Below are 144179 nucleotides of genomic sequence, written 5' to 3' on the forward strand. Positions count from 1 at the left end.
TTAATCTAGTTTTTTTTATTTTTATAATCATTCTAGGCCTACTTTGATTTATATTTTTTTACAACAAATAGGATATTGTCACATGAGTTGATCTATAGTATTTTTTACTACTTTTTGTTAGGTTATTTTTAATTTAAATATTCACAATAATAAAATACTCCCTTTCATTGAGAAATTGTTATGCATAAAATCGTATACATACCGCATTGTATTGAAATGTTATATGGCTAAAAAAATTAAACTGTTATGTTTCGAGAATTTTAAATAAACATTCATCTTAGAAACGATATATCATGCATAAACATAGCGTCCATGGAAGAATCCCATTGTGGAGGCTCATGACCAACTATCATTTGTATGAAATTACTATTTCGGTTAGGATAATTGATGATCATCAATATCAATCATAATATTTAAATTTCTTTTTTTTTTCTTTTGGATAAAATTATGTTTCTAAAGCATCAACATTGTCATCAAACAATATTAATCATTCCAGCATATATTAGTGACTAAGCTCTTCTAAGTATCTTGCAATTATCATATAAGGAGTTAGTAATCACAGAGGAAAATATGCAATTTATATCTTCTGTCTTGGCAATTGCATTTTACATACGTTTTCAACACTATGGTTCCATTCCTATGTAAAGAGGATCTTAATATATGTAAATTAAAAGATTTTGGTACCCATTTGTGAGGTTTTGTAACTGCATTACAACATTATGGTTCACCTTAATCTATAATGTTGTGAATTTCCTTTTTAGAATGATATGGATCCATATTACAAGAAAATAGAAAATGATAGACCTTAGGAATGTAAAATGGGGTCCTTATTCTAGTAAGAAGAGATTTACAAGATTAAGGATCGGTGTTACAAGTATTTGGATACAAGGGTAGCATAATGCCGTAAACAAGGTCTCTAAATTGCTAAGTTACAACATTAAGGATTCGTGCTACAATGGTTTGGACGTAAGAGTTCCATAAAATTGTAAAGTGGATCCTTAATCTCGTAGCTTACAACATTTGGGTTATCATTTATGGTTTTTTGCACCATGATTACAAGTTTCAAGTTGTTCCTAATTCATAATCTTGTAATACCCTAATTTACAATAGAAAGGATCCCTCTTACAACTTTAAGGTAAATGTGGACCTTGGAGAAGTAATTGTGGAACTTATTAAAGACCCCATTTACAATATTTTGGACCTCAATCTTCCATACACTTGTAAAGTGTATACATAAAATTGTAATATCGTAATTTACAATAGAAAGGAGCTCCATTACAGGGTTAAGGCAATTGTGGACCTTGGAGATGGAAATTTGGTTCTTATTCCTGTAAACGCAACGGTTTACAACATTAAGGACTCCAATTACAATATTTTGGACGTAAGCGTTCCATAAACTTGGAAAATGGATCCTTAATTTCGTAGATTATTAGATTTGGGTTCCCATTTATGAGTTTTAGCACCATCATTACAAGTTTAAGGTTATTTATAATCCATAATCTTGTAATAGTACTATAATTTACATTAGAAATGATCTCCCTTACAATGTTAAGGTAAGTGTAAACCTTGGAGAAGTAAATGTGGTTCTTAGTCTTGTAAACACAAGGGTTTACAATATTAGAGCATCTCCAATGGGGGGTTGTATAATGAGGTGTATGTTAAATATACACTATTTGTGATCAGAATCACCTGCAATGGGGAAGTGTAAACGATTGTAAATTGCATAACAATCGTGAGATGCAAATTTAGATGCACATGTACATCCTTTTTTTACATCTATTGCAGGTGGGGCCTACATGAGAAAAAGTGAGAAAAAGTGGGCAAAAGTGAGCAAAATCAATTATACATCTTTAGATTTACATGTTTCCCATCGGAGCAAAAATCACATTTACACCCCCACTGTGGATGCTCTTAAGGACGTCTTTTATAATGTTTTGGACGTTAACGTTCCATAACTTATAAAGTGTTTTTATAAACTTGTAATATCGTAATTTACAATAGAAAAGATATTCATTACAAGTTTAAGGAAAAAGTGGACCCTAGGATGTAAACTTGGTCCTTGTAAGCACAATTGTTTACAACATTAAAGAGTTGTATTACAATAGTTTGGACGTAAGAGTTCCATAAACTTGTAAAGTGGATCCTTAATCTCGTAGCTTACAACATTTGGATTATCATTTATAATTTTTTGCACCATGATTACAAGTTTAAGATTATTCCTAATTCATAATCTTGTAGTACCCTAATTTATAATAGAATGATCTCCCTTACAACTTTATGGTAAATGTGGACCTTGGAGAAGTAAATGTGGTCCTTATTCTTGTAAACACAATGGTTTACAATATTAAGGACCTTTTTACAATCTTTTGGACGTTAACATTCCATAAACTTATAAAGTGTATTCATAAACTTGTAATATCGTAATTTACAATGAAAAGGATTTTCATTACAAGTTTAAGGAAAAAGGATTTTATTTGTAATTCTTCATTTTGATAATTGCATACTAACAATCCAAACGTTGTTGAGCAAATTGGCAATTGCATATTTAAATTTCAAATCCACCTCACTGTTTAGCAATTGCATGCAAAAAGGGGTGCTTTGCAATTACCAAATAGAGATAGAGTAATTGCATATGTGAAGTGGTTACCTGCATGCATGCAATTGCCCTTTTGTATGTAATTAGTGGCTTTGGTTTGAAAATTGGACATTATTGCAAAGATTATGGTTGGTTATTTATGGTGTATTTGCTAATCAGGAATTGGAATTCGAATCAGAAATTGAATTCCAATTATGGAGAATTTTTGTGTTTACTTCAGTAATCATGCATTAGAGTTATAGTGAAAAATAATCTTATTATATTGTAAATGCTAACCAAAAAAATCTAGTAATTCACATTTCAATTTTATTTTATTTGGTTAAAAAAAGTTTAGGGGGAGATTGACTTGGTTACCCTCACAACCAGCACCAGGGATTTGCATTTCAATTTTAAATAATCATGATAACATCTATTTTATCCTTTAATGAACTCAAATGCCTAATTTTTTTAGTTAAGTAGTGGCACACCAATGTCTTCAAGAAAGTTGAGCATGTTCTAAATAACGTGCAATTGTCATACTCAAATTAGTTATTGTAATTTGTACGATATGTTTATACCAAAATGAACAGCCAATGAGAATCAGACACGTGGACAAAATTGAGCTATCAGAGCCTTGGCACCCACCTACCGATCCCACGATTAGGGCAACCTCCTCCTCTGGGACACGTGGCAGTCCCACAATTGGTGTCCACAGTCCCACCAAAATTCCAAACAAAATGCACACCTCCCAAGGTCTATAAAAAAGGACAACTATCCCAAATTGGAGGTAATCAGAACTTATGCCTATTGATCTGTAGTTCAACTTTACTAAATCCGTACTTACTTAAGCATCGGAGAGCCTTCGGCCGGTACCACACCGGTGCCCTAGGTCTTACCGAGTATTTGTTATCTTGCAGAACACGCGCTCTACCGAGGCTCGGAGCATACCGAAGATCCAACATCACTAAGTTGCGCGGGAAAGTGTCGAACCATTTTTCTGCGTCAACACACTACTACTACAAAAGGAAAACCACGACGGAATTCACCGTCGTGTATTCTGTTTTCAAATGGTCGTGGAATCCACCGACATCTTTTCCATAACAAAACCACGACGGTGAATAACCGTCGTTGTTAAAACAAAACACGCTCATCAAAAATAAAAACCGACGCTTTGTGCTGCAAAAAGACATAAAAAAATCGAGGATGAAAATAGACGACCAACTCCAACAAAAAAGCGTCGTTAAAAAGGAAACAGATGACAAATATAAATACGACGTCTTTACAATCATAATAGACAACGTTATTGAAACCTACTACGTCACAACATTTCCCACAACCGTCATAAAATAAATTTTCCACTTCGATTTTTTTATGAATTATGACGTGGAAATAGATGTCAGGGTCATTACTTACGACGCATATATTTACAGAGACGACGTTGAATTTGATAAATAACGTCGGTTCCAAATAAATGAGAGCCGTATTACAGAATTTATACGTCATATTTTGAAAATAAACGACGTGAAAAAAGATGGTGTCATTAATTACGACACAGTAATTTATAATGACGACGTTGTAGTCTATATACAACGTCGTCACCATTAAAAAGACTGTCGTCTTTAATAATTTATACGTCTTCATTTAAAAAATTGACGTCGTCTAATTCATATATCTTAACGTCGACAAGTTTAATGGACTTCAAATACCGTCGTAAAATATATTTTCCACTTCGATTTTTCTACGAATTATGACGTGGAAATAGATGTCAGGTTCATTAATTACGACGTATGTATTTACTTAGACGACGTTGAAATGAATAAACAACGTCGGTTCCAAATAAATGAGAGCCGTATTACAGAATTTATACGTCATATTTTGAAAATAAACGACGTGGAAAAAATGATGGGGTCATTAATTACGACACAGTAATTTATAAGGACGACGTTGTCGTCTATATACAACGTCGGTACCATGAAAAAGACCGTCGTGTTTAATAATTTATACGTCTTCATTAAAAAAATTAACGTCGTCTAATTCATAAATCTTAACGTCGACAAATTTAATGGACTTCAAATACCGTCGTGAATTCATCCTTTTCCACTTCGTTTATGAAAGAACATGCGACGTGGTAAATTCATGACGACGTCGTCTTTTGTAACGTTCAGGTTAAAGTTCTCGCCTTTTAGACGTCGGTGTTATGGGATTGAGTCGTGTTATTTTGAATTACATGGCGGTTCTTTATGCTTGTCCGACGTGTTATCCTGGATTACTGTTTCACAATAGCATCGTGGTTCTTCATTGTTACTTTGCTTTAAGACGTCGGTAAATATATTGCGGTCGTTGAATGCTCCAAAACGTCGTTATTTATTAGAACAGACGTTTGTTTTTCACATTTTTATCAAAACCGTCGTGTTTTGTAATCTGGAACCAGTAATTTTTGTACTGATTGTTTTGTGGCCAAAACCTGTATAATGAAAGTGAAGAAATCACATTACAATATATTACAAAATTAATGTCATACACTGCCAATTAAAAGCATCATTCAACCCATATATCTTCACACCCATCTCGAATATTTTGACTCCCTAACTCAACCACCACTTCATCAAATGTGTCAACATTTGGCATCCCCGTAAATGGCTCACACTCAATTCTCACATCACCTAAGACATCATCACCAATAACATCATTATATTCTCTATTAGGCATTGATAACACTACCGACCAACCACGATGCATCGGGTCACAATAAAAATACTTGTTTGACTTGAGAAGCCAAAACAAATTGGTCATTCCTATGTCCAATTTTACTCAAATCTACAAGGGTAAATCCAAGTTCGTCCACTACAAGACCAGAAGTATTATCAATCCAATCACACCTAAAGACTGAGATTGTAAACTTTTGGTAGTCAAGGTCCCAAATTTCTTGAATGACACCATAGAAACCCATATTTGAGAGAATTGGGTTTTTATCCTTGGCACTAGCAACTTGCATAGTATGTGCAAGTAAATAAACTCCACTATTTTGAGTTGTCCGCACATCATCTTGTGCCTTGATGTTGAATTTAATACCTTTAATGAGATAGCTCCTATATAATGGCACTGCCATGTTTGGACCAGCTGCTAGCCACCTTAAATTTTCTGATACGCCATGATTGTCTTCCTCATTAAGTTCACTTTGAACCTGCAAATTAATCATAACTTAATTCAATCTAACATAGAAAGAAGAAAATTAAAAGTCCAATATGTTATTCAATAACATATACCTTGAAGCGTAGCCATTGAATGAAAGTGCTATTGTGCTTATCCTGCAGCCACTTTGTTCTCTTTCTAAATTTTGGATAAGCGGTCTGGATGTGGATCATATGTTGCCTACATGACACACAAAATTCAAGTATTACGGTCCCAAACATATAAGATAAACATAAGAAATAATTTAAAATGGAAACTTAAAGAATAAAACTCATACGTACTCGATATAAGGTAGGACTTCCTCCGTATTCTCCAAGACATATAGATGTGCTTGGTTCAACAGGTCCCGATCAACTACGCTCACTGCAACCTGATAATGGCTTTGAAACTCCTATCTTTTGGCTTGAAGGCACTCCAACTGTACATTTAACATCGATAAATGCTCGGTACAAAACTCTACAGCTTCTTCAGCTATATACCGCTCAGCAATGCAACCTTCGGGACGAGTACGATTCTGAACATACCCCTTTAGCACTTTCATATATCTTTCAAACGGATACATCCATCTAAAATATACTGGCCCACACAGACGAACTTCTCTGACAAGATGTACTACTAGATGAACCATGATATCAAAGAATGAAGGGGGAAAGTACTTCTCAAGCAAACACAAAGTAACTACTACATCTTCTTCCAACTTATCTAGCTTGGAAACATCAACAGTCTTTGCACATATAGCATTGAAGAAGAAGCACAAACGAGTTATTGCATACCTTGCAGGCTTCTCCAAAACAGAACGAATTGCCACAGGGAGCAATTGTTGCATTAAGGTATGACAATCATGTGATTTAAGGCCAAGAAGTCTTGAATCTTGTAAAGATACAAGATTTTTTATATTTGAAGAATAACCTTCAGGGACCTTCATACCATAGAAAGAATTGCAAACCTCTCTCTTCTCTGCTCTTGACAAATTCCAAGGCCCGGGAGGCAAACGAGTACGTCTTTCTCCATACTCGGGTTGCAAATCAGTTTTGACCCCCATGTTCAATAAATCTAATCGAGGAGCAATCCCATCTTTATTTTTTCCAGGGATCTCCAGCAATGTACCAATGATACTATCGCAAACATTCTTCTCAATGTGCATAACATCTAGGACATGCCTCACAGGAAGGTATTTCCAATACTCGAGATCAAAGAATATTGATTTCTTCTTCCAACAAACTCTGTCACCATGTTCAACCATATGCAGCACTTCTTCTTAGGTTAATGGCTCAGGAGGCGTGCCATATTCAGTTTCCCATTAAAAGCTGCACGTTGCCTCCTATATGGATGATTGATCGGTAACCATTTTCTATGCCCAATGTAACAAATTTTGTGGCCATTTTTCAACCTATGACTAGGTGTATCATCGCCGCATATTGGACAAGCTTTATATCCTTTAACAACACAACCAGATAAGTTTCCATAGGCGGGGAAATCATTAATTGTCCACATTAATGCAGCTCTGAGTGTAAAGTATTCTCCATTATGTGCATCATACACTCCTCCAATCCCATCCCACAAAGATTTTAAATCATCAATCAAAGACTCCAAGTAGACGTCTATATCATTTCCGGTTGTTTAGGACCGAAATCAATAAGGTCAACATCATGAACTTTCGTTTCATGCACAGCCATGGAGGGAGATTATATGTAACTAAGATAATCTGGCCAGCAACTATATCTGCTACTTAGAGAACTGTGGGGATTGAATCCATCAGATGACAGAGCCAATCTCAAGTTTCTCGGCTCATTACCAAACTCGCCATTTATCATCAAGAAGTTTCCAAGACGGGAATCTACTGGATGAGACATATAACCACAATTGATTTTCTAGCAGCATGCCAAGTCAAACTCTTAGCGGTCTCATGTGATCGAAACATCCTTTTAAACCTTGGAATTGGAGGAAAATACCACACCACCTTCGCTGGCACACCCTCTTTCAAGATTGAATCTTTGCCTTCCTTCCACCTTGAGATACCACAATTAGGACAATGAGTTAAATCCTCATACTCCTTCCTATACAAGATGCAATCATTGGGGCATGCGTGCATTTTCTCATAACTCAGCCCAATGCACACAAAGTCTTTTTGCCTCATACATAGAGGCCGGTATTGTATTTCCTTCTGGAAGCAAATCGCCTTGAAGTATCAATAATTCAGTAAAACAGTACATCACTCATCCCATATTTTGCCTTCAAATTATACAACTTCACTAATGCCGATAACTTCGTGTACTTTCTACAACCAGGGTACAATGGTTGATCTCCATCCCCAATCACATTGGCAAACTCATAAGGATCAGATCCAAAATCACCAAAATCATTATCATCCATCTCTATTTCTTCGGACACAAAACTGTACCTACTATGGTCATCATCTTCTTCAACATTTCTACTAGCATTAGTAGTTTGCTTCCCAAGGTTCTCCGTGAAATGTCCAATTCTTATAGCTTTGGTCAACTCCATTAAAGTATAAGTGATCCCTTATAATTCCAACCCCAAACAATTTCAAATTAACACATTTAACACATGGACAACGGATATGTGTGGTAGTTAGAAGATTTTCTACTGAGAAAAGTTCAAAAATGCTTCCACCCCTAACTCATATGCCTTCGATCTTCTATCCGAGTGCATCCATGACTTATCCATCTCCGACACTATACCCTATTATATATAATAAAGTGAAAAGACAAGCAATGACCATCACTATAGCAGATTATATAAAGTATAATAGCAAGTAATATACAATGAGACGACGGTTTTTAAACAAAAACAGACGTATTTGACATATATAGACGACGATTTTATGTCGTCTAATTATAACCACGACGGTAGTTAAATAACACCGCGTGTATAGTAATAAAAACGACGGTTTAAAGTAAAAACCGTCTGTCGATGCCTGAAAACGCGTCGATATCCAGTTTATTTTCAAGATCCCAAAACCCTATTAAGAACACAACATAGACATGAAACCAAGCAAGAAACCAACATATACATGAAACCAACATATACTAAGCATGAAAACAATAAATCCATTCCCAATTCAACATAACAGAGAGTGATTAAAAGATCCGACAAAATGAAATCCATTCCCAATTCAACATAACAGAGAGTGATCAAGAAAACATTAAACAGAAAATCCATGAACCCATACCTCCAACAACATTATTAACAGATCGCAAAACATATACATAAAACCCTTTAACAAAATAACGTAATATATCATTCAATGAATTTACAAGGGGAAGAGAGGGTTTGTACTTACAGGTTGGCAGAGCTCATAGATTATGACCAAATTGGATTTGACACAGCCTGGCCCAACTTTGAATTAGAGATGAAGTGAGAGAGCGAAATGTTATGTTGCGCGAAATCTGAAAATTTTAGGGTTCAGGGTTAGAAGTATAAAAATAAGAGCCAAATCTGAAAATTTTAGATCCCGCGAATATTTTAAGAAAGCGCGCTTTTTAAAACATCGACCGAAAAAACACGCGTCGTTAAAATTTAACATTAAACATGATGCTTATTACATTAAGGACGTCGTGGTAAAACTATGTACCACGCAAAATCAAAAAAGGCGTTAAAACTATGAAAAACCACGTCGGGATTAAGTAACTAACGACGTTGTAAATAATAATAAACGACTCACGTGTAAACAAAATGTCGTTTAAAAGAGAAACGACGTCGGATTTTTCACCATACGACGTAAACTCAATATTCCACGACTCAATCACCGTCGTTAAAAGTAATACCCTAAACTTTAAAACCATAAATTATATATTTGTAAAATTTAATTTTATAAAATTGTTTATGGTTTTACATCCTAATAAATAACAAACATAAACCCTAAACCCCAAAAATTATACTTTAACCATAAACCCTAATAAATAACAACCCTAATCCCCAAACCCTAAACCCTAAACCATCAAACTATATAAGTGATGCTATGACTCATCAAAACAATTTTATTTAGGTTGGTCATTTTAAACTTTTATTACACAAACTGCATTTTTTTGGGTTTTAGGGGGAAGAAAATATATCAATGACTTCATAGGAGTTGAAGTTGAATTTTTTGAATTTATTTTAAATTTATTTTTAAAATTTTGAATTAAAAATAATAAAAAATTCTTATATCAACAACAAACCACGGCGGGGTTAAGTAACTAACGACGTTGTATAATAATAAACGACTCACGTGTAAACAAAACGTCGTTTAAAAGAAACGACGTCGTATTTTTCACCATACGACGTAAACTCAAAATTCCACGACTCAATCACCGTCGTTAAAAGTAATACCCTAAACTTTAAAACCATAAATTATATATTTGTAAAATTTAATTTTATAAAATTGTTTATGGTTTTACATCCTAATAAATAACAAACATAAACCCTAAACCCCAAAAATTATACTTTAACCATAAACCCTAATAAATAACAACCCTAATCCCCAAACCCTAAACCCTAAACCATCAAACTATATAAGTGATGCTATGACTCATCAAAACAATTTTATTTAGGTTGGTCATTTTAAACTTTTATTACACAAACTGCATTTTTTTGGGTTTTAGGGGGAAGAAAATATATCAATGACTTCATAAGAGTTGAAGTTGAATTTTTTAAATTTATTTTTAAAATTTTGAATTAAAAATAATAAAATATTCTTATATCAACAACAAACTACGACGGGGTTAAGTAACTAACGACGTTGTAAATAATAATAAACGACTCACGTGTAAACAAAACGTCGTTTAAAAGAGAAACGACGTCGTATTTTTCACCGTACGACGTAAACTCAATATTCCACGACTCAATCACCGTCGTTAAAAGTAATACCCTAAACTTTAAAACCATAAATTATATATTTGTAAAATTTAATTTTATAAAATTGTTTATGGTTTTACATCCTAATAAATAACAAACATAAACCCTAAACCCCAAAAATTATACTTTAACCATAAACCCTAATAAATAACAACCCTAATCCCCAAACCCTAAACCTTAAACCATCAAACTATATAAGTGATGCTATGACTCATCAAAACAATTTTATTTAGGTTGGTCATTTTAAACTTTTATTACACAAACTGCATTTTTTGGGTTTTAGGGGGAAGAAAATATATCAATGACTTCATAGGAGTTGAAGTTGAATTTTTTGAATTTATTTTAAATTTATTTTTAAAATTTTGAATTAAAAATAATAAAATATTTTTATATCAACAACAAACCACGACGTTGTAAATAATAATAAACGACTCACATGTAAAAGGACGTCGTTTAAAAGAGAAACCATGGCGGATGTTTCACCATCGACGTAAAATACATATTCCACGACCTAATCACCGTCGTTATAAGGTATTAACCTAAACCCTAATAAATGACTTACTTGTTCAAAAGGACGTCGTTTAAAAGCGAAACCATGGCAAAATTGTCATCAAAACGACGTCTTATGTACGTCCCATCACGTCTAAATATCATTTTACGTCGGTTTTTTACATAATTATGTCGTTGGAAAGTTATTACACGTCGGTTACGCAATTTGTTTTTTCTTTTATATGATGAAAACCTCAGCAAATTTTCAGGAAAAAAAAGGATGTATATTATAGACAAAATTGGTACATTATATATTATAGACAAAATTAGTACATATAAAAATATCGAGTGTTCCAAAAATCCTCTAATCCATATGAAGGCAAACAAACTCTGCCCATTCTTTCCTGACTTCATCAATGGCTGCTTGGGGGTATAGCGCTTGATCTTTTCCCTTGGCAAACTGCAATCCATAAACAATGATTATTAAGCTTTACAAAATAAAAAGAAATTCGACATACGACGCTTTTTTCATAACCGACGTAGTCTATCGATTCAACGACGGTAATTTTAAATGACCGTCGTTGATAATACAAAAAACCACAAAAATGTTTCTGAAAATTTTATTCTTACCTTCTTCTCAAACTCCAAGGAAGGATCCATGATGATGTCCCTCATGAAGCGCATCACATAATATCCGCATTCGACAACTTTGGGTTGCTTTGGTGTGCCCGCGAGTTTTCCAAATTGGTGCTTTACGGCCTGGTCTGCCTATGTGGGAATTATAAATTTTTAAAGCACTGCTTCACGATGTTTTTGCCCTCCTCATCAACCACACGATTTCCGGTAGAGGATCCAGAAAATAGACGGTTTCCCTCTTTGACCTCACAATCAGCAAGACCTAATGACGGCTGCACAAAAATAAAATAAAAACGACGGTTAATATAAAAGTCAACACTAGAGGGAAAACGACGTTTATTTATAAAAACCGACGTATTATATAGTTTCACACGACGTAATAACTTAATCATCGACGTCATTATAAATTTATCACGACGATAATTAACTACCGACGTGGTTAGTTGTTTCAAACGACTCAATAAATAAATAACCGACGTGGTTAGATGTTTCAAACGACACAGAATTAGTTAAACAGTTTTATAAGTGGTCAATTAGTGAAAATCATACAAACAAAATCCTTTTAAAGAGACTAACCCTGGATTGTAAGGCATCATGAAAATCTGTTCACCATCCGCTTTTTCGAATCGATCGCTACACGCGATCCGCCGCTTAGTGACCCAGCGTTGGCACTAACTTGAGCAGGTCGATAAAGCCAACCATGCTGCACATATTTGCTTCTCTCAAAAGATCATATAAGCACCTAAATATATAAAACAAACGACGGTTATTTATACACAAACGACGTATTATACAATTTCACACGACGAACTGAAATAGAAACAGACGTGATAACTAATTTATCACGACGGTAAAAAAAGAACGACGTGGTTAGTGGTTTAAAACGACGCAATAATTAAACAACCGACGTCTTATGATATAATGTTTGATATTTGATTAGGACAAACCTCATATATACTGCAACCACAGTAGCCCCAATTTCTTCCATGCCTGCAAACTGTGTAATATCTTCATGCAAGACGAAGGTACTTCGATCTGCACCAAACACCTCCTTCTCAATGTTGAAGGTCATGATCTTCTCCTGAGGCTTTAGTGTCGTTTCCACATAACGACAAAGGGACTGTAAGGAAGATGGCACCTCCACATTGGAATAATCAACTACTTCATTACCCTGTTTAAAGAAATAAAGCAAAATAAAATGACGTGGTAATTCATTAAAAACGACGGTTTAAATTAAAAAACGTCGTCTGATTATAATTTAAACGACGGTAATTAAATACCGTCGTTTTAGATAATTTATTACGTCATAGAAAATAAATTCCGACGTCTAATGTGAAAACAAACGACGGTTTAAAGAAAAATATCGACGTCTGAAATGTGAAAAACAAATTAAAAGGCAAAGTTATGAGAATATACCTCCTCGTCATGCTTTTCTTCATCTTGTTTTTCTTCTTTCTTCTCTTCATCATTTGTGTCTTCCTTTTGGCCTTCATCTTTTTTCTCTTTTTTTTCTTCCTTCTTCCCTTCATCTTTTGTTTCTCCCATCTTCTGTTCATCTTTATTTTCTTCTTTCTTCTCTTCATCTTGATTATCTAAAGCCCCAGATTTCTGTTTTAAATAATAAAGAAATATATATATAAGACAGATTGTACAGAGAGTAAAAAAATTAAACCAAAACGTCGTGGTAAGGCATAACCTAAGACGGTATGTAAGAATTATGGACGTCTTAAAATTATTAAACGATGGTAAATAATAAACGTCATGGTAATTGTATATTACGTCGTTAAGGACTAAAACCGTCGTCTAAAAACCACAAGTACGACGCCTAATGGCGTGTAAAACAAGTAAACTAAATACGACGTGATATTTAAATAAACAGACGGGTTATTTATAAAATCGTCGTGGTATGTTTTAAAACGACGGGTTTATTTATAATAACGACGTCTAATGTTAAAAAAAACAGAGAATTCAAAGTTCAGTTATGTTACCGTTTCTTCCTGCTGTTCCCCATTTTTGGCAGATTATCCTCTAAATGTTGGGATCTCCTTCAGCCCTGCAATGCTTGCTTTATCGTACATTGGATTTGTGGGACTTTGCTGTAGACCTTGGTTTTGAGAGGGGCTAGTTTTCGGTTTAAGCATGCTTGGATCAAAATTGGGGATGAGGTGGGAAAGTCGACTTAGTAAATGTTCCTCTCACCTCTACTAATTGTTTGGTTCTAGCTTCCATCTTCTTAGTCTCTTCTTGAAGGACAATTCTTACACTTTCCTTCAATTGATCAGCAAACTTTACCCTCTGTGGTCTAGGTAAATTGAAGAATTGCCTAGGGGAAATCCCAGCACCTACCCCTCTTACTCTCCCTGGATGCTCGGGACCCAAAGCCAAGGTCAACACATCATTACTGCCAGTTATACTCAGACTGCCTTCAGCCACTTGTTTTTGCAATTCATCCTAAAACAAAGACATACAAAAAAGTCAGCACAAGAAAACACACGACGGTTATTTATAAACAAACGACGCATTATATAATTTCACACGACGCACCAATATAGAAATCGACGTTATAATATATTTATAACGACGTTAATTAAAACCGACGTGGTTAGTTGTTTAAAACGACGCAATAAATAAATCACCGACGTCTTTTGCTGTAATTACAGAAAATAGAGTTGTGATTCCAGATTTAGATCTTTCACGACGTTTTTGAAAACATTTCGACGTAGTAATAACATTAACACGACGAAAAAAATTAACCACCGACGTCTTAGCTATAATTACAGAAAACAGAGTTGTGATTCCAGTTTTAGATCTTTCACGACGTTTTTTAAAATATTTCGACGTAGTAAAATCATTGACACGACGGAAAAATATAACATAAGACGTAATAAGAATTATACACAGTTTAATAAAAATTTAAAACAGAGTGTGTAGGCTTACAATTAATTTTGCTTTCTCTGCCACCTTTGGATCCGGGATGTTACCATGTTTGTCCTGTCTAGCTTTCTTCCATAAGGTAGATCGATCAATTTCTACCCCAGGCATGGTTTCCTCCAATTAATCCTCCAAACCAGCATATCCTTTTCGAGATAATCGATGATTGTACTCAAGTTTCTCCCTAATCTGTGAATGTTGAGAATGCACAAACTCAAATTCTTTGGATAACCTTGAAGCTACAAAGGCATCCCATTCTGCTTTCTATGAATTTATATACTTCAGGGGGTTGGCTTAATTTCTCCCTCTCCTTGATGTATGGAAGGATATAATGCCTCGTCAGTGTAGAGTTGAAATCCTTCCATTTCTTGGCAGCAGAAGATAACACCGAGGTCTTGCCCCTTGACCTACCACAAAAGCCATGTCAACGGCTTCCCAAATCTGCTCCTTTATATCATTGGGGATTTCAGCCCATTTCTTGTCCACAAGTGGGACTTTGGAGCGTGCCAACACACCAATGTAGGATCTGCATCTCGGTATGTGCAGGCCACATCCTTTCCCCTTTGTTGTACTCAACAACGGCTTGATTTTCTGCAATTTTCTCTTCACAACACGAGGCATTGTGCTTATACCTCGACTGACTTTGAATCCTCGAAATTGTTGTCGTCTTTGCTTGGTTCTGTCTCGTGATGAAACAAACTTCATCTTCTTCAAGGGCTTGTGTTGAGGAGTTACCATTCCATGCTCCTTACCCCATTTTTTTGGAGCAGAGTACTTACTTTGGTCTTGAGAAACCATGGTTACAGAATAAACAAACACGCAAGTGAAAATATTTCGGGAAAAAATTAGAACACAAACGCACGGTTATTTATAAACTACGACGTATGATAAGATTTTACACGACGTAATAACATAACATCGACGTAATAAATGTTTAAAGAAGAAACAATATAAATGTTTAAACAACGACGAAACAATATTAAATAAGACGTAATAAGAACTTATTACGGCGATATTTACACGACGTCGTGATATTCATATTAACACGACGTAAATATTAATATAACGTCGTGTTATGGATATTCACACGACGTGAATAATAAGCTACCGTCGTATTTATAAGAAACCAAAAACATTTTTCTTTCTCTGTGAATGTTTGATTGCAGGTTTAATTTCTCAAACATGGTTTTTGTTTTTCCTAATTTGATAAAATACAAAGAAAAAAAGCTTTGGCATCTTTTTATAGACGACGGTATCTTAAAACAACGTCGTGGTATGAACATTCACACGGCGTCAATAATAAGATACCGTCGTCTATATAAGATACCAAACCCTACTTTCTTTCTCTCTGTATTTTATCAAATTAGGAAAAACGAAACCATGGTTCAGAGAAATCAAACCTGCAACTAAACAAGCAAATAAAAATTTGACCGTCTATTTAAAAACAACTTAGATCAATTTTAAGACGACGCTAGGACGATGATGAACCGTCGTTGTCTACATATTTAACCACGTAAATACAAAGCTACCGTCGTCTTATTTAGTTGAATTAGTTGTGTTCAAAGTTGAAACTTTCCCTCTCTTTCTGTGTATTTTATCAAACTTGGAAAGAATAAAAATGATTTTCGCCAGAAAAAAGGTAAAGAGATTTTCAAAACAAAAACAGTATGAGCATGCAAAATAGCAACAAAAATAGTGAGAAATGAAAGCTTACCTTTATGCGTGCAATGAAAGCTTTCTCTCGGATTTTGGTGTTTAAGTTCAGAGGCGACGAAGACAAGAGGAAGACGATGAGATACTCGACAGTGCTCGACAAGGAAAAAGACGAAAAGTTTTCTCCGGAGATTGAAATTTTTCTCGGGTTTGGAAACAGTGCATGTGTAAGTCGGTAGACGAAAAGTTGTATATGTATACAAACCGTTTCATAGTAATAAGACGGCGGTTTACATAGAACGACGACGTATTAATAGACAAACTACGACGTTAATTTAAACTTATGACGTGGTACATAAATATGACAGTAGTGTTGTAGGTACCGCCGTAGTAAACTCCAAAATAAAAGTCGATAACTCAATATCTCGCGTCATGGTAGAAATATTTAACACGACGGTTGTTTTAAATTTACGACGTTTATTTTTATAATATACGTCGTTTTATTGTAATATATCGACGTGGATAACACTAAACTAAAACGACGTATTATTTTTTCACGACGTGGATTCGTTTTTAAACGTCGTTATGTGTAATATAACCGACGTGGATTTTATTTTTTTATTATAAATATAATTTTTTCCCTTTTTCTTATAGTTTATTTTTCAAAAACAGTGCCTTATAGATATAGTTTTTTTTCCCGAGGAAATTAATGTTCTAGAATTTGTAAAGTTTCTTTTCTAGGTGACTGATTTAAATCAAATAAAAATATAAAACAACGATGTTTTTGTTATACCGTCGTTGTTTCTTGTCGTCTTAAGTAAGAAGAAAACGACGTAATGTATTTGTTACCGACGAGGATTATTTTTGTTAAACGTCGTTATGTGTAATATAACCGACGTGGATTTGGTTTTTTAATTATAAATAGGGTTTTTTTCCACGGGTTCTTTCAGTTTTAGTATTCGATTAGGGTTTCAACTTCTTCATGCCCCTTTCTCTGTTTCACCTCATCTCTTGGGAGGCAATTGTTTGAATGTTGGTTATCTGTGGCTGATTGCAAATCTGATTGCAAATCACCAATTTTCAATAAATTGTCTCTCTGATTGCAAATCTGTGGCTGCCGTCGTGAAGTTTTAGGAGGCAATTGTTTGGATGTGAATGTGTGTGTGCGTTTGTGTAGATACACAAACGCACACGCATCATTCACTTCCAAAAAATTGTCTCTCTGATTGCAAATCTGTGGCTGCCGTCGTGAAGTTTTAGGAGGCAATTGTTTGGATGTGAATATGTGTGTGCGTTTATGTAGATACACAAACGCACACGCATCATCACTTCCAAAAATTGTCTCTCCGATTGCAAATGAGGTCGTCAAATTTCGAAGCAATTTTTGGATGTTAATGTGTATGTGCGTTTGTGTATCTCAAAGACACAAATACACATACATCATTAACCTCTAAAATATTGTCTTTCTGTAAGATTATGATGAGTAATGAGTTCCATCTTGTAAGATTTCCTAACCCTTGTGATCTCGAATAATCTGATTATGTCGGCGGTTTTCTATATAAACCGTCGTGGTTATTTCAATTCTTGTCGTTAAGTAGATCTACCGACGTAGGATAACAAAATCCAAGAAATAAATTGTTAAAAAAATTCTTATTCAGACGACGGTTTAAATATAATGTATGACGTATAAAGTGGAAAATACGACGTTAAATTCTATAATACGTCGTTATATGAAAACCCCAACTTGGTAAGATTTAAAGATGTCGTCGTAGAAATACGAGAAAGACGTCGTTATATTTACCTTTACTGTAGTTGTACATTAATTTAATACGGCGGTATTTTGTATTTTACCGCCGTGGATTTATTTGTAATTATACGGCGCCTTATACGAAAACTTGGTCGTGTTAATTTCCGGGTAAAACGACGGCTTTTTGAAACCGCCTTCTTTACTTTCTACGTCGGTCGGTTCATAACTTCCGCCGTTATTTATTGGCTATGATTTTACCTCTTGAAAATCCTATTTCAATAAGACGTCGGTTTTTAAATTAAGTACGTCGTGTTTTATGAACAGCCATTTGAAACTCCATTTTTTAGTTGTCTAATGTGTTATTACACGGCGGTTTTATAAAACCGTCGTCTTTTAAAAAACAACGACAGTTTTCACTTAGACCGTTGTGTTTTTCTGGTCGTCTTTTTCACTTTTTGTAGTAGTGAGTAAAACCAATATTAATGGTTCATGTATGTATTAGTGACTAAACTTAGAGAGGCATCTCGCAATTTTCAAATGCAATTGCATTAATTTATTTTTAATGGTCATATAGAATTTTATGCATAAAAGACACAAGCATATAGTCAAGCATATTTTAACACTATTTTCCACCTAATATGCTCAATACCCTGTGCATGATATTTAAAATGAGCTAAGAGTATCGTAGTACCAAGCACTAGCAGAAACCATAGAAGTATCGATAACAAAAAAATCGAATACAAACATAAAAGAAACATATGCAAATAGAAGGAAAAAAAAAAACATAGATGTATAGATTCAAGGTAATATCCATGAAACCAAACAACAAAATAAGAATTCACTCATTATCTATAAAATATACAAGTGCATTATCACAACTTTGAAAATAACTGAAGGAACCAGTAAATTAGCACACAGAAACTTAGGACAAACAAAATCACCGTATCTCAGAATAGAGGGAGGTAACGTAGTAGAGCAACAACCAAACCAATAATAATTACCAACCATTTCTCTTCCTTGGCTTATCTATAAGCTGAATCCCACAAGACTAATTGCACTATAACACCATCAACAACATAAGTAACAGTGATTAAAAACATAAGCCTAAACTTGATTAGAAAAGAAACATGTATGTATAGGACAAAAAAATACACGTATAAATACAAAGTAATATGGTAGTCTCAAGCACTAGCAGAAATCTTTTCCAATTGCAGGTAAAACCTCTTTGAAGATTAATTAAACACAACCAAATTACATGTGATAGATACGTACATATTAAGCGTATATATATAAAAAATTCTCAAAAGTCTCACAATCCAAAATTCAGAGATTCCAAAACCAACCAAAACAATCTCTAGCCATTCCCCAAAAATAGACACTACCAGACCAAGCATTTTTTTTCTTCATATTTCCAGCTATCTCGGCAATTTTATATATATATATATATATATATATATATTATAATTCAAGCTTCATTAAAGCATCAGCCAAAGACATGACAAAAGGCCAGCAAAACAAAAGAAATCGACAATAAAAAAAGAAATAAGAACATAAAAAGAGCTATAAACTCAAGGCAACCTAAGAACACGAGCAGGTTTAGTAACAGCTCAAAAGGAAATCCCTCACACAAGAAGCATTGTTGGGACCAACATGAGTCGTTCTTGGTGCTCTGCCAATCTATAGTCCTTTGCATAGCACACTTGTGAGAATCCTTATTCTTAAAAATGTTAATATTTTATTTTGGTAAGTATTAAATTATAATTATAATTATTTTATGGAAGTCTGTTTTATTTGCTTCACTTAATGCAAATTCAATAATTTTGATGATTTTCTTAAACATTTGCTTTTAAATAGCATCTTGTGCATAGCTATTTTTCATGCATAAGAATTATTTTACACTCCACGTAGTTAGCATTTGTGCAATTTTCACTATTAGTTTTAATTCATGGTCTTGTTAGAGTTGGGCACTAGGAAACTTAATCTCTTGCATGCAACACCTCTTGACTTTAATTATTATAGTTGACAAATTTACATTTCGTTGCATATTAGCTAAACAAACGTGGAACTCATTTACACTTGCTTGCAGCACACTAAGGCTCACATGTGTCTTTGTGACTAAGCAACTTAACCATGAGCTGTTATAATTGTAGAAATAGTTATCCACACCTGAAGCAAATCAACATGCAGCCAATGAAAGTATAGGAGAGTTGCCGCCTCTTCTTAGTATAAATAGGACCCTTCACTACTAGTTGTCATGCATAGTTGTGCATGAGAAGAGAAAAAGAAATCGAAAGGGGAGAAAGTGAGAGAGAAAAGAAGATAGAGTGGAAGACTAAGTTTGTGAAGGTGGTAGAAAATTGGAAAACACATTACATTTCTAGCAAAAGCTTTGGTATCAAGGTAGGGGTTTCTTGGGGGCCTTTTTTAGAAATTGATTTAATTAAATTTTGTGAAGATTATATTATGCGTGGTACTTGTATTAGGTGTTTACGTAATCTTAACTGTTTGAATAATGTGGGCATGATTATATGTATATTGGTGATATTTAAATGATTACATCGTTTTTATGAAATATGTGAACTATATAATGTCATGAAAATTATTTGGAGTTCTTGGGTTGAGAAAATAATGGTGGAAAAGAGGGTAATGGAAATGGTCTTTTGTATAGTTGAGTCTAACTCTTGGCAGGTACCAGTCTCAGGGATCCCACAGTGCACATGATTTTTATTGGGTGATTCGGGACTGGCGAAAGGGAGTTAGACAAGATGACTAACAAAAGGGGAATTATGGGATGATTGAAATGGGTGTTAGTTCATATAAATGGGCATTCGGGACCAAGTGGTATAAGCATGGTATGGGACGTGCAGGTCCTTGTCCAGTTATATGAATTAACGGGATTAGATGAAGAGCATTCACGCATTAATACTAATAATGTGAAATTTGGCTGCTTGATTATTTATCACTTAATTTAATTATATCAATTTATCGTAAAAAGGTTTATGTCCCTACCGAGTGTGGTTTCGCTCACCCTAATAGATTTTGCAGGTACCGAACCTGAAATCTAGAGCTTGTGATGATTTTGGCATGTCTATAAAGTGTGTTATAGCTTGTGGATGAATAATGAGTTACTCTTTAGTGAACTCTCAAATACTTCTAACTTGTAAAATAATGTAAAATTTTTAAGGTTTCAGATGTTGTCGTTTCTGCATTTCCGCTGAATATTCTATGTGAAATATTTATTTTATTATTTAAATATTTTTCTTCACATTTTAGTTATAATTTTTATTAAATTCTATAATTAAGGTGTGAATCACGTCTTAACCCAAGGTTTTGTAAATCCGAGGGTTGGGGCGTGACAACACTCCCTCTGTTCAAATTAAATTCACCAAATTTTTACAAGAAAGGAAAACAAAACAATATTATTCATGAGAATAACTAAAAGTCTAAGCTTTTTAAGTAGACCTTGGAACATGTACTAACCAAATGAAGAAAAGTAATAAACATCTAAGCTTTTTCCCGTCATCATATACCTACTACTTGTTGTAACAGTTTAAAAAAAAATGGCGCAATGGTGCACCAGGTGCACCGTAGACGTTGCCTTTGTTAGAGACCATGTCGGTGAAGTTTGAGACCATGTTGGATTGTATTCGTATTTAAAAATTGAAAACTCCCATGGGCCATGACAAAACATGGATAGAGCCCAAACTGGCTGTTTTCGCGGGTTACAAAAATGATATTGGCCCTAGAATCTTCTGAGATCCCCTCATTAATCTTGGATCCAGTGCAACAAACAAAATATGATATTGGGCCTAGAATCTTTTTCCTACGTGGGGTCTTGATTAAGTTTTTTCTTCATTTTTATTTTTATTCAACACTAATAATATTGACTAACGATTACTTTTCAAAATAAGACTAAGAATAATATTGGCTAACAAAATCGAACATAAAATCTTGACTGCTTATAATGTGTCCTTTTTGCTGTCATAAAGTTGCATAATGTAGTGTAAACAAAAATTTTCCGAAGGTAAATGCTCTAACCTTGGAGCAAAAAGAAGGCTAAGAAGACTCAGATGAGAAGAAATAATTGTACAAAAAAGTAATAAAACTTAAAAATGTTGCTTGCAAGAATGAAGACTACACACAAAAAAAAAAAAGAAAAAGAAAAAAAAAAAAGCCAACGACTGAACTAAAAATAAATAAAAGAGTGAAACGGGAGAAAAGATTAGTCTTACACATAGCTCCTTCAAGTATACTACAGCATTGCTCTTTCCTTATTTTCCTAAAAGGATAAAATCGACACAATAAAAAGAGTAATAAAAATCAAAAAACCTACATTTAAAACCAAAAACGCGAGTCTTGTTGTTCCAACTTAATTCTTCCACCTGCTTTTATGTCTTCTATATACTTAACAAAACTAATGCGAGCATAGCTGCATAGCTGCGTAGCCAGCATATGCATATATAAATAAGTAAAACAAGTTCAACCGCATATGGTTTTTGTTCCCACCGCCACACCAGCAGTACAGGCTGTCCAGCTTTGCTGCGATTAAGGTTTCCTGTAAAAAAAATTGTGGATTCGATTAGATAATTACAAATGGATAATGAGTAAAATTATTAGAGAGATGAATCTATGGGTCATCTAGAAGCGAATAATATTCTCAGTTATTATTTTTTTCTGCAGTGTTTTAATACATTATATCTCTCTAGGTCTAGCTAGCTAGCAATGGGACTCGTGTGAACTATGGGTATCAACAGGGCTAGTCTTCAGATTTTGAGGGCTCTTTGCTAACCTTAAAATGGGGCCTTGCATAAAATAACACAAACTTACACCATTACGTAATGTCATACAATAAATATTTTTTTTCCCTTAAAGTGACCAAACACTACTACAAAAAAGGAAAACCACGACGGGAATTCACCGTCGTGTATTCTGTTTTCAAATCGTCGTGGAATCCACCGACATCTTTTCCATAACAAAACCACGACGGTGAATAACCGTCGTTGTTAAAACAAAAAACGTCATCAAAAAATAAAAACCGACGTCTTTGTGCTGCAAAAAGACATAAAAAACAGTCGAGGATGAGAATAGACGACCAACTCCAACAAAAAAAACGTCGTTAAAAAGGAAACAGATGACAAATATAAATACGACGTCTTTACAATCATAATAGACGACGTTATTGACACCTACTACGTCACAACATTTCCCACAACCGTCGTAAAATAAATTTTCCACTTCGATTTTTTATGAATTATGACGTGGAAATAGATGTCAGGTTCATTAATTACGACGTATGTATTTACTTAGACGACTTTGAAATGAATAAACAACGTCGGTTCCAAATAAATGAGAGCCGTATTACAGAATTTATACGTTATATTTTGAAAATAAACGACGTGGAAAAAATGATGGGGTCATTAATTACGACACAGTAATTTATAAGGACGACGTTGTCGTCTATATACAATGTTGGTACCATGAAAAAGACCGTCGTGTTTAATAATTTATATGTCTTCATTAAAAAAATTAACGTCGTCTAATTCATCTTAACGTCGACGAATTTAATGGACTTCAAATACCGTCGTGAATTCATCCTTTTCCACTTCGTTTATTAAAGAACTTACGACGTGGTAAATTCATGACGACGTCGTCTTTTGTAACGTTCAGGTTAAAATTCTCATCTTTTAGACGTCGGTATTATGGGATTGGAGTCGTGTTATTTTGAATTACATGGCGGTTCTTTATGCTTGTCCGACGTGTTATCCTGGATTACTGTTTCACAATAGCGTCGTGGTTCTTCATTGTTACTTTGCTTTAAGACGTCGGTAAATATATTGCGGTCGTTGAATGCTCCAAAACGTCGTTATTTATTAGAACAGACGTTTGTTTTTCACATTTTTATCAAAACCGTCGTGTTTTGTAATCTGGAACCAGTAATTTTTGTTCTGATTGTTTTGTGGCCAAAACCTGTATAATGAAAGTGAAGAAATCACATTACAATATATTACAAAATTAATGTCATACACTGCCAATTAAAAGCATCATTCAACCCATATATCTTCACACCCATCTCGAATATTTTGACTCCCTAACTCAACCACCACTTCATCAAATGTGTCAACATTTGGCATCCCCCTAGTAAATGGCTCACACTCAATTCTCACATCACCTAAGACATCATCACCAATAACATCATTATATTCTCTATTAGGCATTGATAACACTACCGACCAACCACGATGCATCGGGTCGTCAACAAAAAATACTTGTTTGACTTGAGAAGCCAAAACAAATTGGTCATTCCTATGTCCAATTTTACTCAAATCTACAAGGGTAAATCCAAGTTCGTCCACTACAAGACCAGAAGTATTATCAATCCAATCACACCTAAAGACTGGGATTGTAAACTTTTGGTAGTCAAGGTCCCAAATTTCTTGAATGACACCATAGAAACCCATATTTGAGAGAATTGGGTTTTTATCCTTGGCACTAGCAACTTGCATAGTATGTGCAAGTAAATAAACTCCACTATTCTGAGTTGTCCGCACATCATCTTGTGCCTTGATGTTGAATTTAATACCTTTAATGAGATAGCTCCTATATAATGGCACTTTGCCATGTTTGGACCAGCTGCTAGCCACCTTAAATTTTCTGATACGCCATGATTGTCTTCCTCATTAAGTTCACTTTGAACCTGCAAATTAATCATATAACTTAATTCAATCTAACATAGAAAGAAGAAAATTAAAAGTCCAATATGTTATTCAATAACATATACCTTGAAGCGTAGCCATTGAATGAAAGTGCTATTGTGCTTATCCTGCAGCCACTTTGTTCTCTTTCTAAATTTTGGATAAGTGGTCTGGATGTGGATCATATGTTGCCTACATGACACACAAAATTCAAGTATTACGGTCCCAAACATATAAGATAAACATAAGAAATAATTTAAAATGGAAACTTAAAGAATAAAACTCATACGTACTCGATATAAGGTAGGACTTCCTCCGTATTCTCCAAGACATATAGATGTGCTTGGTTCAACAGTCCCGATCAACTACGCTCACTGTGCAACCTGATAATGGCTTTGAAACTCCCATCTTTTGGCTTGAAGGCACTCCAACTGTACTAACATCAGATAAATGCTCGGTACAAAACTCTACAGCTTCTTCACTATATACCGCTCAAGACAATGCAACCTTCGGGACGAGTACGATTCGAACATACCCCTTTAGCACTTTCATATATCTTTCAAACGGATACATCCATCTAAAATATACTGGCACACAGACGAACTTCTCGACAAGATGTACTACTAGATGAACCATGATATCAAAGAATGAAGGGGGAAAGTACTTCTCAAGCAAACACAAAGTAACTACTACATCTTCTTCCAACTTATCTAGCTTGGAAACATCAGCGAGTCTTTGCACATATAGCATTGAAGAAGAAGCACAAACGAGTTATTGCATACCTTGCAGGCTTCTCCAAAACAGAACGAATTGCCACAGGGAGCAATTGTTGCATTAAGGTATGACAATCATGTGATTTAAGGCCAAGAAGTCTTGAATCTTGTAAAGATACAAGATTTTTTATATTTGAAGAATAACCTTCAGAGACCTTCATACCATAGAAAGAATTGCAAACCTCTCTCTTCTCTGCTCTTGACAAATTCCAAGGCCCGGGAGGCAAACGAGTACGTCTTTCTCCATACTCGGGTTGTAAATCAGTTTTGACCCTCATGTTCAATAAATCTAATCGAGCAGCAATCCCATCTTTATTTTTTCCAGGGATCTCCAAGCAATGTACCAATGATACTATCGCAAACATTCTTCTCAATGTGCATAACATCTAGGACATGCATCACAGGAAGGTATTTCCAATACTCGAGATCAAAGAATATTGATTTCTTCTTCCAACAAACTCTGTCACCATCTTCAACCATATGCAACACTTCTTCTCCTTAATGGCTCAGAGGCGTGCCATATTCAGTTTCCCATTAAAAGCTGCACGTTGCCTCCTATATGGATGATTGATCGGTAACCATTTTCTATGCCCAATGTAACAAATTTTGTGGCCATTTTTCAACCTGTGACTAGGTGTATCATCGCCGCATATTGGACAAGCTTTATATCCTTTAACAACACAACCAGATAAGTTTCCATAGGCGGGGAAATCATTAATTGTCCACATTAATGCAGCTCTGAGTGTAAAGTATTCTCCATTATGTGCATCATACACTCCTCCAATCCCATCCCACAAAGATTTTAAATCATCAATCAAAGGCTCCAAGTAGACGTCTATATCATTTCCGGGTTGTTTAGGACCGAAATCAATAAAATCAACATCATGAACTTTCGTTTCATGCACTGACCATGGAGGGAGATTATATGTAACTAAGATAAGCCAGCAACTATATCTGCTACTTAGAGAACTGTGGGGATTGAATCCATCGGATGACAGAGCCAATCTCAAGTTTCTCGGCTCATTACCAAACTCGGTCATTTATCATCAAGAAGTTTCCAAGACGGGAATCCGGATGAGACATATAACCGTCAATTGATTTTCTAGCAGCATGCCAAGTCAAACTCTTAGCAGTCTCATGTGATCGAAACATCCTTTTAAACCTTGGAATTGGAGGAAAATACCACACCACCTTCACTGGCACACCCTCTTTCAAGATTGAATCTTTGCCTTCCTTCCACCTTGAGATACCACAATTAGGACAATGAGTTAAATCCTCATACTCCTTCCTATACAAGATGCAATCATTGGGGCATGCGTGCATTTTCTCATAACTCAGCCTCAATGCACACAAAGTCTTTTTTGCCTCATACATAGAGGCCGGTATTGTATTTCCTTCTGGAAGCAAATCGCCTTGAAGTATCAATAATTCTGTAAAACAGCCATCACTCATCCCATATTTTGCCTTCAAATTATACAACTTCACTAATGCCGATAACTTCGTGTACTTTCTACAACCAGGGTACAATGGTTGATCTCCATCCCCAATCACATTGGCAAACTCATAAGGATCAGATCCAAAATCACCAAAATCATTATCATCCATCTCTATTTCTTCGGACACAAAACTGTACCTACTATGGTCATCATCTTCTTCAACATTTCTACTAGCATTAGTAGCGCTTCCCAAGGTTCTCCGTGAAATGTCCAATTCTTATAGCTTTGGTCAACTCCATTAAAGTATAAGTGATCCCTTATAATTCCAACCCCAAACAATTTCAAATTAACACATTTAACACATGGACAACGGATATGTGTGGTAGTTAGAAGATTTTCTCTGAAAAGTTCAAAAATGCTTCCACCCTTAACTCATATGCCTTCGATCTTCTATCCGAGTGCATCCACGACTTATCCATCTCCAACACTATACCCTATTATATATAATAAAGTGAAAAGGAAAGCAATGACCATCACTATAGCAGATTATATAAAGTCTAATAGCAAGTAATATACAACATAGACGACGGTTTTTAAACAAAAGCAGACGTATTTGACATATATAGACGACGGATTTTACGTCGTCTAATTATAACCACAGCGGTAGTTACATAACACCGTCGTGTATAAGTAATAACAACGACGGTTTAAAGTAAAAACCGTCGTCGTATGCTCAAAACGCGTCGATATCCAGTTTATTTTCAAGATCCCAAAACCCTATTAAAAACGCAACATAGACATGAAACCAAGCAAGAAACCAACATATACGTGAAACCAACATATACTAAGCATGAAAACAATAAATCCATTCCCAATTCAACATAACAGAGAGTGATTAAAAGATCCGACAAAATGAAATCCATTCCCAATTCAACATAACAGAGAGTGATCAAGAAAACATTAAACAGAAAATCCATGAACCCATACCTCAAACAACATTATTAACAGATCGCAAAACATATACCTAAAACCCTTTAACAAAACAACGTAATATATCATTCAATGAATTTACAAGGGGAAGAGAGGGTTTGTACTTACAGGTTGGCAGAGCTCACAGATTATGACCAAATTGGATTTGACACAGCCTGGCCCAACTTTGAATTAGAGATGAAGTGAGAGAGCGAAATGTTATGTTGCGCGAAATCTGACAATTTTAGGGTTCAGGGTTAGAAGTATAAAAATAAGAGCCAAATCTGAAAATTTTAGGTCCCGCGAATATTTTAAGAAAGCGCGCTTTTTAAAACATCGACCGAAAAAACACGCGTCGTTAAAATTTAACATTAAACATGACGCTTATTACATTAAGGACGTCGTGGTAAAACTATGTACCACGCAAAATCAAAAAAGGCGTTAAAACTATGAAAAACCACGGCGGGGTTAATTAACTACCGACGTAGTAAACAATAATAAACGACTCACGTGTAAACAAAACGTCGTTTAAAAGAGAAACGACGTCGGATTTTTCACCATACGACGTAAACTCAATATTCCACGACTCAATCACCGTCGTTAAAAGTAATACCCTAAACTTTAAAACCCTAAATTATATATTTGTAAAATTTAATTTTATAAAATTGTTTATGGTTTTACATCCTAAGAAATAACAAACATAAACCCTAAACCCCAAAAATTATACTTTAACCATAAACCCTAATAAATAACAACCCTAATCCCCAAACCCTAGACCCTAAACCATCAAACTATGTAAGTGATGCTATGACTCATCAAAACAATTTTATTTAGGTTGGACATTTTAATCTTTTATTACACAAACTGCATTTTTTTGGGTTTTAGGGGGAAGAAAATATATCAATGACTTCATAGGAGTTGAAGTTGAATTTTTTGAATTTATTTTAAATTTATTTTTAAAATTTTGAATTAAAAATAATAAAATATTTTTATATCAACAACAAACCACGATGTTGTAAATAATAATAAACGACTCACATGTAAAAAGGACGTCGTTTAAAAGAGAAACCATGGCGGATGTTTCACCATCAGACGTAAAATACATATTCAACGACCTAATCACCGTCGTTATAAGGTATTAACCTAAACCCTAATAAACGACTTACTTGTTCAAAAGCACGTCGTTTAAAAGCGAAACCATGGCGAAATTGTCATCAAAACGACGTCTTATGTACGTCCCATCACGTCTAAATATCATTTTACGTCGGTTTTTTACATAATTATGTCGTTGGAAAGTTATTACACGTCGGTTACGCAATTTGTTTTTTCTTTTATATGATGAAAACCTCAGCAAATTTTCAGGAAAAAAAAGGATGTATATTATGGACAAAATTTGTACATTATATATTATAGACAAAATTAGTACATATAAAAATATCGAGTGTTCCAAAAATCCTCTAATCCATATGAAGGCAAACAAACTCTGCCCATTCTTTCCTGACTTCATCAATGGTGCTTGGGGGTATGGCGCTTGATCTTTTCCCTTGGCAAACTGCAATCCATAAACAATGATTATTAAGCTTTACAAAATAAAAAGAAATTCGACACAGACGCGTGTTTTTTCATAACCGACGTAGTATATCGATTCAACGACGGTAATTTTAAATGACCGTCGTTGATAATACAAAAACCACAAAAATGTTTCTGAAAATTTTACTCTTACCTTCTTCTCAAACTCCAAGGAAGGATCCATGATGATGTCCCTCATGAAGCGCATCACATAATACCCGCATTCGACATCTTTGGGTTGCTTTGGTGTGCTGGCGAGTTTTCAGATTGGTGCTTTACGGCTGGTCTCGCCTATGTGGGAATTATAAATTTTAAAGCACTGTTCATGATGTTTTTGCCCTCCTCATCAACCACACGATTTCCAGGCAGAGGATCCAGAAAATAGACGGTTTCCCTCTTTGCCCTCACAATCAGCAAGACCCAATGACGGCTGCACAAAAATAAAATAAAAAACGACGGTTAATATAAAAAGTCAGCACGGAGGGAAAACAACGTTTATTTATAAAAACCGACGTATTATATAGTTTCACACGACGTAATAACTTAATCATCGACGTCATTATAAATTTATCACGACGATAATTAACTACCGACGTGGTTATTTGTTTCAAACGACTCAATAAATAAATAACCGACGTGGTTAGATGTTTCAAACGACACGAATTAGTTAAACAGTTTTATAAGTGGTCAATTAGTGAAAATCATACAAACAAAATCCTTTTAAGGAGACTAACCCTGGATTGTAAGGCATCATGAAAATCTGTTCACCATCTGTTTTTGAAGTCGATTGGCTACAATTCGTGATCATCGCTTAGTGACCCACTAACTTGAGCAGGGTCGATAAAGCCAACCATGCTGCACATATTTGCATCTCTCAAAACATCATATAAGCACCTAAATATATAAAACAAACGACGGTTATTTATACACAAACGACGTATTATACAATTTCACACGACGAACTGAAATAGAAACAGACGTGATAACTAATTTCTCACGACGGTAAAAAGAACGACGTGGTTAGTGGTTTAAAACGACGTAATAATTAAACAACCGACGTCTTATGATATAATGTTTGATATTTGATTAGGACAAACCTCATATATACTGCAACCACAGTAGCCCCAATTTCTTCCATGCCTGCAAACTGTGTAATATCTTCATGCAAGACGAAGGTACTTCGATCTGCACCAAACACCTCCTTCTCAATGTTGAAGGTCATGATCTTCTCCTGAGGCTTTAGTGTCGTTTCCACATAACGACAAAGGGACTGTAAGGAAGATGGCACCTCCACATTCGAATAATCAACTACTTCAGACCCTGTTTAAAGAAATAAAGCAAAATAAAATGACGTGGTAATTCATTAAAAACGACGGTTTAAATTAAAAAACGTCGTCTTATTATAATTTAAACGACGATAATTAAATACCGTCGTTTTATATAACTATCGACGTCGTAGAAAATAAATTCCGACGTCTAATGTGAAAACAAACGACGGTTTAAAGGAAAATATCGACGTCAAATGTGAAAAACAAATTAAAAAGGCAAAGTTATGAGAATATACCTCCTCGTCATGCTTTTCTTCTTCTTGTTTTTCTTCTTTCTTCTCTTCATCATTTGTTTCTTCCTTTTGTCCTTCATCTTTTTTCTCTTTTTTTTCTTCCTTCTTCCCTTCATCTTTGTTTTCTCCTTTCTTCTCTTCATCTTGATTATCTAAAGCCCCAGATTTTTGTTTTAAATAATAAAGAAATATATATATAAGACAGATTGTACAAAGAGTAAAAAAATTAAACCAAAACGTCGTGGTAAGGCATAACCTAAGACGGTATGTAAGAATTATGGACGTCTTAAAATTATTAAACGATGGTAAATAATAAACGTCGTGGTAATTGTATATTACGTCGTTAAGGACTAAAACCGTCGTCTAAAAACCACAAAGTACGACGTCTAGTGGCGTGTAAAACAAGTAAACTAAATACGACGTGATATTTAAATAAACACGACGGGTTATTTATAAAATCGTCGTGGTATGTTTTTAAAACGACGGGTTTATTCATAATAACGACGTCTAATGTAAAAAAACAGAGAATTCAAAGTTCAGTTATGTTACCGTTTCTTCCTGCTCCCCATTTTTGGCAGATCATCCTCTAAATGTTGGGATCTCCCTTCACCCAGAACAGCTTGCTTTATCGACATTGGATTTATGGGACTTTGCTGTAGACCTTGGTTTTGAGAGGGGCTAGTTTTCGGTTTAAGCATGCTTGGATCAAAATTGGGGATGAGGTGGGAAAGCTGACTTAGTAAATGTTCCTCTCAGCCTCTACTAATTGTTTGGTTCTAGCTTCCATCTTCTTAGTCTCCTCTTGAAGGACAAGTCTTACACTTTCCTTCAATTGATCAGCAAACTTTACCCTCTGTGGTCTAGGTAAATTGAAGAATTGCCTAGGGGAAATCCCAGCACCTACCCCTCTTACTCTCCCTGGATGCTCGGGACCCAAAGCCAAGGTCAAGACATCATTACTGCCAGTTACACTCAGACTGCCTTCAGCCACTTGTTTTTGCAATTCATCCTAAAACAAAGACATACAAAAAAGTCAGCACAAGAAAACACACGACGGTTATTTATAAACAAACGACGCAGATATATAATTTCACACGACGCACCAAAATAGAAATCGACGTTATAATATATTTATAACGACGTTAATTAAAACCGACGTGGTTAGATGTTTAAAACGACGCAATAAATAAACCACCGACGTCTTTTTCGTAATTACAGAAAACGAGTTGTGATTCCAGATTTAGATCTTTCACGATGTTTTTGAAAACATTTCGACGTAGTAATAACATTAAAACGACGAAAAAATTAACCACCGACGTCTTATCTATACATTACGAAAACAGAGTTGTGATTCCAGTTTTAGATCTTTCACGACGTTTTTAAAATATTTCGACGTAGTAAAATCATTGACACGACGAAAAAATATAACATAAGACGTAATAAGAATTATATATACAGTTTAATAAAATTTTAAAACAGAGTGTGTAGGCTTACAATTAATTTTGCTTTCTCTGCCACCTTTGGATCTGGGATGTTACCATGTTTGTCCTGTCTAGCTTTCTTCCATAAGGTAGATCGATCAATTTCTACCCCATAGGCATGGTTTCCTCCAATTGATCCTCCAAACCAGCATATCCTTTTCGAGACAATCGATGATTGTACTCAAGTTTCTCCATAATCTGTGAATGTTGAGAATGCACAGACTCAAATTCTTTGGATAACCTTGAAGCTACAAAGGCATCCCATTCTGCTTTGTCTATGAATTTATATACTTCAGGGGGTTGGCTTAATTTCTCCCTCTCCTTGATGTATGGAAGGATATAATGCCTCGTCAGTGTAGACTTGAAATCATTCCATTTCTTGGCAGCAGAAGATAACACCGAGCTCTTGCCCCCTTGACCTACCACAAAAGCCATGTCAACGGCTTCCCAAATCTGCTCCTTTATATCATTGGGGATTTCAGCCCATTTCTTGTCCACAAGTGGGACTCTGGAGCGTGCCAACACACCAATGTAGGACTGCATCTCAGTATGTGCAGGGCCACATCCTTTCCCCCTTTTATTGTACTCAACAACTGGCTTGATTTTCTGCAATTTTCTCTTCACAACACGAGGCATTGTGCTCATACCTCGACCTGACTTTGATCCTCAGAAATTGTTGTCGGGCTGCTTGGTTCTGTCTCAGCAGATGAAACAAACTTCATCTTCTTCAAGGGCTTGTCTTGAGGAGTTACCATTCCAAGCTCCTTACCTCCATTTTTTTTGGAGCCAGAGTACTTACTTTGGTCTTGAGAAACCATGGTTACAGAATAAACAAACCTGCAAGTGAAAATATTTCGGGAAAAAATTAGAACACAAACGACGGTTATTTATAAACTACGACGTATGATAAGATTTTACACGACGTAATAACATAACATCAGACGTAATAAATGTTTAAAGAAGAAACAATACAAATGTTTAAACAACGACGAAACAATATTAACTAAGACGTAATAAGAACTTATTATGGCGATATTTACACGACGTCGTGATATTCATATTAACACGACGTAAATATTAATATACCGTCGAGTTATGGATATTCACACGACGTGAATAATAAGCTACCGTCGTATTTATAAGAAACCAAAACATTTTTCTTTCTCTGTGAATGTTTGATTGCAGGTTTAATTTCTCTGAAACATGGTTTTTGTTTTTCCTAATTTGATAAAATACAAAGAAAAAAAGCTTTGGCATCTTTTTATAGACGACGGTATCTTAAAACAACGTCGTGGTATGAACATTCACACGGCGTCAATAATAAGATACCGTCGTCTATATAAGATACCAAACCCTACTTTCTTTCTCTCTGTATTTTATCAAATTAGGAAAAACAAAACCATGGTTCAGAGAAATCAAACCTGCAACTAAACAAGCAAATAAAAATTTGACCGTCTGTTTAAAAACAACTTAGATCAATTTTAAGACGACGCTAGGACGACTGACGAACCGTCGTGGTCTACATATTTAACCACGTAAATACAAAGCTACCGTCGTCTTATTTAGTTGAATTAGTTGTGTTCAAAGTTGAAACTTTCCCTCTCTTTCTGTGTATTTTATCAAACTTGAAAGAATAAAAATGATTTTCGCCAGAAAAAAGGTAAAAAGATTTTCAAAACAAAAACAGTATGAGCATGCAAAATAGCAACAAAAATAGTGAGAAATGAAAGCTTACCTTTTGCGTGCAATGAAAGCTTTCTCTCGGATTTTGGTGTTTAAGTTCAGAGGCGACGACGAAGACAAGAGGAAGACGATGAGATACTCTGACAGTGCTCGACAAGGAAAAAAGACGAAAAGTTTTCTCTGGGAGATTGAAATTTTTTCTCGGGTTTGGAAACAGTGCATGTGTAAGTCAGGTAGACGAAAAGTTGTATATGTATACAAACCGTTTCATAGTAATAAGACGGCGGTTTACATATAACGACGACGTATTAATAGACAAACTACGACGTTAATTTGAACTTATGACGTGGTACATAATACGACAGTAGTGTTGTAGGTACCGCCGTAGTAAACTCCTAAATAGAAGTCGATAACTCAATATCTCGCGTCATGGTAGAAATATTTAACACGACGGTTGTTTTAAATTTACGACGTTTATTTTTATAATATACGTCGTTTTATTGTAATATACCGGCGTGGATAACACTAAACTAAAACGACGTATTATTTTTTACGACGTGGATTCGTTTTACACGTCGTTATGTGTAATATAACCGACGTGGATTTTATTTTTTTATTATAAATATAATTTTTTTCTCCTTTTTCTTATAGTTTATTTTTCAAAAACAGTGCCTTATACATATAGTTTTTTTTCCCGAGGAAATTAATGTTCTAGAATTTATAAAGTTTCTTTTCTAGGTGACTGATTTAAATCAAATAAAAATATAAAACAACGACTGTTTTTGTTATACCGTCGTTGTTTCTTGTCATCTTAAGTAAGAAGAAAACGACGTAATGTATTTGTTACCGACGAGGATTATTTTTGTTAAACGTCGTTATGTGTAATATAACCGACGTGGATTTGGTTTTTTAATTATAAATAGGGTTTTTTTCCACGGGTTCTTTCAGTTTTAGTATTCGATTAGGGTTTCAACTTCTTCTTGCCCCTTTCTCTGTCTCACCTCATCTCTTGGGAGGCTGATTGCAAATCTGATTGCAAATCACCAATTTTCAATAAATTGCCTCGCTGATTGCAAATCTGTGGCTGCCGTCGTGAAGTTTTAGGAGGCAATTGTTTGGATGTGAATGTGTGTGTGCGTTTGTGTAGATACACAAACGCACACGCATCATTCACTTCCAAAAAATTGTCTCTCTGATTGCAAATCTGAGGTGCCGTCGTCAAATTTCAGATGCAATTTTTTGGATGTTAATGTGTATGTGCGTTTGTGTATCTCAAAGACACAAATACACATACATCATTAACCTCTAAAATATTGTCTTCTGGTAAGATGATGATGAGCAACAGAGTTCCATCTTGTAAGATTTCCTAACCCTTGTGATCTCGAATAATCTGATTATGTCGGCGGTTTTCTATATAAACCGTCGTGGTTATTTCAATTCTTGTCGTTAAGTAGATCTACCGACGTAGGATAACAAAATCCAAGAAATAAATTGTTAAAAACAATTCTTATTCAGACGACGGTTTAAATATAATGTATGACGTATAAAGTGGACAAATACGACGTTAAATTATATAATACGTCGTTATATGAAAACCCCAACTTGGTAAGAATTAAAGATGTCGTCGTAGAAATACGAGAAAGACGTCGTTATATTTACCTTTGCCGTAGTTGTACATTAATTTAATACGGCGGTATTTTGTATTTTACCGCCGTGGATTTATTTGTAATTATACGGCGCCTTATACGAAAACTTGGTCGTGTTAATTTCCGGGTAAAAACGACGGCTTTTTTTGAAACCGTCGTCTTTACTTTCTACGTCGGTCGGTTCATAACTTCCGCCGTTATTTGTTGGCTTCGATTTTACCTCTTGAAAATCCTATTTCAATAAGACGTCGGTTTTTAAATTAAGTACGTCGTGTTTTATGAACAGCCATTTGAAACTCCATTTTTTAGTTGTCTAATGTGTTATTACACGGCGGTTTTATAAAACCGTCGTCTTTTAAAAAACAACGACGGTTTTCACTTAGACCGTCGTGTTTTTCTGGTCGTCTTTTTCACTTTTTGTAGTAGTGAAAGTACCCCGACTCCCAAGGGCAAAACTGAAATTTCACAAAAGAATTAAATTTAATTAAATCGATTAAATTGTATCAAAGATGTTACACCGTTTGAATAATCACCATGATTGGGACAATGAGTCTTTGTCGTAATAGATCATATTCAAATATTAAATATTTTTTAACACATAATTTATTTTGTATCAATATTCCAAGAGCATCATTAATTGGATGCAACTTTTTTGGTTGAGTTAGTTGGATGCATTATTTTTGCAAAATAAATACCTTTTTAACACCTAATTTATTTTGTATCAATATTCCAAGAACATCATTAATTGGATACAACTTTTTTGGTTGAGTTAGTTGGATGCATTATTTTTGCAAAAATAAATATCTTTTTAACACCTAATTTATTTTGTATCAATATTCTAAGAACATCATTAATGGGATGCAACTTTTTTGGTTGAGTTAGTTGGATGCATTATTTTTACAAAATTAAATATCTGAGCATATATAAAAACAATCGTGTACCACTTTACTAACTACATTTTTAATTGAGGTGAGCCCTATATATGGAAGTCTTATCCCTAAGGCTCAGCTATCCTTTCGAAGCATTCTTGGGGCCTGATTCTTGAACTCAGACCCATTGGTAATTTTCACACACTTGGCCCTTTACAGCAACCTAGGCCCGTAGTAGCTGCCGGAATGAAAAAGCCCCCACACCATGCATGCAGTTGAGAGATTCAATGTCATCATTTGAGGAATGAGGTGCTTAGTCGTTGGATTTATTTCAATGAAATCATGTGGTTGAGATTGATTTAAGTGTTTAAACTTGTTTGTGTCTAATGACTTGCCAAAAACCCACATGTACGTACACTTTACTGCATAGCAAGGCTGATGTAACTCGTCCACGTGTTATAATATGGATGGGCAATATGGTTAATATTTCCCACTTTTATGATATAATATCTATAAATATCCACTTGTATATTCTAACAAACGAGTTATACCATGTGACATACTCTCATACTACGTACACTATAATTACTCGCACTTAAAGCATCCATAATGGGGTCCCTAAATCACCTCCTTAGATAAATTTTAGGGAGGAATTGGAAAAATACAACTCCAACCATGCTCCATATTCACCTCCTAAAATAGAGAGACATCTAGGAACTCCTAAATTTGAGGAGAGAGAAAGAACTCCTAGTGACTCTTTATAATTTAATGATGTTTCGTTTTATGCATAGTTTAAACTTTTAATTATTACAAACCATTTTTTTTTATAGAGATGATAACCAATCATATTGAATTAAAAAATAACTATAGTATTTATGACTTCCTAACTTAGGGAGTATGATTGGAGTTCAAATTTTATAGAGTTCATAAAATAACTTTTATGTGTTTTTAGCTAAATTTTAACTAACTAATAGGGAGCATGACCTTTGCCTACATAATTACTGACTAATTCCTTGTGATTAGGTATTTATTATTTCAGTATGTGGTTGTGAAAGTAGCTGGGATATTGAATGTTGGTGCTGACATTGGACAAGTGCTTTAAACAGTGGTTGCAACATTATGTGATTGACAGACAGCAGAGTTGTTTTTATCTTTCAACGATAACAATAAGTTTAAAATTAAAAAAAAAAACCAAAATTTTAATTTGACCCTAATTGTCATTATGGTGGTTTTGCTGCTAGCTACGTCACATTTGCATGACTTTGTTTTTTAAAGAAATTTTACTGGTTATAAATTTTCAACCATAATTTTTATTCTACTTTTTGCATTTTGATCTTTTTTATTTTATTTTTTTCATACGATAGGGAGAGAAATGAGGGAGTATTATATTGGGTTGCCTCAAAATTGCCTTTTACGTGAATCGAACTCGGGTGCATAGTGCAACATGATAATGAAGTAAGTCATTTAGTATATATAAATTGAAATTTAGATACATACTTGAATTTGAATTCAGATTTAAATATGATTATTTGCTTTTGAGTGACATTTATTAAATTTTTTGGTTGATTTTTTGTGTTGAATTTTTTGAAATTGAAAAAAAAATTGTCAAAGGATTAAAAATGAGAGCCAAGGAGAGATATTGGTGATGATTATTACTTACAGAAAATAACGTGTTTGCCTTTTCAATTATTATGATTATTAATTGTTGTTACCAAAAAAAACCAAAAAAGAACTAAAATTATGATATACACAAGCGGATTTTGAAGTTGCACCCTGCAAACCAACACAATAGGAATGTCTATGTCAAAAATTTGCTCGCTCAATATATATATATATATATATATATATATATATATATCCCTTCTATTGAGGATCCTCAAATAATTTTATTTGAGGACGCCTTTAGGTACAATACAATTTTTTTTCCAGTGATCCAAACCATCTATTTTTTTGGTCTTCATTCATAGATCATCCTTACAAAAAATTAGACAAATTGGAAATCGTTTCGACATCCAATTGTGTCTTACAAAATCAATGAACACGGTGCTTCAAGAAAGTACTAAAATTTCAATAACTCAATTGAGTGGTCAAATGATATCGGATTCAAGTGATTTTTTAAACAGATAATCTTTGAATGAGTATCTACAAAATAGATGGTTTGGATTAGTGAAATACAATCCATAGTGGCCCTACAAGGGGTGTCCCTCAAATAAGCTTATTTGAGGATCCTCAATAGAAGCTCTCAGTATATCGGTCCCTTCTATTGAGGATCCCTCAAATAATTTTATTTGAGGGACGCCCTTTAGGGTACAATACAATTTTTTTTCCAGTGATCCAAACCATCTATTTTTTTGGTCTTCATTCATAGATCATCCTTACAAAAAATTAGACAAATTGGAAATCGTTTCGACATCCAATTGTGTCTTACAAAATCAATGAACACGGTGCTTCAAGAAAGTACTAAAATTTCAATAACTCAATTGAGTGGTCAAATGATATCGGATTCAAGTGATTTTTTAAACAGATAATCTTTGAATGAGTATCTACAAAATAGATGGTTTGGATTAGTGAAATACAATCCATAGTGGCCCTACAAGGGGTGTCCCTCAAATAAGCTTATTTGAGGGATCCCTCAATAGAAGCTCTCTGTATATCAGTCCCCTTCTATTGAGGGATCCCTCAAATAATTTTATTTGAGGGACGCCCTTTAGGGTACAATACAATTTTTTTTCCAGTGATCCAAACCATCTATTTTTTTGGTCTTCATTCATAGATCATCCTTACAAAAAATTAGACAAATTGGAAATCGTTTCGACATCCAATTGTGTCTTACAAAATCAATGAATACGGTGCTTCAAGAAAGTACTAAAATTTCAATAACTCAATTGAGTGGTCAAATGATATCGGATTCAAGTGATTTTTTAAAGAGATAATCTTTTGAAATTGGCACCGCAGAGTTATGTAAGTGGTGCCACCGCAGAGTTGTTATAGTAGCTGTAGTATTTAGCTTTTGAAATTGGCACTGTTGCTTTTGCCACAGAATTCTCAGAGGTTTAATATTTGCTTTTCCAAACACCATGATCGTTTTGGGATTTCACTGATTCGTGGCTCTTTTTTTATTTTTCCGGTTAGTGTAGGAGATTTCTCTTTCTGGAGGCAGATTCCAGAGCTGTTTAAGGGAAATTCGTAGTCGAGCTACCGATGTTCATGATAAGGAAAAGGGAATCAAGATTACTAAGAAGGATTGGGAGAAATTGAATGTACATATTGCTTCATACAACAATTTTCCTACTGCTGCTGGATTGGCTTCCTCGGCAGCTGGTTTTGCTTGTCTTGGTAACAGATAATACCGATCATATTATTGTTAATTTGTTACATGATTAGTGCCTTGAGTTTGAGAACACATGACTGTGTTAATAATGTTACTTGGGTACTGGATTAATCATTCTTTGTCAATAAATAGTAATTAAGCAATGAGCTTATCATAGCTAAGCCTCTGTTTCTACTTGCAGTTTTTGCCCTCGCAAAGTTAATGAATGCGAATGAAGATCACAGCCAGCTTTCTGCTATTGCAAGGTAGTTTAATAGTTCTTCAATTATCTCATTTTCAGGTTGCCTGTATCTTGCTTCAATTATAATGATTCCAATTGTGAATGCCTTGTGCTTCGTTTTCATTGCTTGAATGTGGCTGCTGTTCATGGAATTTTTAAGTCATGATAAGTATCAGAGTTATTATGTTTGCTACTATATAGACCTGATGGTAATGGATTTCACTATGTGTGTTTTTAAGTTCATCTTAGTAGTTGTGTTATAAATCCTTTTTCTTCTGTATTCACATTATAGAGATTCAAGTATTGTAGTTGGTGGTGATAATTCTCTAAATTAGTTCGTTCATACAGGCGAGGTTCGGGCAGTGCTTGTCGCAGTTTGTATGGGGGATTTGTCAAGTGGATCATGGGAAAAGTAAGTTTAGTTCTTTTATGGTTATTGTTATGTCCTCTGTTAAAAACCAAGTTATTCTATTGAGTCTATAGTGCTGATTCTTGGTATCATATATTAAGGATGAGAAGGGAACCGACAGTCTTGCAGTTCAACTCGCGGACGAGAAGCACTGGGATGAGCTTGTCATTGTTATTGCTGTGGTAAGTAATATATGTTCCATACATCCTGTCAAATGATTTTATTGGCAAATTTTGGCCTGTGGATATGACTTTCTTTCTTATCATCTTGTGCTCGGTTGTTTTTGAAAGATTTTCCCTAGGGTCTTTTGAATTTTCGACTTTCCATCTCTTTTTTTGAAAATATAATTTTTTGGGTAGTTTGATGGTTTGACGTTATTTCTATTCGTGGTGTGCATCTTTCTGGTTTTGTAGTATCAACCATATTTCTGGTTTTGTAGTATCAACCATACTTTTCAGTTTTGCAAAATACTACGTTTGAATATTATATTATATTTATTATAAATAAAAAAATCCCCGTTCAGTTGCACAAAGAGTTAGGAAGATATTAAGTAGTCAAGATTTAAAAAAAAATAGTAAGAGAGACAAGTTTGATTTAATGTATTTAATTTGAGAGTTGCTACTATTAAAAAAAAAAAAAAATTTATGAAGTCGAGTGTATTTTTTACAAGTCATGTTAGTGCATGTTTTGTTGTCATGCGGTGGATTTGGAGGAATGGAAACGTAATTTGGCAGTTGTACCCAGCCCAAAAATTTATAATGACTGCACAATTTGTAACATTGAGGTGCCACAATTTGTATAGAATCCTGACAGAAGCCAAAGATGTATTCTGAATGTCTGACCAGGTTTATCACCCTATACCCTAAGTTATTCAAATCTTGATTTTGTTTATTCCAGGTAAGTTCACAGCAGAAGGAAACGAGTAGCTCTACAGGAATGCGTGATACTGTTGAAACAAGTTTGCTCTTACAATATAGAGCGAAGGTGCATTCTCCATTGTCCTTTCACTGCCTAGTTTAAATGATAGGATTCACCTTTAGTAAGAGAAGGTTATCAAATTGACTGAGCTCTGTGGTTTTGCATTTGATGCATCTAAAAACAGAAACTTTAAATTCCGTATTATACCACATTATGCTCAATAGCTTAACCAATCAAGAATTTTACAAACTGTAGAACTTTAATCCATAAATTCATAATTTTGAATTATTTGCACCTTCAAGCTCCCTCATTTTAGTGCACCGTTAATAGAAAAACACAGTGTCTTATTCTTTTAGGTCATCTGCTGTCGCTTATTTTTGTGGGGTCATTTAACCCTGATCTAACTTGTATATTTCTGTTTGTCTTTTTATACTGTTACAGGAAGTGGTACCCAAACGCATATTAAAAATGGAGGAAGCCATAAAAAATCGTGATTTTGCTTCTTTTGCACAACTGACCTGTACTGACAGTAACCAGTTTCATGCTGTTTGCCTCGACACATGTCCCCCAATATTCTACATGAATGATACATCCCACAGGCAAGCCTCTTTTTTGAATTTGTGTTACTTGAAAAGCTCAGCGGTTACAGTAATTCATTTATGTTTTCATTGAGGTGAGGAACTAGAAACTTGGAATTCAATATTGATGAAGTAACTATGTTTCAGGATAATCAGCCTTGTTGAAAAGTGGAACCGTGTAGCAGGAACGCCTCAGGTTAGGAAACTAAATTATTTTTAACGAGTATAAAATACTGATTGTTGCCCTTTGTGGCATGATGATGTTAAAAAACGGTGATCTTAAATTTCTAAGATTGCTAGTGCTCTGTGAGCAGTCATATCTTGATTTTCAGTAGAAGTCCTTCAGCATAAAAAGATTAACCTAGTTAAAGCTTCAATTTTGCATGTTTTCTTCATATAATGTCTCAACTGAAGCAAATTGCACATCCTCAACAGAAGCAAGCTGTAAAGAATTTCCGAAGATGTAACTAATAAATTTACAAATTATTAGTGGAAAAGAAAACTTTTGGCATTAGCTTTTCAAGTAATTTGGTTCAGACTTTGTTATCATAATAAACGTTATTGCTCAAAGCATCCTGGGAAGTTTCCCTGGGGATATACTTTTCCTGAATGGCAATATTATAACAAGTTAGTAAAAGTACTAACTTTGGGTTGTGACTCTTAAATGCTTCAGAAATACTGATCTTACTTTATGTTTAGCTTATGCTTCAGAAATGCTTCAGAAATACTCTATAAGCTTATTTGAGTTGCATACTGTTCATACTATTTTTTTGAGTAGTTGAAAATATTTTAATAACTGACAGGTGGCGTATACATTTGATGCGGGGCCGAATGCGGTTCTAATCGCACGTAACCGAGAAACAGCTGCCCTTTTGGTTCAGAAGCTGCTATTCTGCTTTCCTCCAAAATCTGATGCAGATTTGAACAGGTAATATTTGTGGGCTTTCATATGACATTTCCTCAAGCTTAAGAGATTCTTATTTCTGTGTAGTTTCCGCATCAATGATTTTTCTGATGGCACCAACCTTGGTCCCCCTTGTGTGTGGCTTTCTCTTTTAAATTTTTTCATAATTCTTTTCACAGTTTCGTTCTTGGTGATAAGTCCATTCTGAAAGATGCTGGGGTTGAGAGCCTGGAGGCTATCGAAAGTTTGCCTGCACCCCCAGAAATCAAGAATCCATCCCAGAGGCACAGAGGAGATGTAAGTTACTTTATTTGCACAAGACCTGGGAGAGGTCCAGTGGTGCTGTCAGATGAAAGTCAATTTCTTCTCAACCCTGAAACTGGGTTGCCGAAGTAAGTTGAGAAGATTTCTCTTTCTTTTACGGTGTTCTGTTCTTTCTCAGGACGATTCAAATGGCTGTATGAGCCTGAAGTAGTTCGTTCAGATGATCCTTTTAGGCTGAACCCAAGAATTGCCTTAAAATGTTTATCCGAGTTCATCTCAGTTAAGAGTTTCTGTTGCTTGTTTCATGTATCTTTAACTTACTTTTTGCTCCTTTAATCCAATTATGGTCTTTGTGCTCATTGTCTTGGACACATTAACGAATAAATTGTCTATTGTTCATCTGAAAGTGTGACATTGTGATAACTATTAGCAATTCATTCCCGTTCTCTACATGCCCTTCCTCCTAAAAGTCAATCAGAAATTTTGAACTCTGAGTTAAAGTAGCTTGAATTCCACCAACATCATGGCATTGTATGACCTTTGTACTGATGCAGCCCGGAAGCAAATGATCGACAAACGTCTAGATCCAAGAAACAAGCAAACGATCGACAAACATTTAGACCCATCAGCTTTATGAAATTCACCAAAGAAGAGAGAAAATCTCAATAATTTTAATAATGATATTAATAAGCCGTCAATTACAACGCTTAAAGTTGTTCAAATAGAAAACATAGAACTCCAAAATCGTAGGAAGCTTCTTAAAACTTAAATGATAAGAAAATAATTACATCCTAATCTTAATAAAAGTAAACAATTAATTATTCTAAAATTAATATAAAAAAACATTAAATAAAATATTTTCCAAGCCAGAACCCTATTCTTTCATGAATAAGCCAATTGATCAGCAGTACAAGAACACTTCCTCCTGATGCTTTCTTTTCATCTCCTTTTTATTCTTTCCTACTTTTGCATACGGCTAGAATTTACCCATACGGCTACTGCCATGTTTTCACCTTCCATGCTTTTTTTTTGGTACAAACGATAGTTTAAACTAGGGGTGGTTGCGGTTACCATACTGCAAATTTTCAGAGAAACCGCAAACCCACCGTGATTTTGCGGTATTGACATATTTGATACCGCATCCGTCCGAGAAAATGCGGTTGACCGAGAAATGCGGTTGGTGTCGGCAAAACCGCAAAAACCAAACATTTATACGGCATTATCATTTACATTTCCCACTTCCCAAGCTCTTTCACGTTTCCCTGCCTCACTTCCCAAGGTTTTTTTTTTCCTTTTTTTCTGACAAAACTTCCCAAGGTGCCTCCCTCTCCCACTTCCCAGAGTTCTTTTTATTTTTTATTTTTATAGAACTTATTGGCTTCTCTCTCTTTTGGGCATTCACCACTACTACAAAAAAGGAAAAAGACGACGGGAATTCACCGTCGTGTATTCCGTTTTCAAATGGTCGTGAAATCGACCGACATCTTTTCCCTAATCAAATCACGACGCTAAATAACCGTCGTTGTTAAAACAAACAACGTCATTAACAAATAAAAACCGACGTCTTTGTACTTGAAAAAAAGATAAAAAAAACCAGTCGAGGATGAGAATAGACGACCAATTCTAACAAAAAAACGTCGTTAAAAAGGCAAAATATGACATATATTAACATAACATGACCGCAAGATATACATACAACGACGATAACTAAAACTCACCGCCGTTAAATATACCTTTCACGACAAATAAAAATATGACGTCTTTAAATACATAATCGACGACGTTATTGACTCCTACTACGTCACTACATTTTCAACGACCGTCGTGAAATGAATTTTCCACTTCGATTTTTCTATTAATGATGACGTGGAAATAGATGTTAGGGTCATTACTTACGACGCATGTATTTAAACAGACGACGTTGTACTAAATAAACAACATCGGTTCCAAATAAATGAGAGCCGTATTACAGAATTTATACGTCATCTTTTAAAATATAATCGTCGTCTAATGCATCTGAGACGGGAACGTTTCTCAGTCCACCGCCATGTAAAATAGTTTTAACGACACGATCTGAAAATAAACGACGTGGAAAATATGTTGGAGTCATTACTTACGACACATTAATTTATAAAGACGACGTTGTCGTCAATGTACAATGTCGTTATCATGCAAAAGACAGCCGTGTTTCATAATTTATACGTCATCATTACCGTCGTCTAATTCTATTAGACGACGTTGTTTATCCGAAATTCGCCATGTAAAGCAATTTTAACGACATTATCATAAGAAAAGAGACGTGGATACATTAATATAACGTTGTTTTTGTAAAGGAACGACGTCCAAATATATCTTAACGTGGACAAATTTACCAATGGATTTCAAATACTGTCGTGAATTCATCCTTTTCCACTTCGTTTATGAAAGAACATGCGACGTGGTAAAGTTAAGACAACGTCGTCTTTTGTAATGTTCAGGTTAGATATCTCGTTTTTTAGACGTCGGTATTATGGGATTGGAGTCGTGTTATTTGGAATTACATGGCGGCTCTTTATGCTTCTTCGACGTGATATCCTTAATAATTGTTTCACAATAGCGTCGTGGTTCTTCATTGTTACGTTGCTTTAAGACGTCGGTAAATATATTGTGGTCGTTGAATGCTCCAAAACGTCGTTTTTTATTAGAACAGACGTTTGTTTTTCACATTATCAAGACCGTCGTGTTTGTAATCTTGAACCAGTATTTTTTGTACTGATTGTTTTGTGGCCAAAACCTGTATAATGAAAGTGAAGAAATCACATTACAATATATTACAAAATTAATGTCATACACTACCAATTACATAAGCATCATTCAATCCATATATCTTCACACCCATTTCGAATATTTTGACTCCCAAACTCACCCATCAGTTCATCAAATGTGTCAACATTTGGCATCCCTCTAGTAAATGGCTCACACTCAATTCTCACATCACCTAAGACATCATCACCAATAACATCATTATATTCTCTATTAGGCATTGATAACACTACCGACCAACCACGATGCATCGGGTCGTCAACAAAAAATACTTGTTTGACTTGAGAAGTCAAAACAAATTGGTCATTCCTATGTCCAATTTTACTCAAATCTACAAGGGTAAATCCAAGTTCGTCCACTACAGGACCAGAAGTACTATCTATCCAATCACACCTAAAGACTAGGATTGTAAACTTTTGGTAGTCAAGGTCCCAAATTTCTTGAATGACACCATAGAAACCCATATTTGAGAGAATTGGGTTTTTATCCTTGGCACTAGCAACTTGCATGGTATGTGCAAGTAAATAAACTCCACTATTTGGAGTTGTCCGCACATCATCTTGTGTCTTGATGTTAAATTTAATACCTTTAATAAAATAGCTCCTATATGATGGTACTGCCATGTTTGGACCAGCTGCTAGCCACCTTAAATTTTCTGATACGCCATGATTGTCTTCCTCATTAAGTTCACTTTGAACCTGCAAATTAATCATATCTTAATTCAATCTAACATAGAAAGAAGAAAATTAAAAGTCCAATATGTTATTCAATAACATATACCTTTGAAATTGGTACTTAGGTGATGAGGGGTAAATTTAATCACACAAACAAGACACAACAACACAACAATCTTCACACACTTTAAACTTTGACCAAATACACATATGACTAGTCAACTGCTAGTCATGAACAATCACAATCAAGAGAACACACAGAGCATGCCACAATGTACCTGCAACCCTAGAAGATTACTAGTGACAACCTAGGCACTCAGAAAGACCCATCAATCTAGGCATCCCCTGTGCTAGCAACAACTATGGTGAAAGTGTGTGAAATCATCATTATCATGTAAACATCAAACAACAGATAAAGATGACTAGTCAACCACCAAAAACACAAACCCAGAAAAATTACAGGTATGCAAAACAGATTTTGTTCACCTAGAAACCCACAATTGGGAAAAACTGGGAGTCATCAACCGACCAGGCACTCCACTAAGTAGAAAAAGATTCTTACAAAGGAAACACAACCAAGCTCAAGAAGCACCTAGGTCTATTTAGGAATATGAGCAATACCTCCTTTGTGCAATCTTCTTCTCCAACTTAGCAAAACTTGAAGCTCAGTTCTTCATGGCAATGGCAGCTCCTTCTCCAGCTCGTTCATCCCATGGCACTAGCTTGCAAGCTCCAACACAGACCGAAACCAATATTTAGATTCAAAAGAGAATGACCAATTTCTTCAAGAAACCATACTCTTGAAGAAATCAGTCTTGAATCGGACCTAGATATAAATGAGAGATGATTTAAGTAGCTAGATGCAGATTCGAGTTTGAAAAGCAGTTTTTCAAAAAGAAATCAATTGGAAAAACTCATAGATGAAATATTTGGTTCTCTCATGAGGAAGAAGAAGAGAAAGAAAGCAAGCCAATCTTTCCAAAACTTCCACGCAAAAGAGACAGCCGCCAAATGACCAAAATCGTAGCCTTTACAGACCAAAAAATTCCTTAGGTCAGAAACCCACATGGCAGCAGAGAGAGAAAAAGAAGAATAGGACAAAACAGTTTGTTATCCAGCTGGAAATCCTACAGAGTAAGGATGGCTAGTCATATGAGAAACGGATGACTAGTCATCATTTTATGAAGACTGTTTAATGTAATGATATGCAATGCTCAATACCTTTGTCAACTTGCTTGAGCCTCCGTAGAGCAGAGATTAGAGAAGAGCACCAATAAAAATTTCCTTAATCTAGACTTGAGCTTGATAAATTACAATACACATCCTATTACAAAGTTGTTAAGGGAAGCCCAAAGAAAATAGCAAAAACCATACATTAACAACCTTTAAGCGTAGCCATTGAATGACCATCTTTATTTTTTCTAGGGATCTCCAGTAATGTACCAATGATACTATCGCAAACATTCTTCTCAATGTGCATAACATCTAGGACATGCATCACAGGAAGGTATTTCCAATACTCGAGATCAAAGAATATTGATTTCTTCTTCCAACAAACTCTGTCACCATCTTCAACCATATGCAGCACTTCTTCTCTGGTTAATGGCTCGGGAGGCGTGCCATATTCAGGTTTCCCATTAAAAGCTGCACGTTGCCTCCTATATGGATGATTGATTGGTAACCATTTTCTATGCCCAATGTAACAAATTTTGTGGCCATTTTTCAACCTGTGACTAGGTGTATCATCGCCGCATATTGGACAAGCTTTATATCCTTTAACAACACAACCAGATAAGTTTCCATAGGTGGGGAAATCATTAATTATCCACATTAATGCAGCTCTGAGTGTAAAGTATTCTCCATTATGTGCATCATACACTCCTCTAATCCCATCCCACAAAGATTTAAAATCATCAATCAAAGGCTCCAAGTAGATGTCTATATTATTTCCGGGTTGTTTAGGACCGGAAATCAATAAGGTCAACATCATGAACTTTTGTTTCATGCACAGCCATGGAGGGAGATTATATGTAACTAAGATAACTGGCCAGCAACTATATCTGCTACTTAGAGAGCTGTGGGGATTGAATCCATCAGATGAAAGAGCCAATCTCAAGTTTCTCGGCTCATTACCAAACTCGGGCCATTTATCATCAAGAAGTTTCCAAGACGGGGAATCCGCCGGATGAAACATCTGATCGTCAATTGATTTTCTAGCAGCATGCCAAGTCAAACTCTTAGCTGTCTCATGTGATCAAAACATCCTTTTAAACCTTAGAATTGGAGGAAAATACCACACCACCTTCGCTGGCACACCCTCTTTCAAGATTGAATCTTTGTCTTCCTTCTACCTTGAGATACCACAAGTAGGACAATTAGTTGAATCTTCATACTCCTTCCTATACAAGATGCAATCATTGGGGGATGCGTGCATTTTCTCAACACTCAGCCCCAATGCACACAAAGTCTTTTTTGCCTCATACATAGAGGCCGGTATTGTATTTCTTTCTGGAAGCAAATCGCCTTGAAGTATCAATAATTCTGTAAAACAGACATCACTCATCTCATGTTTTGCCTTCAAATTATATAACTTCACTAATGCCGATAACTTCATGTACTTTCTACAACCAAGGTACAATGGTTGATCTCCATCCCCAATCACATTGGCAAACTCATAAGGATCAGAATCCAAAATCACCAAAATCATTATCATCCATCTCTATTTCTTCAGACACAAAACTGTACCTACTATGGTCATCATCTTCTTCAACATTTCTACTAGCATTAGTAGTTGCTTCCCAAGGTTCTCCGTGAAATGTCCAATTCTTATAGCTTTGGTCAACTCCATTAAAGTATAAGTGATCCCTTATAATTTCAACCCCAAACAATTTCAAATTCACACATTTAACACATGGACAACGGATATGTGTTGTAGTTAGAAGATTTTCTACAGAAAAGTTCAAAAATGCTTCCACCCTTAACTCATATGCCTTCGATCTTCTATCCGAGTGCATCCATGACTTATCCATCTTCGACACTATACCCTATTATCTATAATAAAGTGAAAAGACAAGCAATGACCATCATTATAGCAGATTATATAAAGTTTTAATAGCAAATAATATATGCACAGACGACGGTTTTTAAACAAAAACAGACGCATTGGACATATATAGACGACGGATTTTCAACAAACGTCATCTAATTATAACCACGACAGTAGTTAAAGAACACCGTCGTGTATAAGTAATACAGACGACGGTTTATGAAAAAACCGTCGTCGTATGCCTAAAAACGCGTCGATATCCCAATTTATTTTCAAGAACCCAAAACCCTAATAAGAACACAACATATACATTAATTTTTATGTTGGGTATTAAGCATGAAACCAAGCATGAAACCAACATATACTAAGCATGAAAACAATAAATCCATTCCCGATTCAACATAGCAGAGAGTGATTAAAAGATCCGACAAAATTAAATCCATTCCATATTCAACATAACAGAGAGTGATCATGAAAACATTAAACAGAAAATCCATGAACCCATACCTCCAACAACATTATTAAAAGATCGCAAAACATATATCTAAAACCCTTTAACAAAACAACCTAATATCATTCAATGAATTTACAAGGGGAAGATAAGGGTTTGTACTTACAGGTTGGTAGAGCTCACAGATTATGGCCTACTTGGATTCGACGGAGCCCAACTTTGAATTAGAGATGAAGTGAGAGAGCGAAATGTTATGTTGCGCGAAATCTGAAAATTTTAGGGTTCAGGGTTACAAGTATAAGACTTAGAGCGAAATCTGAAAATTTTAGGTCGCACGAAATTTTTTAGAAAGCGCGCTCTTTAAAACATCAACGGCAAAAACAACCGTCGTTAAAATTTCATTTAAACATGACGCTTATTACATTAAAGACGTCGTGGTAAAACTATGTACGATGCGGTAAAACTATGTACGACTCAAAATCAAATAGCAGTCGTCAAAACTAAGCGAAACCATGACCAAAGTTTTACCAAAACCGACGTAAATGTACTATTCCACGACTCAAACACTGAACTTAACGCCGTTTATTTTAAAGAAACCACGTCGTCTATTGAACCAATAGTGTCGTTTGAATAACCTTTTACGTTTTTTTTAAATCGATGACGTTGTTATTCGTGTACAACGTCATTTTAAAGGAACATAAACACCATCGTCAAAAAAATAAACATCGACTGGAAACATAAATACCGTCGTTAAAAAATAATACCATAAACCCTAAACCCTAAATTATATATTTTTAAAATATAATTTTATAAAATGGTTTATGGTTTTACAGCCTAATATATAACAAACATAAACCGTAAACCCCAAAAATTATCCTTTAATCCTAAACCCTAATAAATAACAACCATAAACCCTAAACCCTAAACCCTAAACCATCAAACTATAAGTGATGTTATGACTCATCAAAACAATTTATTTTTGGGTGGTCATTTTAAATTTGTATTACTCAAACTGAATTTTTTTAAGGTTTAGGGGCAAGAAAATATATGAATGACTTCATAGGAGTTGACGTTTCATTTTTTTGATCTATTTTAAATTTATTATGAATATTTTGAATGATATAGAATAAAATATTCCTACAAACACAACAAACCACGTCGACTTTAAGAAAGTAACGACGTTGTAAATATAATAAACGACTTACTTGTTCAAATGATGTCGTTTAAAAGCGAAATCATGGCAAAATTTTCACTAAAACGACGTCCCATCGACGTACAAACGGTATATCACGACTTAAACAAAAAAGGTGTCGCCGTGTAATTTAATTACCACGTCATCTCTGTCGTCTAAATATCCTTTTACGTCGGATTTGTTTCAAACGATTACGTTATTCCAACACCATAAGATGACGGTTTTTGACATAATTATGTTGTTGGAAAGTTATTACACGTCGGTTACGCAATTTATTTATTTTTTAAATTAAGAAAACCTCAGCAAATTTTCAGGGAAAAAATGGATGTATATTATAGACAAAATTTGTACATTATATATTATAGACAAAATTTGTACATTATATAAAAATATCAAGTGTTCTAAAAATCCTCTACTCCATATGAAGGCAAACAAACTCTGCCAATTCATTCCTGACTTCATCAATGGCTGCTTGGGGGTATGACGCTTGCTCTTTTCCATTGGCAAACTGCAATTCATAAACAATGATTATTAAGCTTTATAAATAAAAAGAAGTTCAATCACAGACGACGCTATTTTTCATAACTGACATAGTATATCGATTCAACGACGGTAATTTTAAAGGACCGTCGTTGATAATACAAAAAATCACATAAAATGTATCTGAAAAGTTTCTTCTTATCGTCTTCTCAAACTCCAGGGAAGGATCCAGGATGATGTCTCTCATGAAGCGCATGACATAATACCCGCATTCGACACTGCTGGGTTGCTTTGGTGTGCCTGGCAGAGTTTTCCAAATGGGTGCTTTACGGCCTTGTCTGCCTATGTGAGAATTATAAATTTTTATAGCACTGTTCACCATGTTTTTGGCCTACTCATCAACCACATGATTTCTGGGCAGAGGATCCAGAAAATAGACGGTTTCCTTCTTTGCTCTCACAATCAGCAAGACCCAATAATGGCTGCACAAAATTAATATAAAACAAAGATATGTAAAAAAGTCAGCACAAGAAAACACATGACGGTTATTTATAAAAAACGACATATTATATAGTTTCACACGACGAAATAACGTAGCAATCAACGTCATTATGAATTTATCACGACGGTAATTAACTAACGATGTGGTTAGAGGTTTCAAACGACTCAATAAATAAAGCACCGACGTGGTTAGATGTTTCAAACGGCACAAAATTAGTTAAACAGTTTTATACGCAGTGCATCATACAAACAAAATCCTGTTAAGGAGACTAACCCTGGATTGTAAGGCATCATGAAAATCTGTTCACCATCTGTCTTCTGAAGTTGACTGGCTACCAATCGTGATCTATCAGTTAGTGACCTAGCATTGGCACTAACTTGAGCAGGGTCGATAAAGCCAAGCATGTTGAACATATTTGCTTCTTTCAAATGATCATATAAGCACCTAAATATATAAAACAAAGATATATAAAAAAGTCAGCACAAAAAAACACACGACGGTTATTTATAAACAAACGACGTATTATACAATTTCACAGGACGCAATGAAATAGCAATCGATGTTATCATTAATTTATCACGACGGTATATAACTAACGACGTGGTTAGTAGTTTCAAACGACGCAATAAATAAACCACCGACGTCTTATGCTATAATGATTTTTTTCAACACAAATTTGAGTGTGAAATAAATATTTGATAAGGACAAACCTCATATATACTGCAAGCATAGTAGCCCCAATTTCTTCCATGCCTGCTAACTGTGTAATATCTTCAGGCAAGACGAAGGTACTGCGATTTGCACCAAACATCTCCTTCTCAATTGTAAAGGTCATGATCTTCTCCTGAGGCGTTAGTGTGGTTTCCACATAACGACAAAGGCATTGTAAGGAAGATGACACCTCCACCTTTGAATAATCAACTACTTCAATACCCTGTTTAAAGAAATAAAGCAAAATAAAATGACGTGGTAATTCAATAAACACGACGGTTTAAAGAAAATAACGTCGTCTGATAATTATTTAAACGATGGTAACAAAACACCGTCGTGCTAAATAATTTATTACGTCATAGGAAACAAATTCCGACGTCTAATTTGAAAACAAACGACGGTTTAAATAAAATATCGACGTCTGAAATTTGAAAAACAAATAAAAAAGGCAAATTTATGAGAATATACCTTTTCATCATGCTTTTCTTCATCTTCTTTTTTTTCTTCCTTCTTCTCTTCATCTTTTTTTTCTTCTTTCTTCTCTTCATCTTGATTTTCTAAATCCCCATATTTCTGTTTTAAGTAATAAAGAAATATATATATAAGACAGATTGTATAGAAAGAAAAAAAATTAAATCAAAACGTCGTGGTAAGGCATAACATAAGACGGTATGTAAGAATTATGGACATCTTAAAATTATTAAACGATGGTAAATAAGAAACGTCGTGGGGATTTATCTATTACGTCGGTAAGGACTAAAACTGTCGTCTAAATCACCACAAAAGTTTTCAAAAATAACGACATCTAATGGCGTGTAAAACAAGTAAACTAAATACGACGTGGTATTGAAATCCAAACGACGGTTTATTAATAAAATCGTCGTGGTATGTATTTCAAACGACGGTTTTCTTCATAATAACGACGTCTAATAGCTTTTAAAAAAAACAGATAATTCAAAGTTCAGATATGTTTCCATTTCTTCCTGCTTTTCCCCATTTTTGGCAGTATCATCATCAAAATGTAGGGATCTCCCATCACCCCCAGAGCAGCTTGCGTTGTCGACATTGATTTTTGGGACTTTGCTCCAGACAGGGGATAGTTTTCGGTTTAAGCATGCTTGGATCAAAATTGGGGATGAGTTGGGAAAGCTAACTCAAGAATGTTCCCTCTCACCTGTACTCAATTGCTTGGTTCTAGCCTCCATCCCAAAGTCTCTTCCCTTGATCTAGCTTCCATCTTCTTAGTCTCTTCTTGAAGGACAATTCTTACACTTTCCTTTAATTGATCGGCAAACTTTACCCTCTGTTGTCTAGGTAAATTGAAGTATTGCCTAGGGGAAATCCCAGCACCTACCCCTCTTACTCTCCCTGGATGCTCGGGACCCAAAGCCATGGTCAACACATCATTACTACTAGATACACTGACACTGCCTTCAAAAACTTGTTTTTGCAATTCATCCTAAAACAAAGATATATAAAAAAGTTAGCACAAGAAAACACACGACGGTTATTTATAAACAAATGACGTATTATATAATTTCACACGACGCAATAACATAGAAATCGACGTTATCATAAATTTATCACGACGGTACTTAAATAAAGACGTGGTTAGTTGTTTCAAACGACGCAATAAATAAACAACCGACGTCTTATGCTATAATTACAAAAAACAAAGTAGCGATTCCAAATTCAGACCTGTAACGACGTTTTTTAAAACATCTCGACGTAGTAATATCATTCAAACGACGCAATAAATAAAACACCGACGTCTTATGCTATATTTACAAAAAACATAGTAGCGATTCCAAATTCAGACCTGTAACGACGTTTTTTAAAACATCTCGACGTAGTAATATCATTCACACGACGCAAAATATAACATAAGACGTAATAAGAATTATCAGGGCAATACAGAGTTTAATACAAATTTAAAACAGAGTGAGTAGGCTTACAATTAATTTTGCTTTCTCTGCCACCTTTGGATCAGAGATGTTACCATCTTTGTCTGGTCTAGCTTTCTTCCATAAGGTAGATCGATCAATTTCTACCCCATGAATGGTTTCCTCCAATTGATCCTCCAAACCAGCATATCCTTTTCGAGACAATCGATGATTGTACTCAAGTTTCTCCCTAATCTTTGAATGTTGAGAATGCACATAAACAAATTCTTGGGATAATCTTGAAGCTACAAAGGCATCCCATTCTGCTTTCTCTATGAATTTACATAGTTCAGGGGGTTGGCTTAATTTCTCCCTCTCCTTGATGTATGGCAGGATATAATGCCTCGTTAGTGTAGACTTGAAATCCTTCCATTTCTTGGTAGCAGAAGATAACACCAAGTTCTTGCCCCCTTGACCTACCACAAAAGCCATGTCAACGGCTTCCCAAATCTGCTCCTTTATATCCTTGGGGATTTCAGCCCATTTCTTGTCCACAAGTGGGGCTATGGAGCGTGCCAACACACCAATATAGGATTGCATCTCAGTATGTGCAGGGCCACATCCTTTCCCCCTTTTATTGTACTCAACAACTGGCTTGATTTTCTGAAATTTTCTCTTCACAACACGAGGCATTGTGCTCATACCTCGACCTGACTTTGAATCCTCAGAAATTGTTGTCGTGCTGGCTTGTTCTGTCTCAGCAGATGAAACAAACTTAATCTTCTTCAAGGACTTGTCTTGAGGAGTTACCATTCCAAGCTCCTTACCTCCATTTTTTTTCGAGCCAGAGACCTTACTTTGGTCTTGAGAAACCATGGTTACAGACAAATCAAACCTGCAAGTGAAAATATTTCAGGAAAAAATTAAGAACAAAAACAACGGTTATTCATAAAACACGATGTATGATAAGATTTTACACGACGCAATAACATAACATCAGACGTAATAAATGTTTAAAACGATGGTACTTAAACAACGACGAAACAATATAAAAGAAGACGCAATAAGAACTTATTACGGTGATATTTACACTGCGTCGTGATATTTAAATTCAAACGACATTAATATTAATATAACGTCGTGCTATTGACATTCACACGACGTAAATCATAAGATACCGTCGTCTATATAAGATTCCAAACCCTTCTTTCTTTGTTCATGTGAATGTTTGATTGCAGGTTTGATTTCTCTGAACCATGGTTTTATTTTTCCTAATTTGATAAAATACAAAGACAAAGAAAGAAGGTTTTGGAATCTTATATAGACGACGGTATCTTAATATAACGTCGTGGTATTAACATTCACACGACGTGAATAATAAGATATCGTCGTCTATATAAGATTCCAAACCCTACTTTCTTTGTCTTTGTATTTTATCAAATTAGGAAAAACAAAAACCATGGTTCAGAGAAATCAAACTTGCAATCAACAAGCAAACAAAAAGCATTGTTAACATCCAACTGACGTATTGGCCAACCATGAGTCACGACAAGATGCAAAACAATTAGTATGGTAGTAGGTTTGACCACCGGACTGAAAGTATCTGAAAAATCAACACCAGGACGTTGGTGAAAACCCTTGGCAACTAAGCGTGCCTTGTACCTGTCAATGGTGCCATCAGGATGCCGTTTGATACGAAACACCCACTTACAACCAATAAGATTTTGAGAGGGGAGTGAAGGAATGAGCTCCCATGTACCATTGCGAATTAACGCATTAAACTCATTGGACATTGCTTGTCGCCAAAGGGGATCCTTAATACCCTGGGAAACACATGTCGGTTCAATGGAGGAGAGAATGGGGTGTTTAGTAGCAGTCATAGCATATCGGGATTAGGTTTGTGGATACCGGCTTTGCAATCTGGTGACCATGGAATGATCGGGAGCACAGGAGGTATGGGGGGGTTGGAAGGGTGCGGGTCAGAGGATGGAAAGGTGACAACAGTCCTATTAGGGTTTCTAGTGTATGTACAAATTGGGCTGAGGTGGGAAGGTGGCTGGGCTGGGTCATTTTGGGCTGGAGAATGTGCGGGTGGGGTGATTATGGGTGCAGTGGAGGTAGGGGCTAAGGCTTGGGGGTCGGGTGATGGTAAGAGAGGAGCAATGGGGCCAGGGCAATGATGGTGACGGCTCGAGACGGGGGCAGATGCCGATGATGATGATGATGTGACATGTGTTGACATCGAAGAAGAAACAACCGGTGCAACAGGCATGGTGGGTGAGTGTACAGGAACATAAGTAACTGGAGGAAGAGAGGAGACCCAAGTGTGAGAGTTATCAACAGTGACATGGGGAATGGAGGAAGGGAGGTTGGCAAGAGGAAAAGTGGACTCATCAAATTGAACATGCTGAGAGATAAAAAGTTTGTTGGAGGAAAGATCAAGACACTGAAAGGCACTTTGATTAGATGAGTAACCAAGGAAGATACATGGGCGGGAACGAGGAAGTAATTTATTTGAATTGTAAGGACATAACCAAGGAAAACACAAGCACCCAAAGGTACGAAGATGAGAGTAATTGGGCTGTTCATCAAATAGTTGAGTGAATGGGGAGAGATTGTGTAGAAGCGAAGTGGGCATACGGTTGATAAGATAGGCAGCTGTTTTAAAGGCGTAAGACCAATAGGTGAGAGGTAAAGAAGCTTGATGAAGAAGGGTGAGACCAGTTTCAGCAATATGACGATGTCGCCGTTCGGCACCCCATTGTGTTGCGGAGTGTGAGGTGGTGTAAGAAGATGGGTGATGCCATTAGATGAGAGAAAATGTTGGAGTTTGATGAATTCTCCTCCACCATCAGTGTATAATCTAGTGATTTTTCTTTTGAAGTATTTTTCTTTTGAAGGTGACAAAAGTGGAAAACACATCAGATTTCTTTTTGAGAGGGTAGAGCCATATGTATTTTGTGAAATGATCAACAAATATAACATAGTAGGAAAAACCATCAATAGAAGAGTATGGAGCAGGGCCCCAAACACCACTGTAAAGGAGGTCTAATGGACCATGACTAGTGAGAGACGAAGTACCAAACAGGAGCCGATGGCTTTTATTACATAGACAAGAATGACAAACAGACTCGGACAACTTGGAAGACACATTAATGGAAGACAAACGAAGGACTTGTTGGAGAATTTTGTGACTGGGATGACCAAGACGACGATGCCAGAGGTTGGGAGAGACCACCACACCCACCAGAGCTTGCGGTTGACAAAAGGATTTGGGAGACCACTCGTACACATCATCCTTATTCGGGCCTCGAAGAAGAACCGCCCCCATGCTCAGATCCTTGACATGAAAGAAATCAGGAAAAAGTTCAATATATGTATTATTTTGTTTATTAAATTTAGAAATAGAAATAATGTCTTTTTGCATAGAAGGAACACAGAGAACATTGGACAAGGTGAAAGATTGAGAGGATGAGGAGGGTATAGTGGTTGAACCGACATGAGTGATACCCAAACCTGAACCATTACCAATAATTATTTCATCAGGACCATCATATAGAGAGGCACTAGAGAGAGTGTTGACGTTAGAGGTAACATGGTGAGAGGCACCGGAATCAAGCAACCATGTTGGAGAAGAGGTGGACCTACCATGGGTGGTGGGATTGGCCACTGGCTGACTGTGAGGTCCAGATTGGAGTTGGGGGCAGCGTTTGGCACTATGACCTTGAGTGCCACACCATTGACAGAAACCACGATAACTTGTGCTGTTCATGTGGGTAGAGCGACGACTATTGTCAGTGAAAGCTGGTTGGGTGGGCCCATAGGAACCCCGAGAATTGTTGTCAATGGAAGATGTGTGGGGGTGCCCAAAGGAACCACGAGATGGATTGTGAGAGGCAAAGGACCCACGGTTGGAGTTGAGTTGTTAGAGCGATAGCCACGATTTGAGGTGTGGGAGCGAGATGTCTGAGTGACATTGGCAGTGATCACTGGGGCAGCAACAACGGTATCATCACGCTTAAGAGCGGCTTCATGTTCAATCAGCTTGTCATGGAGGTTTTCAAAAGAAATTGAGGTGTCGCGGGAACGAACCACCGCAACAATTTCCTTGAAGTAAGATCCAACACCATTAAGAATGTAGAGGAGGAGATCGTCATTGGAGAGGGGAACATCAATTATGGCGAGTTCATCTGCAATAACGCGGACTTCTTGCAGATACTGAGTCGACTTGTTCTCACGGCGCAGGAGAGTAAGGCGTTCTTTGAGACCAAGAACGCGGGCACGGGCTTTGCTAGCAAAGAGATGGAGAAGCTTGTCCCAAGCCTCCTTGGACGTCTTGGCAAAGGCGATAAGGGAGATGACCTGCGGTGAGACGGAAGCAAGAATCGCATGGAGAAGGAGTTGATCTTGCCGAATCCAAAAGGTGCGAAGCACGGGTTGAGTGATTGATGGGCAGAGACTAGAACCGTCCACATAACCCATGAGGTCGTAGCCGTAGAGGAGGGCGTTGAATTGAGCACGCCATGATGGGTAATTGGTGGGTGTGAGTTTCACGGGTAGTTGGGCGGTAGCATTGATTGTGATCAAGGTGGGAGTGGAGGAGTTGATCTCTGGTACAGGGATGGTTGCAAAGGCGTTAGTGCCCATGGTTGCAGAGGCGTCAGTGGCCATGGATGAAGACAGAGAAGAGAGGGATCAGGAAAAAAATAAAAATTTGCTCGTTGGAGTTTTTGGGCTGTGATACCGTATAAGAACTGAGATCAATTGGTATATTTCATTGATTTGTTTACAGCTACAGGTCTATGATTATATACAGTTTGAATACAATCCTAATAAGGTAAATACAATCAGTCTTGAGTGACTGAATCAATCCTAATAAAATAGAATAGGAAAGACAGCTTAGCATATATATCACAGTTGACTTTCATACGGAGGAGCCGATTGTGTTGTTGATGGAGCAGATTGAGTTGTTGATGAACTTATCTCCTTTGATGTAGGAGATTCCCTAATAGCAAGGACGAATGCCACATAAAATGAGTCAAGTATAGTTGGATGAGAGTATTTTCAACAAGATTACAGCACAAAAAAAACTCCCAACTGCCCTGTAAACCAGAGGCTCCTGAAAACCTCAACTAGCACTATAGCTATCCTCGTGTGAATTAGTCTTGCAAATGATATTAACTCTTGCTCAAGGGTTTCAAATTGTTGTACAATGGTTTGAGAAGTTAATTTTTCACATCATATGAAGCTTTATATTGAATCTTCTAAGGTACGTGGTAATGGACGGAGCTGAAGTAATGCCTCATGTTGTGTCCCTCTTATTGAGTTAAATAAAAAAGTCCTAAACATTTACCGAATATGAAAAGTACTTTGTTATCTCTTTCAGTAAACGTTCGCATTCCGTATGATCTCCAAATCTTGACGAGAAAAATATTCATATTTGGGTTACTACCGACACAACACTGGATGTAGGAAATAGTTTCTGAGTGTTCCACCAGTAGATTAGCCATGGTATGTGGTGAGCAACTCGAAGTGCCCATTGATCCCACAGAGGTTGTTTATAATAGGCACCGACATAGTTGGCAGGCAAGCTTGGCCACCAGTAGTTGACAACAGGAGCAATCAGCGTTGCTCCTGCTACACTGTCACAAGATCCCAAACACCAAACTTGAGAAAAACTTCAATACTGATTAACATATCAGATAATGTAGAATTTGGTCCTCATTGAAGTAAAACCTTGTATCCAGACTTTGGTACAAGCATAAGTACCAGATAAAATCTACTTTTAATGAAGTTCCAATGCTGGTGTAAAGTAATTAATGTATTATACTGCCTTTACAAATCTTTACTTCAACATTTAGACGGTATCCACACTTTGATACAAGCATAAGTATCCAGCCAAAACTTTAGTTGTTCTTAAAATTTAAAGTTAAATACATATGCAGCATGATATTTGAAATTAATTCATCTCTCTCTCTCTCTCTGTCTCTCTCAATTGGTATTCTAACATTCACAAAGGACATGTAGAGCATTTACAACTGCCTATACTATCCATGAGGCTTGTAGGAAAGTCTTACCTGTGAGGGATGTACTGAAGACACTTCCATGACCTGTCCACCCATAGAATATCCAATTACATAAAATTTGGATCCCAGTCCCACTGGTCACCAAGCTCTTCTATATCTAAAGCCAAACTCTTCCGCTGTTCGCTTAGGATCCGGATCACTTTCACCATATCCCGGTCTGTTAAAAGAAACAATGTACACCCCTAAATCTTCAAGCACTTCCTGAAAAAGAATCCACCCAAGAAGTTAACCAATCTAATTTTTGGACACAAACTTTAAAAACCAATGAAGACTATAAAATCAATTTAAAATTGAGAAACAAATTGAAAACCTGAGTGACGGTTGTTGCAATCAGTGCATCATGTCTGGTAGAACCAAAGGCATGAACATAAATAATCTTATATCTGGCCACTTCTTTTGGAACACCATGTTCCTTGTAGGCCAAATATCTTCCATCCCTCATCTTTATTCTAGATGCCGTGACGAGTGGGTCACCGGGGGAGCCACAAAGTTTTGGAGGGGGTGGTTGGATGGCCTGATATGCCCATGCCAACAACCCAACTAACAAGAGAAATGTGAGTCTCTTAAACATCTCTGATGCCTGACCCCCTGAGAATGAAAAATGAAACTTTGCTGAAAATCCAGTACAAGAAGTGACGAGCAAAATAGCATTGATCTTGAGGACACTATAATAAGGCTTAATTTGGGCCTTTCCCCTTAATTTGGATGATTAAAGTTTTGATGAGATCACATATTGATTACCTCTACAAGTTCACCAATGAAGAGGTTATCCGAATGAAACAACAACCAGAAGTGTTGACGCTCTTTTTGGGAGGTCAACTTAGAGGGAAGTGGATAGTCATCAGCAGGTGAGAAGGTGAGGACCTTCGGTGAGGGAAGAGCCTACATAAGACAAAGTAGGAGAAGCAGTCGTCAAGCTTCAGACACCTGTGGTGCCGGCCGAAGACTTTCCGATGCTTAAGTCAACTATGAGTGGTAAATTTGGCAAAGTAACAGTAAAAGTGAGAGAGTAGTTACCCTTTTTACTTGGGTACTGTTCCCTATTTATAGGGAAGTGAAAGTGAGAGCTTTGCACAAAGTTTCGATGTGGGACTTTGTGCAAGTTGCTGTGGTGATGACACGGTCTTGGAAATTAGTTTTGGCAACAAGAGCTTCGGCCGAGAGCTTCGGCAGTGTCCGCACTCAAAGAGTGTCTTCCTTCAAGGGGAGAAGGCATGTCTGCCTTAGTGCTAGTTGTTTTGATGCTGGATATGCTCGATTGATTATGGTGTCAACAAGAAGAACCGAATAGCCAAGTTTAAAAAGCAGGGTAAAAAGAACAAAAATACACACAAAATACAGAAAGGGTCAATAAACAAATAAATCAGTTTGTTCATTAGAAACTCTCATCATTTAGTTAATTTTACAAGAAATTACATGAACTTCAATAATCTATCTGCTTTGCCTTGTTCTTCATCCAAAAATTAAAAAATAAAAATGTAGCAATAAATCTATCCATTGGGTTTCCATTGTGTCCAAGAAAGCAGTCAATATGCAGAAACAAGCATCAACCAAATCGACCAATCATTTTTAAAACAGAAAAACTTGAATATATGGACTGCATCATATAAACTAGACTCAGAGCATAAAACCCAGAGAGATAGAAAGAGAGAACGTATGTTAACTGCAGCTGAGTGCAGGAAGAATACCAACAGTCAAGCAAACTAGGGTGGGCATCTAAACTGAAATATCCGAAACCGTACACTAACCATACCGTACCATATTGATTTTATACCGCTTTCATTTGGAATAAGGAGATATTCGGCACTGCATCGCATCAGCATCAGATCGCACCGCACTCAATAGAGTATGGTATGGTAGTGGTATCAAATATTTGCTATCGGTCAATACTCTATCGTACCGAATTATGGTTTTGTGGTTCTATAATTATGGTTTGTCTGTTTTGTGGTCATGTATTTCTACTGAGAACTAAAATGCTAGTAATTGAGTATTGACTGTTGGGGGAGATTCAGAAAGAAAAAAAAAAGTGGCAATTGATTATAAGATGTATGTTTTATGGTTTGTCTGTTTTGTGGTTCTATAATTATGTAATTGATTATAAGATGTCTATTTTATGAACAACATCATCTTTTATGGTTTGTGTGTTTTATGAACTGCTCAAGCGACATTGGACTTAAATTAGGAGTATTATGATAGAGTTTATAGATAAGAACAAGAATCTTTATTGTTCGCGCTAAATCTAAACAGATAGAGATAAGGCTAACTTACAGGTGATGTAGGTGGTTCGAACCCGAGGAACCTTCGGCCCGTGGAGTTCTTCCTCGAGGTGTGATGCTGGATTCGGCCTAGAGAAAGAAGACGGCAGGTACCGAGACACCGGTGTAGTGCCGGCCGTAGACCCTTCGATGCCAAAGTTAGTGACTAAGAGCAGTTCTATCGACAATGTGAAAGCACAAGTCAAGTAAACAGTCTTACCTCTTGGCTATGCCAAGGGGCTCTATTTATAAAGAGCATTTGTGATGCTCTTAGTATTTATTTTCGATGCGGGACTTGTGAGAGTGTCTTCGGCGATCGTCATTTGCTCTTGTCATCCTCCTCTTTCAATCCAACCCACATCCATTTTTAGCTCAAATCTTCTAAAACTACTACTTCGTTGTAATTGGATATTATTGATTTGATGGGTAGAGGGCGAGCTTATGTTGATGACGATATAGATGAAAGTAAGTTCAAGACTTCGGAAGCAATGAACTGCTACAAGAAAATCTTCAGTGTTCAACGTGTGACGGTTGAGCGGGAGGTCAAATTGAGTGACTTCGAGGATCTTGGGCTTCCCAGAATCTTCAAATCAAGAGGTTGGCTTTTGGCAATGGGTCCTTCAGAGCCTGCTAATATCCAGATTGTCCGAGAATTCTACGTAAACATTCCTCCTTTCTCCGCCGAGCAGAAAAACCCACCTGGGTTGGGCCCTTTTGATACTTGTTTGTGGGATGAGACTCTACATTTCTCCAGCAGTAGAGAATACCCTGACTCATTTGATGTGTATTTGTGAGGTAAGGTGTTGAATTTCTCTGTTTCTAGCATTGCACAGTTGCTTAAACTTGCTAGGCCAAACCCAAATGAAAAATCACCTGGTTTTCCTGGGCTTGTTGTTGATAATCTTGACTTGAAGGTGGTGACATCTACTTTGGGTTGGAACAAGAGGGTCAGGGTTTTGCGTGAAAATCGACTGAGTGATTTGTACAAAGTGCTTAACAGCATAGTGAGATATAATATCGATCCTCCTTGTCAAGTTATCCCTTCTTTGCTTAGCCCTGATAGAGCTCGCCTTCTTTATGCCATTGGGAACAATGTGCCTATTGATCTAGCCACCTACATTTTTCGTGCCATCTGCCATGCTGCGTTCCCAACTTCCATGCCCGACTCGCCTTTTACTTCTTGATCACGCGCTTCGCCATGGCTTCACATGTGCCAGTTGAGCCTACGGATAAGCTTTATTCTCCTTGGTCGCTTTGGACAACATGGATATTTTTGGCTATAGCTTTACTCCATGTTCTCCGGCAATCAAGCAGCCTTTGCGGTGGTGAGCCACACGCCCAAGATGGCCCTACTTACCAATGATGCGTATTGAGCATTGGGTGATGTGCACCTGTTTCTACCCACTCGGTCATCCCACCTTTTTCGAAACAGCCATCCGCAGGTCACTCAAATGTTAATAGACAGACGTTAACGAGGCTTTAATAGACAGATATTGAGAATCCATTTAATAGACAAATGTTAAGTTATATGTGTGTGTGTGTAAAAGATTACACTTGGACATTCAGCTTATTACTGTAAAATGCATAGGCCCTTATTGTTTTTAAGTGCAGGTGGTAAACATTTCCAAGTTTTCGTTGGTAGCATCATAGTTAGTAATAGAGTTTATCTTATAGTAAGCAATTAGGCATCAAACATGGAATGTTTCTGTGATTAGTACTTATGTCCTTCGATTGTGTATATATTGTTTGCATGCCAAGGTTTCTCTGTTTGAAATCACATCTGTATTCTTTTAAGGTTTAGTGTGATAGATAAATCATGAAGTAGTCTACTAATGCGATAATGGCTCATATTTTCACATTTTCCTGTGTTCAAAAATTAGTTGCCTCTGTTCTTGAATACGTATAAAGTGATGGAGAGGTCTTATTATTTTTGGAAAATTTTAAAATGTTGCCACATCTCTGTAATCTGTATATGACATTGTACATAGATAATCAAATGAACGACTCAAATACTTCATGTGACAATGAGGTATGAACTTCATCACATTTTGTCTCTTTCTGGTTATAATAGTCACGATGCATTTCACACCTTTGCTGGTTTAGTCAATGTTGTTATACTTCAGAATTCAGACATATTAGAATTATATGTTTGCTTTCTCCTGCTTGTTACCAAATACTCTGTCAGTTTAATATCTTTGTGTGTAAACAATATAAGAAAAACGAATCTTTTCCCTTGTGCTGTTTTTGCTCTCCTTGATGTTTACTTTCTCTCTGTGCTTGTGCTGAAGAAATAATGGAGGCTGAAGAAGAAAATAATGGCAATTTGATTCCTAACTCGCATGCTTGTATCAATCCGTTAACTTCAACTTCTGACTCGCATCCAAATAAGAAAGCGAAAAAAGATCCATTGGAACATGCAGCTGGTGAGGTGTCAAAGTTACTGCAGGAGTTTTTGGCAAGTCAAATGAAACTACAACTCAAAGGAGAGGAGGTCCTTGGAGTGGTTTCAAAGATACCTAACCTCAGTAGATTGCAAGTTTTTAAGGCTGTACGCATAATATTGAGTGGTAACCCAGAAGAATTCTCTCTACTGAAATCTCTTCCTGATGTTGAGAAGACAGAGTGGATACTCTTACTTATTAGTCAATCTGAAGGTAACTTTCTTGATAAAAGTTGAACCAATAGCTCAGGGGATATAAAATAGGTCTTAGACATAAAGCCACTTATCAACATTTACTTTCTCTCAGGAAAAGAAGAAAGTTTGAGATACGCTATCCCTTCTGGCCATGGTATGGCTCTCTCTCTCTCTCTCTAACTTAATTTCTAGTTATGCATTTGTTGTTGTTTTAATTTTATGCTTTTAACATATCAAACCAATACTTCACTCTGTAAGATTCCTACTTAATATCTAGATAGAAGAGCGTATATATGTTATTGCTTTATCAATCATTGATAGAGTAGTATGACTAATCAATCTTTTTATTCTTTTTCATGTATCATTCTCATTATATACTTGTTCTTGTCCTTGTTCTTATTCACACTCACACTTCCAAGCACTACTGCATAACGTCTTATGTTGGTTACAATTGGCTTCTTGACTTGTTAGCTATGAATTACATGCTCCAAGGACATAACTTATAATCCATTCAAGTTTTCTTGTTTCATGTTTTGAAAGGAGCTTTGAACTGAAATATCCCAATTGTAAATCCTTCTACTCCAAATTAAAGAGAAAAAGAAAAGCATGAACCAATTGGACAAAATATACTTGCACATACTCCCTCCTTGAATGAGTTTCAGTAAGAAAGCTAGTGTAGCCAATTGGACAAAATTTACTTGCACATACTCCCTCCTTTGATGTAGTTTCCAAGTGCATCACCTTATGATACCTCTTCATGTTTTCAATTAGTACTGCCTTGTGACATGCCAATTTTCTTCAATGATTATATACAGGGAGCAGAGTCGCCAATTCTTTCCTTTCGTAATTCAACATCTTGTTCTGGGCACATGGTAGAAGATGCCTTTTTTGTAAACAGACTTTTTGTAGAAGATGCCTTTTTGTAAACAGACTTTTTGTATTTGGTCAGGCTTGCAATGCTCTATTTTGTGGATTTTAAGATTGTATTAGGCTTACTTGTGAGCTACAAAATGCCTTATACCAAAGTTTATGTATAAAATATGTGCTAAATCTTGTATGTGGAGTGCAAGATTGAAGCAATCACAAGCATTTTCTCTCTTTTCAATTTGTAGAAATGTTCAAGTTCTTGCCCATTACTTGCAGATATATAGTGTTGTGTGGCATAAAGGCTCCAACCTATGCAATTCCATCAAGGCCTGCAGGCCAATCACTGCTTTCTCTTGGATATTACAAAGATTTGTAGAGCAATAATGAAAACTTGGTAGGCAAACCCAAATACTCGCCTTCACCATTTGCTTAAACTTGATAAGTTAGGAGGGGGCTTGTAGCTTAAGCGGTTAAGTGCGTCTATCCCTGCACTCTAGGTCCTGGTTTTCATAAACTTGTTGGTCAGCTTGATAGTGGCTTATTAGAGTCCAAATTGGTTGGGAAAGTAATGTCTACCAGTTTTAGCAGATACCCTTTGGGACAATGTTGAACAGAGCACTTAACTTGATTGTTAATGACTAGGGCCCCAAGGGTATATTCTAGGTATGTTACCCCTAAAATAACCCTTTTGTTGTGATGATCTTTGAAGGGTGACCAAGAACATACAAAATTTTGTTCATTAAACCATATTGTAAGCTAAGAATGAAGAAGGTGGAAAAATAAGGCACAAATGGGAAGATAACTTGCATTCTTCTTAGTTTTAACAGACTTTTATATATACCCAACAACGTAAACTAGAAAATAATTATATAATAATGAAATTCCAAAACTCTTTTGGATCTGAAAGTCTAAACGTTTTCAGTTCTTCATTTTTCCTCCCACTCTTTGGTTCTCCATCAATTTATTTTTCATCATCTCTCATCTCATCCCTCCTTTACATGTATGCAATAATTGTATATTAAATGAGGTGAAGTGAGGAGATGAGTAGAGCTGGTTCAGGGTTGGTGACAAAGAAAATGAAATCAATCAATGATGGAGATAGATGTCCGAAGAAAAATATTTTGATGAAGTAGAGAAATGGTATTTTTGGGAAGAGTTGGGTGTCCAGAGAATGGTGAGAACAAAAATAGAAACCCATTGAAACACTGAGTGTAAACAGAATTCTTGGTAATATGAAATTTCTCTTTCACATTCAAGCAGTCAAATCACATGAAAAGTTTAAGAAGGAACTATGTTGTAACTACTCTTAACCACTTGAGTTATACATGTCACGAGAAGAGTGCATACAACAGTCATATGTAAAATTTAACCTTTTGTTGGACCTAAATGTTGAAACCCCACAAACTGAAACCACAAAATAAAGAATGCCGAATTGATACTCCGATTTTCATTAAAAGTCAATCTTTTTCAGCAACGAAGTTAGGTTAGCTTTGTTGGGGCACTGTTCAAGCAAACTACGGCCCTCTTAAGCTAATGAGCTAACAACGTACTTGAGGACAAATACTGTTTGTCTCTCACCAACTTCCCGTACCTTTTTTCTTTTAGATGAGGTATTCTAAATTACTCTAAGTTATATGGAGATTCAAACTCGGATACTGGAAAATAGACACTATCGGAGTCAACTTGACTAACCTACATATGTCGTATATGTATTTTCATATTATTAATGTTTTCGTTATATAGTTTGGTGTGTTTTGGTCTTATAGTGGTATTTTTCTATTCAATGTTTAAAGTCTCAAGTTCGAATAACCTATCTTCCATTAATACAAATAATTAAAAAAATATACTCAATGTAATATGATCTGTATCTCCTTGAAAATGAAATTATATATATATATATATATATATATTAATTAATCTCTTGGCCTCGTCATATAAAATGGCTTGGTTGACTCTTTTTCTTTTTTGGGTTATTAGCTTGGTTGATTTTGAACTGGAATGACCATCTACCACGCAATGCATGTATATGCAATGACAAAAATCACAGAATAATTTGATTTCACTCATTCTTTGAATTGAGCAACAAGATTTCTTGCTTCATTTTTGCTTCTCCGTTTCAAGAGTGTCTACACTTGGGAGTAGTACTTGTTTACCAAATAAAATATTGGGCAGTACTTGGAAAAAAAAAAAATTGTAGTAACATACTCTTCAATAATGTCTCACAATGTTAGATCTTTCATAGTGAAAATTAAGTTGAAGAGTGAGAAAGGGTTTAGAAAATTTAGTTGAAGAGGGAGAGTGCTCTGGTGGGGAAGAGGCAGGTGCGCCGCTATCACGAACACATTCAGACCACGAGCAGACGCAAGTTGAAATCACGCTTCTCTGTTTTTCTAGTTCTGTAGTCGCGCGCTAATCATGCTGCTTTGATTTTCCAGTGATGTTTGCTTTCGTTACTCTCAAAAAGTTTCCTTCCTTTATTTTTTATTTATTTCGATAATGAAATTTGAAATTTGAATTGTGTGTTGCTTTGTTACTCTCAATAAATCTTCCTTCTTTTTCTTTTTCCTTACAGGAATTGGGTTTTGGTGTTTCACCGACGAGCTGACGCCAGAGAGAGAGGGATGGGGTTGGTGTGGGTGCGAGTGGGGTGAACAAGGGGTGCTGGGTTTGTTGGGCCGAGGAGGTGCTGGGTTTGTTAATGAGGAGGGGCTGGGATTTTTTAAGGTATTTTTTTTTTTAATTTTTTAATTTTTTAATTTTATATAAATTTTTTAGGAACCGATTAGTTAGTGGGTGGGTCCCGATTACCCATATTGAGAATGACCCCAAACGTTTTTTTGATGTTAGCTCATTTCTAAATTTGTAGGGAGAGGGAGTGACCACAGTTTTGATATATTGGTGTCTATTTTTATTGGAGCTGATTTTGTTTGCCTCACCTTACCAACACTCAGGGTAAATAATATTCCAACTCTTGCGCTTTTAGAAATTGTGTGTATAGTTTTGAGAAATAGTACTAGAGAAACTAACTTTTAAGATATGTCAACTGATGTGGCAATGTTTTAATTTCAGAACTTATTTATTCATAACAAATAAGATATTGTCATATATTAGTTGACATTTAAAAGTTGGTGTATCTCTAATACTACTGTGGAAAACAACACACAAAATAAGCGTAAGACAAAAGAAAACTAATATTACACAAAATGGGTCATGTAATTTTAATATAAAATTGCTACAAACTCTTGTCAACCCTGGAAAGTTCAGTCCAAGTGGACGAGACATGCTCTTTCTTACAGGTTTAGACTACTTTATTTATATACTTGGCTAAGAGTTCGATTATTTTCCTCCCCTTCTCTTAAATGGAAATCATCTCTAGTTCTTTTCACCCCTAACAACATATGGAACTGCAGAGTTCATAACTTTTCTATTGTTTATCTTTTAATGCATAATGTTGACGCTCAAAAATGGTTCGGCACTTTTGAGCCCAACTTAGTGATGAGGTGTGATTGATGATGAGTGAAGGTGAGGACCTTCACCAAGCGTGTGAGGATTTGAGCAAGCGATAAACATACAAAAGACAAGATATACGTGGTTCACCCTTAATGAATGGGCTACGTCCACGGAGAAGTATATTCTCATTATTATAATATTGTGTATTTACATTTGTACATGGGGTTGGGCCCAAACTTAAATGTAAGAAAGGGGAAGGTCATGACTAAAGGTCAAGCCCAGCCCAAGGGATCATTTTCAAGGAGAGAGTGGTCTCCTTTTATAGGTGAGGGGGAGCCTTCACTTCTTGTAATATTCCAATGTGGGACTCTTTGCTTTGCCTAGAGTTGCTTCTAGTTGCTTGGTCAAATATGGTATAAACAGAAGTCCCCTAAGTTCTCAAGCAAGGAGGTACTCCTTGGTTGAGGACTTGCAATTTTCAGTGCATTGACCGAGCAACACCTTAGTCTTCTTCCAAGTAGTGTAGTGTCGATGGTGCCGAGTGATGACGGGGTGCCGAAGGCGTCGCTCTCGTCGGATGATGGCAGGTGCCAAGGTGATGACGGGTGCCAAGGCATCGCTCGCCGGATGATGGCAGGGTGCCAAGGTGATGACGGGTGCCAAGGCATCGCCTCGTAGGATGATGACAGGTGCCAAGGCATCTCTCTTGTCAAATGATGACAGGTGCCAAGGCATCGCTTGTCAAATGATGACGAGGTGCAAGGCATCGCCTCGCCTAATAATGACAGGTGCCAAGGCAACGCTTTGTCGATGATGACGGATGCCAAGGCATCACTCGCCGGATAATGACAGGTGCCAAGGCATCTCTCGTCATGCGATGACGGGTGCGAAGGCATCGCCTCGCCATGTGATGACAGGTGCCAAGGCAACTCTCTTGTCATGCGATGACGAGGTGCCGGCGCATCGCTCGCCATGTGATGACAGGTGCCGCAGCAACTCTTGTCATGCGATGACGGGTGCCAAGGCGCGCCTCGCCGGATGATGGCAGGTGCCGAAGGTGATGACGGGTGCCAAGGCATCGCCTCGCCTAATGATGACAGGTGCCGGGCAACTCTTTGTCATGCGATGACGGGTGCCAAGGCATCGCCTCGCCATGTGATGACAGGTGACGAAGGCAACTCTTGTCATGCGATGACGGGTGCCGGCGGCAGCGCTCTCGCCGGATGATGGCAAGGTGCCAAGGCATCGCTCTCGCCGGATGATGACAGGGTGACGAAGGCATCTCTCTTGTCACATGATGACAGAGTGCCAAGGCATCTCTCTCGTCCGGATGATGACAGGGTGCCGAAGGCATCTCTCTTGTCACATGATGACAGAGTGCCGAAGGCATCTCTCTTGTCATGCGATGACGGGATGCCGAACGGTAAGGCATGAAATATAAGCAAGGTGGAGGTCTTTGTTTGGCCAATTGGTTGGCTTGAAGGATGAGGTGCCGAACGAAACTGTGAGCCTTTGCATTGATGATGAGATGCCTCCAAGGTGACTTGAATAATTACTCAGTCTGTGGGTGCCGAACGGTAGCTCTTGGTCGTTATGCTTTTGTATGGCAGCTGGGTGCCGTTTAGAGATTTAATGATTCAGCAGGGGAGCAACTCGTGGGCCTCCAGAAGTGTCTTGACTTTGATATGGCCATTGCCGTTCGGCAAGGGCAGCTTGGATAAGGGAGCTTTGTGAAGTCAAGGTGCTGGGCCCGCTTTTGGGCTTAGGCAAGGCTTTAGGATTTGGGAGGAGGGTGGAGTCCTTCCTACATAACACCTGCCGTTCGGCAGTTTGTGCTTGGGTTGATTTTCTGCCCAAGAATTCGAAGCTGGGTTCGGCAGGTTCTGTGAGAATCGCAAGGAGGTTTTTTTCGAGGCCACCCTCTCCTTTGCCCGACCCTTGCCGTTCGGCAAGGGTGGAGTGAAAATTTTCCTGTGGCTATGAGTGCTGCCTGGTGTGATTTGGAGGAGCTTGTTACCGATCGGTAAGGCACATCTGGGGCTGATTTGAGAGATCTGAGCTGTTGGTTTTGAGCTGTGAAGGCTGGAGGTCTGGGCACGATACTTGGCTCAACCATGTCCTACCGAACGGTAGCTGTATGGGTGTCCATAGAAAATTCTTGAATTTCTTGATGGGGTGAGCTTGGGCCTTTGTCGTGAGGCCCTTGCTTCGGTGAGAGAGAACCGGGTCTTTGTAGATTGAGCTGAGCCTTTGTTAGGACTAGGGTTTGGAAGAAAAAAGGCGTTGAGTACCTCCCTTATAGGCCTTGCCGTTCAGCAAAGAGCTTCCAGAGTAAAAGGGAAAACCACGTCTGTGCCATCTCAGCCCCCGAATTCTTTCAGCAGCACCGGTCCCATTTTGCGACTTCCACTCGTGTCTTTAACGAAGCACGTCCTTGGCTTTGATGAGGTATCCAAGGGGTGGGCAAGACAGTTCGGATCTGGTGCTGAAGAAGCAGGCAGTTCACGAATCCTTCCAATAACTTCCTCCAGTCACCCTTGCCGAACGGCACTTCTGTTATTGGGAGGTGGCTTTGGCAGCTTGTCGTAGGTTTGGCAAATTCTTGTTCTTTCGGCACTTTGACTTTGGAAGGAGCAATCTCGTGAGTCTGCTGCCTTTCCAGCAGCTCTTGCCGTTCGGTGAGGCAAGGATATTTCGATTGTGACTCCCCATTGAAGATTCGGCAAGATCTCCCTAGGAAGAAGGTTGTGGTGCCAGCACATCTTCGGCTTCAGCACGTCGTGTACCTTCGTGAGTGTTTTTGCTTTGGTAATTCAGCTCCGTGCGACCATGGCGTAGGCAAGGTGACCGGATCTGGTTTCTTTCTTGCGCCTCCTCCGTGTCCTCTGCACAGCCCTTGCCTTCGGCAAGGGTGTTTTGGTGAAATTTTTTGAGGCGGAGATGCCGTAGTTGGCTTGCCGATAGTTTTCAGTCGACGAGAGGTGCCGATGGGCATGTCATTGGGGTGCTGAAGCGTAATATTTTTTTGATGGGGATGAACCCATTCATTCCCTGCCTTTTGGGTCGTTGATCACTAGGTTTGCCATGGCGTCTAAGGTGCGAATTGATCCTACGGATCAGCTTAAACAACTTATGCCACCTATCAACTAGATGATGTTTCATAATGATGAGACAGATGAAACAAGTGAAGAATCTGTTGTTGGATTTACTCCTCCTCCTGCACCTGCTTCGGAGCCAAGTCCTCCACAGCTTAATCAGCCTCCTCTGTCCCAGACGAAAAGCTTTGAGAAGTTTTCTATAAAGCTGAGAAAGCGCATGGCCTGACTTGCCAATGAGGTCGTTAAGCTCACCGGTTGCGTACATTGGGGCATCCCATTGAAAGAGCCATTTACAGGTCATTCTAATGTTGAGCTTGCTTTAGTTTATATGTGTTTTTGTCCTTTTCAGCTTTGTTAAACCCTGTCTTCAACTTTCATTTCTAATCCATTGATTATCTATGAATTGTTAGGTTTTTGTTCCATTTGTTCATTCAGTTGTTCTTCTTTTATACCCTCTCATTGGTTTCTGCTCCTCTGTCTTATGATTTTCCACTTCCACTTATCACTCCCTTGTCATACACACTTGCAGTACAAGATAAATAGAATCTGAAGTTTGCCTTGTTCTGGATGATAAATAGAATTCTATTTAATGTTATATATTTTCAAAGATACAAGTTAAATAAAGACCATGTAGCGAGCACCATAAGCTTCAAAAGAATTTTCCTAGTTCTAGGCTTAAGTATATTTTTTATCTAAAGGACCTCTGAGTTGACTGCAGGAACTGATTCAGCCTATTACTGTAAAAGAATTGTCCCTTGAATATCTTTTTATGTACAGCTGGTAAGAAAAATTTTGGGTTTTTACTGGAGGAAGGAAAGTAATAAACTTGAAGTTAGCAACTAGCACCGAATGCTTCTGTGGTTAGTGATTTAGTATAAAAGAGAAGCTCTGGTTTCTGATCATATGGGGTGGTTACATTGATTTTGATTGCATTAATTAGTTAAAAAAATAAGCTCTGTTTCAGATCATATCTGTATTCTTTTAGTCAACTAATGAGATGGGGTGGTTAACATTTATTTAAGTGTGACTGGAACAGTTTTCGGGAGTGATTCGATGCTTTTCTCTCTTTCGAAAACTTAACAAAATTAAATATTCACAATATTCCCCATCTTCTGTATAATAAAAATGAAACTGCTTCTACATGTGATTATGAACTCCAGCATATCTTGTGTCCTTGTGGTTGTAATAGTCAGCAGTTAATGCACTTCTTTGCTGCTTTAGTGGATGTTTTTTATGCTTTACTTTCTCTCTGTTATTGTGCTGAAGAAAATATGGAGGTTAAACAAGAAAATGATGAGAATTTTATTCCCAACTCACATACTTCGACACATCTATCAACTGCAATTTCCGGCTTGCATCCAAATAAGAAAGCGAAAAAGGATCCATTGGCACAAGCAATTGGTGAGGCGGCAGACTCACAAAAGGAGTTTTCGGCAAGTCAAATGAACCGCAACTCAGAGGAGAGGATGTACTTGTAGATTGCAAGTTTTGAAGGCCGTACTAATCCAGAAGAGGTCTTTCTACTCAAACATCTTCCTGATGATGAGAAGACAGAGTGGATAATACTGCTTATTAGTCAATCCTGGGTCTAACTTTCTTGATAAATGATACCGAGCCAATTATATCTCATGGGTTTAAACTTTTGCATAGAGAGTCACTTATCAGCATTTACTCTCTCTCTCTCTCTCTCTCTCTCTCTCATTGATCCAGTATTACACACACTGAGCTTCTTGACATGTTATGGGCTTTTAATCATGCTTCAAAGACATACTTTAAATCCATTTATATATCTTCTTTATCTATTTATTTCTCTTGTTTGAGAGGAGGTATTATTTCTCTTGTTCATTACAGGTTCTTTTGTAATTCACATATATAAATCGAATGAGTTTCAATAAGGAAGTGTAGCCGATTACTGCAATATACAGAAGGCTGTCTCATCCGAAAGTAAAGCACAAGTGTGTGTGCTCCATGGACAGCTTGATGGGTTGAGGAAAGCAGAAGGCTGTTTCACCACTTATTCCCCGGGATGATCCACCGAACGAAATGGAAAACCACGTCTTGATTTGTCACTTGAAGGAAATCATTGTAAACTAGCCAGCCAGATGCACCAACAGAGTGCCTGTTGCGCTCCAAAAATATCACCCTTCCGCCGGTGAGGCAGCACAACAAAGCAATTTTCCCTTTGCATTTCCCTCCACTCCTCCTACAAATTCATATATATACTAAAGCGCAATGCAACTAAACACTGTTCTTAAGCACAGTGAAATGACGGAAATGCCCTCTCTTTTATGTTTTGCAAACTCATTTTTCTCATCAGCACAGTGAAATCACGGTTTGCCCTTGATTAATTAGTTTCTGCTCTTCCCGCTTTGCCCCTCTCTTCGATTGTAACGACTTGGAGCCTTCGCTCTATCCGATCGAAGTTCGCTTTCTAACCAGGTTGGCCTGGTAGGCAATGATGGAAGAGGTCGGTTTTGTTGGAGATTATCCGAGGCTTCGATTTTATAGGAGTGGTGTGCATTGGTCTTCTTCTTCATATCGAACTCCAGCTCTCTCTCTTTTCAATCTCTTTCTCTAATTCGTACATGGGTACTTTCAAGGTAAGCATGCATAGCTTATTCTCACATTTCTCTACCCTTGCTAATTCATCTTATCTCATCTGCTCCGTTTGTTCACCATCTTTCCAGGCGCTTCATCCTTCTTCTCATCGCACGGGTTTAGCTCAAAGGGATTTCTAGGTTTCAAAAAAAAGGTTGGTTTTAACATTCTTTTGGTTTTCTAGGTTGGTTTATTCATTTTCCATATCAAAATTGAGAAGGAAATCAGAAATTGAGTTTGGTTTGTTTTTGAGGAGGAAGATCTAAGGAAAAGAACTGAGTAATCAATATGCTCATCAACTGCAATTGATGTCTGTGTGGCTGAATTTTTTTTTTTTCCTGTTTGTACTTATCTTGCATTCCCTTTTTGGAGTCTCTCTTGACCTTGAAGATGCATAAGGTTCTTGATTATCACATTACTGAAAATCATGTTATGTCATTTTCACATACAGCTCAGCAGCACTAGCTTTATAGCATATACAGCCCTTGATTATAAAAGGGTGGAACCACATTCTCTTGATATAGTATTGCAATTGTATAGCAATACAGCCCTTTATTATAAAAGGGTGGAACCACATTCTCTTGATATAGTATTGCAATTGTATAGCAAGTTGTAAAATTTGTTGTATTACCTGCATTGCCCTGCTCTTTCTTCTCTGCCATTTTCTTCTCTCCACAGATTCTCAACCTCACTCTTCCTGCCAACATCCCAACCTGTTGTTGTTCAAGAAGTTCATAGGTAAAATACATAGCTTTAATTACCTCCTCTGTTTTTTTTTTTCACTGCTTCTGTTTCTCACTTTTGTAGATCTGAGTTATCAATCTTTACTTCTTTTTCCCTTTATTTTTCAGAAGGTTTATGCTTTTGGCAAGAAGGCAAATGCTGCAAGGAACCCAAAAATACTAGGACTCTTCATGCCTAACCAAAACCCAATAGATGATGTGGGAATGTGACCCAAATTGGCTGCAGACAGTGAGCTTAGCAGATTGTGCAATTGGGTTTGGCCAATATGCTCTTGGAGGCAAAGGTGGTGAGTATTTTATTGTCACAGACTCTTTCTAATGATGATGTGAATCCAAGGCCAGCACTCGAGATATGCCGGATACCGAGCCTCTGGATTGTGTTCCCCGGCAACATGCTCATCAAGCTCTCCCAAGAGCTCATCTTCAACAGCTCCAAGACCCTTGATTGCCGTGGAGCCAATGTCCACATTGTGGGTTGTGGCTGCATCACATGGCAAGATACATAAGCAATGTCATCATCCACAATGTGCATATCCACCACTGTTATCCGTCAGGTACATGAGTTTTCCACTTCCTTTCATGAATTTTTATTTACCATATACGCATGGTTTGCTCATAGTTAAGTGTATTCAGATTTACTTGATACTCTTGGAAGCATAATTTGTGTATGTCAGTAGGAATTAGCTCAAGTAGCAGTAGAAGGTGTTTGATAAAAATTGGTTAGGATTAGAATAAGTTAAGATTTCGATCCATTCCATGCACGTGACGCTAATGTGCGTTCAAGTCCAACCCACTACGGCTACCGCACAAAATCAGAAGGATTTTGATCTCAAGGAAACTGACTTTTTGGACTTTATTTACTCTGTTTAAAATTGGCTTTAAAGGGAAGTTTTGAATGACTGATGAAACAGAGAATATGATTATATGTCAAATATTATATTGTTGTTTTTCAAATAGCATTTGTCTTCTGGCTGCTCCTATCCATATATATAATGACAAATAGCATATTTGGATAATCAAATTTGTTCATTTTCTTCCTTTTCAAAGTTACTAGGTTTAATTGTAACCGAAAAAAAAAAGTTACTAGGTTTAATTTGTGCTTCCACACAATATATAATTTATTCTCCATTTAGCTTAACAAACTTATTAATTGCACTCTCTGCATATTTCAGGATTGATAATCATATGATTTCAATCCCTCTTTCGTGTATCAGCCCTCATAAAATGACATTTATATGCTTTTGTTGAAGAACTTTACGAAATATTCATTACATTTTTGTGTTGTTTTACCCCACATTGTATCTCAGTATCTTCTTGAAGATGTTGCTTTGGAGCCCAAATGGTTGAATAAAATCCCCGTAGGTCAGGAGTTCATGCTTTTTTTTAACTTTTATGGGGAACTTTTGCCATGACATTGATTAAGGAGCCAATATATTTAGCATTGAAATTTAAAATTAACTTTAGAATTCTTCATTAATTCTCAGGTACAGTGAGATCTATTTCTTTACTTTCGAGGTTTATATATTTTTATGACTCAATGAATCAAGAAATTGTAAATTCTCCAGAATGTGTTGATTCATGCAGTTGACAAACTCAGGAGCTTCTTAAGGCAACTTCCTCTTTTCAAATGCTTTTCTGGTTGGTGGTGCAGAAGACTTCTTTATCATTGAACTTGCAGATCGTAAATTTTGAAGCACTCTCTGCTGCAAGTAATTTTGTTGAGTTTTTGTTCTCATTGCATTGAATGATCGGTGGATATTTTCTTTACTGGTCAGCTTCAAAAACCAAGGTGGAACCAGCACATAAAACTTCTCCGGGGTAATATTCTAACCAATTTTAGGTTTAAGATTTAAGGCATCATGTGAACTTGGTATTATGGTGGCTTCAGATTATCGACTTATTTATTGTGGTGCTAATTAATTAAACTCAAGTTATTTGTGCCTAATGAACCACAATTGTAATAATTTTAGTTGTAATATGTATGTGTTTGTGTGTCTATTTGTTTTTTGGTATATAAGCAGATTGCTGTTTCGCATTCTACATGCCGAGGTGATAGATAATTTTGATGAATTAGAACTTTATGATACACAAGGACAGAGTTGTAGGAACTGTCTTCGCTCACAATTAAGATGTTATTGTCTTCTGAATGAATTTGAAAACAAACCAGTCTTCACTTCATATCCTCATATTTTCGTGTTTCCATTTGTTGGTATGAGAAAAGGAAATGTAACAGAGGTTGTGATTTCTGTTGGGGTCCATATTTTTTATATTCCTTCATATCCAAAACAGTGTTGCAACGGATTAATTAATTGAGACTGTCTTATCTCACATGGAAAACCAAAATTATATAGGTTCTGCTGCATGCTAAATTTGCAGCTCAACTCTTTCATCTATGTTCTGAGTCTTTGGAGCTCATTGTTTAGACTGTTGTTTATGAAAAATTTGATGATTTGCAGCATCAATGATTTAGACAATTAAGGCACAGTGATTATCATCCATAGTTTTGACTTTGGTTTTTCCTTTTGTATTCCCTAGAAATTAATTTTAGTGAGAAATTTGGATTTCCATTTCAGAAGGTTTGTTTTAGAAAATGCAAAATCCAAATATTATGAAGTGTGCACCGGAGAAGATCCTCTTTTTGCTTTTCCAAATATAAGTAGTCTGTTATATTAGTATGATGTTTCATACCCCCAACTTATCTTTTATAGTTAATGTTCCATTTGTGTTTTGCAGGGCCTGAGTCATTGGGTATTATTGTTGGAATTGTTTTCTTGGTCCTGAGAATCTTATTCCAGTATTTCAACTTCACTGCAGATTCAAATGTAAGTTTGCTCTCTTTCATTGAATACAGGAACATAACTTTATTTCAATTTACAATTTCTGCAATTTATTGTTACTCAGAGGTGAAAGTGTTTGTTTTTGGTGAAAGATGAGAATTCCTGTTTGTTTGTTATCTGTTTGCCTACTTTTTAAATGTAGTTATTTATATAGTTTAAGGGCGTTGGTAAAAAACTGTTCCCACCAATTGAGGGGTAGGTGATGAGTACATTTTGTTCAAACCCATTAGAGTTTACAAATGAAAGAGATGGAAAAAATTTGATGGCCTAATACTAATGTGGTGTTTAAATTTGGTGGCCTAATACTAATTTGATGGCCTTATCAGATGTTTTAGATGTAATGAACAAAACTATAACCCATAGCCTGTTATTTTTGCCTTTATTCTGCTTACATTAACACCTGTCATTTTCCAAATTTGTATCAACAGAGTTAAAACCTCTCGCAGAGGACAACAAATAACATAAGCCACCTCTACAGCGGAGCTAACAAGAGAGAGAACCCATTCTAACAGAGATCAAGGCAGAAAAATCCTCTTCCACCACCCAGGGCATATATATAAAGACCTATCCAAACTCTTTTGAACAATGAGCAGCTCAATATTGTCGATATTTTGATGTTTTGACTGTTACTTGATTTATTAAAATATGGTCCGTATTTTAATCAAGACAAACAACATAAAAAACATGTTATTATCATATTTTTTTTGTAACTTAGACTTGCTAAACAAAGCATGATGCCACTATTTAGATCTCCATGACTATATAAATAGTACCATCTTTCCTACACATTTCACACGGTTTTAAAACCCGCAGCATCGCGCGGGCACCTTTGCTAGTATAGACTATACTTTAAACTAAGAGCAAGTTTATAAAAATCTATATTCTTAGATTTTAAAATTTTTGGTGAAATAACATTTGTAAAATTTTTATGTATTTTAAGCACACAAATTTTTCAATGAACGAGATATATATTTTATAAATGGTAATCAAGATGTTATCATGATTATTTAAAATTGAAATTTTACATAATCACAAATAAATAAATATTTTACATGTAAAAATCTAATGTTTTACTAACTACTTTTTGAAACTTTAGGTCATTCTATTATTTTTCCTAATTTTGGTCATTCCTAATATTTTTATATTTTACTAAAATATTTGGTGTTTTATTTATATCATTCACATGCTAGTTCATGCTTATAACACAACGTAAGGTGCCGACACACCAATTATCTCAAAAAAACCAAAAAGAGAATTGGCATAGCTTGGAAGTATTAAACACTTTGGGATAGGCATCATGATCATTTTCTTGAAATTATGACATATTTTGGTATGCTAGAATCAAACACTAGTGTGTCGGGACCTTTGCCTTAAAAAATAAAAAAATAAAAAATAATGATAATAAATATATATGTAGCATTGAAAAGGAAGCGATAGTCTAAACTAGATGAGAGTGTGGTTTCTCACATACACTATATATATATATATATATATATATATATAGCATTGAAAAGGAAGCGATAGTCTAAACTAGATGAGAGTGTGGTTTCTCATATACACTACCAAGATGCCATGAAAGTTCGAACTTGAGACCATTAGTCTGCAAATCAATTTTTTTTTCTTTCCAGGAACAATTAATCATTATTGTCTTAGATATGTCTGTTGAGATTTTCAATTACCCCATTCACCTAAATACCAATTTCACCTTCTCTTCTTTTGACTTGTAAGTCTACTTTTCTTTGTAGTGTATTTGAGACTAGAAAAAGACGAGCCCATATTTGACTAAAACAATTAAGTCATCACTTGTCTACTTCCATCATGAAGAGAGTTTTTTTTTTCCTTTAATTGTTTTTTTCCCACAGACTGTGGTATTGACTGAGAAAGAGTCTGGAGTACGTTCTATAACTAGAGGATTTCGTAAGATTAACTCCTCATTGAATGTTACAGCACACAAGCGCACACCCTGCATACTGAAGGTGAAAGATCTACACTTTGGAAGCCCCCCTCACCCTCCCCTACATTATTTAGGAAAAAAAGAAAAGAAAAGGAAAAAGTATAAAATGAGGGGAACAAGAACCAAAGCTACTATTTCTTTTTTGGGTATACAAGCGATAGTCTCTGAACTCATTAAACTAATGTAATTTACACGGAAAGGGGTTTGAACTTCGGTGTAAGGGGTAAGCTCACCGTCCAAACTACTCTAAATCTAAACTACTATATTACTAGAATTCCTTAAAAATACAAGTATACAACACACATAAGTATTCAATAATTACATATTTAGAACTAAATATTTCTAATTGCCATGTCTAATCTTAATTAATAAATTATTTATTACAAATTCTATATATTATATATAATATAATAGACTTCTAGGAGTGGCCTACAATTACTTTCCTTTTATAGTCAATATATATGACTTTTGCCCTTCAAACTAATTATGTCTTACCTACAACCCATTATTTTATTTTATTTATAAATAAAACCCAATTTTTATAAGTAAAACCCAATGATTGGATCCGACTCATCAATTTACCTAATTAAACTTAAAATCTGATTTATTGTACTTTTTTTAGATTAAAAAAAATTAATTATGGATAATTAATCTACCTGTACAATCTCGGCAAATTCTTATACCTACAAAATATAAGTAAATTGGTACCCTTTTTTAATTTTATAAATAACGTGCCTATTTTTTCATAACTAATGTACCTATTTATTTCATAGAACTAATTCAATAGTAACTTTTTTTTTAAATATAGAAATAATGTACCTATTTTCTTATAATTAATGTACCTTTTTTCTTTAAAAATATTTACGTATTTTATATATAGATAATTTACCCTGATTGAGAATTGCTCATCGTCTTCAGAATCTCGCCCCTATTCTGACTGAGAATTGCCCCTCAACCAATCAATATGCATCTCACCACCCAAGCTCTCTTTCTTCACTGGGACCGTGTTTTGTTCTTTAGTTTTTTTTTTTTTCATTTTAGTTGTTGTTTAATTTTTGAACTTGTGTTTTATAATAACCATTATATTATCATTTATATCCAAGGATGGGTGACCACAAATTCCTTGGACCACAGGAGTCCAGAAGAACGGGACTGAGTAATTCATATACTAATCACTTAACGAGCAACAAAACAAATCAAATCAAAGAATCCGAATGCAAAATGAAGGAAGCTGCTCCGAAACTCTATGATCAGATATCCAACACTAAATATACTTAAGTGTTTCGTGATCATCACTATAATAAGAGAAACTTTCGTGTGTAATTGTAAGACCCCATGTTTAACCTAAATTATAGGGGCATTTCAAAATAGACTTGGTCAATAACCAAATTCTCATATTATAGTTGTTGAATAAAAACCCAATATTCATGTATTAGTATCAATAAATATACAGGTATTATATTAATATTAGGTTGAGTAGAGATATTTCCATATGTTTCACTTAAGTCAAGTTCAAATTTTGCAAGAAAATATTTGTAACTTGTGCCCAGGGGATGGGATGCAAAGCCATTGATTGAGTGGACATGGGAAGGCACCTTATCAAGTCAAGTCAAGTCAATACCTGCAAGTTAGTTGGAGCACGCATTGAAGGGCAAATCACCATATCAAGTCTTCACAAGTCTTCATTTATCTTTTTCCACGTAGGGACATGAATTAAAGTGGTGAGTCTCTCTTCCTTTTGTTCACTTTTCAGTCTCTCAAGTCAATACCTGCAAGTTAGTTGGAGCACGCGTCCTTCATATTCACTTTGCAGTCTTTCATTTGAAAACACACAATTGCACACTTTCCAAAGAGATTCCCAAGCAGCTTATTGGCCTTTCGGGGAAATTAGCAAGTGGAAAAACAATTTTCTGGATCTTTGTCTCTACGACCAGTTGGCTTTTCAAAGAAAGAAAAAACATAAAAATGGTAAAATAAAGTAATTGAGCAATTAAGAAAGGAAAAGGAAAAGGAAAAAAAAAAAAAAATTACCACTTGTTGACGTTTGAGTTAAATGCGGATGTGCAAAGACTTAAAAGTCTAGTTCACACTCAAGTATGTAGACTTAACAGTCTTTTTGTGGAACCAAAAAATTGAAAAGACTTTACAGTCTTTTTGTGTGAGTCAGTCATCATGAGTTTGCATACGAAGACTTCAAAGTCTACTTGATGATAGCCGTCCACAGCAAGCTCCCTACCCAACGTTATAAATTACTAAGATGGACAAATGCTCAATAAAATTTAATTAGGATAATTAGTTGATTTAAGGAATATCTCTTTTTCACGTGTCATTTTTTATTTACCGGAGAAATATGTGTATCTGCAGATCCCGCATTGATTGTCTTAGTAATTTCCTTTGCATCTAAAAAAAATTTATTTAACCCTGAAAAAAAAGTATTACTCCATCTTGAAATGTTTCCCCTTAAACTTGTTTGCCACACTAATCACAAGGTATACTAGTAAATGCTTCAAACCACCTAGGATAATTTTTTGGAAGATTCACTATTATACCTAATATAAGAGCTCAAATTATAAATAAAAAAACATATATGAAATGGACTTTAGAACATACCCAAAGCCCATTTACAACATAACAAAAAGGATTTTAACTTCTTTTAAATTACAAAACTGTCATTGATTTCTTAAAACAAACCCAATCCAAAAATCTCATAAAAAAGCAAAGTAATTTAATAATCAAAATTAAATTCAATATATCCGACTGTCATTTTTTTGGTTTATTTATAAAAATTAAATGGTGTGGGGTTTATTTATAATTTTAGTGTTAAGAATGGGTAAATATCTCTAATTTTTTCAAGCATTATTGTAGAGATAGCAATATAGTGTTATTCCCGTGACAAAAAAATATTTTTCCTTTTGAATGATACATTCATATATATTTGAAATTGAACCTACATATACAGGGTGGTTGTCCACATGGCATGGTATGAGAGCATCATTGAGCTATGTCACTATTCAGCAAAACAGCATGCTGTGTCACCGAGCGTACACAATTCTTTTTATATTAAAAAATTAACCAAAATTTTAAAAATAGTATTTTTATTTTATTGAAATTAAAAAATAGTAGTATGAACACTACATCTATCATCCTCCTTTTTCCAGCAAAAGAAATCTTAGTAGATCTTTCTCTGCAAAGTCTTCATCATTTATAACTAGTCTAATCGGACAGCCAACACCTACTTGACGTGTGAGTTACATATAGATGTGGAGACTTAAAAGTCTTTGAAAATTCTACAGTGGTCTAGGTGCATCAATGCGCCATGAATGTGTGGCACTATTTTAGCTAAATCGTGTTTTTCTTTGTAAAAGCTTTCTTCCTTTTTTCCTATATATATCTGATGCAAGCTAGCATATATCAATATACACTTGCAGTGTTTTTGCATGTGCATGTGCTTTTGATCAATTAACATGAAGGGCGACGGAAGGTGCTTCAAACTCTTTCTTGCATTATCGATCCTTTTCCTACAAAACGTAAAAGGAGGAGAAGTTGGCCACAGCCACAACCACAGCCACAGCCTCAAAGCTGCTAAAGTGACAGTGAGGTGCATAGAGAGGGAAAGGCAAGCACTACTTGCATTCAAACGTGGCCTGGTGGATGACTTCAATCAACTCTCAACTTGGGGTTCAGAAGCCGAAAAACAAGATTGTTGCAGATGGGAAGGAGTCTATTGTAGCAACCAAACTGGCCATGTGATTCAACTTGATCTTGGATATTCTGTCCTTGATGAGATGTTTCCACATGGTGCTCTTGAATATTCTTTCCAAGGTAAGATGATTAGTCCTAAACTGATTGAGTTGCAGCATTTACAATATTTGCACCTTGCATCCATTGATTTCAATGGGAGCCAAATTCCTGATTTCATTGGTTCTCTAACCAATCTAAGAAACCTCAGTCTCTATTACTGTAATTTGGTTGGTCAAATTCCAAGTTCGTTTGGAAACCTCACGCAATTGCAACATCTCGACCTCAGCTATAATTATCAGCTTCAACCAGAAAATCTTAATTGGCTCCCTGCTCTTTCTTCTTTAACGTATTTGGACCTAAGTGGAGCCAATCTCAGTACTGTTTTGGACCTTTCATTGACTAATTTCAATGGGAGCCAATTTCCAGATTTCATTGGTTCTCTAACCAATCTAAGAAACCTCAGACTCTCTTCCTGTAATTTGGTTGGTCGAATTCTAAGTTCGTTTGGAAACCTCAAGCAATTGCAAAATCTCGACCTTAGCTTTAATCAGCTTCAACCAGAAAATCTCAATTGGCTCCCTACTCTTTCTTCTTTAACGGATTTGGATCTAAGCGGAGCCAATCTCAGACTGTTTTCGATTGGCCAGAAGCAGTACTTAATAAGCTCCCTAAACTAGTACACTTGGGATTGGAGGAATGTAGTCTTCCTCCTCCTCCTACTCCAATTCTTTCCACTACTCTTTACAAAACAAATTCTTCTACATCTCTTGCGTCTGTTGATCTCTTTGACAACCATCTCACTTCTTCAATATTTCTTTGGTTGTCCAACTACAGTACAAGCCTTGTTCATCTTGACCTCTCCAACAATAATCTATCTGGTTTCATTCCCGATTTCTTTGGCAACATGAGGTCTCTTGTGGATCTGTATCTCTCCAGGAATAGTCTAACTGGTTTCATTGCCGATTTCACTGGAAACATGAGCTCTCTTGCGCATCTGGATCTCTCCAACAATAATCTAACTGGTTTCATTGCCGATTTCACTGGAAACATGAGCTCTCTTGTGGATCTGGATCTCTCCAGCAATAGTCTAACTGGTTTCATTCCCGATTTCATTGGAAACATGAGCTCTCTTGTGGATCTAGATCTCTCTGACAACCAGATTGAAGGAGCGAATCCAAATTCGTTTGCAAGGCTGTGTAATTTGGGAACATTGTGGCTTCAAAGAAATCATCTAAGTGGACAATTATCTCAACTATTGCCTAGATGTGCTCAAAACTCATTACGGGATCTGGACCTCTCTGAGAATGTTCTTAAGGGGTCATTAAACAATCTTACAAGCTTCTCATCTTTGGTATTCTTGAATCTTAGTGCCAATCAATTAAGCGTAAAAATACCTGAAAGTATTGGGCAAATGTCGCAATTAGGGATTATCGATTTCAGCAAAAACTCTTTGAAAGGGGTGGTTTCAGAAACTCATTTCTCAAAACTCTCCAATTTATATTATTTGGATTTATCCTATAACCCACTAGTTTTAAATTTCCATTCTGATTGGGTTCCTCCCTTCAAGTTGGGTTATATATATTTGGCGTCCTGCAAGGTCGGTCCTCTTTTCCCAAAATGGCTTCAAACTCAAAATGATTCTGTCAAGCTTGATATTTCAAGTGCTGGAATTTCTGATATTCTTCCAAGTTGGTTTTGGAGTAATTTTCGTAACGCAGAGATTATTAATCTCTCACAGAACCTAATCAGAGGAATATTTACAAATTTGACAGTGGAGTTTAGATATTCCCCAGAACTACATTTGAGTTCGAACCAAATAGAAGGTCCAATTCCCCCAACTCTATCACAAGCCTCCTATCTGGATCTCTCCAATAATAAAATTTCAGGGTCTCTTTCTTTCCTGTGCGCAAGTGTAGATATGATGTTAGCGTATCTTAATCTTTCAAGCAACAGTTTTACTGGAGAACTTCCAGATTGCTGGAGCCATTTGGAGAATCTAGTCATGCTTGATTTGAGTAACAACGCTTTTTCCGGAAAAATTCCCATGACAATGGGCTCTTTATTTCAAATGCAAACTTTGAAATTAAGAAGCAACCAATTTGTTGGAGAATTGCCTTCATCTTTGAAGAACTGCACAAGTTTAGAAGTTATTGATCTGGGAGATAATAAATTATCAGGACCAATACCTACATGGTTAGGTGTGAGCTTCAAGAATTTGGTTATCCTTATGTTTTCCAATAATCACTTCAATGGAAGCATGCCCTCAAAATTATGCCATCTAACATACATTAAAATTATGGATTTCTCTATGAACAACATCTCTGGAAGCATACCCAAATGCCTCAACAATTTGACTACTCTGTCTCAAAAAGGAAATCCAAGTCTATCTAGCACACATACTTATCACATACATATGGATGATGAAATAGTTGGTGGTAATAATTATGAGGATGATGCAAGCTTCATATGGAAAGGAAGAATGCAGACATACAAAAGCACTTTGGGCCTTGTGAAGAGAATTGATCTCTCAAGCAATAGATTAACAGGGGAGATTCCATGTGAAATCACTCATCTTGTTGAGTTGGTTTCTTTAAACCTTTCAAGAAACCGGTTAACAGGTCAAATAACTCCAGAGATTGGAAACTTGCAGTCATTGGATTCTCTTGATTTGTCAAGAAACCAGATAGATGGAAGAATTCCAACAAGCCTTGCTCGAATAGATCGTCTTAGTTTCTTGGACTTGTCATATAACAACTTGTCTGGTAAAATACCAACAGGCACTCAGCTCCAAAGCTTTGATCCCCTTGATTATGCTGAAAATCCTCTACTCTGTGGACCTCCACTTAAAATGATGTGTGCTGATAAAAATGAGCAAACTGGCTTGAGCAATGAAGAGGATAAGGATGAGTTTATAACATTGGGATTTTACATCAGTATGGGGATTGGGTTTGCTGCTGGATTTTGGGGAGTTTGTGGCACTTTGATATTCAACAGGCCATGGAGATACGCATACTTAAGTTCTTGAATGATTTAAATGATTGGCTTTATGTGAAGATAGCTTTGATCAAGCGGCGACTAAAGCTAGCATATGCTTAGTAGATAAGCTCGCGATGGTACTCTTTCTCTCTCATCATTAATTTTGTTTTATAATTATTTTCTTATTGCATTTTTTCTTTTCTCCAAACTGACGGGTATTAATTTGTTTACTTTGATATTTAGTTGCAGCATCTAAATTATGCCTCCTTTCAGTTCAAGTGTTGAAGATTGCCAGTTCGCGCACGCACAAGTATCTGGAGAAGAGTTTACAAGTTAATTTGGAGTGCTTAGTAGGAATAAATATGAGTTATATTAGTGTTAATTATTTATCAGAACAATTAATTCAGAGTTCTCCGATTATTATTATTATTATTATTATTATTATTTGTTTGTTGAGAGAAATAGACATATCCATTTTAATCCAAGCTCACTTCGATTAATGTATTAATTCTAGCTATAGTGTTATTTTAATTAACTAAGCCAAAGCCAAAGCAGACTTGATTTCAAATTACAATGTGTGGCTTTGTTTTGGTCATCTATTTGCAATGTACAGCTTCTCCTTGTAAATTGGGGATCAGCTTCTCCTTGTAAATGTGTGGCTCTATTTTGGTCATTCTTTCCTTTCATTATTCAATATCCTGTTCTGGGCACATAGTAGAAGATTCCTTTTCGTAAACAGACTTTTTGTATTTGGTCAGGCTTGTAATGCTCTATTTTGTGGATTTTAAGATTGTATTAGGCTTACTTGTGAGCTGCAAAATGCCTTGTACCAAAGTTTATGTATAAAATGTGTGCTAAATCTTGTGTGTGGTGTACAAGATTGAAGGTCTTCCTGGAAAAGCAATCAAAAGCATTTTCTCTCATTTCAATTTGTAGAAATGTTCGAGTTCTTGCCCATTAAGTTCTTGTAGATATTGTTGACGCAGAAAAATGGTTTAATACTTTCCCGCGTAACTTAGTGATTAGGTCTCTTCGGTATCTGATGTCCTCGGTAGGGTGTGCGATCTGTAAGATAGCAAACACACGGTAATCCTAGGGCACCGGTGTGGTACCGGCCGAAGGCTCTCCGATGCTTAAGTAAGTACGGATTAAGTAAGTTTGAACTACAGATCAATAGGCAGTATGCCGTAAGTTCTGATTGATTACCTTCAAGCTGGGATGGGTGTCCTCTTTTATAGGCCTTGGGAGGTGTGCAATTTGTTTAGAGTTTCGATGTGGGACTCTGGGCGTCAATTGTGAGACCGCCACGCGTCCAGAGGGGCGAGGTTGCCCTAATGTTGCGATCGGTAGGTTTGGTACCGAAGGTGAGTGCCGAAGGCACACGTAGCCCTGGTTTGGTCCACGTGTTTGGTATTCATTGGCTGTTCATTTTGGTATAAACAGGAGTCCCCAAGTCCCCTTGCGAGAGTCTTCGGAAGGATTTGCAGTTGTCCTCGGAAGGAACCACGACCCTACCGTTCGGTAACTCGATCTTTGGGAAGGGCCAAACATTGTCCCTTCCGCATCATTAGTTCGAGTGTGGCGAAGTCGGAAGGTCGCCGAGCCGACGGGTGAAGGGACGCGAGCGCCGACTTTCGAGCCTCGCGTGCCGTCCGTTGCCCACAGGATGAGCGACATGTGGCACATGTGATGATGGCGCGCGGCGCATTAATGCGCCGTTTGGTTTTTCGAGGAGTACCGTTGTCAAACTCCCTCCTATAAATAGGGATGACCCCGGTGGTGAATTCACTTTGCATCCTGCGAGAAGTGAGAGCTCTATCCGAGGCGATTTCCGACGAGTGCTAACGGCAGCGATTTCCGACGAGATCTAACGGTAACCAGCGATTTCGGTGCTGCCAACGGTAGGAAGGGCCTTCGTGTTCAGCGATCCAAGTAGTAGCAACAAGGCGTCCACCTCCGAAGCTAAACAAAGGTACCGTTCGGTAGCCCTACTTTTCCATCTCTACATACCTTAAGAGTTTACGTCCTTCCTTGGTTTGAACTAGACTGGCCATAGGGTTTCATTCGGTAGTCTAGTCGCCATAGGTGGTGATGTAGGGGTCGGTAGGATAGCATCCGGCATGAGCCTTAGTTTCCCTTTTTGCCTGTTTTTGTAGATGTCTGATAGCGAGTCATTCTCCGAGCGCGAGCCCAATGCGTTCGACGAGGAGTCATCGACGGTCTCTTTGACTCCGAACGTTGAAGCGGCAGGGGCTGATGCCGAGGAGGGAGTGATACCGACGTCCGAGATACTCGGCGAAAGGCCCAGCCAGTCCCCACACATGGTATCGGAAGGGTTTATGACCGCTCTGGTACCGCTGTTCTATCATATATAGCGACGGTCGCCACGTGGGGCTTGGCGCCCGGGTGGCGAGCGGTGGTAACCAGCCGATGCCTCCACTCCGCCGTGGTGAGGCGGCTGCCGAACCGCCCAACCGCCGAGTGTCCGTAGTCTACCCCGCAATCCTAGGGTGCCGATGGGTCGAAGAGCTTGTCTTCGGCGCTGATTATCCGGAGCCCAACAATCACCGAAGGGAGATTGCGGTTTCGGGCGGAGTACTTCATCCCGATTCGGTAGGTATGAGGATTCCGAGCCCTACCGAATCCCTAAGCGATCCGAAGGGCGGCGGTTGTCTTTTCACGGACGTGCTTGTGCAAGGGTGAGGCTCCTCCGCAGCCCGCCGTTCGAGAGGATCTTGGCGCAAATAGGCTACGCCCCGCCGGTTTAATCCCAACTTCGGGTGGCGCTGATGGGGTAGTCACAGCCGGCATGGTGGGAGGGAGAACCTCAGATGAGCGCTTCTCCCACCTGCATCCACGTCGAAGTGTGCCGATCACGGGCTGGGTCGGGCCAATTGCTCGAAGGCTACGAGCGCGGCCACTTCATCAATGCCGCCCCAACCTCACGAAGGCGTGGAGGAAACGGCGGGTGCTTTTGTCCTGATTGGGAGTCGCCGGGATAGCCCGTCCGTTTCCACATTCCGACCACGCCCAAATGGCCGGTAGGCTATTCTACCGCTCGTAGGTCTTTCAGTCTTGCTTTCCTTCGCTTAATGCTGATCCCGTTTGGTTTTGTGCAGGCAAGTTGAAGCAGCCGAGCGCCACACAAAGGAGATCCGCAGATTGAAAGGGTTAGGTGAGAGTTCCCGCCGTTGAGAGGGTGTACCGGTTTCTCTTTACCGCCAATCTCATCAAGGCCCGACTTGTCAATCTCTGCCGAGAGTAAGTATACTTCGTAACTTACAATTGTTTCTTTTCTTACATTGCGGGTCTTACCAACCCTTTTCTCGCAGTGACGGAAGGCGGGAGAGCTGCCGAGGCTAAGAGGATGAACGAGTCCTCCAAGCGCCATCTCATGATGGGCTTCAGGGGAAGAAGAAGAAAACCCAGCAGGGGCTCGGCATCGGTAGACCCCGAGAACCGACGCGTTGGCGAGCGTCTCCGTGAACTCAATGCCGAATCGGCACAGCCGAGCGGCAGCGCCGCCCTCTCCCGCCGAGGCGCCACTACCGAAGGACTTCCTCCCGAGCCGCCGCAAACGGCCCTCACCGTCCGATTTGGATGCCGAATCGCCCCGGCGCGGACGGCGCCGAGCCCACTCGGGCCATCTTCGCGGCCGACAACGACGAGGAGCCCGCGATCCCGTCACCGCCTTCCGCGGCGGTCCAGTTCGCGAACCATATGATCATTGGTTCGCAAATGGAGCCGACAAGATCGAGGAGCTGCCAAGAAGCTCTTCGGGAGGAGGCAGTCATTCTTAGTACCTTTGCCGACATGCTCGTTATTCTGCGAGCTTCGATGGACATGTGGCTTTGCATGAAGCGGGCCATCAATCTGCCGAGAAGGCGAAGAAGGCCTCACGAAGACGGCAGGCTGGGTTGCCGAGGCTGGCAAGGCTATCCAGACCATGCGAATCCGGTGAAGGATTTGCAGTGCCGAATGGCGAGTCAAGGTATACGAGTCCGAATTTGCAGACTGCCGTCCCACAGTCGGCACATCTATCGGCAAGAAAGGCTATGGAGGCAAAGGATGCCGTTCAGGTGGCTCGGAGGAGTCGGAGCGGGCCAAAGCGTCGAGATTGAGGCCGCCGCCCAGAAGCCATTCGAAGCATCGCCACTCTACCGATTTCTCTACCTTGCTCGACAAGGAGGTGGGCTCGGAGATGGTGGATCTCATCTACCGATTCAAGCGGTACAATCCTGGGACGAAGCTCAACTTGAACTTCATTGCCGATCCTCCTCCCCTTCCAGAAGGCGTCACGGAAGAAATGATCGAAGAGTACGAGGGGGAAGGCGCCGAGGAGCCCGGCCGGTGCGAAGGGGCGGATGCCGAGGGCCCTGCATCCTGATCACCTGCCTTTATTAATGTAATTTTGATGCCGAACGTATTTTTGTAATTTCGTTATAACTTTGATGCCGTTGGCATCTTTTGTTTGGATAATTAATGCCGTGGGCATATTTTTATTAAAGTTATGCTTTCACTTTGAATTACTTGCATCTTACTTCCGAATCGGTAGCGTACTTAGGGAATGTTTCCGTTTAATGCCGAAGGCCCTCAAACAAAAGGATATTGGCCGTTGGCCAGTAAAGTTCCCAAGTGTTAAGGAATTGAAACCAATGGGCATGCTTGCCGATTGTAAAGCAATGGCCTATAACGCCCAATAAAGTCTACCAAGTTGTCCCTTAATCGGTAGGATAATGGCGACGCCAAAATGTGTAGTTTGCTGCGACCGATGGTCTCTACCGTAAAAAAAAAGAAAAACAAAAAATGGAGAGATTGAGAGGTACAACAAAGGTGCCGAATATACGAGCCGAAGGCCCTTTTATTGATAAACTGCCGAAGGCAAGAGTACAATTAGGAGTCGTTTACAATTTAGAACCCGTCGTTGGCTAGGAAACGCAGTAATGCCGAAGGTGTGCATGTAGAGATGTCGAGGCTCTTGGGACCCCTCCGTGACCCAACCGTAGGCCAGGTGATATCATTTGAAATAATACTTCAAATGCTCTACATTCCAAGGATGACTGAGGGTCTTTCCGTTGGAGTCTCTAAGTCGATAAGTCCCCGATCGCTGGATACCGATGATTTCGTAGGGTCCCTCCCAGGAAGGTCCGAGGGTTCCTTCCGTGGAATTCTTGGTTGCCAGAGAGACTTTCCGCATGACCCAATCTCGATTCGGAAAGAACGGGATTTGACCCTAGAGTCATAGTATCGAGAGACGCGTTGCTTGTAAGCTTCGTTCCGAAGGTTGGCTTGTGCTCGGCATTCTTCGAGTAGGTCGAGGCTTAAAGCAAGCGCTTCCTCGTTGCCTTCGGTGCGAAGGTTTCGCTTTGTAGGAAGGCTCTCCAAATTCCACTGGGACTACGCCTCAACCAAAAGCCATAGAGAATGGTGTTTCCCGATTGCCGTTCGGTAGGATGTCCGATGGCCCATAGCGCTTCGCTTTTCCGGCCAGGTTCCTTTGGCTTTGTCAAGCTGTCGTTTCAACGACTTCTTGACAATTTTGTTCATGGCCTCGACCTTTTGATGGGGTGTCTTTGGCGAAGCAAAGAACGTTGATCTTGAGTCGGTGCAGAATTCCTAAAGACTTCGAATCAAACCGCCTGCCCTTATCCGTGATGATGGCGTAGGGGATGCTGAATCGGCAGCAAATATTCGCCCGCACGAAATCCTCGACTCTGGCTGCCGTTATAGTTGCTAGGGCTTTGGCTTCTACCCATTTGGTAAAGTAGTCTACGGCAACAACAGCGTATTTGACCTGACCCTTGCCTTCCGGCATCGGACCAATTAGGTCTAGTCCCCAGGGCGAACGGCCACGGGCTCACGATCGGTGGCGGTGGCTCGGCAGGATATGAGGGACACTACCGAACCGGCATTTGTCACACCTCTTGACTAGTGTGTTCGCATCCAGTGCGAGTTGGCTGAAATAACCCCGGAAGACCTTGTGTGCGGCGATCGGGAACCAGAGTGGTCACCGCATATTCCATGGACCACCCAAGAACGAGTAGTCCCCGCTCCTCGGTCGGGCACTTTAGATACGGCGTCGTGTAGCCTCGCTTTACTGAACATCGTCGATGATCGCGTACCTTGCCGATCGGCAACGGAGTTTTCGAGCCCGCATCTTATCGGTAGGAAGGGTTCGGTAGTCGGAAGACGTAGATTGAGACATCCATGTGTCTTCGCATCCGAACGGTACATACCTCGGGCGGTTGTACTTGGTGGGATAATATCTCCACCGGTACCTTCCTTCCGATCTTGTCGTTTATCGCCGAAGCCAATCGGGAGAGCGCGTCGGCGTGGCTGTTTTCGACACGGGATCTGCGCCAATCTGTAGGCCCGGAATTTCTGTAGTAGTTGGTGAGGTGCCGAGAGGTAGGTGACATGGAGGCATCCCTTGCTGCGAAGTCTGCCGTTATCGATTTACTATGAGCCGAGTCACCGTGAATGCTGATCCGCCTCGCGCTCATGCTCTTGGCTAGCCAAGGCCAGCCAGAGGGCCTCATATTCCGCCTCGTTATTGGAAGTCCGGAAGTTGAATCGGAGGGCGTACTCAATTTTGTTACCGTCCGGGTGGTTAATACCAGCCGGCGCCACAACCTTGCTGGTTTGCCGAGCCATCCACATGCAGGGACCAGAGAGGAACGGAAGTGTCGAAACTTTCGGTATGCGTCTTATCCGGTGCAAGAGAAATGGCGCTCGGCGATGATGGCTCCAATGGCGCAGGAGGTGTGAGCTCGGAGATGAAGTCGACAGCGGCCGGCTTTTTCTGCAGCCTTGGTTTGAATCATGTCAAATTCTCCCAACTCGATTGCTCATTTGACCAATCGGCGGATGTTTCGGCCTCTGCAGACTGCCAAGAGGTTGGTTCGCCGAATCGTAATTTCGTGGGCCCGAAGTAGGGGCGAAGTCTTCGTGCCGAGACGACCAGGGCGATGCTAGTTGCTCCAAGGGTGGGTATCAAGCTCTGCGCTCTAGAGCGCCTTCGACATAAAGATCGGTAGCTCCGCCTTCTCGGCTTCCTTATCAATACCGAGCTAACGGCGGTGTTGGATACCGAAGGTATATGAGTAGTACCTCGCCGCAACGGTTTCAATAACTGGTGCACGGCTCATGTAGTTCTTCAAGTTTTGAAATGCCTGGTCGCATTCGGGAGTCCACGCTATATGATGTTTGCCCCCTTTCAAAGCTTTGAAGAACGGCACGCATTTATCGGTAGCCTTGGAGATGAAGCGTGTCAAGGCAGCGACACGTCCGATAAGGCTCTGAATGTCCTTCTGCGTCTTCGGCGTCTCCATGTCGATTATGGCTTTTATTTTCTCGGGATTGGCCTCGATTCCCCTTTGACTGATCATGAACCCGAGAAATTTACCGGAAGATACACCAAAGGCGCATTTGCGGGTTCACCTCATCCGGTAGTCCTTTAGAATACCGCACATGAGGGCCAAGTTTTCCAGTGATCCCCTGCCGCTTCGGCTTTTTACCAACATGTCGTCGACATATACCTCCATGATGCCGCAGATGTATTTAGCAAAAATTCGGTTGACGAGCCGTTGGTAAGTTGCCCCGCGTTCTTCAGCCGAAGGGCATGACATTGTAATACAAACCGCGATCCGTGATGAATGCCGTATGTTCTCTATCGGCGGGTCCATGAAGATCTAGTTGTATCCGAATACGCGTCCATGAAGCCGAGCGGCTCGTGCCGGCGGTGGCATCGACGAGCCGGTCGATCCTCGTAAAACGCCGGTCAAGCCTTATTCAGTCGGTATAGTCGACACATTCGCCACCCCCGGCCTTCCGAACCATGACTAAGTTGGCAAGCCAAACAGTACGTAGCTTCGATAAAGCCGATGGCTTTAGCTTGTCAACTTCAGACGCACGCCTCATACCGCTTCGGCATCGCACGATCGGCGCTTTTGCTCGATCGGTTTGTGGGCGGGAGATGCTTGAGCTTGTGGCTGATGACATCAGGGTGATATACCGGGCATATCGTCATAGGACCAAGCGAAGACTTCCGCTTGCTGCCGTAAGAAGTCGATGAACCGCTGTCTTGGAGGTCGGGATCCAGATTGGTGCCGATCTTCACCCACCGATCGAGGAATTCCTTGTTCGGATTATGGTCTCGAGCTCCTCGGCGGGCTGTGCCATTGGCGTTAGGTTTTCCTCCCGGGTCGTCGATGAGTTCGTTACCGTTCGGTAGACCCCGCAAGGTCATGGCTTCCATTGGCGGTTTGCGGCTACCGACTTAAGGGCCGTGGCATAGCACGTCCGTCTTGTTGGTCACCCCGAATGGCTCCGGTACCGTTGCGCGTTGGGAACTTCATCAGCAACATGTGGGCGACAAGTGGACTTTGACCTTGGTGAGTGTCGTTCGTCCGATAATGACGTTGTATGCTTTGTCGGGCAATAGACAATGAGGAATTGGTCGTAGGTCATTGTTTTTCGGGCGACGCCAAGGCGTAGGCGGTGATGCTACCGGTCGGTTGGACGGATCTCGAAAAGCCGAGTAGAGGTGTAATTTGCCGATTGACCATGTTGTCGGCAATTCCCGATCCCTTGAACGCATCGGCAAAGATTACGTTCACCGAGCTTCCAGGTATCAATCGACCCGACCCACATCGTAATCGGCGATCTCGGCACGAATGATCATCGGGTCGTCGTGGGGGTAGATGATCCCCTCCTCCTCTTCTTCACAAAAGGTGATGGGTTCCCATCCCACCTTCTGCAACTTACGGCTCCGATCGCCGCGTCTATGCCGAAGACACGAGGACGATGGGCTGAACGCACATACTTGCTTTACCGAGCGGTTTGAGGTCCCGCCAGAGTGGGACCGCCGCGATCATGTGGATCATGTTGATCTGCCGATTTGCATTTGAAGTCGGGCTGCGGTGGCTGGCGAATCGATCAACTTTCCTTCCCGAATCAAGCGCTCGACAATTTTCCTCGGTGATCGATGCTTGGTATTGTGGCTGCTGGTGATATGGGCGAATTTGCGGTGTTCGATTATCCCGCCGATTGGGCTTCGGTTGGTCGGCCGGGATCTAATCATGTTCGTTCATTAGAACGGTTTCGTCGTCGTGTTCAGCAGGTGAAGACTTCTGGCGCGATCGTGATTCGGTAGGTGCCGGTGGTCGTTAAGTCCATACTTCCCGCGTCCTTTCTTTGAATTTCCGACGGCTATCCCGGTCGTCCCTTCCGCTTGTGTCACATCGGCGGGTCGTCGGTTCGCCAGATAACTTTTGGTGGCCGATTCCTCCTTCCGAGCCGAAGGCGGGTTTGGAGTTGAAGTATTCGGCCTTTGCATGGATGCCGCCGCTTCATTAATTCGTCATCGTCGCCCGATTGCTCCGTGCAAGAGGTACCGGAAGTGAGAGGATGTAGGCCACTCTTGAAGGCGCCGTAGGCTGCCCTATCGTCCGTTCGGGACACCTCGAGTACTGTGATTGAAGCGCGCTGCGTATTCCGTAGGGTTCGTCCTCCCTTTGCCGAATCGTGTACGGATCGTCGGCAGAGTACAAACGGTCCGTCTGGATCATGAAGTGGTTGAGGAAAATTTGCTTTAGTTCGTCAAAGGAGTGTACCGTCCCTGGTTCGAGATGGTAGAACCAATTCAGCGCGCTTTGGTAAGGGACGAGGAAACAGCAGACATTGCCCTCGTCGCTAAGGCCCTTACACCCAACCGCCGATTGGAAGGAGTGAAGGTGCGTCGGATCTTCCACACCGGTATAGAAAGGAATGCGCAACGGCTGTACCTCCTGTCCGATCCGGACTTCTTGATGCGATCGTAAACGGTCCCGCCAAGTTTTCCCCAATCAAGGACACAGGGTTTCGGTCATCCTCCATCTTCGGATTCTTTGAAAGAGTAGGCGGATGGCGGGGTCTCGGGACGCCTGAAGTCTTGGAAGCTCTCCTTGGACTTGGCGCTCACGCTTTTGAGTACTCGGGAGCTTCGAGCGGTAGCTTGATTCGTTGCCCTGATGGGGACGTACTCATCATCGGACTCCGGTGCGAATCCAAACCCGAACCCTCGAATGGGCGACTTATCCCCGGATCCTCATCCGGAGTCCCCCAAACGGGCGTTTATTCGGATTGGGGATCTATGCCGTTCGGCATCCTTCTTATCGTTGATCCGATGACGACAATCGGTGTACACCTTCTTCGACGTGAGGTTGGTTCGGGGTGGCGGGACCACGCTTTGGAGGGCGCAGGCGTTGCCTTTGCCCCTCGCTTTCCCTTCTTCGCCGACCGGGTCTGCGACTCGGGAAGATTCGGTGGTCCGAATGTTTTGTGTTTCCTGCTGATTAAGCAACCGTTGGGTTTCGTCCACTTTGCACGAAAGGAGATTGTTACGTTCTTGAAGTTTAGCCATCTCCTTCCGGAGGGAGGTCATTTGAGCCAAGAGCTCCGCCGACCATGGTGCCAGCGTCGGAGGATTACGAAAGGGTGCTAGGGTGCAGCGCAGGCTTGCTCCACTTGGCATACCGTCTGATAGTCCGTCCTCTGAAAGGAACTGTGGTCCTGAAGTGGTTCCCATTTGTTTTGTTTTTAGGAATTGTAGGTTGATTTTATCGATTTCCCACAGACGGCGCTAAATCGCGTTGACGAGAAAAATGGTTTAATACTTTCCCGCGTAACTTAGTGATTAGGTCTCTTCGGTATCTGATGTCCTCGGTAGGGTGTACGATCTGTAAGATAGCAAACACACGGTAATCCTAGGGCACCGGTGTGGTACCGGCCGAAGGCTCTCCGATGCTTAAGTAAGTACGGATTAAGTAAGTTTGAACTACAGATCAATAGGCAGTATGCCGTAAGTTCTGATTGATTACCTTCAAGCTGGGATGGGTGTCCTCTTTTATAGGCCTTGGGAGGTGTGCAATTTGTTTAGAGTTTCGATGTGGGACTCTGGGCATCAATTGTGAGACCGCCACGCGTCCAGAGGGGCGAGGTTGCCCTAATGTTGCGATCGGTAGGTTTGGTACCGAAGGTGAGTGCCGAAGGCACACGTAGCCCTGGTTTGGTCCACGTGTTTGGTATTCATTGGCTGTTCATTTTGGTATAAACAGATATATAGTGTTGTGTAGCATAAAGGCTCCAACATATGCAATTCCATCAAGGCCTGCAGGCCAATAACTGCTTTCTCTTGGATATTACAAACATTTGTAGAGCCATAATGAAAACTTGGTAGGCAAACCCAAATACTCGCATTGACCATTTGCTTCAACTTGATAGGCTAGCAAGGGGCTTGTAGCTCAAGCAGTTAAGAGCATCTATCCCTACACTCGAGGTCCTAGATGTGATTATCCTCATCCCAGTATCGCTTGTAACCAAAAACAAACAAAAAACTTGATAGGCTAGACCCAAATGAACCTGGTTTTCATAAACTTGTTGGTCAGCTTGATAGTGGCTTATTAGAAGTCCAAATTGGTTGAGAAAGTAATGTCCACCAATTTTAGCAGATACCCTTTTGGACAATGTAACAGAGCACTTGATTGTTAATGACTAGGGCCCCAAGGGTATGTTCTAGGTATGTTACCTTTAAAATAACCCTTTTGTTGTGATGATCTTTAAAGGGTGACCAAGAACGTACAAAATTTTGTTCATTAAACCATATTGTAGAGGCTATCGAAAGTTTGCCTGCACCTCAAGAAATCAAGGATCCATCCCAGAGGCACAGAAGAGATGTTAGTTACTTTATTTGCACAAGACCTAGGAGAGGTCCAGTTGTGTTGTCAGATGCAAGCTTCATATGGAAAGGAAGAATGCAGACATACAAAAGCACTTTGGGCCTTGTGAAGAGAATTGATCTCTCAAGTAATAGATTAACAGGGGAGATTCCAAGTGAAATCACTCATCTTGTTGGGTTGATTTCTTTAAACCTTTCGAGAAACCAGTTAACAGGTCAAATAACTCCAGAGATCGAAAACTTGGAGTCATTGGATTCGCTTGATTTATCTTGAAACCAGATAGATGGAAGAATTCCGACAAGCCTTGCTCGGATAGATCGTCTTAGTTTCTTGGACTTGTCATATAACAACCTGTCTGGCGAAATACCCACAGGCACTCAGCTCCAAAGCTTTGATCCCCTTGATTATGCTGAAAATCCTCTACTCTGTGGACCTCCACTTAAAAAGATGTGTGCTAATCAAAATGAGCCAACTGACTTGAGCAATGAAGAGGATAAGGATGAGTTTATAACACTGGGATTTTACATTAGTATGGGGATTGGGTTTGCTGCTGGATTTTGGGGAGTTTGCGGCACTTTGATATTCAACAGCTCATGGAGATACACATACTTCAAGTTCTTGAATAATTTAAATGATTGGCTTTATCTGAGGATAGCTTTGATCAAGCGGCAACTGAAGTTAGCATATGCTTAATAGATAAGCTCGCGACGGTACTCTTTCTCTCTCATCATTAATTTCGTTTTATAATTATTTTCTTATTGCATTTTTTCTTCTCTCCAAACTGACGGGTATTAATTTGTTTACTTTGATATTTAGCTGCAGCATCTAAATTAGGAGAAAAGTAGCTGTAGCTGAATGCCTCCTTCCAATTCAAGTGTTGAAGATTGCTAGTACGCGCATGCGCATGCACATGCATCTGGAGAAGAGTTTACGAGTTAATTTGGAGTGCTTAGTAGGAATAAATATGAGTTAAATTAGTATTAATTATTTGTCATAACAATTAATTCGGAGTTCTCCGATTAATGTTTTTTTTTTTTTGTTTGTTTGTTGAGAGAAATAAACAGATCCATTTTAATCCAAGCTCACTCCGATTAATGTATTAGTTCCAGCTATAGTGTTATTATAATTAACTAAGCCGAAGCCAAAGCGGACTTGATTTCAGATTACAATGTGTGGCTCTGTTTTGGTCATCTATTTGCAACGTACAGCTTCTCCTTGTAAATTGGGGGTCAGCTTCTCCTTGTAAATGTGTGGCTCTGTTTTGGTCATTCTTTCCTTTCATAATTCAACATCTTCATTATCAATGTGATAATGTTATGTTCATTGCTTTAATGTGTGGCCAGAGGTCAACATTTTTGCATGTTCTCTGCAAGTATATGGGTACAATAGTCGGTATTAGTGATTTAGATCCACTGAGATGTGGCGGAATCTTCAGGTGGCTTAAGCTACTCTAAGCTTTTACTAAGTGATCTTGCTTATAATGAGGGGTCTTTCTGTTTGCTTTGAATGTTCAACGGTTGATTCATGGGAAATTGAGACTCACTGAAAATCTTTTCATATTTCCTTCTCTGACTTCGAGTCTTAAACGACCATTACACTCTGGATTCTGTTTTCTAGCGGGGAAGTCTGTTAGATGTTTTTTTTATGACTTTTTTTTTGTGCTACCAGCAACAGAAACTGAGTGAGGAAATTTGATTAAAAGACCATTCATTGCTAGGATCTTCAGATTGCTTGGTTGGTAACCTGAGCTCGAGCCAGGATCTTCAGTCTCAGTTTACCTCCGCCAGCCTAGGCAACTCCCAGGCTTTCTCCAGGCAAGACCTGGCAGGCAACTCAGGCCACGCTAACAAGCTAGGATCAGAGGTCATACATATTTGAATGCTAAAATACATCAAATATTGAATGCCTTGATACATTCAAGAATACGCTATGATTCTTTCATTTCCTAACAATTCATTGTCCAGAGAACAGAACAGCTAATATCTCCTAAAGTAGAAATCAAGAAATAAAATAGCTTTTAAATTACACAACAGATTCTACCCCCCAGCTTGCTTGCAGTAAGGAAAATAAGCAACTGATGACGCCCTTATTGCGATGTTGAAGGAATTTCACGAGGATGTTAAAAAGTAATGAAGCCACACAAATTTTGTGCACTTAATGTCAAAAATTAGCTCAAATAATTACAAGATATTCACATTGAATCCATACAGAAAAACCAAAAGCAGCAGATGACACACATCAAGCAAGTCGCTTACTGAGACGCCAAGAGTTTAGGGTTTAGGTTCATGGTATCTATCATATAGCGGTTCAATACGTTCTTGACGCTTGCGCTTGCTCATCTTGGTGGGATCTGCCACTTTGAAGAACCTGGGTGCCAGTTCCACGAGCCATTTGGGGTCGACAACCGTCACCTCGTGCATGTACTCCTTTGTGGTCATAACCAGCTCATGGTAGATCACCCAATCTGGTTGTCTCTGGAAGAGGGCGCTGCTTGGGTGTATATAAACTGGTTGGTTCTCCACTAGGGTTCTATAACCCTCCTGCGGGTCCTTTCTAGTACCGTGGAAGAAAAACCCTGCTGTAATTGCCTTCCTGATCTTTGTAAAATTCTTTCCAGCACTGACAACATCTAGTTTATACCTGAAATTCACAATCTATACTCAGAATGCAATTTCATCTTCAAATCAGAATACTCAACTTAGAAATCGTTGATCACTGTTATAAACTTAAGCAAGGGGTGCTAGTAGAGACATTGGCATGACAATCTTTATAATAATCTAGCCTAGAGCTTACATGACAATGCTATGTCAATCAATGAAATCTGTTAATGGCGAAGGTAGGATGTGTAATATGCCATCTGAATTTCCATATCAACTTTTAAAACAGTTTTGCAATATTTTGTACAAACACTTTACCAAGAAAAACAATTCCAGTATCAAAATGACTAACATGTCCGCACAAGAGAGCACATTTGAAGAGCATATACTGGCAATTTAGCTATACAAAAAGGATACTATACTTAACCACTGAAAAAATGGTGGAAAAAAGCACTTCTGCTAATAATGCTCTGAAAACAGTGTATGAGGTAACATCAACATGACAACTCGTAATGACCTATTCGCTGCTCAGGTACCCTATATCTAGATTTTAAAACACAAACTAGGCCTGAACAACATTTCAGCATTTCCATCAAGTACAGACAGCAAAAGGCATGCCTAATTCACGACTACTGCAAAAATACAATGTACCAAACATGAGCAAATCTAGAACATTAATCTACATCTTTTAAAACCATTCATGCACATGTGAAACCAGAAAAAAAGATCCAAGCATCCGCAAATACACATCAAGATAAATTAGAAGAACATACTTGTCCATGATGCTGAGAAGCTGTTTTCTGACATCCTGTGCCCTCCTCAAGGATCGAGACTGAACAAAGTTCTCAAAACACCATGGCCCTGAAAAATTCTTAGCTTTCCATGCCTCATAGACTGCAAGTAAAGTCAGATGATCTCCCTCTGGCTGGAAAAACTTGGCTCTCTTCTGATCTGCCTGGGCTTGTTTTTCCCTAGGCCTATAAAAAATATTACCAGTCTGAATCATTGCAATGATGGTCAAGATCTCATCACTGCATCCAAGGTCCACACTGGCCAATAGCATCTTAGACAAGGGTGGATCCAGAGGAAACTCAGCCATTTTCCTACCCAATTTGGTGAGCAGCCCCTCCACATCCAGTGCTCCTAAACTGTACAATTGTTCCATGGCAGAAATGAGTGCTTGGGGTGAAGGAGGATCCATAAAATCAAAAGATAAGAGATCATTTATCCCCATAGCTTTCATTGTAAGTGTAGTAGTCCCAAGATTTATCCTCTGGATTTCTGGAATTGAAGTAGGGGACATCTCATTGCGGTATGCACTCTCAGTGTAGAGGCGGTAACATTTCCCAGGGCCTGTACGCCAAGCACGCCCAGCTCGTTGCTTGGCTGATGCTTGGGAAATTGGAGTTATGACCAGTGAATCTAGCCCCTGCTTTGGGTTATAAACATTTTGCTTTGCAAAACCAGGATCAATGACATAAAATATCCCATCAATGGTCAGTGATGCCTCAGCAATATTAGTAGCCACAACTACTTTCCTCTTACCTGGTGGGGCAGGATCAAATATCCTTGACTGCATTTCACTAGGAAGGGCACTATACACTGGTAGGATAATCAACTCAGGGACATTTTTACCAAGACCTTTCATCCTCTCATAAAGAGACTGGCATGCAAAATCAATCTCTTCTTGTCCAGTCAAGAAAAGAAGGATGTCACCTTCAGGTTCTGTCAAGTGTATTTGTAGAACAGTTATTAGAGATGCATCAAGGTAGTCACTTTCCGGCTGTTTAGTGTAGAGTATCTCTACAGGAAAAGTTCTCCCAGGGATAGTGAAGATGTTACAGTTGAAGAAATAACCGGAAAACTTCTCCGCATCCAAAGTAGCAGATGTGACAATCAAACGAAGGTCTGGTCTCCGCTTCACAAGCTTCTTCAGTAGCCAAAAAGAACATCCGTGTAGATTGTCCTCTCATGAGCTTCATCAAGCATGACCACAGAATACTGAGAAAGGTTCTCGTCAATCAAAATCTCCCTAAGAAGCATACCATCAGTCATGTACTTGATGACAGTATCTGGACCAGTGCAATCCTCAAAACGAATTGCATAGCCTACTTCCTCTCCTAAACGACAACCAAACTCTTCAGCAACTCTTGGCCACAGACATGGCAGCCACCCTATGTGGCTGTGTACAACCAATCTTACCCATTGTCGTGTAACCCGCTTCTGCAAGATACTGCGTTACCTGTGTTGTCTTACCCGAACCAGTCTCACCAATGATGACAAGCACTTGGATCTCATGCACCACTGCAATCAATTCTTTCTTCAGCTTGTACATAGGCAAGCTCTGCCTCTGTTCCTGGATTGAGAGTTTTGACCTCTGCCCAAAACTGATGGTTTTCCCAAAAGCATCCTTCTTCCACTCAGGCATGTCATATGCCGACAAACCAACACCTCTAAGTTCTTGTGCAAGATGCCTCTCACCAGTCTCTGGCATTGGATCTTCACAGGGACGATTGAGATCCTTTGGGATAGAATCCAACATGGTTCTTTGCTGCTGCTCACGCACTTCTCTACGCTCCTTAATGAGTGCAGACTGAAGTGCAGCTGCACGACCTAGTGACCCTTCTGGATTCTTAAAGATTTTCACAGGTGACATATCAACAGAATACCTGCTCTGTCCATTTAAAAAGGCTGGCTCATCCTCATTGAGCTCAATCTCAAGCTCTTCCTCAGCTCCCTCTTCTTGATAAAGCATCCCATCAGTTTCCTCATCATACATAGGATACTCTGTAACACCCAAAACACCTGAGGCAATCAACTGTTTGGCTTCCCACTTCTCTGGCGAGCTCATTCTCTTCAATGGCCGGCGCGATGGGCCAACATCATCTTCTTCCACAATCCTAATCCCAGAAAGACCAGTCCTAGTCACAGGTCCATCCCTTGAAAAAGATGGGTTCGTCCTATGAGCATCATCCTCTGAGCTCTTCTTCAAGGGAAGCAAATCCTTCCCTGTATGTTGATCAACATCCCTCATCGAAAGGCTCAACTTCTGACCTGAAATTGAAATCACCTTCACATAAACTTCCTGATCCCTCTTTACCACATCCTTAGCATTGCTAATTCGCCGAGTTGCCATCTGTGAAACATGAACCAGACCCTCCTTCCCTCTTAAATCATTCAACTGAACAAAGCAACCGGTGTCCATCACTCTTGAAACCCTGCCCTTATAAACCTGATACAATTCGGGCTCATCCGAATGGTTCTGGCCATTCTGCCGATCCCTATTACCTCTCCTATCATCACCATCTTCTTTAACATCTCCATCGTCTTCATACCCATCTCTCTTATGCTTATTGTATCGATCTGTATGCCTTCCCCTGTAATCACCATCATCATTATAATGTGCATCTCTACGCCTCTCATCTCTATCATACCTTTCCCTTCGCCTTTCCCTCCCATCTCTATCTCTACCTCCTCTGTGTCTATCTCGATCTCTATCTCTATCTCCTTCCCTATATCTATCACTACCTCTACGCCTATCTTCTTCTCGCTCTTCATCTTGTTCTTCTCTGCTGTTTCGCTTTTCCTTGGTCTCCATCTCAATTTCCTTCTCGATGTTCTTGATTCTATCTTTATTATCTGCGACGGCCAAAGCCTTAAACTTGGTTTTCCTACCATCAGAAGCGCTCTCTTCCTTCGAGTCCTTCTCCGGCTTTGGCTTCGGTGGAAGAATAGCGTGAATGATAGTGAGGAGTGTACGGACAAAGTAATCGGGCATCTCGGCACCATTTTTCTTTAATTTGGTGTCGAACTTGTCCACCGTCTCGCAGTTTCGTCCCAACTCAGTGATGAACTCCGCCAGAACTTTGTCCCCAACCCCTATATGGGTTTCAAGCTCTGAACAGACCTTGGAAACCAAGGAAAGGTACTCGAGCTTCTTCAAACCATCGTCAGTGGCAGCCATTATGAACTTGCAGAGGTTCTATTCATATTGAATACAAAAAAATCATGTCAATAGAAATTTCAAAATTTATGAACTTGCACAGGCCCTATTCATATTCAACACAAAAAATTCATATCAACGGAAATTTCAAAATTTATGAGAAGAACATTGCTATATACTTTTAATCAGTAGCATAAAGTTCAAAATTCATGAATGATAAATTTATCACAATAAAGAAACAATTTCTAGAACTTTAAACTCACCCACCAAAAAATGAAATTTAAATCTAAAATTGCATACTAATAATGAAGTAAACTTGGAATGCCAAAAAAAGAAGGGACATTTTGGAAAAAGCGGGAGAGAAAAATTTTAAAAGAAACAAAAATGGACAAAAATGCCCTTATTTATTTTTAGATTTCTAAGGAATCCAATACATTTGCGTGTTTTGATTTGAAAGTTGAGTGGTTTTTTCTTTTTGAAAAGCTTTGGCTTTTTCCAAAAGTGAAATTTTTTTTATGTCTAAAACCTAAAAAAGAATCACCTAAAACCCTATAGAACATAAAACCCAGGAAGTAAGAAACGGAAGAGAATAAAAAAGAAATATGAAACAAAATCAAGGAAACTGATCGTTGCTAGAGGGTGGGGGTTCAGTGGATCTTAAATATGGGATGAGATGGGGTCCAAGATTAGAATATATTGTAAGACATCATACTTGGGATGAGATGAGATCGAAGATGGTTGCGCATCAACCGTTGTCACTGTCGAGAGAGAGGAGAGCGGAGCAATATGTATATGGGAGGAAGACGGCGTCGAACAATGGAGGAGTTGACGGTTGAGATGGGCGGATTGTTCGTGGTGACGGTGAAGCGTTTCTTTGAAATAATCTCAACTGAGATGAGGGATTTTAGCGATTAGGGTTGAGAACTTGAGTTGGAGTGCGCCTGGTGTATCGATACGCCCAAATTTGGGACCTGTGAAACTAGAGATACTAATATAATAATAGGGTTAATGACCTAAATAGTTCCCCAACCATCGCTACAATCGCTATATTATCATTTTGGTCAATCAACTAAAATTTTCAAGGGAAATTGACTTACATAGTCACTAAAGATAAACCTTAATCAGAAATAATCACTTTATAAAACTTAACCACAAATACTCACTTTCTAACTTTAAAGTACCAAATTACCTTCCATATAAATACTTCAATATTCACCTTTTGTACCCTCTCAAAAATTTATTTCTGATCTGAACCCAACTCTCTAGCTCTTCTCTCCTTGTTGCACGTAGAGCATCTGAGACCAGCACCTTAATTCAAGAGGAGACCACGCCCACCCCTCAAAAGCCTACACAAAGAAGAAACATAAGGAATAGAAAAGGACGCATCAACAACAGCAACCCGCTAGACCCGTTGCCACCAGGTGCTCTCTTCTGATCCTTTGTCCCTTTGAATTCTAAGCTAATTTTCCCCTTCTTTAATACCTAGGAATCATTTTGCAAAATAACACAACAAATAAAAATCAAATCTTGATTTTCTTTAGCATAGAAATAGGTAAGTTAGGTCAGTTTTTGCTTCAATTTTGATTTTTAGGGGTTTGGCTTCTAATCCTGTTTGTTTGAAAGGAAAGGAAATAAGTTTTTGGAAAAAATTTCACAAGCAAATAATTTGCAATTTGAGAGTAAAAGGACTGTTTTTTTTTTATGTAATTCATTCTACTTTGAATTTTGAAATAGGTTTCATAGCTCACTTTATACACCATACAAGTTCACCAGTTCTGCATTGGTTTCATTGCTTTTGGCTTTTTGAACACTCCCGAGAGTGCACTAGTAAGGGTGATGAAGAATTTTATAGGCTGCTTCAAGACCAATGCATGGCTTTGTTTTGTAATTGCCAATATATATGTAATATGCCAATAAATTTGATGGTATGCAACCCTTGTTTGTAATTTTGAGTTTTAAGATATTTGTCCCCTTCTTCAATACCCATAAAGCATTTTGCACAAAATAACACGAAACATAAAAATCAGATCTTAAGTTTGTCTAGCCTAGAAATAGGTTAGTGAGGTTAGTTTTTCCCTCAATTTAGATGCTTAAGTGTGAAATTTTAGGTCTTTGAATTGGATTTGACTGACATTCTGGGTTAGGTTAGTTTTGCTAAGAACTTAAGTTTTCTATTTTGATTTCTAATTTGGTAATGTAAAGAAATGAGTATACCTTATGATGGGGATGCAAATAGATTGATTTATTGATGTTATTTGCAGAAATGGAGACTGTTGGCATATTGGTATTCTATAACGGAAGCTGGGCTAACAAGGATAACATTGAGAGTTATGAAGGTGGCGAGGCTAAAGGCATAATAGTATCACGGAACGTAACCTTTTCTGAGCTTGTTGACCGCATTTATAAGATCACGAATGCAGATCTCAATAAATATAGTCTCACACTGAAGTATTCAGTTCCTCTATCATCATCTGCCTATAAGCACCTAAAGGTTGAAGACAATGATGATGTTCAATATTTTCTGAACTACAGCACGGACGTTATGACCTCTAGAGTAACCCCTTTATTAGCAACCCTCAAAGTTATAGAAGGACATGGTATTCATGGCTGCAATGGCATTGTAAGCATTGGGAATAGCAATGCTCCCTTTGTAGTTGTTGTGAGAGATAGGAATGAGGTAATTGGGGATAGCGGAACTGAAAATGGTGTAACTGGTTTTAATTGGAAAGATTGGGTTGAAGATGTTAATTTTGAATGTGTTGAAAACATAGTCGCAGATTTTTGTGTACCTAGGAATGAAGAGGAAGCGTACTCTGCACCAAACGTGCATCCTCATCGAGAAAGCAATTTCCAAGCCTCCATGGTGCAGGTTACACAAGTGCAATCTGAAAATCTGCAATAATCAAGTTGGACTCAAATGCATACAAGTCAGGTTCATTTGGTGCATGGTAAGAGTGTGGAAGATATTGATTATGGTGGAGGTCTTTCTTGCATAAATTGGGAAGCAAATTTTAAGGTTGGAAGAGTTTTTCCAAATAAGATTGCCCTTATAAAAACCTTATGTTTAGCAGCAGTCAGAGGCCACTTTCGATTTAGAACAGTCCAATCTGGGAAACGTAGGTTGTGTGTTCGTTGTTGGCAACTTCCTTGCCCTTGGCGACTTCGGGCATATAAAGTTGGATTACATGAGTTTAGGGTTGTTAAATACGATCCATTTCATGAATGTGATCTAAGGTATCTTAGTAGTCACCATCCTCAAGCTAGTACGGGATTGTTGTCTGACTCTGTGAAACGCAGATTCAAGGATTCTCGCACCATTTATACTGCAGGTGATATCATCAAAGATGTGCGACAAAATTTTGGTGTGACCATAAGCTACTCTAAAGCTTGGAGAAGCCGAGAGTTAGCTTTAAAGATAATTAGAGGGTCTGCAGAAGAATCATATGCTCTTCTCCCTTCCTATTGTTATGAATTGGAGCGTACAAATCCTGAAACTTTGACATACATTGAGACTGATGTAGCCAACCACTTTTTATATTTTTTTATGTCAATTGGTGCATGCATAAGAGGATTTAAGTGCTCAATGCGTCCTGTGATTGCTGTTGATGCTACCCATTTGAAGTGCAAGTACAAAGGTGTTTTGTTTGTTGCCACCGCATTTGACGGAAATCGTAATATATATCCTCTTGCCTTTGGGATTGGAGATTTAGAGACGGATGCGGCTTGGGAGTGGTTTTTCACAAAACTACATTGTGCAATTGGTGATTGCTCGAATCTTGTTGTCATATCTGATCGAAATCTTAGCATAGAAAATGGGTTGAAAAGAGTTTTTCCTGAGGCAGCACATGGTGTTTGCTTTTATCACTTGAAGGGCAATATGAAAGCCTGATTTAAGTTGAAGAAGCGGGATCCGATATTGGGGTTTTTTGTGCAGGCGGCTAAGTCTTACCGTCTAGCAGAGTTCAATCGTTATTTCTCCATGATAAACAACAAGCGAGTGCAAACTTATCTAGTACGTGCAGGGCTCCATAAGTGGTCTCGAGCCCATTGTGATGGACGACGATATAATGTCATGACAACTAATATTGCAGAGTCCATTAATTCAGTTCTTCGTTTTGCAAGGATGCTTCCGGTGGTACACTTGATCGAGGAAATTAGGAATATGCTTCAGAATTGGTTTACTCAACGTCGAGATTTGTCAATGAAATGTAAATCTATGTTGTGCCCTAATTTAGGTGAAAAGAAGTTGAGGAAGAGATTAGACGCTGCTTCGAGGATGAATGTGGTTAAAATCAATGATATGGAGTATAATGTGCTTGATGGTGATATGAACGGTCTCGTGCACTTGCAAAACTATAGTTGTACGTGTAGGAAGTTTGACTTAGAGCAACTCCCGTGCAAGCATGCTATTGTGGTATGTTGGCACTTGAAATTGAACCCATACTTATTTGCCTCTTCGTATTACACTCGAGCTACATGGGCAGCTGCATATGCTGAATCCATTTATCCTGTACCACCTCAAGGGACATGGGTTATTCCCGAAAATGTCCAAAATGGAAATCTCCTCCCTCCTATTTCAAAGGTTATCCTGGGCCGTCGTAAGACGCAAAGAATACCTTCTAAAGGAGAGGACTCGCGAGAAAGAAAATGCTCAAGGTGCGGTGTGAAGGGCCACTATCAAAGTACATGCAAAGAAGCTATTCCCGTCACTAACAAGAAGCGGATCATTTAGATATTACAATTGTTTAGTTTGTATGTCTTATTCCATTAAGTGGTGATATTTGCTACCTAACTTTATGTAAAATTTGTGTTCCTAACATGTCGCTATTTTTGTTTTTGGAAATAGGTATCCTTATAGGTAACAAATTGTATAGATCATGATGCAGCTATTTATAACATTTATTGAATGTGTATGTATGATGTTTATGTGCATGATTGGTGTAGACACATAAAGCAGGTGGCTAGAAATTTAAATTGAACTGTGGTGCAATACAAGGGCAGTGGAATAAAGGGGCAATACAAAGAATTCATAGTCTAACTACAATTTGTTTGCCAAGACATACATTAAAAAAAAAGTGCTAAGACTGCAATAGAGCAACGATAAGAACACAATAAAAGGGCAATAAGAAGGCAATACATAAACCTGGAAGTCCAACTTTAGCTCTATAATTGTTAAGACAGAGGTGAAAAAAGAGTTAAAACAGCAATAGAGGTACAATAGGAAAGCAATATAAGGGCAATAAGAAGGCAATACTTAAAACTTAATAGTCTTTCAACTTTGTAATTGCAAAGACAGAGGTGAAAAACAATGTGCTAAAACAACAATAGAGGAGCAATAGGAAGACAATAAAAGGGCAATAAGAAGGCAATACGTAAACCTGGAAGTCCAACTTCAGCTCTATAATTGTCAAGACAGAGGTGAAAAAAGAGTTAAGACAACAATAGAGGTACGATAGGAAAGCAATATAAGGGCAATATACTTAAACTTGATAGTCTTTCAACTCTATAATTGCAAAGACAACAATAGAGGAGCAATAGGAACACAATAAAAGGGAAATAAGAAGGCAATACATAAACCTAAGTCCAATTTTAACTCTATAATTGCAAAAAGAGGTGAAAAACAAAGTGCTAAGAAGGCAATACGTAAACCTCTTAGTCCAACTTTAGCTTTGTAATTGTCAAGACAAAGGAGAAAAAATAGTTAAGACAACAATAGAGGCATAATAAGAAAGCGCAATACATAAACTTGAGTTTACATTGCGAGGCTACTTATTAGCTAAACATATACAGATGCAGTTTCTCTATCCACTCTAGTTTCATGGTTACTAATTCATGAAACCACAACTAATATCCAATTCCACTCCTATTACAACAATGTTTATGTGGTGAAACAAAACTGGTGGAGCATCTTCATTTCTCAAGCCATCTTCTAACCGTGAAGAAACCAGTAGCTTTTGTCCAATCTCGAACCTCCAAGTGATGAGCTATGTTATGAAGGTGATATTCTCTCGCATGTGTAGTTCCCCACTCCCCATTTCTGCAACATTCCCAATTGCTTTTTATTCACCAAAGTATGACAACAAAACTAAAGATTCAGAAAAGTGCAAGCATAAACATTAAGTTAAAGTATGTGACTCTCTCACATTTGTAATTGGAATCATTTAATTTCTAACATTTGTTATTGTATTACCAAAGCTTCCTACATAAATTACAATTCTTCTCACAAGACATTCATGCCCTATTACATACGAAATTCCTAGACTAATTGGCAAGGAGCTTCCTAACCTAGAACACCAACAAGAGAAAATCGCAAAAAGTGGAACACATAAAGGACAAAGAAATTGTCAAACAAAATAAGAGGCACAGAACCAGACATCAAAACACCTCAAAGGGTGAACAATAATGGGGTAATGTGGAATTGTTTGACTCAAGAAGCTCCACATGTAATTTATAAGCTTCCTAAAGAAGGCAATAGTGAACAGAACAACCAAAATTTTCTGAAGCAGTATATATCAGGGGAGGTCTACTTAATGCTCTTGCAATACTTCAAATTTTGGTCAAGGATCTCATGAAGATACCTATTTTCAGCTTTCCCATGTTCTGATAAATAATAAAATCAATCGCAACAAGACCTATTTGCATCCATATCAGGTTTTGATAAGGCCAATGCAACAATTTCGAATTCAAAATTCATACACTTCATATAAGGAATTTCAGCATAAAACATATCCGGAAGCATATTAAGAATCACTATATCAATACTCAACAGAAACCCACATGATACGAACTGAAACCCAATTAATTACTTGCAATTGGTGATCAATCTCTGTAGTTGGGTGGGTCATGTGGTGGCTTACTAATGTAACTCGTTGGAAATAAAAATAAAAATTATCATAGAGTTAGGAACAAATCTAAAGACAACAAATGCAAAAGTTTTGAGTTGAATATGAGTTGTAATATTAGGAACCCTAACGACTTAATTGTGCAAACTTAAATTACTTATTTTGACAAAATAATGAAATAAAAGTACATAAAAAGAAAAACAAGAAAACTAGGGATTGAGAAGAGAGAAGATTGTCATTACCATTCTCTAGAAATTTTGAAAACGATCTTCTTGTGTTATGCCTTTCTTCCAGATGTGCTATAATGCTATGAATTGTTCTAGATGTGTGATGGGGACGACAGAGGACTGCGAGAGAGGAAGGAAGAGTTGGGAGGAATTGAGTTTCAGAGAAGGATACATGGTCAATATAATATCTATTTATATGAAGGGCAGTTCAGTACTTTCACATGAGGAAGTGAGTATTTGTGGTTAATATTTGCAAAGTGAGTATTCTTGATTAAGATTTCTAGTTTGTGAGTATGTACGTGCATTTCCCAATTTTCAATTCAAACGTCCTTAAACTTTTTATATTGTATCAAAATCGTCCTTCCGTGACAGATTCTGTCACTTTTGATCATGCGATAGCCACGTGACTAAGTTTTGAAGGGTATGTGCGATTTTTTGAGAGTCATATACACCCATTAACTTAAAACACTGAAAAAACACAGAAATAGGAGGTTTTGGTAGAGCTTCTAACAGAAATGGGAGGGAATGCAGAAAAGATGCCAACTTTGGCTTCTGAGAAGAGGAACAGAGCCAATGGTGGAAAAGCGTAGGTGGGTTTTGTCGATTGGGTTTCTAGGTGTGTTATGGTTTAGGTTGATGTTTTTGGTTGAGCTTGTGTTGAGGTGCTTGATTTTTGGGGTTTGGAGATGGGGGTTTCAAATAGATTGGGGGGATTGTGTTTGGGAGATAGGGGATTTAGGGTTTGGAGATTGGGCTTTGGTCTTGGGTTATTTGGGACGAATCTGGGCAGATGATGATGGAGGTTTTTTAATTATATTATATATATTTTTAATTTTTAATTATTTTTAACTATTATTAAATTTAATTATATTTTTATATACAACCCTTGGACATTGGAAATTGATGCACAATGAATAGAAATGGGAGGGAATGTGATACTAGTACTACAGTGGCCAAGTCGTTTTAGAAGAGGATACTCACCTAAAAATACAGTTTTGTCCCTCGATTTAACGGAATAATTCACAGACTTTGACAAAAGGACGATTTTGGTACAGTATAAAAAGTTGAAGGACGTTTGAATTGAAAATTTTAGTTCATGGACCAAAATGATAATGTAGCGATAGTTGGGGGACCATTTAAGTTATTAACCCATAATAATAATATCATTTATCTTTCCAAACGCAAAAAACTTATAAGTAAAAATTTAAATCCTACAAAAGGGATAAGTAATCTAATAAATTACAGAGAAACTTTAGTAAAAAGAAGAATATTAGGTATGAAATAAAAAGATGAGGAAATTTTAGAAAATATAGTTAGTATTTAACCCTAGTACATTTATACACACACTCCACTACTTGTGGATCGTCAATTGAGATATATAATGTGATATTATTTCTTAATTTGGGACTCCTCCCAGAATTATTGAGGATGCTATGATCAGAGACTTTTATTTGGTCGTGATTGTGTGAGCTATAGGTAAGTATTGCTCGAGGGCCGTAGTTCTCTAAGTCTTGGTCACAGGTCTCACATTTCATGCAGAAACCCACTATGGCCCCAACTCCTACACGATTACCTACTTTGAATTTCTCCACATTCTTCCTAGCTTTGGTCACAACATTAACAATTTCATGCCTGGAAAATCAATTGAAAATGTTCAACACACACATGAATGATTTCACAGGAATAATAAAATGATTATTTCTGCTAGGTACTGCAAAACGCATAGAGATACAACAACCAATTCCCACACATGAATGCAATTTTTGATAAGATATTTGATCATATGCAGAGGTAAACAAAATCAAAACCATTTTGAAATGCAAATATTGAAAGAACAAAAAACAATAATATGCATGTTAAGTTTTTGTGGGGTGTGGGGTGTGAGGTTGATGAGTTTTTTATTTTTTTTATTGGGTGTGTATTTAGGGTATTTAGGGATAGTTTGGAAAGATAGTTGGGTTTTCTTAAAAATTGTGAAATTTTGAATTAGAAGTTGGGATGAACTTAGAATATAGAGTGAACAAAGAGAAGTGAGGCTTTAAATAGAAAAACTCTTTAAATATTCACTAACCTCTCTACACGCGCTTTTGCGCTTGCGAGAGACTTTAAAAAAAAAAAATTAAAATTTATTTTAGAATTAAAAAAGATAATGGGTAGTTGTGTTTTACAAAAATAGAATTTATTATCTGATTTTTCTTTTAATTTTAATTTTTTAATATGAAAAAGTGTGAATTTACCATATTATCCTCATTTAAGTAATAATTTCAATTCTTAATGTTTGCATTAATCAATGACATTTTTTGGTATTTTAAATGTTTTATCATTCTTTGCCTTTTGCTTTGTATATATGGATATAGATAATAATAAAATACTCCATTTCATTGAGAAATTGTTATGCATAAAGTTGTACTAGCCTATTCGCACGCGCTTCCGTGCTTGCGAGAGGTTTTTTCTTAAAAAAAATTTAAATTTATTTTAGAATTAAAAAAGATAATGGGTAGTTATGTTCCATAAAAATAGGATTCATTATCTGATTTTTCTTTTAATTTTAATTTTTTAATATAAAAAAATGTGAATTTACCATATTATCCTTATTTATTAATAATTTAAATTCTTAATGTTTGCATTAACCAAGGGCATTTTCTGGTATTTTGAATGTTTCACCATTCTCTGCCTTTTGCTTTATACATATAGATACATACCACATTGTATTGAAATGTTTTATTTTTTTATATTTTTTATTTTTGAGAAAAACGATACTTCATTCAACATTCAAAAGAGTGTACATCTACCTCAAGCACAGGAAGCAACCATGTTGGTGCTTCCTTAATCCAAGAAACAAATTCACTACAACTAATTGCAAACTGAGCCAAGGAGTGTGCCACACATCTCACAGACATTCCCCCATACTGAGTTGTGCCACACATCCTTTGTTGCCTCACACGACCAAACCGCATGAAGAACACTTTCAGCTTTGTGTTGGCAATTGGGACAGATAGGTGTAGGCGCTATTTTCCGGTTGTATAGTGTCTGACCGCACGGTAGAAAATCCCAAACGCACCTCCATAGGAAAAACTTGATCTTATTTGGGATTTTAAGTGCCCAAACTTTCTTCCAGAAACATGAATTCGAATCTATCACAGACGATGTCTCCCCACACGTTTTGTCCTTCTCCAAGCATGCCAACCAATATCCACTTTTGACAGAGTACATGCCGTTTCTTTCATAATGCCAAATTAAGCAATCATGATTTACCATTGAAACCAATGGAATCTGCAAGATTGCATTCACCTCTTGGTCCCAAAAAACCTACTTAAGTAATGGGACATTCCATTGCCCTGAAGAAGTAAATAAGTCACACACCTGTGTTGAGCTAGCCAATCGTGGGGGAGACATGATTTTGAAAAGAGAAGGAACAGGGAGCCATTTGTCAGTATAAACTTGGATAGACACTCCGTTGCCCACTCTCCAACGAAGTCCCTTATTAAGCAAATCTTTCCCCCATTGCAAAGATCTCCAAATAAAAGAAGGATTTGTTCCCACATCCGCTTCAAAAAAGTGTAACGATGGATGGTTCCTAGCTCTAAATATTCTTGCTGCCAACGACTCTGGATTCCGGAGAATGCGCCAACATTGCTTTGCAAGCAGAACCTGATTGAAAGCCTCCAGATCACGAATGTTAAAATATTGTGTTTCGAGAATGTTAAATAAACGTTCATCTTAGAAACGATATATCATGCATAAACATGGCGTCCATGGAAGAATCTGTTGGAAAAACAATTATCAATGACTGATTAAAACAATTATATAAATAGAATTTATAACAATCTGTAACACAGAATACAATATATGAACAATAAATAAAACTGACTTGAATTTGAGATAGAAGCTTGCAGATTTGATGCAATGTCCCAAAAAATAATTTTAAATCTGAAGCCCAAATCGATTTTGAAGCCCAAATTGCTTCCACTTGGCCTACTTCCATTTACTAAGTGTGGCACTTCCACACTTATAAGGACCTCACTCTTTCTACTTTCTATCAATGTGGGACAAATGTTCTTGAATTTAATTCAAACTTCCAACAGAATCCCCATTGTGGAGGGAGGCTCATGACGCACTATCATTTGTATGAAATTACTATTTCAGTTTGGATAATTGATAATCATTGATATCAATCATAATATTTAAATTTATTTTTTTCTTTCGGATAATATTATGTTTCTAAAGCATCAACACTGTCATCAAACAATATTAATCATTCCAGCATATATTAGTGACTAAACTTTTCTAAGTATCTTGCAATTATCAGATAAGGAGTTAGTAATCGTAGAGGAATTTGCAATTTATATCTTTTGGCTTGGCAATTGCATTTTACATACATTGTTTTCGGCACTATGGTTCCATTACTATGTAAAGAGGATCTTAATATTTGTAAATTAAAAGATTTTGGTGCCCATTTACGAGGTTCTGTAACTGCATTACAACGGTATGATTCACCCTAATCTATAATGTTGTGAATTCCCTTTTTAGAAGAATGTGGATCCGCATTACAAGAAAATGGAAATAATAGACCTTAGGAATGTAAAATAGAGTCCTTATTCTAGTAAAGAAGAGGGTTACAAGATTAAGGATCGGTGTTATAAGTATTTGGATACGAGGGTACCATAATGCCATAAATATGGTCCCTAAATTGTTAAATTACCACATTAAGGATTTGTGCTATAATGGTTTGGACATAAGAGTTCCATAAACTTGTAAAGTGGATCCTTAATCTCGTAGCTTACAACATTTGGGTTATCATTTATGATTTTTTGCACCATGATTACAAGTTTCAGTTTGTTCTTGAAGGAAACCTTTAGAAAATCATGAGTTTCATTTGAACATCAACATAGATAAATAAATTCATGGCAACGGAAGCTTAAGCATGCATCTATGAGTTCAAAAACAAACACTTTTCCCATGAATCTTTTAAGCCAAGTAATAGTTGTACTATTTTCCAAGAACATGCTTCTAAGAAGATTGGAGTTACCCTTGGTGCGCACTTTCAACCCTATGATTGAATTCCACCAAAGTTGTTGAAGATTAAATGGCTCCTTCAAAATCTCCACCGTGGTGTTGAAGCTTGAATGACTCCTTCAAAAGTTTCCAAAATAGGTAACCTCTAGTCTCTTCACCAACTAAAGCTTGAGAAGAAGATGATGAGCTTAGTGAGAAGATGATGCTAGTAATCCCTCACTAAGGTAGTATGAAAGTGTACAGAGAGTTTTGGAAGACAAGAGCTTTCTTTCTCTCTCTTGATTTTCACTAATGACCCCTTGGGCTTCCAAAATGATGATAGTCATCTTTTACTTGAGTCAACTAGTTGACTATAGAAACCAAAAGCCCATATGAACACCCATCCCTTGAAATTGGGCCTCTTGGGCTCAATTTCATTTAAGTTGTCATACAATCCAATCTCCATGTCCAATAGGATAAAGCCCAATGAGCCTAGAATTCAAAATTCTTGTTTAAAGCCTATTCCGACATCACTTGTCATTTAAATTAATTCCATAATTAATTTTGCCTTAACCAATTAACTAAGCTTAATTGATCTCTTCAATTCATCATCTCCATAACGGTTTCTCAAATAACTCAAGTTTAACGGTGTGCCATCCATTAGGTTCTAGTTAGTAAGGTCGTGGGCAATTTGAACTCTTCGTAATTGATTGTGAATTAAAAGCCCCTTTTAATTCTCCCTATTAGTTCGGATCATTAGTCCTTAGGGCTTCCACCTTCCATGAGTGACACCTAGCAATATGTCATGGATATCCAAGTGAAGTAGAATAAGCTGAGAACCTATTCAGTTGGAATTACAATGCAATATAGTCCTGCCCTATTACAATGCTCTTAATCTCATTACTAAGGCATGGTGCATGTCAAAACCCTAATAAGATTGTCACGTCTTATATGATTGGTATTAGTATGACAAGAACATCCTTATAGATCATACCGAAATACTCTGATAAGAGATTTGCTTAATCATATCTTCTGAGCATTCTCCTTCTTTACTGAAGGATAGAGATTTCATGTTGTACACTCACATGTCTCCATGAGTCAACTGAGAACCCCAACATTGCTTGTACCACATCCATGGTTAGGACTTGTCTTTATAGCATCATCAAAGATCCATAACCTTCCCACAAGACAACCATGGTGCCTCAGGTCCAAGTACTAATTTGCATTATTGCAACTTGGAGTTTCATGTTTGACATATAAGTAAATTTTCCATACAAGAAACTCTCGTTTGATCGCGTTCTGTGAACTCATTCTCTATTGAGCATCTACATACTTGTCTTATCCTCCCAATCGAGAAGACATAGCATGTACCGGTCTTTCTGGATTGTCAGTGCATATTTGACAATCCTATAACTAGGAACATTTAGGGCATAAGGATAATAGAGGAAAGGCTTCCTGAATCTAACTTCCTTAGATTACTTTCTCTCTATCTCACATCCCTTGGACTTATTGTTTAAGCATGTATAATTGTTAATGAGACATTTACTAATAAACAATAAACTTGTCCTTTAAGAGAATGAAACATAAGTCAAATACATGAAATATCATTAAAAAATTACTTCATATGATTGGCTTTTAGGGCATATTTCCAACAGTTTCTTATCCATAATCTTGTAATACTCTAAATTACAATAGAAAGGATCCCCTTTACAACTTTAAGGTAAATGTGGACATTGGAAAGTAATTATGGAACTTATTCTTGTAAACACAAGGGTTTACAATATTAAAGACCCCATTTACAATATTTTGGACCTCAATCTTCCACACACTTGTAAATTGTATTCATAAAATTGTAATATCGTAATTTACAATAGAAAGGAGCTCCATTACAGTGGACCTTGGAAATGTAAATTTCGTTCTTATTCTTGTAAATGTAACGGTTTGCAACACTAAGGACTCAAATTACAATATTTTGGACGTAAGCGTTCCATAAATTTGTAAAATGGATCCTTAATTTCTTAGATTATTATATTTGGGTTCTATTTACGAGTTTTAGCACCATCATTACAAGTTTAAGGTTATTATCATTCATAATCTTGTAATACTATAATTTACATTAGAAATGATCTCTCGTACAATGTTAAGGTAAGGGTGGACCTTGGAGAAGTAAATGTGGTCCTTAGTCTTGTAAACACAAGGGTTTACAATATTTAGGACCTATGTTATAATGTTTTGGAAGTCAATGTTTCATAAACTTATAAAGTGTACTCATAAACTTGTCGTAATATTGTAATTCACAATAGAAAGGATCTTCATTACAAGTTTAAGGACAAAGTGGACCTTTGAGATGTAAACTTGGTCCTTATTCTTGTAAGCACAACTGTTTACAACATTAAGGACTCGTATGATAATGGTTTGGATGTAAGTGTTCCATAAACTTGTAAAATGGATCCTTAATTTCGTAGTTACAAGATTTGAATTCCCATTTATGAGTTTTAGCACCATCATTACAACTTTAAGGTTCTTTATAATTCATAATCTAGTAATGTTAAGGTACAACAGTTGGGTACTCATTTACGAGAATGTGTACCTTTGATACAACATTAAGGTACTTAAATCATGGAAAGGAGAAAAAGCAAGAGCTCATTTGGCAACTACCAATGAGGCATTCGGTTTTCGTAAATTGGAATTGCAATTAAAGAGTGTCTGTTTATCAATTGCCAACTTGACGTGGCTATGCTGTAGCAAAATAAGATTATTCAATATAAAATCTCCAAAGTAACCCTTACCTTAACTTGTAAAATCTCCAACTTGAGATGGAGTGTTACATTTGTCTTAATTACATTTGATATTATTAAGTAATTCTTCATTTTGATAATTGCATACTAACAATCCAAACCATGTTGAGCAAATTGGCAATTGCATATTTAAATTTCAAATCCACCTCACTGTTTAGCAATTGCATTCAAAAAGAGGTACTTTGCAATTACCAAATAGAGATAGAGTAATTGCATATGTGAAGTGGTTACCTGCATGCAATTGCCCTTTTGTATGTAATTAGTGGCTTTGGTTTGAAAATTGGACATTATTACAAAGATTATGGTTGGTTATTTATGGTGTGTTTATTAATCAGGAATTGAAATTCGAATAAGAAATTGAATTCCAATTATGGAGAATTCTTGTGTTTACTTCACATTAGTAAACATGCCGTTAGAGTTATGGTGCAAAATAATCTTATTATATTGTAAATGCTAACAAAAAAAATCTAGTAATTCGAATTTCAATTTTTTTTTTTGGGTAAAAAAAAGTTTAGGGGAATATTGAGTTAGCTACTCTCACCACTAGCGCCAAATATTCACATTTCAATTTTAAGTAATCATGCTAACATCTATTTTGTCCTTTAATGAATTCAAATGCTAATTTTTTTTAGTTAACTAGTGGCACACCAATGTCTTCAAGAAAGTTGAGCATGCTCTAAATAACGTGCAACTGTCATACTCAAATTAGTTATTGTAATTTGTACGGTAAAACCAATATTAATGATTCCTGTATGCATTAGTGACTAAACTTAGAGACGCATCTCGCAATTACCAGACAAGGAGCTAGTAGTGCATATGGAAATTTTCAATTGCAATTGCATTAATTTATTTTTAATGGTCATATAGATTCACGGTAATATCCATCTACCAAAACAACAAAATAAGAATTCACTCATTATCTATACAATATACAAGTGCATTATCACAACTTTGAAAATAATTGAAGGAACCAGTAAATTAGCACATAGAAACTTAGGATAAACAAAATCACCGTATCTCATAATAGAGGGAGGTAACGTAGTAGAGAAACAACCAAACCAATAATAATTACCAACCATTTCTCTTCCTTGGCTTATCCATAGGCTGAATCCCACAAGACTAATTGCACTATAACACCATCAACAACAGAAGTAACAGTGATTAAAAACATAAGCCTAAACTTGATTAAAAATGGTGCACTGGTGCACCAGGTGCACCGTAGACCATATTGGTGAAGTTTGAGACCATGTTGGATTGTATTCATATTGAAAAATTGAAAACTCCCATGGGCCATGACAAAACATGGATAGAGCCCAAATTGGCTATTTTCGTGGGTTACAAAAATGATATTGGGCCTAGAATCTTCTGAGATCTCCTCGTTAATCTTGGACCCAGTGCAACAAACAAAATATGATATTGGGCCTAGAATCTTTTTCCTACGTGGGGTCTTGATTAAGTTTTTTCTTCATTTTTATTTTTATTCAATACTAATAATATTGGCTAACGATTACTTTTCAAAATAAGAATAAGAATAATAATAATATTGGCTAACGAAATCGAACATAAAATCTTGACTGCTTATACTGTGTCCTTTTTGCTGTCATAAAATTGCATAATGTAATGTAAACAAAAAAATTTCGAAGGTAAATGCTCTAATTTTGGAGCAAAAAGAGGGCTAAGAAGACTCAGATGAGAAGAAATAATTGTACAAAAAAGTAATAAAACGTAAAAATGTTGCTTGCAAGAATCAAGACTACACCAAAAAAAAAATGCCAACGATTGAACTAAAAATAAAAGAGTGAAACGGGAGAAAAGACCAGTCTTACACGTAGCTTCTTCAAGGATACTACGTATGCAACTACAAAAGAACAATTCGAAAAGGCTGGCACTCACTCAGCCTATGGTTGAAGCTTCTAAAGGGTAGGAAGGAGTTGGTCAATGTAATAGTACTAACTAAAACATAAAACAAAAGTTCTTCTGGCAAGAATTTATAATGATCTTGCCCTGCTGCAACCACTTCAGCCCGTCAATGTTTAGCCTCGGCTTCAGCTTTCTTATGTGACTTGGCCTTCATCCAATAACCAAATGAAGAAAAGTAAATAAACATCTATATAATGCAAGAAAAGTTCAAGGCAAAGCAAGTGAAGGTGCTCTCTCATCCTTAATTTTTTCTCAAGGCAAAGAAAATGAAGGAGGGGAAAAGTTCAACGTATCTACTTACAAAAGTATCTGAAAATTCCAAACACACATCTGCAAAACTAAAAATCTGAAACTTCGGAATTGAATTGGCATATCGGAATCCAGAAATTTTGAACTTGAAATCAAAAGCACATTTGAAATTCTGAAAGCAGTTTCAAACGAGCGGTCGCCCATATCTGAAGATGAAACATGTGGTCTCTGTGAAGAAATGACTAGTCTCCCTTTGAAACTCGACCGATCGCCCATATCTAGAGATGAAGCATGTGCTCTCGGTGTCAAAACAACCGGTCGCATTGAAGCAAGCGACCAGTCGCCTGTATTTGAAAATAGTGACAGTGATTCTTGTGTGGATGAGTTTGATGCAATACCCCCCTCTACCAATGCCCCAATCTACTCGTGATAGTGAATCAAGTGAGGTAATTTCTAATGATCTATCTGTGTCAAATTATCAATTACCCCCAGAAACCACTAGTGGGAAACCTAAAGTACAATATTCTCCTGATATACATGCCAAGTCTAAATATCCTATTAGCCATTATGTGTCAACTCATCGTTTGTCTAAGTCATATGCATCATATTTGTGTCAATTATCTAGTGTGCGTGTGTGTGTGTGTGTGTGTGCCAACTAAGCTGCAAGATGCTTTATCTAACCCAAAATGGATGGATGCCATGAATGTTGAAATGAATGCCTTGAACAAGAATAAAACATGGGATTTAGTTCCTTTGCCACGAGGGAAGAAAGCTGTTGGATGCAGATGGGTGTTTACTTTGAAGCATAAAGCTAATGGTTCCATTGACCGTTACAAAGCTACATTGGAAGCAAAGGGTTATACTCAGACCTATGAGGTGGATTATTTAGAGACCTTTGCTCTAGTGGCAAAGCTCAATACTGTGCATGTACTGTTGTCCTTGGCTGCTAACCGCGACTGACCCTTCTTGCAATTTGATGTAAAAAAATGTGTTTTTACATGGTGACCTCAAGGAAGAGATTTACATGGATCTCCCTCCTGGTATTCCTATAACCTCTAAGGAGGGTGTTGTGTGTAAGCTACGGAAGTCCTTATATGGATTGAAGCAGTCTCCAAGAGCGTGGTTTGGGAGATTTGCAGCATCTATGAAGAAATTTGGGTATGTACAGAGTAACTCAGACCATACTTTGTTTCTAAAGCGTCATAAAAGTAAATTGACAGCTTTAATTATTTATGTTGATGATATGATTGTGACTGGAGATGATCAGGCAAAAATGAAAAATCTTTAAAAATATCTGGCTTCCGAGTTTGAGATGAAGTCATTGGGTGATTTGAAGTACTTTCTTGGTATTGAAGTTGCCAGATCTAAACATGGTATTTTTCTGTCTCAAAGAAAATATATTTTGGATTTACTTGTAGAGACTGGAATTTTGGATTTTCTGTCTCAAAGTAATCTTGTTACTTGGAGGAGTAAAAAACAAAAGGTGGTGTCTCGGTCTAGTGCCGAAGCTGAGTATCGTGGGATTGCTCAAGGTGTGTGCGTGTTACTATGGTTGAGGAGATTGTTGAGAGATCTTGGGTTTACGCCCCAAAAACCCATGGATTTGTATTGTTATAACAAAGCTGCAATTGCGATTGCTCATAACCCTGTGCAACATGATCGTATAAAGCACGTGGAGATTGATCGATATTTTATTAAAGAGAAGGTGGATGCTGAGATTGTTTCTTTTCCTTTTATATCATCCGAGTATCAACTAACAAGTGTACTTACTAAAGCTGTGTCTATTGCTGTCTTTCTCAACTCACTTGACAAGTTGGGCATGTGTGACATCTTTGCTCCAACTTGAGGGGGAGTGTTAGCGAGATCCTAATTTTATTAGGAGATTTATTTCCTAGTTTATTAGGACTATATTTCTTTCCTTTTGTACAGATATTGTGTAATTAGGATTTTATCTTGTTTCCTAGTTTGACCGTACCAGGGTTACATCCTTTTATTATAAATACCTCCTTTTGGAGAATGAAATACAACCTAAAAATATTCTACCCATATTGTTTGACAAGGCCCACAACCCCTAAACTGTTGAAGACTCCACACTTTCTTCATCTAAGTTGAATCCAATTTTGAACATCAATAGTTTTAATAATTAACGTTTGTTTCCATACTTACGAGTGCTTGTTAACTTTTATCTTTAGCTCCAGCACCTTCCGAGATGACATCCATGCTTTATTTTGACTTGAAGAGTGCATAGTTTCCATGGAAACGTTTTCAAGTATTGGATTCATATAGCTCAGCTCTTTGTTATAGTGTCTTGTTTGTAAGCAATTATGTATTGGGAATTTCCTAAGAACTTCATTGGAAGTTATCCAAACATTTGGTTTCCATGAATGTTCTATTTTCTGGTGAGTATTTTAAATCATAATATTTAAGGTAAACTACAGTAAACCCCCCAACTAATAGGGTCATTTATGAGTTCATACCCAATTTTGGTGACATTTACGAGCCCATACTCAACGTCACAAAAAACCTACAAATTTCCCCCTTCGTTAGCAAGTCCGTCAGGAAATCTGTTATCTGCCTACGTGGCGTCTAGCTAGACTAATTTTTAAGGGCATTTTCGAATCTCAGGTGACAGGACCCGACCCAAATTCCACTTTGGAATCCAAGCCGAACCCTGTTGGTGATCGACACTTGGCGGGTGCTGAGCACAAATGACTTTATTGCCCTTCCCTTGTAAATCGAACATTCCCAAAATTTACACATGTCAACAAGCATTTAAATAAATACACCAACTGCCAGTATACATAAAAAAAATACATTCCAACAGTTAAAAACGTCTTAGGGCAATATCAGAGCAACTATACAGATCAATTTACAAAGAAATAAGTTGTGAACCAAGAAACCCTACATTAAACTGAGGAAGAGTGGGAAGCGGAAACTGCCTTGTGGTGGCTCACGGATGCACGTCTACAGCCTGGGGGCGCAAAACATTAAAAATGTGAGTGCACCCAAAACAAAGTTTAGAAAATACATAAGAACATACTAACCCCACTGTAAAAACAGTTATTCAAAACTAAATCATTCTCTTCATTATATACGTACTGAAATCAATGCATTCATATATTTATATATATACCAATCATACTCATGGTCAACATTAATCTATTAAAAGCATTGAAATCAGTTTAAAAACTACCACCTAGGTGTACCCCTTTATTTCCGTCAATTCCTGATATGCCGCCAATTCCTCGTATCACCATTAGTGACACGTCCTCACAGTGTCTCGGTGACACGAGGTCAACCCGAGCCGCAATTCTCGCAGGATTCGGGGACCTTGGTCACCTGATTCGCATCCTCGCTCCGCACGAGTCCGGTTACCATAGAACTCGTGGGGCAACTGTCAAGCATGCTGACTAAATCGAAGGCAACCAATAAAATCCGAAGGCAACATATTTACCGAAGGCAACAATTTTATATGAAGGCAACTTAAATACTGAAGGCAACATATTTGTATTCGGGTACCTGAGGTGGCTTAAGAAAATATAAACTCTAAAAATGTCTTATAAATAATTGAATTTCTATTAAATCTAGTACTCTGCTGCCATTTATTTGATATTAAGCTACAACTTCCTTTTCCTATATCCTCAGAGGATATCTCACTCGGCAGCATATAAATCAAGATATTTAAAAGCACATATCAACTTATAAAACACTAATCTTTGAATAAAACTTATTCAAGATCAAATATTGTAATTGAATTGCATAAATTTGTTTATGAAAACAAAGAGTCCACTCACAGCTGGTCCGAGCTCGCTAGACTTTTGGAAGGTCCCTCTTGCGGGTCAATTGCTGCCCGGGTGCCTGATTCAATTACCATAATAGTATATTAATACACTTGCTCAATATAATAATAAATTAAAAACTCTGACCTCCGGCTCCTAGAAATGCATGCATCCAATTAAAGTTATTCCTATGCCCACATTAATGTCCCCAAAAACCTAGGATACAAGTCCCCTGAGTCTGGTCTCGATCGGATGGTCCAACTGTTCGAAACTATTGAACCTGGAAATTACACAAGATGCGAGATCCGTTCGGGGTTCAAACGTTAACCAAATTGAGATCCGAGAATTCCTACGCGCTCATGAGAACACGAGGATCATTCTAGAACTGAATGTGGTCCCCACCAAATTGTCCACGCGTCGCCACACTCGCCGACAGCGTGTGAGTAATATCCACTAATCGTTGTTTCCAGATACGGTTGCCGGTTGACATCTCTTCTAATTCGTCGATACGAGAAGCAAATTTTTGTGTAGAGGAATCAATATCTCGACATAAGCCAAGAGGCAAATCTGGGCCACTCCACAGTCGTATGAAATCGGCATGCATCCCGGCTCCGGAGACTCTTTCATAGAATTCCAACAATTTCTCCGCTCCTCAAAAGCCCACAGGAACGGAGTTGATGCTCCCAGATCCATAGCATGAGTAGTTAAAGCAAGTGAATGATTTGAAATTCGAGTTATTTCACGGAATAACACTCTATATATTGAGCTCGTAATGGTACCTCGCAATTCAAAAGTCTCTATACGACTGAAGAATGAGCGTGTTCTTGGGCCATCATAGAAACATAGATAGGGTGTAACGCCCTATTTGGAACATAGATACATAGATAGCGTGTTCTTGGGCCATCATAGAATGAGCGTGTCCAAGTGATAAAGCTTCGTCGGAAAAACTCAGAATTACGATTCAAGACTCCTATCCTGGGTGTAACACCCTATTTGGAACAACTTTTATTCTTGGACCTACCTCGAAAAGTGGCCGGAATCGCACTCTCAAAACCGCCTGAAACCTAAATCGAAAATCAAGGCATCTACGCTAGAAATTTCTGAAATCCTACCCAATCAGCAGCTAAGTCAAGGAAAATAGCTAGAAAATCATACCTTACTCGTCCGATTTGGTGGCCGAATGACGGAGATCGAAAGCTTGGAAGTTCTGTCAAAACCGCGACTTTCCTTGAGTTTTTTTTTTCACGGCGGTGGCGGTGGAAAGTGGTCGGGGTTTCAAGGCGGAACCGAGCTTGTCCTTTTGGCATTGGCGGCAAGGGCTGGGGTGGTTGGACGAGGTGGCTATGGAGGTTTGAAGGTTCGGCTGGAGCAAAATTTCGAAGGGGGAAGGGTTCTGCGTGACAGGAGAGAGAAAGGAGGGTTAAAATTCTGGCTTTGCAACTTACCATTTTGCCCCTCTATGTATTTTGATCGTATTTTATTCGTTATAACTCCATTTCGAGCCCAATACGTGTCTACGGACTCATTTCGTCGCGCTCTTCGTAACGTTGCAAACCAAATTCCCAAATTCTTCTTCAGTCAAAAAGTCAACTTTTCCTTTAATAAATTAGTCCAAGGGCGAAATTGTCCTTTCCTCTTAATAGTTTAATAATTAAATAATAATTAAGGTTTGGGTTATTACATCAGGTCCCCAGGTTTTGCGCCCAAAACAACACGTGGTTTACTCTAATTCAAAAAAGAAAAATAGAAAACCCCCAAATCAAGTTCCATATCTAAGCCCCCATTCAGACCTAAGCCCCAAATCGACATAAATGGATGCCCAGGTTCCAATTCGAAGAAGACAAAGACGACGATGTCGACGAGGTCACTGTGGCAATCAATGTCGTCTGACCACGTTGTGTACTGACAACAACCCTAGGAGAAGATTTTGGGGCTAATCCGATTATGGGGTAAGAAAAGGATGTGCATTCTTTGAATGGTATGATCCACAAGTTTGCGAAAGGTCCATGATTGTGATATCTGGACTATTGAAACAATTACGTAAGGAAGAAGAGGAAAACCAAAAATTGAAAAGAGAGGTTAGAGCTGCCTTGAAAGCACAAAGATTTCTACGAGCAAGTGTTTTGGGTTCTTGGATTTTTTGTATTGTGTTGTTGGGAATGCTAGTATTGGAATGGAAAGACTCTGGATCTGCCAAGAATGTGAAATTAGCACATACATTTTAGGGTCTAGATCTTAGAAGACTTGCGTGATGTTTTTTGTGGCCATTTATGGGACATTTTGGAAAATCAAAGTGCTTTGGAAAATCAAATTTGAGCTTCACATTTCCCATGTGAAGTTGTATGAAAGATGTCTATGTATGAACAATTATTATGCAATTTGGAAATGCAGACTGTTTATGTATGCACAATTGTTGGGCAATTTCCAATTGAGCAATTGCTTGAAGGCAAATTCCATTATATTTTGAGTTCAAAATACGTACATACTTTTCCAACCTTTGCAGCTCAAATTTACAAAATGAACATGAGCACCTAATCTGGAATACAATAAAACAGCTACCAAAAGTAAACTTATCAGGCCACATCACAAAACCAGAACTTGTACTAGTTCAAAATAAAATGGAATTTGCATAAACTAAGAACTAAGAGCCTATGTTCTCTGTCTCTTGGATGCTCTCAATCCTATTCCAGTAGTTTCAGCTGCATTTGGCCAGGAAGCATTTAGTGCAGCCTTCTTCGCAGCAGAAGCAGCCTTTGCCCTTGCATATGCAAACTTTCTCCTAACTCTTGCAGCTACTTTTGCTTCATCCTACAGATAAAAAAACACTTTCAGCTTTAAACAATAAAATAGATTTTCTATTGGAAGAAACAACAGAACATTTCATCAATAGCCTTGCAATAAAAATGATGCACTCACAACAACAACTGCAGGATCTTGGGTAGATATTTTTCTTGGTCTTCCTTTACCTCTTGATAGGGGTTTTTCCTTTTGAGGTAGATTCCGATGGTGAGTGGTTTTGTTATGGCCAGTTGAGCCACAAATACTACACCTCATTTGCATTCCTTGTCTTCCCAACCATTTTTTCCCAGACTTATCTATTCTCTCTCCAGCTCCTTTTATCCTCACCTTTCTAGGTCTTTCAGGTTGTCTAGTGTAGGCTGGTGGCTTTATTGCTGTCTGGTTGGTCTTCTCCCATAGCTGTGATCCATTAATTGGCATAATTAGATTGTTATAGAGGGCCATGTAATTGTCCTTGCTGTAGTATGAATGCACATAATCCTCCACAGCTTTTCCTCATTTGTAATGTATGGCAGCAATTTCATGAGCACAAGGAATGTCTGACAAGTCCCACTTTCTGCAAGAACAAGTGTGATTATCCAAATCCACCACATATTGGTCACCTATTCCTGTGTCCACTTGATATTTAGGAAAGTCATACCACTGCACAGTACAATTACATGCTTCTAACTTTTTCTGCACATGGTCAAAATGTTCTTGCATATTTGATGAGGCCAACTGCTCATCTTGTCCCTCCTCCACTGGATCCTTCTCATCAACAAGCACCTGATCATCTCTAGCAATGTGATAATTGGCTTGTCCCTTGCTGTCTTGATACTATTGTTGAAACTTTCACACAAGTTATTCTGCAGCATATCACACTTAATATGTGTTTTGAAATGAGACTTAGTCCATTGTGTTGGTGGCTTCTCAGCAAGCCACTCCTATGCATTGCTATCTAAGCTCTTCATTACTTCAATTTGATAGTTAAAGCAAGGCACATTGGTGGCTCTAGCACATGTCCATAACTGATCCCTCAATACTTTACCTTTATACGTTTTGTTGAAGTTATTCCAAAGGTGCCTCACACATAATCTTGTCTCAACATTAGGCACAATGTCTTCAAATGCACCAGGTAGTCCTTTTTGCTTGTCAGATATAAATGCCCATCCATGGGAATTAACAATGTCCACATCATTGGCCAACAGATCATTGAACCATGTCCATGACTCCCTTGTTTCCATCTCAACCACAGCATCTGCTAGCACCCAAGTCTCGTTATTGAGATCGATCCCAACTGCTGTGAGCAACTGTCCACCATAAACCCCTTTTAAATGGCAGGCATCTAACCTAATAAAAGGCCTACAGTTCATCTTAAACCCTCTCTTTAATGGTTCTAAAAAAATGTACAAACGCTTGAAAACAGTTTCACCATCAACAAACTCACACTGCATCTTTGTTGTAGAGCCAGGGTTTTGTCTTCCAGCTCATGGCAATAATCCCAGAGCATGGCATATTGCTCAGGAACTGATCCTTCAATGATTCGAAGCGACTCGCCTTTGCCCTGTAAGCTTTCATCCTAAATATGTTGGCGTGATTTGTGGATATTGACTTACTTTCCTTACACACCAAGGATTCCTATTATAATTGTAATTGATTTACTTTAATTCCTGATTTCCTACTGTAAATAGATTTAGGAATCTATTATTTACTTGCCCATTCAGGTTTTGTTGTATTATAAATATGACCTCTTACAAGGAGAAGAATAAACAGAAAATTCCCACAAACAAATATTCTATCATAGTTCTCATATTTTAGCATGGTATCAGAGCGGCGATCTTGGGATTGCTGACTCTAGTTTCTAAACCCTAGCCGCTACCATGGGGGAGGATGATTCTTCTAATCCTCATGGCGGTAGCACAACTGCTTCCTCCTTTCCTTCTCAACCAACCATAGCCGAGTTAAGTGCCCAGGTGGCTCAACTAATGCAGATGCAAACTCAGACCTCGAACTTGATCCTAACTCAGGATCCTACCAAGACGACCCCGACCTCGACTCGACGACGACCCCAACCTCGAATCGACGTCGATCTTGAACCCGAATCAGACAACGATTCCGACGATGATTACCTATGAAGCTTCCGCTGCACAGATTGGCATAAAGTTGGATGGCACCAACTATGCCCTATGGTCCCAAGTTGTAGAGTTGTATATCTCCGGCAAAGACAAATTGGGATATATTAATGGTGATCTTCCACAACCTCCTTTGACCGCTCCAACGTTTCCTCGCTGGCCCACCGAGAACTCTATTGTAAAGGGATGGCTCATCAATTCTCTAGAGCAGAGCTTGATTGGCAATTTCATTCGTTTTCCGACGGCAAAAGCGGTGTGGGATGCAATTGCCACAACTTACTATGATGGCACTGACACCTCTCAGGTTTATGATCAAACGACGAGTCTCCGTATGCGACAAACTGGCGGCTCTATTGAAACTTATTACAATACTCTTCAAAGCTTATGGAGAGAAATTGATTTCCGTCGTCCAAATATGATGGAGTATGAAAATGATATCAAGCGGTATAATGATATTCTACAGGAAGATCGAGTTTACATATTTTTGGATGACCTTGATGATCGTCTTGATAAGGCTCGAAGTGATGTTCTTCACATGACTCCATTCCCTACTGTAGACCAAGCTTATGCCTATGTTTGCCGTGAAGATGTTCGACAAGCAGTGATGATGGGTTCATCTGCACCCACTGGCGCCGGCTTAGCGGCGAAGAATGCGCCTCGCTCAGTCCCCCTACTCGTGCGGACAGCCCCATAATTCCTCTACTCCAGCCCACCTTCGATCCAATCATATGCTACTGCTGCTGGTGCGCCACCTCCTAAAACTATCCCACCTTCCCGTCCCAAGGCTCCGATGATGGAAGTGGTTGCACGACTGGCAATCCTAAACATACTCGTGACACTGCTTTTAAGCTGAACGGTTATCCCGATTGGTGGGAGGACCTCCGCTCATAAGCTCGAGAAACGCTAGTAATTCCGCCATGTCGCTCTTGTCTCTACCGAACCCCAATTAGCCTTATTCCCGCAGTAGACCCTACCGATAGTCCTGCGCTTCGGATGTCTCGGTAATCGCTGCGGTTATGCATTTCATACTTCTGATATACGAGATACTACTGGTTGGATAATTGATTCTGGAGCCACTGATCATATGACCTTTGATCCGAATGATTTTTTGCACACCACTACACCCCGCCGCACAAGTATTGCCAATGCAAATGGAGTTACCTATCCTGTAACAGGGGCCGGCACTGTCGCTCTTTCACCTTCTCTGTCCCTTTCTAATACTCTCCTCGTTCCATCTTTGTCCAATAAATTACTGTCTATGAGCCAGGCAACTGAACAACTCAATTGTTGTGTACTAATTTATCCAAATTTTTGTTTGCTACAGGATATTCTCACCAAGGAGATCATTGGGCGTGGTACTAAAAGAGGGGGGTTGTACTATGTGGAGGACTTCAGTATGGGACGTGCCAGCAGTGTAAAGCATCCGTCTGATGACAAGCACCGACAGATTTGGCTCTGGCACCGACGTTTGGGGCATCCATCTTTTGGTTATATAAGACACTTATTGCCCGAGTTGTTTTCTGTATTTAAAGACTCAGATTTTAAATGTGACACTTGCATTTTAGCCAAGAGTCACAGAGCATCCTATCCTTTAAGTATGAATAAAAGTAATATTCCTTTTGCTTTAATTCATTCTGATGTTTGGGGACCCTCACCTATTTCTACTCATTCCGGTATTCGTTGGTTTGTCACATTCGTCGATGATTGTACACGGATGACATGGCTTTATTTGATGAAAAATAAGAATGAAGTGTTTTCCCTGTTTCAATCCTTTCACAAACAGATGGAAACACAGTTCAATGCTCGAATACAGATTCTTCGCTCTGACAACGGTGGAGAATTTGTCAATCATGATTTTCAGACTTATTTTCAGACACATGGCATTATTCATGAGACAACTTGTCCCCAGACACCACAACAAAATGGTGTTGCCGAACGGAAGAATCGTCATCTCCTTGAAACCGCCCGTGCTCTTCTCATTGGTGGCCATGTTCCTCGTCATCACTGGGATGATGCTGTCATCACTGCTGTCCACCTTATCAACCGCATGCCATCTGGGGTCTTGAACTTCAAAACTCCATTACAAGTGCTGGCGCAACATGGGCCTCTACCCTCTGTTTTGGTGCTTACCCCTCGCATTTTTGGCTGTGTGGCCTTCGTTCATCTCCACAAAAATCAACGAAGCAAACTTGATCCATGTGCGCTTCGTTGTGTTTTTTTGGGTTATACCACTCATCAGAAAGGCTACCGATGTTATCACCCTCATACCCGGCGAACCTATGTCACTTTGGATGTCACTTTTCTAGAATCGGAGATGTTTTTCTATGACCTAGCATCCAATTCTACTCTTCAGGGGGAGATACCGAGTGAAGAGCTCAATTGGAGCAGCTTGGAAAACGAAGATATTCATTTATGCACAAAGATTGCTCTCGGCCAAGAAACAATAACAATCGATCGTCCCGAGTCCGCACGTGCGAATGCCCTCTGCCAAACAACGATCAATCGCCTACCCCTTGCAAAGCTGTTTTTGATTCGAGTTATACTCCTACTGCACAACTCAGAACAACAAGATGAAGGCCCCCTCTCACTCAACAGTACCAATGGACCAATCTCCTGAGAATATCTTTGAGGTAAATACTCCTACTAGACTTGTGCATTTAGAGGATAAAACTATTAGATATCAATTACCTTTCAGGCAAAATCGTGGGAAGCCACCAAACCGTTATTCACCTGATATTGACAAGGCATCCAAGTATCCAATTGCAAATCATGTATCTACTGAGAAGCTGTCTGAACCACTCAAGGCTTTTGTGCATTAGTTGTCTGCTATCCAGATTCCAACCAAGGTCTCCGAAGCATTGAAAGATCCTAAGTGGGTCCAAGCTATAAAAGAGGAGATGAGAGCTCTTGAGAAAAATCAGACTTGGACATTGCAGACTATACCACGAGGAAAAAAGACTATCGGATGTAGGTGGGTGTTTACTATAAAACACAATGCAGATGGATCTATCGAGCGATACAAGGCAAGACTTGTGGCAAAAGGGTACACACAGACCTATGGTATAGACTATGAAGAAACCTTTGCACCAGTTGCAAAGTTAAATACCGTCAGAGTCTTATTGTCCCTTGCAGCTAATTTGGATTGGCCACTACACCAGTTTGATGTAAAGAATGCTTTTCTACATGGCGAACTCATGGAGGAGGTGTACATGGACATTCCTCCTGGATATAATACTACTCAGACCGAACAGTTTGTTACTTAAAAGCATTGTATGGATTGAAACAGTCACCACGCATGGTTTGGACGGTTCACCATGGCAATGAAGAATAATGGTTTCAAACAGTGCAATTCAGATCATACTCTGTTCTTGAAACATCGGAAAGGGAAGGTAACAGTATTAATAATCTATGTTGATGATATGATTATTACTGGGAATGATAAACAGGAAATATCACAGCTACAATACTATTTGGCTACTGAGTTTGAGATGAAGGATATAGGTGGACTCAAGTATTTCTTGGGAATTGAGGTTGCTCGATTGCAGCAAGGCATATTTCTATCTCAAAGGAAATATGTCTTGGACTTGTTGACAGACACAGGAATGCTAGATTGCAAACCTGCGGACACTCCTATTATTCAAAATCATCATCTTGGAGAATATCCGGATCAAGTTCCAACTAACAAAGAAAGATACCAAAGGTTAGTGGGAAGATTGATCTATTTGTCACATACTCGACCAGACATTGCTTATGCGGTGAGCGTTGTCAGTCAATTTATGCACTCTCCAAGTGAAGACCACATGAATGCAGTTCTTCGGATACTTAGATATTTGAAGTCTGCACCTGGAAAAGGACTTATGTTCTCAAAGCATGGTCATCTAAATATTGATGGTTATTCAGATGCAGATTGGGCAGGTAATGTAACAGATAGAAAATCCACATCGGGTTACTTCACATTCGTGGAAGGTAATTTGGTGACATGGAGAAGCAAGAAACAGAATGTAGTAGCTTTATCCAGGCAAGCCGAGTTCAGAGGTATGACTAAAGGGATTTGTGAACTTCTTTGGTTAAGAAAGTTGCAAATTGAACTTGGGTATAAACCTACATCCACAATGAATCTCTTTTGTGACAACAAGGCTGCTATAGCCATTGCACGTAATCCAGAGATGATCGTACTAAACATGTTGAGGTGGATCGACACTTCATCAAACAGAAGCTTGAGGCTAAAGTGTTTCAGTTTCCTTTTGTGAAATCCGAGGATCAATTGGCGGATATTTTGACAAAGGCGATTTCCAGTAAAGCATTCCACAATTCACTGGATCAGTTGGGCATTGGCGACATCTATGCACCAACGTGAGGGGGAGTGTTGGCGTGATTTGTGGATATTGATTTACTTTCCTTACACACCAAGGATTCCTATTATAATTGTAATTGATTTACTTTAATTCCTAATTTCCTACTGTAAATAGATTTAGGAATCTATTATTTACTTGCCCATTCAGGTTTTGTTGTATTATAAATATGACCTCCTACAAGGAGAAGAATACACAGAAAATTCCCACAAACAAATATTCTATCATAGTTATCATATTTTAGCAAAATATACCTACTTTAAACTCAGAAGAGGCTGCATTCACTATAGACTGTGGAGGCATCGTGGGATTTGACTGAATCCTAGGCAGGAACTTATCTCTCAACCATTTACTTGAGGCTTGTATGTTTTCAAATACTCTAACACAATTGTGATGGAAATTATAGTATTTCACCACCAAGCTTCGATCTGGAGGGTTTTCCCAAGCCACATAAATCACATGGACAGCTCACGCTTTACACACTGCCTTCATTTATACTTTTCATTCCTGGTGAAAGTGACCTCTTTCCCACTCAACAAGCAATATTCACGAACAACTTCTCTGAAAACCTTGCAGTCACTGAATATCATTCCAATATCAAATACAAGGTTTTGTTTGTTTGTTTCATGGTTATAGTGTTTGAATTTTTTCCCCCTTGCAACTGTTTCATCATCTTAATCTGAATGAACACTTCTTAACTCATCCTCCAGTGCTTTATCCCACTCTTCCAATCTGGTTTCTTGAAGATCTGTATGGTGAAAATCCGTAGTTCGAGAAGGCTGCTCCCTATTTTGACCAGTCTGTGAAGGTTGGTCTTCATTTTGACCAGCATGTGAAGGGTGGTCCCCACTTTGACTAGCATGTAAAGGTTAGTCCCCACTTGGACCTTCACCTTCATTAACAACACCACCTTCACCCTTATTTATCTCTTCATCTTCAAGAGGCTGAAAAGTATCTTCAACTGGGGCATGGTCTGTAATCCACTGTTGCAAAAATATGGTTTCCTCAGCTATCTCTTCAATGTTATCCCCTATACTCACTGTCAACAAAACTGGATGCATCTGATAGGGATGCATCACTATCTTCCCCTTCTGTTGCACTTGCCATTGCCACACCTTTACCCTTTGAAGACCTTGTAGCCCTTGCCCTCTTTGGTGCCTCAGGTTCAGCCACTTCTTTACCCTTTAAAGACCTTGTAGCCCTTACACTCTTTGGTGGCTCAGGTTCAACCACTTCCTTATCCTTTGAAGACCTTGCAGCCTTTCCTTTCTTTGGTGCCTCAACCACTGTTTTACCCTTTCCCTTCTTTGGTGCCTCAAAGCAACTGTTTTACCCTTCGCATTCTTTGGTGCCTCAGATTCTGAAAAATCTTTAACATCCTCCACTGGTTCTTACTCCACTATCTTCACCTTATGTGGCTTAGGATATTTAGTTGGCTGCTTAACATTGCTCTTTGTCTTATAATGAACAAGAGGAATAGAATCAGCACATCCTATATCCTCAATCACCACTGACCTCTGTTTTTGTACCCTAGAACCTTCCACCCTTTGCAGCTCGATCTGTTTGTGTTTGTTTAAAAAGGTATTAGGGTCATCAGCCAACTGTGTCAAAAATATATCTATCTCCCTTACTCCTGGCACACATTCACACATTTTCATAACATCTTCATTAGACATAAGCTTCTCTACAGAAGAAGAGTTGGGAAGCTCATAGTGATATAACACTATACCATCATACCCTAATTCCTTAACCATCAGACCAATTTCAAACATAGACATTTGGTCCTTATCGCAAAAATCAATGAAATCCAGAGTCCCATTTACATATAGGTTGTCACATAAAGAACCCACATGGTTCATTCGAATAGTAAACTTATAATTTTCACCTACAAAGCCACATAACAGTCAAACCTATCAAACAAATGCAGAGGTTTTGGACCACTAAGTACTGTATGGAATCAAAAGCAGTTTGGTTTGAAAAAAAAGTGCTTTTTTTTATATACAAATTTATAAATAAACCCAATCCTAGCCATGTATTTATAAAAAAAACCCAAGCACTATTTAAACATAGAAACACACCCAAAATCAACCCCAAAGTCAACTTTTTGGGTGTGTTTATAAATGGGTTTTGAGTGTGTGTAATGATGGGTTTTGGGTGTGTTTATATGTTTAAATAGTGCTTGAGTTTTTTCATAATTTCAACTCCCATTTTGGGTGTTTTAGTGAAACTCCCTTTTTTTTAATGCTGTTCCAACAACACAACGGCAAAAATAGACCTTTTATGCTTTTCCAACAACACAATGATAGAAATATCACTATCAAGCACAATTTAAAGAAACTGAAAGGTTCAGACAAAATCAAACCGCACGCACCTAACCCTTTACGAGGAAACCAAAAAACAAGAAAAGTTAAAACTGCCTTCAACTTACAATAACGAGGAGCACGACAACCATGAGGACGAATACCCCACGGCATCTCGAATTACAACAACCCTGACTTCTTTGCGCTTTCGATCGATGCAAAATAGAGATTAGGTTTCAATTTGTGCAATCAGTTTCAATTTGGGGGAACATGATTCGGGGGTTTTTTGTTTTTTGTTTTGAATTACATAAGGCCAAGTGTTTCTTTGGCGAAACCCAGTGGACATGAGATGCCGAAAATGCCCTTAACAGATTTCCTGAATTACAGAGAGCTAGACGCCATGTATGCAGATAATGATTTCTGACAGACTCACTAAACGGGGGAGGCAATTTATAGGTTTTCCGTGACGTTGAGTATGGACTCGTAAATGTCCTCAAAATCTGGTATGAACTCGTAAATAACCCTATAGATTGGGGGATTTACTGTAGTTTACCCTAATATTTACTACAGAGACGTGCATCGTTTCTTCATATCTCATAGTTTTCAGTCTTATGCAAAATTCTGTCAAACTCAAACATTTTTTTAGAAACTAATAATTTATTTTTATATCCATGTATTATAGCCCGATAGAGACGTGCAAACTTAGAATGGTATCCAATCAATTGAAAAACTCATATCCACCAAGATGAATTATAAAACAAAATAAAGCTAAAAGTGGAAACTACTGTTTTTTCATGTATCGTACAAAATTGCAAGCTTCTGAGCGATTCTTCCCTCCCATTGTTTTCTAAACTTTTTTTTTCTTTTTCAGATTAGTTCATATACTGGAAACTTTTAACTAACATGAAATCAAATCAAATAAAAATTCAAATACAACGTCGGGCAAAAATCGTTGGAGAAATCAGGGTTCCAACATCAATGACCTGCAAGTAAAAGAAACAGTCAGCGGGATTACACATGCAAATAAAGTAGCAACATTTATGGACTTACTAATTTGCTATTGTTTATTCACACACAAGAATATCTATGAACTGCCAATTTCATGTCTTCTTATTAGACTTATGAGATAAGATGTCATTTCTACGAGTGATTTTAATAGTTGGAATGAGTAAAATTTCCCCACAAGAGAATAGAATGCAAAAACAGACCAACCAACCATTGTATCACAATAAGAACTTAACCTGTGAATAACACTCAATTGTGGTTCTAAATCAGAATCCCCCTTTTTCTTTGAATCTAATGTTTCCTGGATTTGGTCAGACAATCAACAGAAAGTTGCAACAGAATAGATGCAACAGAGAAATTCAACGGCAACCACAGGGCGTTTAAGTAGAGTGCACAAAACGGATACAGATTCTCAGTGATTTTTTCAAGAATATCGCTCACCATGAAACACGCGCTAAACAAAACTCTAAAATACAACTATTCATATACTGCTCGGACTCAAATCATTTTTTCCTCCAACCATACAGACTCAAACGCAACTTTATTAAATTGTTTAAGAATGGTTAATTTCTAATTTTTTTTGCCATTAAGTTTTCTTGACAATTTTTTTGTTTAAACTTTCGTGATTTAATATTCTAATTATTTTAACCTTAAAAAATTTAAATTCCAAAACATAATGTAATTTCACACTTAATTGGGGGTTTCTCTTCAACAAGAATGAAAGGAGAATTACCAAAATTAACAAAGTGGATTATTATCACGTTTGGAGTGAGTTTTGGTGTTTGATTTGATTTTGATTATTTAATAATACTATTTTGGCCATTGGATTTGATTTTGAGCCATTGAATTTTTTTTTTTTTTTTTGGGTACAGTTGGATTTGCTCAAATTAAATCTTAGTCTTTAGATATTATATAACGATAGAAATTAAATTGGATAAGAAAACGAAACAGTAGTTTGAAGGAAGCTGTGTCTGACAACATAGGCCCCTTCACATGGGTTGCATCAGACTTGGTGTGGGCTCCACTAAAATATGAGTCCTACAAGTCTCTGAAAATATCAACTTTCTGAACGTGAAATTAAAGTGGCGCGTTTATGAAAAAGTTTCCCTCCCATCTCCTCCCTCTTTTTCCCCCTCACTCACCCTAGAATAATACCGGTATATATTTTTCATTTTCCGAATTTCTATTTTCTCTCAACTCAAATGTCATTTGCTCTTGTCATCCTCCTCCTTCAATCCAACCCACAACCATTTTTAGCTCAAATCTTCTAAAACTACTACTTCGTTACAATTGGATATTATTGATTTGACGGGTAGAGGGCGAGCTTATGTTGATGACGATGTTGATGAAAGTAAGTTCAAGACTTCGGAAGCAATGAACCGCTACAAGAAAATCTTTAGTGTTCAACGTGTGACGGTTGAGCCGGAGGTCAAATTGAGTGACTTCGAGGATCTTGAGCTTCCCAAAATCTTCAAATCAAGAGGTTGGCTTTTGGCAACGGGTCCTTCAGAGCCTGCTAATATCCAGATTGTCCGAGAATTCTACGCAAACATTCCTCCTTTCTCCGCCGAGCAGAAAAACCCACCTGGGTTGGGCCCTTTTGATACTTGTTTGTGGGATGAGACTCTGCATTTCTCCAGCAGAGAGAATACCCTGACTCATTTGATGTGTATTTGCGAGGTAAGGTGTTGAAGTTCTCTGTTTCTGGCATTGCACAGTTGCTCAAACTTGCTAGGCCAAACCCAAATGAAAAATCACCTGGTTTTCCTGGGCTTGTTGTTGATAATCTTGACTTGAAGGTGGTGACATATACTTTGGGTTGGAACAAGAGGGTCAGGGTTTTGCGTGAAAATCGACTGAGTGATTTGTACAAAGTGCTTAACAGCATAGTGAGATATAATATCGATCCTCCTTGTCAAGTTATCCCTTCTTTGCTTAGCCCTGATAGAGCTCACCTTCTTTATGCCATTGGGAACAATGTGCCTATTGATCTAGCCACCTACATTTTTCATGCCATCTGCCGTGCTGCATTCCCAAATTCCATGCCCGACTCCCTGCCTTTTACTTCCTTGATCACGCGCTTCGCCATGGCTTCTCATGTGCCAGTTGAGCCTACGGATAAGCTTTACTCTCCTTGGTCGCCTTTGGACAACATGGATATTTTTGGCTATAGCTTTACTCCATCTTCTCCTGTAGTCAAGCAGCCTCAAGCGGTGGTGAGCCACACGCACAATATGGCCCTACTTACCAATGATGTTGCTGAGCACAGGGGTGATGTACCCCCCCTTTCCACCCATTCGATCATCCCACCTTCTTCGAAACAGCCATCTGCAGGTCAGTCAAATGTTAATGAGGTTTTAATAAACAGATATTGAGAATCCATTTAATAGACAGATGTTAAGTTATATGTGTGTGCAAAAGAGTTTATAAAGGAGGCTTAATCAAATGTAATGTTCCTTAGATTACGCTAGGACATTCGGCTTATTACTATAAAATCCATAGGCCCTTATTATTTTTAAGTGCAGGTGGTAAAAATTTCCGGGTTTTCGTTGGTAGCATCATATCATAGTTAGTAACAAAGTTGAACTTATGGAAAGCAATTAGGCATCAAACATGGAATGTTTCTTTGATTAGTACTTATGTCCTTCGATTGTGTATATATTGTTTGCATGGTAAGTGGAAACCTTTGGAAGATAAGCTCTCTGTTTGAAATCACATTTGTATTCTTTTGAAGGTTTAGTGTGAAAGATAAATCATGAAGTAGTCTACTAATGCGATAATGGCTCATATCTTCACATTTTCCTGTGTTCGAAAATAAGTTGTCTCTGTTCTTGAAAACGTATGAAGTGATGGAGAGGTCTTATTATTTTTGGAAAATTTTACAACGTTCCCACATCCCTGTAATCTGTATTTGACATTGTACATAGATAATAAAATGACCGACTCAGATACTTCATGTGACAATGAGGTATGAACTTCATCACATTTTGTCTCTTTCTGGTTATAATATGTATATCTTATTATTAGTAAATTTTGAGTTTTATTTGTCCAATACATTCATTGATAATGTACATAACATCTATGAAAGTTTTACACCAAAATTATGTGTTTCAATGCCTATATCTCTCATTTTTGTTGATTTTTTCCCGATTCCCAAAACGAAAACGATATATCCCCCGAAATATCTGAAAATTGGAGGCTCGATATTATCTGCATGGCCGATATTTTAATCCTTGGTCACGAGAAGAGTGTTTATACAACAGTCATATGTACAATTTAACCTTTTGTTTGACCTAAATGTTGAAACCCCACAAATTGAAACCACCAAATAAAGAATGCCCAATTGATACTCTGATTTTCATTAAAGTCAACTTTTTCCAGCAACGAAGTTAGGTTAGCTTTACTGGGGCGCCGTTCAAGCAAACTATGACCTCTTAAGCTAATGAGCTAACAGCACAGACCTGAGGACAATTCGTTATATTCACCATTTGATCATACGCTAATTGCTGACGTCTCACAGTAACTAATCAATCCCCAATTCTTTATTATATAAAATGATAAAATAACATGTAATTAAACAAAAACTAAATATATAATAAATAAATAAACCCGGACGCATAGCCTTCCCCGCCCCTTTCACCGACGCACGGTTGTCCCTTTCATCGTCCTTTGTCTCTTCTCTCTCTCTCCGTCCCTTTCCCCATCCCATCTTCTCGAGTTCTCTGATTCTCCCCCTCGCCATCTACCTCTCCTTCGAGAGGCTTCTAGAGTCCAGGTCCTGCGATGCTGATCAGACTTAGCTCATCGATCGCTCTCTCCAATTGGGCTCTGTGCTCCTCGAGGCTGCTAGTCGTTCTGCGAGAAAACGAGCCTCCAAGCATAACTCTCTCACTTGTACTCTCCCCCAAAGCCTCCCTCCAAGCACAATTTGTATATATTGATAGGGATGGGGAGCTGGGAGGAGAGTGGGACGGAGAGAGAGGAGGCGACGAAGAGAGGGAGAGTGCTCTGGTGGGGAATGGGCGGGGGCGCCGCCGTCACGAACACATTCAGACCACGAGCTGACGTAAGTTGAAATCAAGCTTCTCTATTTTTCTAGTTCTGTAGTCGCTTCATCCCAGTCATAGGCTAATCGTGCTGCTTTGATTTTCCATTGATGTTTGCTTTGTTACTCTAAAAAA

At 38.1% G+C, this 144179-nt stretch overlaps 6 protein-coding genes, 2 long non-coding RNA genes and 3 pseudogenes across 10 annotated transcripts in view; 8 read left to right on the top strand and 3 right to left on the bottom strand.

The window, feature by feature from the left end:
- Positions 1 to 1139: 1139 nt before the first annotated feature.
- On the top strand, positions 1140 to 43742 carry LOC148916917 (diphosphomevalonate decarboxylase MVD2, peroxisomal-like). Its single transcript, XM_089052321.1, has 11 exons — positions 1140 to 1156; positions 1264 to 1381; positions 39897 to 40095; positions 40272 to 40335; positions 40659 to 40722; positions 40821 to 40901; positions 41617 to 41703; positions 42079 to 42236; positions 42363 to 42411; positions 43019 to 43143; positions 43299 to 43742. Exons 1-11 carry the CDS (start codon positions 1140 to 1142, stop codon positions 43513 to 43515), a joined length of 1179 nt encoding a protein of 392 aa, XP_088908447.1. The 3' UTR covers positions 43516 to 43742.
- A 15150-nt stretch (positions 43743 to 58892) lies between these two features.
- Positions 58893 to 61980, bottom strand: LOC148916918 (uncharacterized; annotated as a pseudogene).
- Positions 61981 to 63887: 1907 nt separating this feature from the next.
- Positions 63888 to 64649, top strand: LOC148916919 (uncharacterized; annotated as a pseudogene).
- Positions 64650 to 71774: 7125 nt separating this feature from the next.
- Positions 71775 to 75321, top strand: LOC148916920 (uncharacterized). Its single transcript, XR_016126964.1, has 2 exons — positions 71775 to 73513; positions 73593 to 75321. It is a non-coding gene; the product is annotated as an uncharacterized LOC148916920 (long non-coding RNA).
- A 9665-nt stretch (positions 75322 to 84986) lies between these two features.
- On the top strand, positions 84987 to 88826 carry LOC103331135 (receptor-like protein EIX2). Its single transcript, XM_089052245.1, is given in 3 exon segments — positions 84987 to 85768; positions 86017 to 88399; positions 88402 to 88826. Coding segments are annotated over 3 exon segments (3123 nt in total). The 5' UTR covers positions 84987 to 85111; the 3' UTR covers positions 88485 to 88826.
- Positions 88827 to 99892: 11066 nt separating this feature from the next.
- LOC148916921 (receptor-like protein EIX2) lies at positions 99893 to 101242 on the top strand (annotated as a pseudogene). Its single transcript, XR_016126984.1, has 3 exons — positions 99893 to 99910; positions 99968 to 100791; positions 100898 to 101242. The product of XR_016126984.1 is annotated as a receptor-like protein EIX2 (transcript).
- Positions 101243 to 101996: 754 nt separating this feature from the next.
- LOC103343699 (putative pre-mRNA-splicing factor ATP-dependent RNA helicase DEAH5) lies at positions 101997 to 107488 on the bottom strand. The gene is given in 6 exon segments (XM_089052244.1): positions 101997 to 102352; positions 102355 to 102721; positions 103452 to 104616; positions 104619 to 104830; positions 104832 to 106660; positions 107334 to 107488. Coding segments are annotated over 5 exon segments (3588 nt in total). The 5' UTR covers positions 106643 to 106660; positions 107334 to 107488; the 3' UTR covers positions 101997 to 102319.
- Positions 107489 to 109538: 2050 nt separating this feature from the next.
- LOC148916922 (uncharacterized) lies at positions 109539 to 110510 on the top strand. Its single transcript, XM_089052322.1, has one exon. The coding sequence runs from the start codon at positions 109539 to 109541 to the stop codon at positions 110508 to 110510; it is 972 nt and encodes a 323-aa protein (XP_088908448.1).
- A 183-nt stretch (positions 110511 to 110693) lies between these two features.
- Positions 110694 to 111353, top strand: LOC103343698 (uncharacterized). The gene has a single exon (XM_008247341.2). It carries the CDS (start codon positions 110694 to 110696, stop codon positions 111351 to 111353), a length of 660 nt encoding a protein of 219 aa, XP_008245563.2.
- A 19372-nt stretch (positions 111354 to 130725) lies between these two features.
- LOC148916923 (uncharacterized) lies at positions 130726 to 131663 on the bottom strand. The gene is made up of 2 exons (XM_089052323.1): positions 131184 to 131663; positions 130726 to 131046 (listed from the first exon to the last, which is right to left on the bottom strand). Exons 1-2 carry the CDS (start codon positions 131661 to 131663, stop codon positions 130726 to 130728), a joined length of 801 nt encoding a protein of 266 aa, XP_088908449.1.
- Positions 131664 to 143588: 11925 nt separating this feature from the next.
- LOC107881950 (uncharacterized) overlaps positions 143589 to 144179 on the top strand; it is a 4177-nt gene continuing 3586 nt past the window's right edge. The window contains exon 1 of one of the 2 annotated variants that reach the window (XR_016126963.1): positions 143589 to 144064. This is a non-coding gene — a long non-coding RNA (uncharacterized LOC107881950). The remainder of the gene's footprint in view (positions 144065 to 144179) is intronic. The other variant, XR_001678539.2, reaches the window with a different exon arrangement.

Source organism: Prunus mume, linkage group LG5, assembly GCF_029339155.1.
Source record: "Prunus mume cultivar Tortuosa linkage group LG5, ASM2933915v1, whole genome shotgun sequence".
In the NCBI taxonomy this organism is placed as follows: Eukaryota; Viridiplantae; Streptophyta; class Magnoliopsida; order Rosales; family Rosaceae; genus Prunus; species Prunus mume.

Coding starts and splice junctions, on each gene's coding strand:
- LOC148916917 (XM_089052321.1), top strand. Junction 42,237..42,362: donor ATGAATGATACATCCCACAG/GCAAGCCTCTTT, acceptor ACTATGTTTCAG/GATAATCAGCCTTGTTGAAA. Junction 43,144..43,298: donor TCTGATGCAGATTTGAACAG/GTAATATTTGTG, acceptor TTCTTTTCACAG/TTTCGTTCTTGGTGATAAGT.
- LOC148916922 (XM_089052322.1), top strand. CDS start 109,539: ATGCATACAAGTCAGGTTCATTTGGTGCATGGTAAGAGTGTGGAAGAT.
- LOC103343698 (XM_008247341.2), top strand. CDS start 110,694: ATGACAACTAATATTGCAGAGTCCATTAATTCAGTTCTTCGTTTTGCA.
- LOC148916923 (XM_089052323.1), bottom strand. CDS start 131,663: ATGCAGTGTGAGTTTGTTGATGGTGAAACTGTTTTCAAGCGTTTGTAC. Junction 131,047..131,183: donor GCTTTAACTATCAAATTGAA/GTAATGAAGAGC, acceptor TTTCAACAATAG/TATCAAGACAGCAAGGGACA.